Source organism: Hoplias malabaricus, chromosome 9 (assembly GCF_029633855.1).
Source record: "Hoplias malabaricus isolate fHopMal1 chromosome 9, fHopMal1.hap1, whole genome shotgun sequence".
Classification (NCBI taxonomy): Eukaryota; Metazoa; Chordata; class Actinopteri; order Characiformes; family Erythrinidae; genus Hoplias; species Hoplias malabaricus.
This window is the reverse complement of record NC_089808.1, coordinates 10,169,236-10,302,481: the sequence shown is the minus strand read 5'-3', so window position 1 is coordinate 10,302,481 and position 133,246 is coordinate 10,169,236. Positions and strand designations below refer to the sequence as shown.

The 133,246-nt window shown below is 37.0% G+C and overlaps 5 protein-coding genes across 6 annotated transcripts; all 5 read right to left on the bottom strand.

Moving 5' to 3' along the window:
- Nucleotides 1–3,329: 3,329 nt before the first annotated feature.
- LOC136707460 (SUN domain-containing ossification factor-like) lies at nucleotides 3,330–24,847 on the bottom strand. 2 transcript variants are annotated; one of them, XM_066681552.1, is made up of 24 exons: nucleotides 24,580–24,847; nucleotides 19,631–19,754; nucleotides 19,159–19,254; nucleotides 17,351–17,574; nucleotides 16,812–16,898; nucleotides 16,466–16,580; nucleotides 16,014–16,125; nucleotides 15,719–15,840; nucleotides 15,059–15,126; nucleotides 14,754–14,861; nucleotides 13,923–14,028; nucleotides 13,670–13,690; nucleotides 11,986–12,041; nucleotides 10,879–10,961; nucleotides 10,535–10,594; nucleotides 10,289–10,363; nucleotides 9,912–9,993; nucleotides 8,142–9,464; nucleotides 7,366–7,453; nucleotides 7,133–7,237; nucleotides 5,583–5,740; nucleotides 4,902–4,984; nucleotides 4,704–4,759; nucleotides 3,330–4,294 (listed from the first exon to the last, which is right to left on the bottom strand). In XM_066681552.1, the coding sequence occupies exons 1-24, from the start codon at nucleotides 24,633–24,635 to the stop codon at nucleotides 3,830–3,832; spliced, it is 3,873 nt and encodes a 1,290-aa protein (XP_066537649.1). In that variant the 5' UTR covers nucleotides 24,636–24,847; the 3' UTR covers nucleotides 3,330–3,829. The 2 variants fall into 2 exon arrangements, with proteins under 2 accessions (XP_066537649.1, XP_066537650.1); XM_066681553.1 differs by lacking the exon at nucleotides 13,670–13,690.
- A 2,307-nt stretch (nucleotides 24,848–27,154) lies between these two features.
- dnm3b (dynamin 3b) lies at nucleotides 27,155–65,116 on the bottom strand. Its single transcript, XM_066680616.1, has 21 exons — nucleotides 64,881–65,116; nucleotides 62,693–62,963; nucleotides 60,517–60,590; nucleotides 59,458–59,607; nucleotides 56,736–56,939; nucleotides 56,145–56,243; nucleotides 55,115–55,275; nucleotides 54,723–54,865; nucleotides 54,374–54,509; nucleotides 52,919–52,986; nucleotides 51,839–51,977; nucleotides 49,523–49,609; nucleotides 49,218–49,288; nucleotides 48,021–48,072; nucleotides 45,403–45,516; nucleotides 36,095–36,204; nucleotides 34,948–35,059; nucleotides 34,166–34,330; nucleotides 33,379–33,617; nucleotides 32,427–32,600; nucleotides 27,155–29,662 (listed from the first exon to the last, which is right to left on the bottom strand). Exons 2-21 carry the CDS (start codon nucleotides 62,851–62,853, stop codon nucleotides 29,620–29,622), a joined length of 2,502 nt encoding a protein of 833 aa, XP_066536713.1. The 5' UTR covers nucleotides 62,854–62,963; nucleotides 64,881–65,116; the 3' UTR covers nucleotides 27,155–29,619.
- A 1,656-nt stretch (nucleotides 65,117–66,772) lies between these two features.
- LOC136707702 (P-selectin-like) lies at nucleotides 66,773–71,869 on the bottom strand. Its single transcript, XM_066681930.1, has 5 exons — nucleotides 71,809–71,869; nucleotides 69,780–69,818; nucleotides 69,477–69,694; nucleotides 68,670–68,839; nucleotides 66,773–67,412 (listed from the first exon to the last, which is right to left on the bottom strand). Exons 2-5 carry the CDS (start codon nucleotides 69,814–69,816, stop codon nucleotides 67,391–67,393), a joined length of 447 nt encoding a protein of 148 aa, XP_066538027.1. The 5' UTR covers nucleotides 69,817–69,818; nucleotides 71,809–71,869; the 3' UTR covers nucleotides 66,773–67,390.
- A 1,277-nt stretch (nucleotides 71,870–73,146) lies between these two features.
- LOC136707703 (E-selectin-like) lies at nucleotides 73,147–77,335 on the bottom strand. The gene is made up of 4 exons (XM_066681931.1): nucleotides 77,275–77,335; nucleotides 75,250–75,288; nucleotides 74,947–75,164; nucleotides 73,147–74,309 (listed from the first exon to the last, which is right to left on the bottom strand). Exons 2-4 carry the CDS (start codon nucleotides 75,284–75,286, stop codon nucleotides 74,148–74,150), a joined length of 417 nt encoding a protein of 138 aa, XP_066538028.1. The 5' UTR covers nucleotides 75,287–75,288; nucleotides 77,275–77,335; the 3' UTR covers nucleotides 73,147–74,147.
- Nucleotides 77,336–80,201: 2,866 nt separating this feature from the next.
- LOC136707783 (macrophage mannose receptor 1-like) lies at nucleotides 80,202–86,122 on the bottom strand. Its single transcript, XM_066682035.1, has 5 exons — nucleotides 86,054–86,122; nucleotides 84,018–84,056; nucleotides 83,709–83,932; nucleotides 82,787–82,970; nucleotides 80,202–80,956 (listed from the first exon to the last, which is right to left on the bottom strand). The coding sequence occupies exons 2-5, from the start codon at nucleotides 84,052–84,054 to the stop codon at nucleotides 80,598–80,600; spliced, it is 804 nt and encodes a 267-aa protein (XP_066538132.1). The 5' UTR covers nucleotides 84,055–84,056; nucleotides 86,054–86,122; the 3' UTR covers nucleotides 80,202–80,597.
- Between the last annotated feature and the right edge of the window lie 47,124 nt (nucleotides 86,123–133,246).

Here is a 133,246-nt window from a genome sequence, read left to right as displayed (position 1 = left end):
AAAATCTGACATATAATCTGTTTTCACAAAGTTGTTACAAGGTTTACATACAACACATAGGGAAGCTGATGTTCAATCAGCTTTCAAAAGTGTGTTACAGGGTTTACATATTTAAATGGCTCATATCCAAGACTTTTATTTTGAAAATAAGTTGCGTCGCTAAAGCGCTTCTCCGCCAGAAAGAACTCATCTGTAAATCACATAATGATATTTTCACATCTTACAGCAGTAAAAACATTGAACGCCAGTGTGTGTGAATAAGTTCACAATATGTAGTAATTGCACTGAAATAGTCATTTGGTGTGTACTTTTTGTTTTTTTTAATAACCAGGACATTCGTGGGTGAATGTCTGGCGAATATCGAACGCTGAGCCAACTTTACCGCGGTAGGTAACCGCTGATCACTGCAACCACGGTAAAGTTAGTTTTCTTTTCGATATTCGGTTTTCCGGCGTCAATAACTTTTCAAAATAAGGTTATATCTGACACAGGGTTACATATTCTGAATGGTACGGACACGGAGAACAATGCACACTGTGTTTATGGACGCTCCGGTGCATTTGATATATGCTCCTTTTCCTTTCAATAGCTGAAAAAACAGACCGTTTTTGACATCGCAACAAAGTGCATTCGTTTCTAGACTCTGTCTACAGCAATGCACACCATCGTCTTTCAGCCTAATTTGCTTAAATACGATTAAATACGTACTTTCCTGTCGCCGCTAACAACAGGTGACAATCTTCAATAGCTTCGTTTTCACTGTGTTTATAAACATCAGATTGGCCGTGTTGGATACTTGGAGTGATGGGGAAGAATGCACACCAAATGTGTTTTCATACTGACCTCTCATTAACAGTTAAATTCAGAATTTAGGTCTCTCTCTCTCTGTCTCTCACTCTCACACACACACACTCTCTCACTCACTCAGTCTGTCTCTCACTCTGTTTGTCTGTCTGATCTGATTCACCCAGGAGGGGTCAGGTAGTGAGGACTGTGGACACTGAAGAATACCAGAGACTGTGAGAAGTAGTGAAGCAGAAAGCTTTATTTAAAGAGAATGTTAAAGTTCTAACTGTGTAATTCTGTTTTTGGAATCTGTTCTTTTAAATGTTAAGCCTTTATTTTTTTAATATAAAGTGTACATTGTGTTTGATATCATGCACATGATTTATTTTATCATAAAAAAAGATTGATGGATGGAAAAATCTTTTTTTTAATGAATTTTTAAATTTATTTTTCAATACCTTTTCAACAAAGTTACATAAGACTTTAAATACAGCTGTGCATTGTAGACATTAATCCCACTAACCATGCACACCCTTTGTTTTTTCTGTAAAATTAAATTCTTGGTTTTTATTGAATTTTTTAAAATTGAATTTTCAATAACTTTTCAACCAAGTTACATACAAGTTTAAAATCAACTGTGCATTGTAGACATTAATCACACTAACCATGCACACCCTTTGGTTTGTCTATAAAATTAAATTCTTGATTTTTATTGAATTTTTTTCAATTGAATTTTCAATACCTTTTCAACAAAGTTATATAAGACTTTAAATTTAACTGTGCATTGTAGATATGAATCACACCAACCATGCACACCCTTTGTTTTTTCTGTAAAATTAAATTCTTGGTTTTTATTGAATTTTTTAAAATTGAATTTTCAATAACTTTTCAACCAAGTTACATACAAGTTTAAAATCAACTGTGCATTGTAGACATTAATCACACTAACCATGTACATTCTTTGGTTTGTCTGTAAAATTAAATTCTTATTTTTTATTTAATTTTTTAAAATTGAATTTTCAATAACTTTTTAACCAAGTTACATACAAGTTTAAAATCAACTGTGCATTGTAGACATTAATTACACTAACCATGCACACCCTTTGTTTTTTCTGTAAAATTAAATTCAGGGTTCTTTCTTTGTTCTCATCTTGACCCAGAGAACATTGAAAATATTTCTATATAAAAAGGCAGTAGATTGGTAGATGTTACTCCACACCCAAAAGGGCAAGGAGTTGAATGAGTAGTTATTCTGAAAGTAGTCGACTATCTATAGTTACAGCAAAAAGTAACTAGGGAGCTTGCCATTTTAAGTTTTTTTTTTATTATTATTATGTGCATTTAAATGCTGATTGAAAACAGCAAAGAATGACACAATTTCAAATAGCAGCCGAACAGGCTCTAAATTAAACCTCCAGCTTTAGTACTACACCTTTAAATAAATAAAATGTGCAAAATAATACATCTCTGCGTCGCAGAAGTATTTTATATTTGTATTTAAGTGTACTGTTATGCTTTGTGCTGTTGACTGTAAAATTAAATGAATCTCTTCTGAAATATTTCAGATTACCATTGTTTTGTGGAAGAGCTGCTCTTTGCCTCCTGCCTGTATCTTTGCTATTTTTTTTCCTCCTGCCGACTAAACAGTGGATGTCCTTGAAAACTAGTCAATGCAACTCCTACTACAGGTAATGTAACATGGAATTTCATGTTGTATTCAGGTAGCACAAACATTAAGTCAGGGCCAGTTTTGCTTTTTTGTTATGGTTAATATATGGTGCCAAGAGTTTGGTGTGTTCTTCCTGTGGGTTTCCTCCGGTTTTCTCCCACGGTCCAAAACATACACTGGTAGGCGGATTGGTGACTCAAAAGTGTCCATAGGTGGGCGTGAGTGAGTGTCACCCTGTGAGGACTGGCACCCACTCCAGGGTGTGATTCCGGGTAGTCTCCGGACTAACCGTGACCCTGAACTGGATTAGCGGTTACTGACAATGAATGAATGAATATATGGTACCATTTTACCAAGCCAAGCAGTGGTTATTACCCAAGTTCTTTCTGTATTGGCAACATAATGCGACACTAGGTAATTAATGGACCTTTTTTTTCCCAAGTTTCAAAGTTTTAAAATCATTGCGATGCTTCACTGACCTGTCATAGGGGAAAAAAAAGATCTTCTGTCGTTGCATCTCTGAGCTCAGGATTGCAGAAACTGCACTATGTAACTTTGAGGACAGTAGGAAACCACATCCTCTTTTCATGAGCGCTTTACACTTAGAATTACTATTTGAAACTATAGAGGGAGCCCAGGAGCAGAAATACCAATTCTTACCTAGTGTTCCTTTAAAACACACACACACACACACACACAGAGACAGAGATTTTCTGAGGGTAGCCTTTAAAATCTTTGCTTTCATGGTGAATGGTAATTGGTCTTAAATGTTTTGAGAACTAGAGAAAGTGAAAGCAGAGGTTTCTTGTGAAGTTGCAGGCAAAAATAGACCAGTCTAACAACATAAAGAAATCCATGAGACAGTTTTCAGTATGGAAGAGGGTTTGCCATTCTTTTTATCAAAAAATAATTTGCAACTCATTAAAAACACTTTTTTCCCAGCAATCACACTTTTTTTCTGACTGCTTCAAAAGGGCATTAATTGAAATTTAAAGTCTAAAAAAAAACTCACTGAGTAAAGCCTAAGTGTTTCTCTGGACTTTACCAGATTAAAAAATGTGCAAATCTTGTTGTCGTCTCAAAGCAGCAGTGCAAGGGCAGCACGTTTTATTGTGTTTGAGTCATGCTTTCAGCTCTGACCGATCCCCCTGTGCTTGGCACAAAGTGCGGACGATTGTCTCAATAAGTTCACGACCCTGTTCAGGGTTCCCACAATCGCAGGCAGTTTTTATACATCCACAGGATTCATATGATATTACAATGGGGTTTAAAAAGCGCAGGTTTGTTAGCACTGCTAAAAAAGACAGATCTAGTAGCCACCATCAGCAGTACCTAAAGATATCAGCAGCATTAGCGTTTCTCAAAACTGTTCTTTCAAGTAAGCCCAGAGATGGTGGTGACTTCTACTCTGCTCGTAGCACTGAGTTCTTTAGTGGTCTTGATTAAATTTTGCATGGTGGGACCAGGGCTACTAGTTTGCGGCTGAAGGAGCTGCTTAACCACGGCAGTACAGGAGGGTTTGGAACGTCGCCGCTTGAAGGCTCTCTTCTCTGACTGACATTTGGGGGGAGGAAGATTGTCACAGAGGCGGCTGCAGGTGGAAATGCCGCAGAACGAGGGCTCGTCAGACTGAGAAGAGGCCTCAGAGCTGCCTTCAGATGGAGGGTCCCTAAAAGTGAAAGGTGAAAGAGAGGTACCCAAGGATGGGGGTTTTATGTGACAATCTTGAGGAGGGGGCTTGTTATATTGTGGATTCCCATTAGGAACTGATGTGACGGAGAGCACAGTTGGAGTAATCGTCTCTGGTTTTGCAGTAGCTTTCATTTTGCAATGCTTTTTCTGTGAATAGAGAGAGGAGAAAGAGAAAGAGGAGGTTCATTTTGCAATTATTCAGCAATTTTATATTCATTAGGTTTTCCTACTTGGGGCTTAGTAGAAGCTGCTGAACAGGGCATAGATGCAATTATAATATTTAGGAAATTATATATAAACATAGCACAAAAAGTAAGGAACTTTGTGTTTGGTAGATTATTTCTTTGTTGTAACTGTGCTACTTGGCAATAAATCTTATGCCGTTGGAAATTTTAATTTCTCTTTTAAATGGTGCCACATTTGTAAAGAACATGCATTTGTGGGAGGAGCAGTAGAGCCGAGTATGTGGGTTGTGCCCATGAAAAATTTGCCAAATCCTCTCTCTTTTTATATCATGCTTTAGTAGCAATGTAGGGGAAGAAAGAAATCACCATACCTTTTTATTCCCAGTTGTATTCCTTTGAGTTTCTACATTGTATGCTTCATTTGGACCTATCAAAATAGTACCCAAAATGCTGACACACAATAGTGAAGCATAAAAAAATAAAAAATAATGGGTATCACCATGTCCAAATTGCAGTTATATCATATTTATCTCAAACAAACCAACTAATAAAAACACTGGATTTTATACCTTCGGCCACTGGAATTTGAAGCGATGACTGTGAGAAGGGATATGATGCTCTCCGTTTTAGGCTCAGATCTTCATATGAATCCCTGAAATAAACAGATTGTCTGCCATTAGGCTGAAACATTCCAAATTAAATACAATGATAGATGAATAGACAAATACATAGAGTCCTGAGAACAAATTCAAAGAACCCTTTCATTTATATAATTTCCAGTGAAAATGGTCATGAACAAGGAACTTTTAGTGTCAAGAAAAATATAGAGTGGATATATATATAAAAACTATGAAGCTTTGTTATGATTTGCGTTTTGTCAATTTAGACATTTGCAAGGCAAATAATGAGTGTTTGGGTTGTTGATTGTGTGAATGGTTGGTTGTGTTAATGTCTGTAACAAATTTGGTCAGGAGGACAAATGTGATACAGTTTGTACACAAAAAGTGGGAACCATTTAATATATTTTAAATGTTTAGCAACAAAGAAATTCACATTCAGCGCATTGAGCTATGAAGTTCACTATAAATTACAAGTACACTGCGGGAGATTAGAGTGCCCTCGAAATCACACTCAAATTCAACTAGGATTTAGACACTCAATAATTCCCTAAAACGTAAATAGGGAGCAATATCTGACAAAGCCTGTTTTTTTTTTGTGTGTGTGTGTGTGTGTGTGTGTGTTAGACACACCTTTCAGAGCTGCAGTAGCTGTAGGTGTTGGGTATAGACATGTCAGGCTCTGATGAGGGGGTCTCAGGTGACATGCGACAGAAGTTAATGCACACAACCAGCCCGAGAAAAAAGCAGAGGACCAGAGACAACAGCAGGTAGCTGTGCCTGTCAGAGACCTAAAGAACACAACACTGTTCAGAAACCATTCACAAAATCACATTAGTCATCATTTACTCTTCTGGAGCATTTGGATCCAAATCTCCTAATATTCAATGGAATATTTTATTACAAATCTTTTTATATATTTTGCAGAATTGTAGCCCTGTATTTGGAAAGTTCAAGAAAATATATAAATATATATTAACAATTTATAAAAACCTTTCTGGACATGGGGTTGGTATATGTATAAATATATATGAAATACAGAAAGATGTAACTTTGTCTTTATTTCAAAAACAGTTCAGGGGAGCTAACAATTTTGCCCATATATTTGTATAGAACAAGAATGATACTATTCCCAGAGATTTGGAACAGACCTTTTTTTGGAACAATTTGTACTCTCAAAATGTCATAAATGTAAACGTACAAGGCCCACTACTAATGAGTTAAAATCCATTAAAGACATTAAAAGAATAAATTCAGCAATTATCTGGAATTCTCTAAAAATACAACTCTACAAATTCCTCATGAACTCTTCCTACAGGAGATTTTCAAGCAATAGATAACCAGCAAAAGAGAAACTGGTAACATTCAGTTTAACAAACCAACAAAAAATTCATTGGACCCATAACCCTCAGTGTTCCTGAGATGCACAGACTGTACATTTGGTATTGCTACATGTACATATTAAGATGCCCACCTTTTTTCTGCCTTTTGTTCATCCACCCAGCTCTGGAGCATAAGTGGTGTATAGTATATCATGGCATTTACAATATGACTCTTCACATTCAACTCCATTCTTTCCTCACAGCTATTTAGACTTAAATGCATTTGCAGGCAAAAGTAGAACTCCCTTAAGGAAAGTACAGAAGTGTGTGAATATATTTTCATAACTGTGTATTTCCAAGGTGGCGATGGATGATAACTTTGCTTGTGTATTACCTGTTGAGAGGTGCACCTCTACACCATCTATTACTTAGACAACGGGCATATATTTGGTACTCACTTATGACCTCACAAATAAAACAGTGGATATTATTGTATATAAACCTCTGGAAAGACCCCAAACTAAGATCCCTCACATCATCTGGCTCTAGTCTCCTAATAATTACACAAACAAAAACATCTGGTGATGCTGCTTTAAGGTATTATGCTCCAAGAGAGTGCATTGGAAAGGAAGTGAAATATTGTCTGGCTAATATGTCGTGTTTTAATATATTATTGTCCTAATATTTCCCGTTTTTTTTCCCCCCATTATCGTTTTTCATCGTTTACTGTAAAATTGTGATTTCTCTGTATTTGATCAGATTTTAAAATATATATTTTATAGTATTTTATGGAATTTTATTACATTTTTTCTCTAATATTATAATAAAATGTATAATATAATATAAATTGAAGAATACTACCTCTCTCTGTAGCTGGCTCACTTGGAGAGACAGGTTAAGAACAAGCTGTGTCATGTTCTCCAGCTGCCCCTGAAGTACCTGAATAGACTCAGTCTGCTTTTGATCCTACAGGGAACAGCAAAAAAAAGTGCTTTCAAGGTCAAATGTACAAATATGCAGCTGTAAACCTACAGTAAACAGTACAGAGAATAGTACAAAAAAAAAAAATTCTGTTAATCTGTGATTTGTCTGACCTGTTCTTCAGCAATCCGAGAAGTGTTCTGGAGTTTGATAATGGTTTTATTGAAAGCCTTCTGCATCTCCTCCATTTGTTTTCGATACCTATGAAACAAGAAGAAACATTTTAAAATCTAACCCAATTTTTAAAAGGCCTAATGCATATATTAGACCAAATGTTTGATGTGCTTTCTCTATTTCTCTCATTGCTTTCTCGCAATGAAGTATGGAGAACATACAAACTGATAACTGATATAAAAGTGTGAATGGTTTATATTCCCACAGTCCCAAATGGGGAAGAGTTGTTCATATGGAAGCCTACTAAATCCTGCATTATTGTGTGAATTCAGTGACATGAAGTAAGCTATCCCTCATAAATGGGTTCCATACTTGACCCAAAGGTGGTCTAAACCTGAAAGTTTTATGTGATGAGGAACCTTGACATTGTAGCAAGGAGATCAAATTGGTTGGCTTTATTCTCAGAGAAGCACGGTGACAAAGATTCATACATTAACTGAAATAATTTTCATTAGAAGTAAAAACAAGACCACCTTAACTGATAGAGAATGTGATGCTCAGTGTGATGCCTGCTCCAACCTTTAAGAATTCTCTTTGTGATAAGATGATTTGGGGAAATCCATCCCAGGTTGGTGTTAGTAAGTTATTGAAAACCAACCACAGAAATCATGCTCACGTATGAAATGTATTCTGAAACCCTAGATCTAGAGAAGCTCCAAATAACGGTTGAGAGGTGTTCATCAATATATTCTAATTTATAAAATGTAGTAGTTACCTCTGGCTGAGCTGCTCCAGGTAGCGCCCGCTGAGTGACATATTCACCTCCAGGGCTTTGATCCGGTTGTTGAGTCTCATGAAGACCGATTCCTTCTGGTTAGAGCCATGGAGCGGTACCTCTGTAGAACTAGGCATTTCAGCATAGAAGTCTGAGGAGGACGGCTGCCCTGATTGTCCATTTCCACCAGGGCCTCCAAAAGTAGCTTCCTCAAGAAGCTCCTCAGTTTTGGGTTCTGCAGTAATTGATATGCCATCTAAGGATTCTGTTAAGGGGGCAGCTGTCAATGTGCTAGCCGGGACTGCGGTTTTGGTCTTTGCTGGGTGAAGAACAGACTGATCTGTGAATATGGATGGAGGAGCAAGGGGTGCCTGATCCATAGTGTTAGACATTTCACTAGGAGTCAGATTATCTTGTGTGGTGGATTTCTCTAATACAGGTGGGGTCATGTGGTCACGTTCTACATCAACAATTTTGGTGTCCACAACTTGGGACGATGCTGTTTCAGAGTGAGAGGAAAGGAGAGGAATCTTTCTCACATCTGCTGATTTCTCTCGGAAAATCTCCTGCTGAGGAAGCATTATCTCAGTCTCCTTTATGACTGAAGAGTCCAGAAAGTCAACAGCCTGTGTGGCTTTAGAAGCAAGAGCATCTGTTAAAGTAGGTTTTGGAAGTGCAGAGGTCAAACTTGGCTCAAGCTCAAGAAATCCAGTTTGAAGTTCCTTTTTGATCTCAAAGAACTGAGATTTTAATACATCAGTGGTGGGATCATCTGGAAAGGAGGTTGTCTCCATCGTCCTAGCGTGCAGCGTCTGCGTCAATGATGACGTTATCACTACTGGAGATGAAGCAAGAAGGGTTTCCTGTGAAAAAGAGCTGAGCTGGGATTGTGAATCATTTGACTTCGTATCTGTTGTCTTCTTTTTCTTATTCTGGCGTGTTGGCAGTGGCAGGCAGTTCTTCAGGAGATACTCTTCAAGAGAAACAATGCAAGAGCAGTAATCAGAACCTCGCTCACAGCAGTTCTTCTTGTCCTGCAATCTTGAGTACTGCTCATCCTGTTCTGTCCTCGCCATTGGCTGCTCTACTTGGAGTATAGAGTCAGAGGACTGTTCTGATTGGTCCAGCACATCAGAGTCCTCTTCCTTAGGCAAAAGAGTGACAATCTGTTCTTCATCAGGGGGAGTTGGGGCGAGGGAATCTGGCATGGGCATCGTTGTTGTGGGTGTCTCTGAGAGTAATGCTGTGGGTGCAGGTACTGACTGGTCTGCGTCTTGTGTCACTGAAGTTGTCATTGTGATGTCCTGCTTCAAAGTCTCCAACCTGAATAATAAGAGAAAAATGTAATTGGCAGAAAAGTCCACAAAAAGGTTCAGGCTTAACCAGTGAATATAACCTGGTGGAAACCCATTAGCATGCAATATGTTAACTTGTTCCTTTTAGGTATATCCAGGTTTCCAAAAAGCTGTGGAATTCAATTTAAGCTACAAAATATATGTGTTACCAAATAATCAATAAAATTACACATACCTACATTACTAACTTTTATATAATATTTAGTGATTTTATTTCAATTACCTTTTTATTCAAAACATTAACACACCAAATATAAATTGTTTAATATTACCAATTATTTAATTATCTGTGGATGGGACATTACCATAATTTTTAGGTGATGCGTCCACTAGTTATATCCTTGATTAACAGGAGAATAAACAAAGTGCTGCCCATTAAATGAATGAATACCACTCATATAACTCAATTACTCACATGATAAAGGAGGCACTTGGGGGAACTGTTTGAGGAGTTCCTGATGGATCCGTCAAATTTAAATTTATGGCGGAATAATTGCCTGTCATTCAAAAAAAAGATAAGATAAATCAACAAACCAATGTCTCAAATATTTAGCCATTGATTTATGGACAGTATGTACTACTATGGGCCAGGCATTTAATGCTGTCTGCATTCAATAAAATACTGTATCTACATTAAAAATATAAGCTGATATTTTGTACACAATTAATAAATGAACACACCAACAGAAAAAGTCCAAAACATCTTTTCATTCTTTTTAAAAAATAACTTTTGTAAATGAAACATTTGTTGTTCCAAAAGTGATAAAGTGCTGTGTGTGTACACTCATGTACCTCCACTCCTAGCTGCATCTTCTGGATTTCCACCCAACACATTGGCAGCAATGTTTACCATATTGAAAATAACATCTGTAAAAATAGGAGGGAGGGGTGGTTACTGTCTACTTTACTTTTGCATATAAGCAAAGCACTGTCTTCACCATAGCACCTGCCCAATTATAAATATGGCTCATTAGTTGCAATACATGGAATTTTTAAATGAACAAGGACTGTAAATCCACAATATTCAATTAATCTTACCCTTGGCAGACCCAATAATATCCTTTGGCATTTTGTCATCTTGTTGCAGATAGGCAGAATCTAAAGGTTGAGAGAAACATAAAAGTTACATAAGAGTTTCATATATAATTAGGTGTACCAATAAATTGTAAAGCTTTCTTTTGTGTAATATATAATTATAAATGTGTAATTCAAAATTCATTTTCCTGCTCCTTTATCATTTTATGGAAACTTGACCTAACAATTGCCATTTTATTTAACAAAAAAAAAAAAACCTAAATTATTATTAATTAGAAAATGGCAGTTTGGCAGTGAATTACTGATGACCACTGCTCAACTACAGATATTTAACAGCCAGGTCTCACCACTGTCATCATCTTCAGAGTTGGGTCTTTCAGAGGGCTCTGAATTTAGTTCATACTCCTCCATCATACTTGTTCCAAAAACCCTTAAAACACAAGTGAAAGAGGTAGATCATGACCTTGGATTAAAATGTATAATTACTACTAATTAAATTATTGGAATTTTTATTTAATAGTAGGCAATTGAATTGATTTAGACAAAATGTACAATAAGTAAATTTTTGAACATAAGTAGAGTTTAAACAGCATAGTGAAGTAACATAGTGGACGTAAGAAAGCAAATCTCTAGAGATAAAAACCTACCTAGTGTGTTTTCAGAGCTGAAGATTAATGAATTATCCAAAGAAAAAAATGTAAGAAGAAAACACGTTTTGTGTGTTTAGGCTTATTTTCCTGTAAAGTAGCGAAATTGCCACGCCTCTTTCACACACTGATAACTATAAGCAGTGGACCATTTGAGAGCTGTGAGCTCCAGCCCCATGCGCCAGGTTGGTTTCACCAAAGTACTGCCTTGGCGCTCAAGAGAGCTCAGAATCTTTACAGCAGAAAGCTCATTTAGGCTCTTCTTGCACAAAGCAAAGGAGTTTGACTTTAATCATGAGCTCATCTGGCGTTCAGCAGCCAATTTACAGAATCATCATTGACAATCGAAGAGGCAGCATTTTCTTATTATGCCTGCAATTCTGGAATAAACTTCCAGAATATCTAGAGCACTAAATGATTTAGGCTTTTTAAAATTAGACAAAACTCTTCTCTTTAGCTTTAGTGGTGAAACCAACCCGGCACATAAAGCTGGTGCTTAGTTATTAGTGTATGGAAAAGAGGCGCGGCGATTAGGTCACTTTACAGGAAAATAAGCCCAAACACATAAAACATTACATGGACAACAGATTATCACTGGTCACTGTGGCGTGACCCAATGAAACCACGGCTCAGTGGCTCTTGTGACAGAACAGTGTTGGTATTACCGACAGAATGGAGACAGACATATCTCAAAAAAACTAGATAATATCTCATAATAACGACATACTGAGGATTGTTTGTGTGTGTGGCAGCAATACGCTTCCATAAGATTTATTAATACAAAATTATGAAAATGTGGATGTTTACCTGATTAGGCTGAGGGGACAGAAATGCTCAGACCCAAAATGGGACAACAGCTCCACCTAGAGTTAAAAGCAGTAATGGCAAACAAAGGAATTATTATTATTATTATTATTATATAAAGAGACGCAGCTAACATTCAGATACGATGTATGGAAGACTAATTTAATAAATGTTTCAGAGTCAAGTCAGATGATCAGAAATGATGATGTGAATTCAGGTTTGAGTCACTGTACTGAAAGACCGTTACAGAGTAAGGCCTGAATGTATTTTAATCCCAGTGGAGCCTTTAATACTCACTAATAGTTACCTTTCTAATAAACTTGAAACTCAAATATTTACGTGGCATGTGACATAATTTACGTGACAAACCGTTAACTTTACAAATTTAGGTCTATCCCTTAAGTAGTTAACTAAAGATAAATGCCACAGGCTCTTGATAAACGTGCATGAGTGTAGAAATAAAAAACACTCATCTTCAGGCTTAAATACAAATTATTAAGTCTCTTTTGCGTTTGATCTTTTGAAAAGAATTCATGTCAAATGGTGAATTAAATACACCCTTCACCTGGTGGAGGAATACATGAAAAAGACATTCACCTCACACACACAGTCCAGCACGACAGAATGTTAGTGGGTGAAACAGATAAAGCAAAAGCCTGTAATTAGTGGATTCTGAGACACAACCAAAGCCATTAGTAATCTTGAGTGATTACACACATGATTTCATCTGCACCACATATCAGAAAGTCACAAATACAAATGGGTTCTTAAAACAAGGCGGAAGGTGATAATAGTGAGCAAGTAACTCAGTGCTGATGTGCTTTCAGGAAAACATCTGGAACACAACAGACCTCTGAAGTGGTGTATCATTCTGTAGCTGGCATCAAGCCTATATTTGGAATTGTGTGTCTTAGCTGGTTTGCTGTTTTTGGCAAGTGCTTAACAGATGTTTTTTTTTCTGTACAGATATCTGAATTCATTCAGGAATAAAAAACTGACACTGGCATTAGAACACATTCAACCAGCAAACTGCGGCAGTTGTTTTAATGGTAGTAGCTTACAGTTTGAGTTCCTGCTAATGGTACGGACATGTTGCCAGTGAATAATAATTTTTATTTTATTTTGGCAGATTCATAGGGGTAATGCACATTAATAACCAATTCTGTCAATTCTGTTTCTGAGATGTAATTTCAGTTAAGCCAATTTGGCCAATTTTCCAATTACTTTTTGGCAATGTCCCTTCAGTGCACAGAAGTATTAGCTTGTGTGTAGAAAATATATAACATTATTTGTTTTTTTCAATGCCAACGAAACTTGTATTTAAGTACATTCAGGAGAGAAAAATATATCAAATATTTTGGGGTTTTTTTAAAGCAAAAATAAACAATGTCTAATTTCTTACTAGGCAAGGAACCAACTACAGAATGATGCATGACTGACCAGTCTACGAATTCAAATCTTGACCAATAAATTGAGTACTTGTACATTTTGTGTGTGTTGCCAGTTTGTTGGTAAAGACTGTCCTACACCACATTTAACAGACTTACTCAGATGGACAACAACTTTCATATTTACACTGGCATTCAAAGTCACAGATACAGTAATATATTGAGCTTAAATTTCATGTCTGCGCAGACCTCTGCCTTCACCCACTCATCCAAACACACCTAAAAGAATGGGGGCTAACCTTTATGTACTTGGTGAACATCTAAAGCAGAGGAGAAAGAGAAGGAAAACAACAGTTGAGAACAGTGAAGAAGTAAACAGTAGATAGACCATAGAACACTGAGGGCTTGTTATTCAGTTTATCTCAACTAGACTGCAAACTGCAAAAGAATGATTTGAGAAATGGACTAGAAAATACAGTCCATATGTCAATTTTAAAAAATTCAAATTGAAGATGAAACAAATGGTTTTTCATATAATAGGTCTTCACATACCTTGACATATTTAGCATATAAATGCTCATCCAGTGGGAAACTCTGAACTGTTCGTTCATCACGAGCGTGAAAAGTCCCCAGTTTGGTCCATTTGCTGGTTGGATATCTGTGGACAACCAATCAAATTCAATCCAAGCCTTTGCTCAAGACATTGGGGAGCAGGTCACAAAATTTTTTAGTTATATATTCAAGACAAAAATGTTTATTTAAAACATTATCACTGACTACATTTGTAGGCAAAAAGATTGGATATTACTCAAATGACATGTTTTGAGGAAAATAACTCTCATCTGAAGAATAATTTCATATACAACGGTACAATATGAATTAGGCAAGAAATAGCTTCTCTATTTAATAATTTCTTGCCGGAAATTTAATTAAAAATGACAAAAAGAGAAACCACATTAATAATAACTAATATTCTGCCTTCATCTGTTTAGCACAGATGCTTGCTAAACAGACATAGTTAGACCGCTAGCGTTGTGCTGCACGGTGGAGAAAATGTATGGCCAATGTACCCACCCAGAGAAAGAGATGCCAATTAATCCCTCTTGAATGCCCAGCTACAGTTGCCAAAGGGAAAGTTGACTTTTAAATATGTCATTGTTAAAAACACTGCTCTGTTGCAATGCCAACATTTCCTATGATAATTTTTCAACCTGATATTACTTTGCAAGTTGGCCAAAAGTGTTCAGAAGAAAAACACAGAAGTGTTTTTAATTGTCATTTCAACTATATACCCAAGTACACAGTAAAATGAAAGAACATCCCCACTGCGGTTATACAAGTCAAACAGTGATGTTTCTTTAGTGAGAAACCATATATACTGACCTGTCACTGATGGAGACCAAGAAGTCTTTGGGGGTCGAGGAAAAGAGTTCAAAATTGGCAATGTCCAGCTGCTTAACCTGAATGGGCTGACACAACTCAATAACAAACCTGGAGGTGAACAGAGAGGAAGAGAATGGTTGAACTTGACGAAAGTGTAGATGTTATGGTTGTAAGAAGAATAGAAGTACTGGAAAGATGAAGGAAAAAGAAAAAGAGGAACAAAGATCAGAGTGACTAGAAAAGTGAAAAATGACAAGTAGAATTAGACACAAAGATAAGACACAAGTACCGTCTATTCGGCTTACCATATTTTGTTGCTACAGGGATTCAGCATATAAACATCCATATTTTCCATTAGGATGGCTGAAGTACTCTAAATGTAGAAAATGTATAAGTCAATGAAAAAATCTTAAAAAAAGAAAACTGTAAGTTAACCCTTTAAAATGTCTAATTTAAAAGCATAGGCTTGTCACAACAGCCATTTTTGTGGTCAATATATTGTTCCAGAAATAATTTTGATACACAATATTATTGTCATTTTAAGACCATTTTATACCACTGATATATTAATAATAAAATAGCATAATAATGCACTTACACTCAATTAAAAGAGCAATGAACTTTAAGTGCAAATATATTAACTATATTCAGACTTTGGAATTGGTGACATTCATGCTTACGTAAAGAAAGAAGGTGAGGGAAAACACGCAAAAAAAAAAAAAAAAAAAAAAAAAAAAAAAAAAAAGTATTCCGTTTTGTCCTATTTATATTTCCTGCCTGAAACACTGTCTGTGAAGTTTTGCTATGACTGTAGCCCTCAGAATATCTAACAAGTTAAAAATATTCTGGGTTCAGGTTTTCCAAAAATCCTTTATTTATAATACATGAAGCAGTCATTGTCAACCTTCCAGCAATTCTATTTGAAGTGCCAAATACAACTTCACGTTATGCAATACCGTGCGTACCTTTGCCTCAGGATTAGAAGAAAGAATCTTAGCCCCACATTCCACAGAGGCGTAATTTGTTGTTTTCTGCACCTTCTTAACAGTGCTAGAACCGCCATTACAGGACGTGTGTGTAGTTTGACCTGATGGAATAGACACAAATAGTGTGTTTTGAATAACACGCCCTTGGGCTGACATGTCATGCACAAAGTGAGTTTTAGGAAATTATGACTGGAGATCACAATGATTAGTAATGATCTTCAAGTTTAAATAACAACACTGCTGTCAACGTTCACTTCTGAACAAGCCGACTTACTTTTTTCATTCTCCACCTCCATCATTATCTTTTTCCATTCATCAAAAGTTGGAATGTCTTCTGGGTCTTTGCTGAGAACAGATGGATCCATTTCTGGGGTGACATGAACCCTCTGTTGAATGGTAAAATTGAGAGTTTCAGGATACATATCTCAAAACTAGGCAAATGGGAATGATTTTTTGCTTGGGTAAAACTGCTCTAAACTTTTCCAGTGGGCGGAACCCTATTCTGATCTCATATGGCAAAGATGCTGTAAAACATCTGAAATGTGTAAGAGTAGTTTGCCCTAAAATTTCAGATGGGCAAAATAAATACAAGTTAAACAGAGGCATAAATAAATCTAGCATTAATATGCAAGAAAATAACAGAAATATGTTCATTTCTATTTCTAAACATATTAGCATAAAACAAGTGTTATTTTGCTTAATATTTCCTTCAGACTGGAACCTCACCTGCTCATTCAGCATGTTGGAAACATTAGTTCCTTTATTCGCTCTCTCTAAACTAGTCTTGGTACCCTTTCCTGTTCCAGAGGTGCTGGTATTCTCCAAGACCATGGGAAGACTACTGTAATATATGAACGCAACAGGAGATAAAAATAAGAACTAAACAATTTAAATACATTTCCACCTCAATATACCTGTGGAAGTTATAAGTAAATAAATATGTCAAGCAGAGTCTCACGCAGTAGATTCAGACAGTCATTTTCATGTCTGTTGCATGATAGCTTTTCAGCTTACGAAGAACTTCATAACTTGGTGATGAGCAGAATATGAAATCTCATACTACTTTTCATACCTTGTAAGGTCCACATCATATGGAGGGCTGCCTTCTACCTCGCAAGCAACTGGTGTAGAGGCAGAAGTGCAGGTATCATCGCCAGCACTGAAGAGAAAGAAATCATAACCGACTTACATCTCTCGTAACTGATGTTCAAGTTAATGAAGGTACAATAAATAAATTAATGAATAAAGTTCATGGGATCTATTTTTAAACCTCTTTGGTACTTACATATAAAATGAAATCCTTGCAATATCTATTAACTATGCCATGAATTTCAGATTGTTGTCAGTATATATGAGGACAATTTTAAGCAATCCCTTGAATATTTAAATAATTATAAAAATGACTTTTAATAAAGTTAATATTTAATAGAACACACATCACTGAGAATGCCGGAGATCACATAATATACACAACTACGAAAGACAATGTTGAAAAACACAACATAGCACTATAGTAAAATAAAAACAGTATAATTGGGGAGGTGAAAAATGCATGTAGAAAATGAAATAAAAGAGAAAACCCCAAATATGTAGCCTCTGAATATATCACACCTGCACAGAGTGGATCCAGGTAACACAGTGGTGCTTGAGGAGACATCCTCAGAGATGGTTGTAGGCTCAGTAGCAGTTACAGACCCAGAAGGGATGTGGGAGAGGTCAGTAGTCTGGTGTTGTGGAATGGAAGATTCTGGTGCACTGTGATCAGAATCATCTTCACGTATTGAATTCTCTGAAGCAAACACCAACTCTGCTGTGGTCCCATCCATTTCCAAAGCCTAAAACATAAGATTTATGAATGTTACACAGCAACAACAGCTTCTGGTGGCTGGTAAGTATGTAACAGTTTTTTCTAATGATAATATGTTAATACATGTTGTCACTGTCCAAAGAAGAAAACACGCATCTCCAAAATAGTACAAGAGAAGGAAAAAATCTTTTTAACTTTCAGATGAAGGACTTTCAACATTGATTTTGGGCGATTAATCAAGAAATTTTCACACAATGTGAAGGAGAGCTGCTGTTGTCAAATCATGCAGTAAACAATATATCAACAAAAATGGAGATATGTGTTCATCTTTGGAGAGTGATGATATATTAATAATAGGATCTATATTTGGTCCTGCTTTGTACCCTCTATCAAAATATTCTGATTCTGAGGTGTTATATCCTTCAGGAAAAAGCCCAGTGATTTGTGCACGAAAAGGTGCACAAAATAAGCCCCACACATTCTCTGCTCTCTTTATTCTGACAGAGTACACAACAATGGCAAATTATTATCACTGACAATTGCTTTGAAAGATTAAACTGAAAATTGTAGGGATTATCAGTAAGCTTAATTTATGAAAAGTCTGTGTTTGCCACTTGTACCAGGCCATGCAGTACTGTCATAAAGTCATTATCATGCACTTTGTTGCCATTTCCACTGCCAAGTGAACTATGCCATAGGTGACTACTCATGCTAAAATTGGGTTCCGTTCCTGTCATAGTTGCACATGTGTCCTGAACTCCAACATATGGGTAGAAGCTTGAAATGGTGGTAACTACAAACTGGCCAATTGCAATAATCATGTAATCATCAAGCAATGTCACTACCAGTCCAATGTCCAATGAGTGCCATTTAAAAAAACAAAAACACCACACTATTAATGATTGATACTTAAAACCAAACAGGGTAAAAAAAAAAAAAAAAAAAAAAAAAAAAAAAAAAAAAGTCATAGAAACTAGAAACTCTTTTCTCGATACAGATTGTGCATGTTTTGACAACACAAGCTAAAGAAAATTCTCCCTACTCCTATGGTTCTCGTGTTCTAGGAAATGGTTACAGGTACTTGAACAATATAATACATACATAATGTCTGTGGTTGTGCTATACTTCCCAGTAGGAAAAATTACAACCACTTTCTTTCTACACTCACTGTTCCCCTGACAATACAGGAGCACGTTGTAGTTTTAAAAGTATAGACTGCAGTCCAGTGTTGCTCTGCATACATTTTTGTCCCCTTTCACCCTCTTTTGCAATGGTCAGGACCCCCACAGAGAAGGTATGATTTGGTTGGTAGATCATTCTTATCACTGCAGTAACACTGATGTGGTGGTGGTGGCTCAGACACAGAAATGCAAACAAATTATGCAGAGCAACAGGTGGGACTTCAGTCGGTAATTGTAGAACTACAAAGTGCTCCTGTCTGGTCAGTGGAGTGAAAGAATGAACAGTGAGTGTAGAAACAAGTACATGATCATAATTTTCTGAGATGTCTGTGTAAAACCTATATTGAAAACAAAGTTTGGACATTTTTAGAGATGGAAAAAGTAAAATCACAAAAATATAATATTGTCAGTAGAAACCAATATGGCAGTACCTTTCCATTGTTCTCATGTAATCGGGTTTCCTGTGTCTGTAAAACATCTATTGGACCTGTTTCGGTCTGTGTGCTGTGTTCCATTGTCTGAAGTTCCTGTGGATCAAAGAAATCCTTTATAACATGGGAAAATAAAAACCTTAACAAGAAGAAAGATTTTGCACCTTGTACTTGCAACGATTAAGGTAAAAACATTTTAACAATGTTTTTAATAAAATGCACAGCATACTGCCTCAAACCTAACATTCTGTTATTCCATGCTGATATTCATAGTGCACAGGGAACCTAATAATAGTATGGCAGTGGCTGTTTGGAAACTCCCTTGCTGGTTTTTCAGACATGACAAATGTTGGTCGCACTGGGCACTAAGCTAAATTTGTGTATGGGGGAGAGTATATTAATAGCAGTGGTAAAATGAAGAAAAAGTTAGAAAAAAAAACAAAAAACAAACAAACCAAAGAGGCTTGTGTACCTTGTTAGTTCTCCTTTTCTCTCCGGACTCGTGCTGCTCTTCTGTGATGTCCTGTGTGGGCTGGGGCTGATTTTGTGTGTCAGGTTTATTCTGCTCTGAGCAATGGCCATGTTGAACAGGGTGCCTGTAAAGAGCCCAGGATATACTTACAGTTATTTATTTCAACGTTTATGTGTAAGTTCTTAAACTTCAAGCACATCATCAAATCCAAGCACATGCAAATATACAAATTGAATATAATAACAGGGTTTACAGCATTTCATTATTCATTTTTCATTAAAGAATGAGACACATTATGTATATTATTTGGGAGAGAGAGAGAGAATAAATAAATAAATCCTTGATTTGTCTTGCATAGTACACTCACATGACCTACAAAACTAGTAATGTTAATTAGTGTACATTGAAAATTGTCTATCTTAAAGTGTGAGTTTTACCCACCATTGATAATTGGTTAAAACTAGTGGCCACTCTATCTCTGACCAGAAAATCAAGCATAAACTAACATGAAGGAAATACAGCACAACCTAGTGCTAGGGTTCACATGCACCGGAACAGAAAATGAACCATTATCACTCTGCATTGTTGCTCACAGGTCTTGTCGAATAAAGCTTTAAAGCCAAACCATTTAAGATGTGACTGACCATAGCAAGTATGCATCTAAACCTAAAATGGTTACATTGCTTGTTGTCCTGTATTTGTTTAGATTTTAAATAGCCAATTACATTTTCGTGTGGGCTTCAGAACAGTTTGTGGTGGGATAAGTGGGCCGCTACTTGTAAAACTAAATCATTACAAAGCAAAGAATTGTTGTGTTATGACAGGGTATACAAAAACCCAATGACCTAGGAGGGATAAAGTAAAGCAGGATTTCAGAGTTAGCCAAATCATTTTAACTCAAATTTTATGATTGTCTATTAAAAATATCCCTCAGATCTATTTATATTGGATAAGCTTGACATTCAAATTAAGATATCTAGGTAACTAAGAATCCAGATGTGTGTAATGTTCTAAATAAAAATGTGAGCTTATCACATGGTTTAAAAGGAGCTCTTCAAACTGCAGATGAAGAAAAACATTCAGATTGTAGTGTCCTTGGGTGTCTACAAAGGTGCTATAAGAATATTTATAAATAAAATGAATAAAGATAGCACAGAAAATGAATGATAAGAAGCATGGTATACCATAAATGGCAACTTCACATAAGGTAGATACTGCTAGGATTCATTCTTACACTAGAAGCCCTCCCCACCCCCACCCCCACCCCACACATAAACACAGTTGCTTTGCTTTCAAAGATTAAATCTGTGACGCAAGCTCGGATGAAGTCCATTTTCTGACCAGACTGCAACACAAATGTGGCGTCACCCAAACACGTGTAAGATATTTAGTTAACCTTTGTCATGTCACACCACAACCTGAGACACAGTACCAAGACAAAATTGAACCTTGGTTTAAGGGAACAAGATATAGACACGAATGATACAGACAGTAGGTCCAAAGGTATGCAGAGACTCCTTCAATCTGGTGAATAAATTTAAAAGAATAAGTACACCCCAAGAGCAGAATTGCATTTCTTTGGAGTAATTAAATATACCAGCTTTGGTTACATCTTGAACAAGCAATAAGAATATTTTATTATGATCAGTTCCACCTCTGGAGCACCCCTCAGTATTAATACTGCTATATGTGCCGTCATAAGCATGGAACAATAGCCATTTCTGTGGTCGATATATTGTGAAAAACGATATTGTCATTTTAAGACAATTTAATTCCATTGATATAATGATAATCTAATTATATAATAATGCAACTACACCCCTTTTAAAAGCAAAAATATTGTTTTAAGAATATTCAGAAATTGTAATTGGAATGTAAAAATATTCTAAATAAATAAAACCACTGTTTTAAAACTAATTGGCATAGCAGCCCCAGAACAGTACAGAGCGACTGACTAAAATATTTAATGTTCATTCTTACGCAGACAAACATGAGAGTAAACAAAATGAACGATATTGAAGTCAGTAAAGGTGATTGAGGAAATGTCCATATATTATACATATAGTCAATAATGTAATTAATGTTTCAGGTCTAGGTCCAGATGGTCTCTGTACCCTAGTAGGAAACGCCTGATGGGGTTCTACTCGAGACGTGTGTGTACTGAATAACTTCATCTACTAGCATATTTTTCCTCACATTCCGCTGCACCACATTGGTCTTCCTGCTGCATAGGCATTTCTCTGTTAGATTCAAATGAAACAAACAATTCTGCAGAGCCTCTCTACCCAACAGCCTTCTTCCACTTCAGTGCATTCTTCAATGTTCAACCAGAGGCAGAATTAGCTGAAGCTTGGGGGTGTAGTTATACTTTAAAATCTACCACTTACTGACACTGGTTTAATTGCAGCTTGTATACACAGCTTACAAAAGCACCACAGATAGAACGGAAAACACTGGAGCAGCTACACAAGCCTTAAATCAACATGTCTATTGCAAAGCATCCAGCCGTCCAGTTCTGGGCTATGGAGCCATGGAAATGTGTTATATGAAGTGATGGAGCTCTATCCAGTACTGTTAAATGAGTTGGAATGGCATTTGTGATGAAGATTTAATCATCCTACATCAGTACTTGACCTCGCTAATGTTTGTGTGAAACGATGTACGATCAAATCCTCACAGAATTGTTCAAATCCCTAGGCCTTGCCATATCAGAGGCAACTGTGTCAGCAAAGGAGAGACACACCCCTATTAACACCCTTCATATAAGACTTAAGAAGAAATGTTACACAAGCAGGTGTCCATAAACTTTTAGACCATCAGAGTAATTCCTTTGGTCTTAAAAGTGATGTTCAAGATTTTAATCTAATAGACTTTATTTTTCTTTTTTTTATAAAGTTGTTCCCTAACCATTAACTAGCACTCCGGTCCTTTTGCACACTGGAAAAAAAACATCTGTTGTTTATACGCAGCCCTGGCTCAGTAAATGCAAGCAAACAGAAAAACAAACTTAGAGTCTTAAGTTGAACAGGCTCAGGTTTCCCTTTGTCAGCCATTGCTGAGAAACAGCATCTAGAGAGTGGAGAGACCTCCAAATGCTAAAAAACATGAAAGATGGCGGTTAACACTAACATATTTGTGCTGTTAATGTTACATTACATAATTCATTTATTTTGGATGATATGTTTCTTTAAGCTGCAGTTATTGTATACTACAGTCTATTAATGTAGAATTTTACTACCAGCAATATTACAAGCCAGTTTTCTCGTAAACTAACTTACTATGCCCAATCTCCGTAACGGACAAAGAAATTCCCTTTCTGGCCAACTTATCAAAGTAAATCTGATACTCTGCCCGCTCCATGTAGGATGCTGTTAAATTTAGTCATACAGAATGAGAGGGGGGGCATGGGAAACGGCTCTATAATGGGTGAGAGAAATGTGCTATGGGTTGGCAGTCATGGCATTTTGACCAGCAGTACATGAGTAAGCATAGATTAGATATGGTTGTGCCTCTGCTGCCCTGTGTGGGTGGGATTTAACACCCCATGGTTTACAGCTCGAAAGCTCATTCTGACAGCTTTGTTTACAAAAAAATAATTTACTAAGAACAAGTAATCAATTTTTCAGTGTCACGAAAAAAAAAAGCAGAAGCGCCAACAACTAAATATAACCCAGAGCAGCCACAACTTTGTGACCACCTCCTTATTTTTACACTCATTGTCCATTTTCTCAGCTCCACTTTGCAGATCTACAATTACAGACTACAGTCCATTTGTTGCTCTACACTCTTTTTGCACCCTTTTCTTCAAATAGTCAGGACCTCCACAGAGTAGGTATGATTTGGGAAATTGATTACTGTCATCTGCATACTGCACTGACACTGATGTCAGTGGTGTGAGTGGATCAGACACAGCAGGGCTCCTGGAGTTTTTAAACGCTGTGTTAATATACTGTCCACTCTGTAAGACACACCTACATCGTGGGTCCACCTTGTAGATGTAAAGTCAGAGACAGAAGCGAGTCGGTAGCTACACAGTTTGTGTGGTCATCCTCTAATCCTTCATCAGTGGACAAAGGATGCTGTTGGCTGAATGTTTTTGGTTGGTGGACTATTCTCAGCCCTGAGGGGTTTAAGGTCTACAGAAGCACAGCTGTGCCTCATGCAATTGTACCAGCACACTGCACAACACACACTAACACACCACCGCCTCCGGAGTGTCAAATAACACACACACACACACACACAAATATATAAAACCAAACTCGGGGCATATATTATTTGCTCATTAATGGTACTGACCATTGAAAAACAGGGTGACAGTAGACTAATAATATAGGTAGACCAACAGATGGAGTATCGTCTTTTACTGTAGAACCAAGCAAAGCTGATAAAATGGATAAAGACTGTGTAAACAAGTGCATTTTCATATTTTGCTGACTGTTTAAATTAAAATATTATCTAGCATATTTTCTTAAAGTCAGACTAGCTAGCTAGTTAACCTAGCAAAATATACTGTATTACAGAACGGTAGTATAAATGAGTATACATGTAAATTTGTTTATGAATATCAGGGTAAGTTTAAAAAAAGGGTATCTGAGATTGTAAGCTTGGCCAACATGAACTGAAGAATTTGGCAACAGCAGCAGTTGTCAGTTAGCATAGCTTAGCGTGCTAGCTAACTTGAAAATAGAGGTAGGAAAGCTAATATAACTGTAAATACATCTTTAAGAAGGTTATAAATGTGTGAACTGTGTACTTCCACTTTAGATAAAGACTGTACTTCAGCAAATCCCCGAAAGAGGCTTTAGTTAAACCCGTCATCAGCTGGAGCTGGTGTCATCAGTTGTCGAACCCCAGCTGTTTGTGCCTGTTCATTATTCAGCTGAAGTTACAGTATAATTATACCTCGGTATTTAAACTACGGAATAATGACGTAAAATTACATTTACCAGTAACACAGGAAAACGACGCTGATGCAAAACAGTGCGAACTCGTGCCTCTTCATTATCGACCAAAAGCGGGAAGCAACATTGTGGCCGTCGTCGTCTCCTTTACTCCGAGTTTATAAACTCTGAGAGGTTCGGCTTGGCTTGAAAACCCAGTTTTCTGACGGTTTAAAATGTTAAATAAAGTCCAACGGCGATATTCGGTCTACTTTCCCTCTCTCTCTCTTTCTGTTTCTCCCTGAGCTAAAGTCAGTTCAGTTTCTCTGAGGACTGAGACTCAGTTGATTACGTGGACGGGTCAAAGCGCCGCACACTTCAAGCGGAGTCCCTCAGCCAATCAGATCACAGCTCAGCAGTGACGTGGCCAGAAGGCTCTCGCACCTGCTACTGATCCAAGTATAAACTTCGTGTCCAAATGTTTCTAGACAACAACGGCAAAACGTTTTAACATTAATGTTCGTATCTAGACTTGCATTACAGATGATATTTCACCTAGTCAGAATATAGTAATTGTTATTACACGCAGGACACAACATATCCTGTGCCAGTCCATATCTCAATTTAGTTTTTATTATAATCATACACAAGATAATATGTAAAATATCCTATGCCAATTCATAAGAGCTTCACATAGGGCCCACCCCAATCTCTTCCTACCCGCAGTCACATAATTCCTATTGTTCCAATCCTACAGTTCCACCCTAAGGTTGCTGTGGCCGTTTATGATCCAATCAGCAACCATCTACCCTTAACATCTACAGTTACTCATTAAACCCATCACATGTGTACCCAAACCACCCACTGTACCACTAGCTCTTCACAGGGGTCATCAGGTAGGCCCCTCCCCTCGTCAGGGTTTCTCTAAATTAAGCCCACAACACCTGCAGAAGGCTTAATAGTGACCAGACACACCCCCTCCAAGCCAGCTATACAGTCCTACTTACCCTTAAGTGTATCAACAACCGTAAATCTATACTAGCCTCACTGGTGACTAAAGCTGTACCTAGTCCCACTGGCCCCATTAATGCATGCTCAGTGGCAACAGTTTCATGTGATCTTTACATGCTAAATCACCAACCACCACAACAGCATTTCCCCAACTAGTCTCTGGTCTCCTTATCTACAACCACTGGCTAGACCTTTCAGCTGTTTCTGATAACTCCTTCACAGCTGTCCTTAGTTTCCAGCCCCTGATGCTGAACTGCACAAGCAGACTTGGCTACAAATCCCCTAACACCTATCTCCACTGGGCTAACGTGCCTGCCACCCACATTGCTTTACCTCAGCTGCCAAGTTCATGTACTTCAGCTTCTTCCTTTCGAATGCTTTGTCTACTGCATCCTCAAATGGTTAACTGTATGAAATAAACTATCCATTTACTTTCTGAGTACAGCACCATATCTGGCCTCAGTGTAGTTAATGCAATGCATACTGTGACCTGCTGTTTTTTTCCTACGTCTACCAGCAATTTCCAATCTCCAATCTCCAATCCAATGCTTCGCCCCATCTACCAATATTTATAGCCTGTGCACACTCTCGAATACATTTACCCTCACACACAAACCTAATCACTTTATTCCTACAACCACCCGTTAATGTGTTTACCTCTAAGCGTTTGTTGTCCAACAAACATCCTAAAACCCTTAGCAGCAGATTATGTCTTCATGTATACCTCCCCTGTGACAAACTAACCTTACAAGCTGATAGAATATGCTTCAGCATGCCTACCCCTTTACATAATGTACAATTAGGGTCTTCACCTACCCTACCCACTGTCCAAGGTTTTGTGGAGTTGGAAGGATGTCATAAGTTACTCCAAGCAAAATCATAATACGACTTGCCTCCATTGCCCACAATTCTTGCCAAGTGATTTTTCGCTTCTCTAGATTCACTCAGTGAAGCCACTGGCCTTGTTTTGCCTGTGATGCTGCTGTTGTGCACTGTGCCTCCTCTTCCTGATTGCGAATAAATCTAGTCATCATTTACCTTTACTCTGGTAATGTGGCCTTACTAAGTACTTTCAACAAATCACCTGACCCAAGGCTCGCTCTTCCGCATTGCACTTGGCCAATCGCATCCCTTAGCTCTAATTATCTCCTGGCTACCTGCACTGCCACTCATGGGTTCCACTTCCTTCCTGATTTTGTGACTGGCGCTGCTGCTTTAACCACTGCATCTTTTGATCCTGACAGAATCATCTTGTGACTCACCATTGAATTTAAATTCCTCAACTAAACTTGGGTGTAGTAGCTCCAGTACCCCTCTCCGAAATGTTCTTTAACACGTGTAACAGGAGTTCAGTTTTGAATGCAAAATTAGCTTAAATTTCAATGTTAATTTGGTTACAGCACACATTTAGCCAAAGCTCATATGGCTGTGTTTACGAGGATCCATATGTAGTCTTGAAAGTCATGTATATTCCACAGTGGTTTCCAACCTTGCCTTACACAGACAGAAATTTCTCATGGTAAATTCTGATGCGTAAAATTACCTTACCACCCCCCCCCCCCCTGAAAAATAAATAAATAAATAAATAAAAATCCACAAAGAAAGAATACACACTATTAACGATCGTCAGCACAGTTTTATTGAATTACATAAAGAATATATTCACTAATACAGCTCCCTCCAAAGAAACACATTTACAAAAGGGAGGTAAATGTCTTGATTTCCTCCAGTGAACAATATTCCTTTATATATTTATATATATATATATATATATATACCTATTTGTTTGTATGTACGTATGTACGTATGTATGCATGTATGTACCTGTATGTAACACTGTTACGTTCTGTTGCATATATATATATATATATTATTTCTATTACTAGCTTTGGCAATACAGACTTATTCATGCCATTATAATTTGTATGAATGAGAATTCTGAGACACAGTAAGGGACAATAAGAAAAAAAAAATAAAGACAAGATTTTCAAGTACCATCATGTACAAACAAACAAACAAAAAACAAACAAACAAAAAAATATCAACTGCTGGTCTTTAGCAGCGCACTAGTATGGACGGAGACCCACATATACAACACATCCACTGCCCACTTTGACTTGTACAAATCTAGATTTACTTCTATTACACAAGTTATTGAAACTTTTGTATTCTTGGTGGGATACATCTTACATCATATTGTGAAGGGAGAAGCTGATTTCAGACAGACGGAGTGGTGAGGAATGGGAAGAACGTCAAAAATTCCATTGATGACACTCAAAGAGTTCAGTTAAAGGATGTGAAAACTTAAATGACATTCATTCGCTTCCTGTGAATCCATCTGCAGGAGTTCAATCTCAACAAAGAAACTAACGGAAGTGATGAAGTTTCTTCATCATTAAATACATATATATGGCTCACACATGCCACAGCTGCACAGTTACTGTAGAGCACAGAAGATGCTGGAGACCTTTAAGCTGTTGTTCATGTCAAGTGTTTTCTGGAACTATACAGTTTGTGTGTGTATATGCGTGTGTGTGTGTGTGTTTGTGTGTGTGTGTGTGTTGGGCGTTACAACACTCATGTTCAGTGTCATGGGGTCTATGTCTATTTCAATGTCCTGAAATATTCTCCGCTACAAAAACATCAACGACACACACACACACACACACACACACACATGCACACGCACATGCACACGCACACACACTCATAAACATACACACCCATAAATGCACATGTATGCATAGAATCACAACAGCTATATGTGATGGCTATGGTTTACTAGCATCAGGAGAAAAAAAACACCAGCATAAATAAACATGCGAGCAACAAAGAGAATAAACAGGATACACACACTGTTACTCAATAACCATGTGTTTGAAGTGGACAACATTGAAAACACACACTCTCACCCACACCCAATCACACAAACACACAATATTTATCAACACACACACACTTGCAAAATTAATTACTGTACAAGGAGCTTCTAATACAAACATTCTCAAAGATGCACAGACACACACACACACACACACACACACACGTTTTTACTTAATCTAACATTCACTAGAAAAGCTTTAGTGTGCATAAAACTAGTTTAAAGTTTCCCAACCACCATCAAAAACCCAATAATAAAATTAGATTAAGATCAAGAAAAAAAAATCACGTATTTGATAATACGCTACATTAAATCCTAACCTATAATGTGTGATGGGCAGAGAGAAGAGAGCGAATGAGGATATGAAGCTGTCCAGTTACTTCACTGTTTGGATATAAAGCATTACTCTACAACAGCACAACACAGTGTAATCATGTGCAAAACTCCACTGCTGCTCTGTCTGAGCCACTGCAGCTTGAGGCTTGGTCCACTTCACTAAAATGTTGGGAACGCTGACAAGGAGCTACTCCTACAGACACAATCTGTTCCTCAATAACCTTTTATCTGCCACACACTCAGTCATTCACTCACTCGTTGACTCACTCACTCACTCAAAAAGATACACAATCACAGACACACACACACACACAAACAACTTGCACAAAAATTCACTTAAAGACATCCATGCACATACACGCTCATTGAAGTGAGTTTTACACACACGCACACACACACACACACACACACACACACACACACACTCATAGTCATGCACACACACACACACACACACGCACAAACTTAACATGCAGTATACATAGCGGAGGGTCAGCGCTTCTGCTCAGTTCAGCAGCTGCGGTGTTCTTACTGCAGGATTTTTCACATTCACAGGAAAAGTGGGAGGAGCCTGTCTAGAGAGGGTGGGGTCTGTGCATAGGGGGAGGAGTCTGTGTGGTGGGACAGCTCGACCTGAATGTTGCAGGAGGCACAAAGACACAAATATACACACACACACACACACACGGCACCACAACAAGCACGACTAACAGCTAACACAGATCATAGCACTAGCAGAAAGGGGACAATAGCAGCAGGGGGTGATAAGGACTTTTAGGAATGATTCAGGAGCCGAGGGGCTAAAACTGGTGCATGCAGGAGCTGCTAGGAGACACTGAAATAGTTAAGGTCCAGAGGAGAGAGGAGGGGTGTCCTGCTTAAGGGGGGACCTGCCTAGTAGGGGAAGGAGGGGGTCGGCGACTGAGACATACACGCACACATGAAGGAAGGCGTTGCGATGGGGTAAGGGGTGGTGGGAAGAATGAGAGAGAAAGAAAGAAAGAAAGAATTAGTAAGTGTGAGCTGGAAAGCTGTTAGTTGAAGAAGAACACATTTGTGAGGTTGATTATTTTCAAAGTTAATGCATAACATTGACATTGTCATAACATTAGTGAAGCTCTGTACCAAGCCCTTGGTAAAATTATGAAAATCAAAATTTTCTCAAGCAGTGCAACTCAGGGCTGAACCTTCCATAGTGATTGTGCTGCTAACATTATCACAATATTACAAACACCAGAGGTGGGAATCACTAGAGGCCACCTCATTCAACATTTTCACATTCAGATCTACTGGGAGTAATACATTTTGATGGCAAATTACCCCTTCCAAGATGTGAAGCTACATAAAATTTGTATTTTGTTGGCAGAGGCATCGGCAAGGATAATAGGCCTAATAAAAATACTGACAATATATAGAAAATACCTATACCTGGGCTTTTTGTGTACCAATTGTACTTGTTTCACCAAAACAAAAAAAAATGTATTGTTTTCATTTATTTATTTATTTATATATTTATTTATTTAGTCCTACCCCAATTGTATTACACATGTTTTAAATGATTTTAAGGTTTGGAAAATTCACCCCTGGCACTGGCAGTTGGAAAATTATGCAAAACATCGGCCATCAAAAGACATCATTAAAACTAAAGTGCTGGAGTTAAATATAGCACAATAATACAGGAAAGGAGAATATGATCTTCCAGAACTTAATCCAGTTCAGGTTATCTAACTACACCTGTTTACACTTGTTGTAACGAATGTCTGTAGTCACCCCTATTCCAATTCTGCAACAGCTCTCCTCCAAAGATAATGAACAGTAATGTCTCTGAAGATTAAATGATTACATTATACTGCTCATAAATGTTTATATGCAACATAAGCAGTTAAAAGTCATTTTGTCCTTAACTCACTGTGGCTTTGGAAGATTTGGAAGACTGAAGATATTTTTTCCCTTGCATGTGAGCTCATTCAGAACCAAACTGAGTATTTCCTTAGTTAAATTAGAATAACAATAAGTGGCTGATCACTGTATTATTATTATTAATTTCTCATCATATATTTTTTTAAAATGTCATTTGTGAACCATATCAAATTCTTTTCGCTAAAGCCTCAGCGGGTTACGTATTATCTATATATTGTTATTCAGCCTTCACCATTAAAATCTGAATTGGGATAATCCGATAAGACTGCCATATCTTAAGGACCATCCAATGCTTCAGATGAACTGTTTTCTATGGAAGGGGATGGGCTGAACTCTGTCAGTGTGAGTTGCTCAGTTACACAATGTGGCCACTTGTTTGTCACATTGTTTCACCCCTGCCATATTTCTGCATTTTCTTCAATACTTACATCATCTCAGCTCATCTCTTAGTGCTGAAGGAGCTACTTTCTGAAAAATCAGTCACAATAATTCTGTTGCACTAGGAGGTGTTGGCCAAAACATGGTTATTGTAGCTAACAGACATGCTAATAAATGTTCTGATTAGTCTGTTTTGTTTTTATTCATTGTTAGCCATGTTAGTGCTGTTTAGTCCAACTATCCATTTAAATGTTACAATCAGTTAATGCTCCTTCATCTATGTCTTACTGATGTTACACTGCACTGCTGTACTGCTTGTGAGTTGTAGGCAAAAGTTAGGTTGATGTAGTACACACTTCATCACATTTTACTCCCCTGAGGTCGAAAGGCATTTTCTTGATTTTTGCATATATTCTTAAATGTCCTCTTTTATTGCATTTGATACACAATTTCGATGCCAACATTTTCAGAACAATCTCTACTCTTCCTGTAGTGAGGCCCCATTTGACCTTGAACAATGTGGAAATAGATATGTTGGCCTTAATGCTAAAAAGCTAAAGTCAAAGTTTCAAAAACTCTACCTAATTCTGTAGACAGAGACACAAATTCAGCAATTACACATAGGTGGATGACACATATGTTATATATCTCAAACCCTATTAATAATAACCTCAGAATAAATATGTTTAATATTGGGTCTGTCCCAAAACCTAGTGAGCTCACTACATAGAGAGCATTCATGTCATAGTGTACATGCTCCTGACATATAGGCTGTCCCAATTCTTATATACCTTAAATATACTACTAAGATACATTAATCTGAATTTTAAGGCAGCATCTAACCGTTCCTCAACTGCTAAGGCAATCCCATGATGCAACACAAGCACAATTCCTGTCTATATCACTCTGTTACCAGAGCAAAATAATGAAAAACATGTCAAAAATAGGAGGAGCAGAATCTATCACACTGACATGCTGAGACGATGTGAGCTGCTGGGGTAAATAAACACCGGTCACGTGCAACAGGCGGGAACAAGCCGTGAAAAAATTGCTCGTCTCAATAATCTGCCACATGAGTACAGACATATTTTAGTATGCTGCCTATGTAGTCAGTGCCCAACTTAAGCAGCTCAATGTGTTTTGGGACAGACCAATTATATCACTATCAAATGGAACCAAAAGAGCTGACTCAGGAAATGTCTGAACCTTATAGTAATAAAAACATCAATAAATGTTGAAACGAGCACATGGGTTGTTTGAAGAACCCAGAGGGTTAATGCTCAATTTTTGTTTAAATAGAAGCTGTGTGTTACAAACAAAGTAAATAATTTGACTTGCAGTGTCTCAAACTTTTGCACACCTCTGTACCTGAGAAGTAGAAACTCACCTGGGAATGCTGGGTGGAGCCCGGTTGGGGCGGTTGGGCACCTGGGGGCTGTCTCCACTGTTGTTGAAGGGTCCCAGAGGTCCTGGGCGGGACGGAGGAGGAGGAGCACCTCGGCCTGCGGGCCTCTGACCAGCGGACATCCTGCGAGGTGCAGTGGGGCTAGGTGGAGGAGACCTGCAGAGTAAGACAGATAATCTTTAATGCACACAATGTAGATGATACCAGCCCTGTTTGATGTATAAAAGCTCTGTTTACTTAGTGATCTTGTAATGCAATCAAATATATCTTGGCCAATTGACTATAATAGGGATAAGGGGACCACTGGGATTTTATGCTTGCTCTGTGATTTAAAACTAAAACATATTGCAGGGTGGCACGGTAGTGTCACAACCACATAGCTCCAGGGTCCTGGGGTCATGGGTTCAAACACTGCACTGTCTCTGAGGAGTTCAGTGTGTTCTCCTTTTGTCTGTGTGGGTTTCCTCCAGGTGATCCAGTCTTCTCCCATAGTCCAAAAACACATGTTTATAGTTTGATTGGCTGTTTCAAACTGCTCACAAGTGTAAGTGTGGGCGTAACTGAGTGAATATGTGATGCCCTGTGTCTGACTGGCACTCAGGAAATAATTAGAAGATTACATCAATATCAATATCAGTATTACATCAATAAAAATGAACCAAATGTAATTTGAGAGTGGGTCCGGAGCCTACCCAGGATCACAGGGTGCAAGGAAGGAACACACCCTGGAGAGGCCACCATGTGGACATGGGAAGAACACACCCAACACCAAATTCTGAATGAAAACGTGTATCTAATAAAGCTGTATTTAAAACCAAACATTTGCTTAGTATTGTTTACATTTAAACCAAGGGCTAAACTTTATGACCCGCCAAAAGAAAAACCCTCAGGTGATACTTATATGTGTAAGCGAATGTAAGCTCAGTGTGGTCACCTGCGTCCTCCCCCAGGACCGGCCTGTAACCAGGAACTGTCCACAGGTGGAGGCAGAGGCGTGGACACAGTGGTAGTGGAGATGTCCCCGATGATACTTAGCGCCTCTTTCAGGGAGTGGTATGTACGCAGCACCTCTTCCCTGCGCTGCACCTGCTCCTGAGACTCATCCATAAGAACGTTCTGATCCCCAGCTGAATACAGCTGAGCCAGCAGCTCTGCATTAATAAAATCTTTAACCTAAGGAAGAGGCAGAATAGTCTCTATAGTATTCACTTTGCAACAGGCTCTCACTGACATTATTATAAATAATTCGTATTCAACAAAAATGCTTTTCTTATTATTTTTCATTGGGTTTAATATATGTCTATCACATCAGTGGCAATTACTATAAATAATTGATACAAACAGTATCAGTTGTAGCAATAATAAGAGTATTAGGAGTTGTAATAACAATAGTAAACCTAACAGTAAAAAGTAGTAAAAGTAAATGTATTTTTAGGAATAATAAAAAAATATATAATACATAAAGAATACGTGTAGAAGGAGGATTCACATCGGACCAATACCAGAGCCAGTGCAAAGCGATACACAAGTGCACATACTGTAGATTTACATGATTTACAGATAGCCAATCAGAATTCAACTGGCAGAATCCCAACAACAGGCCAATGATGCGCTGACGGTACTATAGTAATGATAGTCATTAAACAGTATTAAGTGTAGGAGAACTATAAGTAGTAGTAGTAATAGTCTCCTGCTTCCCAAACTGAAGAGACGGCTCTTACATTATTGATCATAAGGTGCATAATGGTCTTGGGCATGAGGTCCCTGATGCACTTGTTGACTATGGCCATGTAGGAGTCCACCAGGTTGCGAATAGTCTCCACCTTCCTTTCCAGCTGAGGATCCATAGAGAAGTTCTCTGCAGTTCCTGAGCTTTCACTCTCCACCTGGAACACACAGAAAAACAGATTCAGATTCAAAGAGCAAATTTAAGATGAATGAGGTACCATTATATTAAATATATAAATGTTATTCACTGGTAGATTAATAGTATCATTGCCACTGTATTTGCATCTATGATTTCAGACATTCATAACAGTAGAGTTGTATGCAGTAGTTTTATATTCTCAGCTCAAATGGGGACGCTATGCTGCACCAATAAGAGACCCTGGACAAGACTCCTGGATTAGTGTGTGTCAAAATGTGTAAACGTAAACAAAGTAGGCATAATAATCGCATATGCTACATTTAAATTTTTTTGTTTCATTTATTCCAAATGCAGCCAATAAAAACAAACTGTGCATTTAAATGATTTCTATGTAGAGAAATGAAACAAAACACCATTAAACCAAAGATTGAACAAACGGTTGCATATGAGTGTATTTTATTGATGAAATCTCCTGACAAAGCCTATACAGTTCAGGCAGAATTTGGAGGGTTTTTTTTAGTGCACATTCACTTGTGCATTTATAATGTTCCTCGGCTATACTGAAGACAGGAGACTTGCTCGTCCAGTATGAGAACAGATTAGCCATTTTTCTTTGCACTTCTGCTAATTACTGACCGAAGATTTCTCAGGGTACACGCCAGCACGCAGGAGGGATGCTCTCCAGCTGTCCACCTCTTCCTGCGTGTTACATGCCAGCTCCAGGAAACGATTGTCCTTGAAGACATTCCTAAAAACAGACCAAATGAGTCAACAAAAATAGTTAGCCATAATTAACTTACAGGAAGGCAACTAGCATAAATTATTCACTAAGGAAGGTTTTACTTATTTATTAGTAGATAAATTGCACTTTTGTACTTGCTAAATTCTGACCCTAAAAAAAAGATTTTATCGTAAAAACAAGGGCTTTTTTTTTTCTTTGCAACTATAGGTTCAGAAAATAAAACTAAATCTCAGTGGCTGCTATGGTGTTGCTAAGGTGTTTCTTAGTTGTTGCCCCAGCAGAAAAATAATAATATTAACAATAATAGTATATAAATCAGATTACGATATCGATTTACATTGATTTGCAATGTGCAACCATAATTAGAAGTCCATTCCACTGTTATGGAAGGAAAGATAACTCAAAGGGTCACTAGTAAAATATGTCAATAATTGTTTCAAATTTGTGGTAAACTCTTTGGGGTGGTTGACCAAAGGGATTGCCTTTTGAGTTTCCATTGAAAGGAGGATATAATCCAGGACTAAGCTTAATCCCTGTCTGGATGAACAGCCCTTAATCTTGTTAATACACTAATAATGTGTTAACTCTTATTCATTCATTAATTTTCTGTTACCAATTTATCATGTTCAGAGTCGCAGTGTGTCCAGAATCTACCTGGGATCATTGGGTGCAAAGAAGGAACACACCTGGACAGGACAATTTTACATAGTCAATCCACCTACCAACATGGAAACCCACACAGACACAGGAAGAACACTCCAAACTCCTCACAAATAATAGTGACCCTAGCTAGGGATGGAAGCCACAACCCCAGGACCCTGGGGCTATGTAACAGTGACACTCCATGTTGCGCTAATTAAAAACAGTTCATTTCTGATGCCCCTGAGATCCTTCAATTAAAAAAAAACACCATGCTTTCTTGGTGAGAATGATCAACTGGAATGTAACAAACCAAGTTCTAACCAATCACAGAATTGTAACAATCAACAGCATTACTGCCAATGCATTACTAATCATTTCACTTATTACTAGTTGTCTTACCGCTGCTCCGTATTGAAGATGGCAAACATGTGTTTGCTCGACATGAAGCTTTTCTCCACATCCCTGACCTTCAGGTTGTCAAGGGGCAACATGTATTTCTTCTCTTTCTCCTGTGGATTAGAAACAAGGTTCCTCAGTATTAACAGTAATAAAGGACTTTACAAACATGTAGCCAACCATGACCAGTACAGCTGAACCTTCAATAAAGGCCATCCATCAAAAATACAAACATTATAGCAATTCTATAAGATCCTTGTATTAGCGCTAAGAAAGTGAGATTCCCTCAAATGTTTTTGGTCCTTTTAGATTAAACTTTTAGGTCATTAAGCTTAAAAAAGGCAATGTTTTATTTGTAGCATTTAACAAATATATAGTGATATTTACACTTAGCTTTTTTGTCATTTTAAAGAGGCTCCTTCTGTAAAGAGCCCTGTCTATGTAGCCCATAGACTACTGCCCATATTCAGTAAGGAACCTACTCTGATGTGATTTTATTTTCTGTCAAGATTTGATTGCATTCAGCCAGGAGAACATTAGTGAGCCACTCCAACTTACCCAAAGATACTCTCACTCCAGACAACACAGTTCCAGTACTCCACAGCCCAATGCTAGTGTGTTGTTTGCCTATTTACTGTTTTGAGCAAGGTGACTTTAAGCTCATCTTCAGCTGCTCCAGAGTGTGCCTATTTCTTTTCATGCTTTTCTTTGGACAATATTCAAGCTAAGTGTAAACAACTCAATGCACAAAGGGTGCACCTTAAATTAGCTGAAGACATTCAAGTGTTGTCTTCTATTTCTATGCATTTACAGCATTTTTAGCACCAAAGTAAAACTAAGGACTCACCCTGTTTAAAACTACAAGCACAGCAGAAGAATATACAAGTACATAGTCTTAAAGTGAGAAGCAAAGATTGATGTAGGTATGCAAACAGAGGGAGGGAGGGAGAGAGAAAGAGAATGGAATAACACATATGGAAAGCATTAGAATATGCTGTGGTTGAGGAACACCATTGTTTCCCCTCCCTGGATTTGGAGCGGCTCTGTATGCTCAGGACAAACGTGTGAGAGAACAGGACACCAGAGAAAAGAGGATAGCGCCTTGCGCTGAGTAACAAAAAAAAAAAACTTATTCTCAAAATGTAAAGAAGGTCCTGGAGAAAGTTAGAATGGTCAGTCAGCACACATTAAGCTTCAGATCCAATTCAGAGAAGAAATTTAACCCACACATTCTCCTCCTCCTCCCTCTTTATTTATTTCTTAAATATTTTTCCCCCATTCCAGAGGGCCCCACTTCCTGCCTCCAGTTTTTCTTTGGAGCGAGAGAGAGAAGGTAGGAGAAAGTGAGAAAGAGAAGGAGAGAAATACTCAAAGAAAGTAAAAAAGAGAGAGATAGGGAGTGCAAAATAAGTGACTAATTGAGAGAGAAAAAAAGAGAAAAGGAGAGAAAAGGGCAAGAAAGGAAAAACTGAGAGAAGGGAAGAAAGTGAGAAAATGGAGACAGAAAGAGAGAGAGAGAGAGAGAGAGAGAGAGAGAGAGAGAGAGAGAGAGAGAGAGAGAAAAAGAGATTAAATGACAGCCTGGTATTAACTCTAAACATCTGGTAGTAGTTAACAGCAGTAGGACAGAGAAAGAGGAGGAGTAGGAGTGAGCTGAAGCTGGAGAGCAAAACAAGAGCAGTTCCACTAAAGTGGACTAAAGTGAGCAGCAAGAGAACTGAAGTGTCCAGAAAGCGGTCAAGAGGCCACAGCGACAGTGCTTTGTCCCCTCTGAAGGTCAGGGAAGATGCATTTTTATTGCTGAAATCAAGCAACTCTGCAAAAATCCTTTGCTGCACTAGTGGAGGGACCCCCGAATGTCCTTGTCCCATATAAGGAGGTGAGGGTCCCTCCCTCTCTGACTTTCTCTCTTCCCTCTTTTTTTTTCGTAATATCTCTTCCATGAAAGCACGCCCCAAATTCCCCGCGGTTGCCTGAAACGAATGTGCCACGTCAAGGCTGGACAGCGCTTGCAGGACGCCGACGGACGAAAAACAGCTCTGGGGGTGCAAAAAGAAAAAAAAAAAAAACAACAACAAACGAACAAACAAACAAATGAGCGATCTAACTAACAAACTGTACTGGAGACCAGAAAAGGCAAAACGGGATGGTTCCCCTTTCTGTATGTCTGAAAAGAATGGACTACTTGCTTCTTCAGAAAGAAGGAGGAGGAGATGGAGGGAGGACGAAGAAGAAGTGTCCTTCCCAACAACGTTCCGCCGCTCTCCTGCTCCGTCTGCCCAGTGTTCAGACTACCTGTTCATGGGTATGCTAGTGTACAGTAGTCTGCACATTGGTTAGATTGGGCAAGGACATACAACAATAACTAATATACGCCAAATCCAGTAAACTAGAGGGACGTGTCTGGGTCCATTCAGGCTCTTCAGTGTGTCAAAAACTGTACGTCAATTCTTTCGCAGTTCTTTTTTACTACTGCAAAACTCAACGGCATTTTATTTAGGACTTGCTGGGTCATTTGCAAACATAAATAAGCACCATTTAGTAACAAAGTAAACAACATTACTAGTATATTACTGTTAATTTTCTTAACATACATTATAAATTAAAAATGTGATGCAGAGATGTGTAGTTGGGAAGGTTATGCAGTTGAACAGATCTTGATATTTGGAGAAAGGTCGAGAAATACATACAACACACAAACACAGACAAACAAAAAGGAAAAAAAAAAGAAAGAAAAAAAAATACCCACTGGTTTGCATAGCGCCAATCAACTGTTCAAAAAAGCTCTGGAATGTTGCGGTTTCTGAAATGTCGGAGCGCTTGGCCAATTTTACGGCCAACTCAAACACACTGCAATTTGACTGTGATCAAAGAACAATCAATTTGGTCTGAAGAATGGCTTGTTTTAAATATACAGACAACATAAAAACAACATTCGGTGTTTGGCTAAAGTAGAAGTTATACTAATCTAAAGTAAATTAAATGTAACATTTTTTCATAATTAAATGTTATAGACGTACAAATATCATTCAGAGAAATATGAATGATAGAATGATAGAAATATGAAGTCAGAATGGTTCACAGTGGTGGGTATAGGATCAAGACATTTAGCCTAGATGCTATTACATGAATTGTCTAAGAATGTTCTACCTGATGTCAGAGACATTGTTTTATAATAGTTTTGAAGTATAGATTTGGCTGTACTTTGGTGGCGAAGTATGTAAGTCCAAAATAAATTCCTCCCAAACAAAGAGTTCCCATTTACAGACCTTACTATTATAAATACTACGCAAAAGTACATGCATTTTCACTTGTGTTTTGAATGTTGTGCAAAATACCTATATTGGCATTGTATTCATTATGACCCCTGGTTCCTATCACAACCACTTAAAAAAAAAAATCAGTTAGTTTGAGTCAGTATGTTTGTTTACTATGGGGCATTTCATACTAAACACTAGTCACCCAAATGGCTTTGTTAGCACCTAAATAAAATTTGAATTATGCAGAATATTTATTTGAGACAATTTAAGAATCAATACTTAAACAACTACAACAATCCATAAACACACACAGGGCTCTGCAAAACCTTGCACCAAAATTAGGAGGCGAGCAATGAGGCTTCATCATTAAATCTCTTCATAATTCTCTTGAAGTGTCTCCTTAGAATCTGAGGAATGTGCAGAAAGCTTAACAAACAGCCATTTCTAGACCAATAACTCTGCCGCCAAAGATTTCCTGTCTGAGTTACAATCTTTAATTCCAGCTTGAACTCAAGCTTTTTGCAGACACTCAACCCACGCTGCTTTTCTCAGCTAGTGTCTGCCTTTTGACGTGAACTTGCTTTGTTTTATTATAAACCAACACTCAGTGAAATATACAGTCGGTACCATATGTATGTATGAGTCAGGATTTCTTTCTAATGGAGTAGTTGTGAAATGACACTGTGAGGTCAGCTGAGAGCTTTTTTTTTTGCTCTTATAATGTGGCTCAGGTTGTATTCTGTGGTCTGTGGCCTATCCAAGAGGCCACACTTGATTTTAAATGAAGATTTCACTTAAAAATTATAAATTATAGTGTTATGAATGATGAATAAAACTAAGGAAGATCATGCTAACTGCTTTCCAACACCCCCCAGCCCCCTTGGTCTTTTTGGCTGAAGTAATCCTTTGCTATAATGACTGTGGCAGCTGCTCGTTTCGAATGCTTGTTTAAAGTTTTGCAGGTTTCTAAGTTAGGTCTTGTCTACTGAAATGAAGCTCATTTGAAGATCTCTAAAATTCAAATTAAAAGAAAAATACAGAAACAATGAACCTTCTATTGTTTTTCCATTGTTACATTCATCTGCAATTTATATGCAATATAATATGTTGTTAACAATTAATCATTAAAAAATAAAAAAATAAAAACATTATAAATAGACATATAAAAGATTTCTGCCCTAATTTAATTTTATTAGGCTTGATATCTATGGTGCCATAATCTACTCCTTATACTCCTTAGCACAAAAGTTCTGTATGCCAGCTTGTGTAAACTGATTTTCAAGACATGGGGACTGAGAGTAGGGAGAGGATGCTGGATTAAAGTTTGTCACACGGGGGCAGACGTGGAAACTGAAGGGTTGTGTAGGATTTGCTCAGAATGTGCTGATTGGCTACTAGTGTTTTGATTAAAAAAAAATGGCCTCGAATTTCCAGCCAAGAATGCGTAAGTGCAAAGAAACTGCCAGCTATCACAGAGAGGAGGAGTGTTATTGTGCTTGTCGTTGAGGCAGGGTGTGTTTCTGTGCAAAAACTAAACCATTTCTGAGGTGGGTGTTTATATGATGTCATTTGAATGTGACATCACAATATGAACGGGAAACAATATGATGTCACTGAAACTCAGCACTGTTCATTTGTCTTGTGTGATGTGAGCGTGTTAGAATCCAATTAAATATTTTCACTTTGTTTTTGCAGTAATGTCAAGTAAAAGTTGCTAGTACTACTCAAACTATTTAACAATTCACTGGATTATCTGATCTTAGCCTACAAACATAATACTACCTGTTTATATGTAATTTTATTAGGAGTAGATTTTGTGTCTGAATAGGAACAAATCCTGGTAATCTAATGACTGAGGTAGTGTGTAACTGGCTTTAATCAAGAATTTTAAAATCTGGGAATCCTGGACAATTCTTGGAATTATGTACGAATACAAAAGTGTGGATATCCCTGGAATTGAGGTAATTTTCTAGATACAAATGGTTTAACTACAATAAAAATTTGAATTACATTTTTATTTAAATTTCCAACATACTGGAAAAAATAACATAAAAATTAAAATGTGCATAATATTTATATTGTTCAGCCATCGATTGTTCATCTGTGCACACATTTGGGCCCCTTTTACCCTCCTCTTCAATAGTCGAGACCACCACAGAGCAGTGTCTGATCCACCAGCACAACACACACTAACACACTGCCACCACATCAGTGTCACTGCAGCACTGACAATGATCCACCACCCAAATTATACCTGCTCTGTGGTGGTCCTGTGGGCTAATACATCATTTGACCAGGAGCACCCAAATTTTGCACTATTTGTGGCTGTTTCTTTTGATTGTAGGGCATTGTTTTCCTACATAGGCAGAGTAGAAGATGGACATTAATATGGCTGAAACTAACTTGCATTGATGTACTTCAGAAATGCTTGGTAACTGGATTTACATTAGATACTTGATTTGTGTCCGTTGTGGAAACTGGAGTCTAAGTGTGTGTGTGTGTGTGTGTGTGTGTGTGTACCAGCTTGTGAGTGCTGGTTTGACTTGTGTCAGCTCCAGCTGTGTCAAAGACCCCAAGCAAATGCCTCAACTCCCAGAAGAGATTACAAGGAAAGGGAGTGGGGAGGGAGGGAGGGAGGGAGAGAGAGAGAGAGAGAGAGAGAGAGAGAGAGAGAAATTCAAAAAATAAAGTATTCTTGAGAAAGTACTACTCTATGCAAAATTAGATACGGTGTACTATTATTAATGGGTATTTGTATTGATGCTATTTGGGATATCAAAGAGAAAAATGAATAAAGCTTAATATGTAACAAATCTGTAACAAGTCCTGAAACAGCACTCACTTGCACCCTGTGATTTAATGTTTTGTACTTTGTATTTCAGCCTGTGGGGTATTACACTGCTTGAGGTCCTTGAGCGTAAATGTGTTGAGAATTACAGCTTCAGAATCATTGTGATTTTCCTCTGACCTGAAATAGGGAGAACAGAGCCTCTGTCATTGCTACTTTGGGCTCAGTACTGCAGAAACTGCACTATGTAACTTTCTGAGGAGGGTATGAAACCTATCCCCTTTCCCCATATGATTTCACTGTTGTGCTATAAAACTAAAATACACTAAGGTGAGCTCCAGGAGCAAAAACAAAAAATCGTACCTAGTGTTCTTTTAAATGAAGGTCACAAGATAAATTACCTGCTAAATTGACACTTATCGGTCTGGATGTGTCAGAGAATTTGGCAGTTTTCTAATATGCATTATGTGTTCTTATCTGACATCATTTCTACTGCCCAAATTACATTCCATTATTCAGAACACACAAATCAAGAACGGTAGAAATACCGTTTTGTTCTGATCAATCCCAAATAACCAGGTTGTTAAATATAATTTGCAATAAATTGGTGATAGTAAGTAGTGAAAATGTAAAAATGTATAACACTTTTTCTCTTCTAAAATGATCAACTTCTTAAAAGCTTTAAAGGAATAGTATATAAAATCCCTCTCATGGAACCCTGTCTAGCGTGTGTATGAAATTGAACAGATGGTGTGACTCTGGGCGCAGCTAGACGATGCTGAGCTGAAGCTGATGCCAGTGTTGGTGAGATGGAGCTCCAGGCAGAAGTTGTGGTGTGTCTGCCTGTCTACACTTGCTGTGCAGAACATCAGGGAGCCTGTACAGCAGGCACAGACAGGCAGACAGACAGCAACCCGCCAGAAAGGACACACAGACATCTTCATGCCCTTCTTTAAAAAATCTGGGTACTTAAAAACATAGAAAGAGCTATGGGTCAAAGAGTAATATACTGATATATATCCAAATTCTGATGTATGAACTTATTTTACTATCAATTTAATTCAATAATGTGTAGTTTGGAATATATATAAATAAATAAAATATATGTAGAACCATTTTTTGACTGAGTGTTTGATGTGGAACTACAGACAATATGGGCCCTCGTTTATTCAGAATTACTAAAGAATTACATTAGATATTATCATTTGGGTCAACTGTATGTTAAAATCCCACAAGCCACACCCAAACTGTAAAAATTTTACAAATGCCAATTGATAATCAATAAATAAAGTTGTCTTAATGTGCACTCACTGTGTGCATAAAACATGTATCATCTCCTTAGAAAGGTATAAACATGCTAAAACAGCTGCAAATCTGCTTAAAGTCAATCTGCTCAATGCCAAGTGTGGCATTCCTGCTGTGATGGTGCTGAACTCACTAAAGTTTTTGGGAATTGAAAGCCATCAAATCTGCAGACGTGGAAGGACTACTAAAATTATCTGTTTAAAAATGTACTCAAGTAAAAGTAAAAGTAGAGAGCTAGAAATTTACTCAGAGTAAGAGTTACTTAGTAACGTTTTGAAGTGTTAGACCGCATGCAGCTTTCTTCCAGTTCAGTCTTCTTCCAGTCTGCTCTTGTGAACTGGCAGACTGCTGAGTGCTGTCTACTACAGCTAAGTACAGTGAAGTACGTCAATACACTAATAGAATACAAATGTATGGGATATAAATAAAATAAATTAGTGCAGATCAAGTTGTAACCCAAAGGCCAACAGACTTAACAGCTCAATAATACCAACCAACACAATGATGTATTTTTTACTAATTTGAGCCTTGCATTTTTACTGAAATAGGAAAACTTATTTTTAACTATGCCCCCTCCAGGGTGTATTCCTGCCTTGCATCCTATGATTCCAGGTAGGCTCCAGACCCACCGCAACCCTGAATTGGATAAGTGGTTTCAGACAATGAATGAATGAATGAACAAACAAATAAATGAATGAATTTTTAACTACCAGTGCAACGGAACAACTGTAGTTTAAGACACCTGCACATGCTCTACATGCACAAGTTTAATGTTGGGTATTTATAAGCCTCTCTTGGAAAACACAGCTTACACTGCATTATAAAGAAGTCACCTTTCTTGCGTTTGGCCAGGGATTCATTTCTTTCCAGAGCAACTCCGAATATGATGGGGTTTCGCACTCAGCTGGGTCTGCACTGGTAACGGATTTGTCTGTCTCCATATTTCTTGTGATTTTAGCAGTAGATTTCACTATCCATCATTCACTATCCAGTGCGCTTCGCATTTTTATTAACATTTTTACTCATTAAGGGATGTGATTTAAAATGTAATGAAGTACAATGCTTCAAACATACTGTACTCAAACAAAATGTATTTAAAAAGAAATTTACAGATTTTAAAACCTACTTACAAAAGTACAAAATAAACTACTCAATTACAGTAACGTGAGTAAATTCATTCATTCATTATCTGTAACCGGGAGAACACATCAACTCCTCACAGACAGTCACCCGGAGTGGGAATTGAACCCACAACCTTCAGGCCCCTGGAGCTGTGTGACTGCAACACTACCTGCTGCGCCACCGTGCCGCCGAAGTGAGTAAATGTAATTCATTACTTTCCACTTCTGCAAATCTGAACAGCAATGTCCCAATATGCAGTGTAAACACTTGAAAGAATAGTAGAAGTTATTACAGCAGCAAAAGGGGACAAACTGTTTATTAATGCACTTTAAAAAAAGCATTAGCAGGTGTTAAATTATATGTTGTATGTATGTACGGTGTGTACGGCCCCCTACCTACAGAACTTTGCAATGACTAAAAAAGGTTATGGGCTCAAGCTAGCAATCTCTGTGAGTGGCTTTCACCATTGTGCTCTTAATCATATGTTGCTCCAGGATGACTATTTGTTCATGCAGCAGGTTCATGTGCACAGCTTCAGGTAAAAGCACAGTGGAATAATAAATGTGCCCCAGTTTTGCTTCTGTAACAGAAGTTTGAGCAAATATTTTCCTGACAGACCCTGGCTATTTACACGTGTTTTTGTTTATACAAAATTCTGATGCAAACCAGAAAATCCATTCTCCTAAAACACAGTAGTAATCAATACAACTGTATATTGACGTCTATTTTATAAGAAAGTTGTTCTCGTTATGTGTGTCACTTGTGTTTTTCACATTAATAAAAGTTCAAGAGCAACAATTCCAACTTGAATTACTAAAACCAAAGCTTGGACTCACCTCATCATCCTTGAACCAGGACAAGCTTTCAGCTGTCAGCACAAACCAGTACTCCTTGGCTCCACCCTTCATGATGCTGATGTTGTTGATAGTCAGCCAGCCTTTGCGAATGACCTGAGAAACGGAAAGGTCAAAGTCAGATAAGACAGTGGCTAACTTAAAGACACAAGTCTGGCTATGTGCCCTTCATGTCAATTATATGTAACAACCCTCTCCAAATGATTCATCTATGTGAATATAGTGTGTTGTGCTAGTTGTGGTTAAGATCTTATAAGAACATTGTAAGAAATCAAGGCTGCAGGGAGAATTCATTAATCCGGGTGGTTGTTATATGTGGTCACTCCATAATGATCATTCACATGATGCATTCTCATCAACATAACCGCCCCCCCACCCCACCCTTGCATTGCAGTGATTTGTGCTTTAAGAACATAGTTCACAATCAGAATGTCCTGGACCCAGATTTAGCCTAATTTAGTTGCAAATACATGAAAGTGATTATCATTTTTTTTTCTACTAAAAATAGCTCACATGAAAAAAAGAATAAAACTGCCTTGTAAATCCTAAAGGTTTATGCTCCACACAGAGGGTGCCGCCCACTATGGTGTGTAGCCATGTTTAAATGCATTTCAATGACACATTAGGCCACCAGGTGTCAGTGTAATGTCTTTTTAATAATGTGGGGAAAAATCATTGGTAAAAAAACTGACTTTTTGCTTTTTTAAAAGGCATTACATTCTAGTCCTAGCCTAGACTGAATTTGGGTCCAGGAAATTGCCCCTTAAACAGTTAATTAGTGTGTCAGTTTGTGTTTGTGTTTGCAAAACATCCACAGTAATCCAGGATGCATGCATATCAAAATACAAGCCAAATGAAATGCTGAAAGTAATGGGTATTCATTCCTATCGGTGCTTATTGGTGAGATTCCACATACATTTCTAGACTGAATTTCTTACAATGATGCCAGAGGCAGGTGGAGATGTGGCCTGAAATGGTAGAATGTGAAAGAGACAAGAAGATGACACATGTAGGTCAATACTAAGGGTGTAAATTGGCCATACAATGATTGTAATGCAGGTAGTTATGAAATGAATCAATACAAATGCAAATTCATTTCTGATTTAATTTCATTAGGCAAAATGTTTTTGTCTAAACCATTTGTACACAGTATACACACAATATACATCCAAAGGTTTGTAGTCACCCCTCAAAACTAGTGAATTCTGATATTTTAAGATGGGCCCACTGTGGATAAAGAGTGTATAGAAAACCATGAAATAAAATGGGACACTCCAAAGTAGCTGCACATGAGCTAGAAGTGAACATGCCCAGTGTTAAGTGTGGGCTAGAAGATTTGTACTAATAGGGAGTGAAACCATGTACTCTTAACTGATGGCATGCCATCTAGTACATGGGATAAGGGGTAAAAATCGGTACCTGACTTCTCCAGCGTTTTAAGTAAAATGTATATAAATATTTGCTATAACTGAACATATATATGTATATAGTGCATGTCTATAGAGTGGTATATAGTGGTGAATAGCACTGAATAGAAATATGTTGTGTTGCTTTGGTGCAACACTGAACACCTCTGTCCACAATGGGTGAACCTTAAATTATTTATTGAATTAATCTCCTGAGCCTGGCTCATTCTGATCAGGGTCACGGTAGACCCAGAGCCTCCCCAGATGATTGGGTGCAATGCAAGACAGCAACTTGCCAGTTTCACATAGCCAATCCACTTACCAACATGTAGTTTTGAATTGTGAGAGTAAACTGGAGAATCCAGAGGAAACCCACATAGAAACAAGGAGAACAAGCCAAATTCCTCAAACCCAAGGACCCTAGGGATCCCTAGAGCTGTCTGGCAGCAAATGTAACAGTAGCCCTTACTACACATCTTAAATTATTTGAATTCAGTAATTAGAACAGCTGTCTACAATCATTGGAACATATGGTGTACACTGACTCTGGGAGCTAGAAAAAGTGCACATGCTTCTCAAAAACATGATAGACTTAAATTTGACGCTTTTATTATTGGATCACAATCTGAGTTGCCCAACATACATGAAATAAAGTAACAACAGACTCAATGATGTGACGTGAGTGATGATTTTCCTTTGAGGAAGACCTTTTTATTCTAGGCTGAGAAAACTGAACTGAAGAGACGGTGCCCTTTCTTACCTGGATGTCCTGTCAGAGCAGGAAAGCGGTTCTCCTTAAACAGGGGCATGCATGGGGACAGCTCGCTCACAGAAAGGGGGGATGGAAAAGAAGATGCTAGCCATGATAACATAAAGAAATCTCATGACAACATAACTGAAAACAAACACAACTGCATTGGAACCAGAAGCAGAGCTACAGGGATAACAAAAATAAAACAGTTAAATATCAAAAAACAATATAAATGTGCAGATACTGAAGCAACTGTGAAGACTAAGGAGTGAAAAAAAACTAAATGAGCTAAAAATCAAGTCACAGTGAAAGAAACATAAAAACTTAAAACTTTTCTCTTGCTTTTCTCAAAGGTTAATCTTTCGTATGTTCATAGAAAGCAAGGAAAAGGACAGCTCTTAGAATATGTGGACTACACATACAGACAAACACACTACACTAACCTGGTTTCCTGCAGAACTTGTCTTGTTAGTCTGGCTGCTCCTCTGCTGCGCACTTTAATCATCAGGAATGAAAGACGAATAAAGGCACATTAATATAGATTAGCAGTACTCAGAAGGCAGTCCAGTCCAGGTCTTGAGATAAATGTTAATGACCAACTTCATAAAATCTGTCTAAATCCTTTCATTTACTGTTGTCTGGTCCAGTCACACAGCTTGCAAAATTATTTCCATGACAACAGTGACATCATTCAGCAGCAGTTAATTTGTTACATCCAAAAACTAAAATAATAATAATAATAATAATAATAATAATAATTGCTCTGTATCAAAAAAGAAAAAAAAAACCCAGCTTATTTAAAGATGAATGGGTTGAAAATATGCATTCATTGGACCTTTTTCTGACCTTTCTGAAGTTCCCTGGTATAGATGGTTGATAAATGGGTAAACTATGGGTAAATAATCTGGCTGAAGAGCATAGGTAGGTTTTACACAAATCACATTTGGCAAGCACTTTTATCCATATGGAGTTAAACTGGTGTCACTAGAACCTGAGCATGAAATCATGATGGCTTAATAAGATTTTATGTGAAATTTGATGCAACCAGAATTTCAGGTAGAATTATTAACACACACACCTGGCCAGTCACAAAATATCTCCTGAGGTCATCGGGAAGATGCAGGAGCATGACAGAGGACCACAGCTGAGGACCTTTTCCAGTTGTAAGTAGCTTTATATTCTTTATATAAGCTTGATTACACCTACACTTGTTTGCTCATCCTAGGTACCGCAGATATTTCCCTGAATTTCCAGACCAGAATTTGTTTTATTTCAAATTCTTTTACCCAAAATCCTTTTAACAAAAGAAATTTAATACAAACTTAAATTACATAGAATTTCACACACATTTTCTTTAAGGCATCATTATTTCAGGTTCAGGTTCTAGTGACACTGATTTAACTCTATATTTCCAGAGTGATTTATGCTTTAAATCTTGTTACAGTTGTAGGCTAATTCAGTGTATGGAGACTTTACCAAGGAGACTTAGTAGATGAAGGTGTTCCCGCTCAAACTGGGAAATGTAACCCCACTCCGCCATGTGGATAGCAGCATTGTTACCCACTATATTACACCAATCACTAGACAAGACCAGTGGCATAATGCCATCCTGTACCAGGACTTCAAATAGGAACACCTACTTGGCAAAGCCAATGAAATCCTCATGGTTGGTGTTGATGTACGCAAGCTGGACATCAATCAGCAACAGAATCTGTTGAGAAATTCAAAAAAGCTGTTTGAATTTGTTTGTCACACATCATCCAGAACTTCTCATTATGCTGCTGTGCATTTCTGTATCTACCTGTGACTGCAAGCACTGAATGAGTACACGAGTATATGTGTATGCATGTACATGGTGAACCGGTTATCATATAAATGTTACTGTGCATCAAATATAATGTAAATTGGGTTTCATTTGTTGAGACAAATACAGCATGCATATTACCTGTTCTTTGGCACGGCTCTCACGCTCCCGAATATGAGCGGTGACGATTCGCTCAGTCTCCTCCCTCAACATGGGGAATGTTGCCAGCTGTGGAGATCGAGTACAAATAAATGCAAAGTATCACAATACCAATTTGGCATGGCATTACCAGATTTCAATAAATGCTAGGTATTAGATCAACCGTGTCTGTGTGGATTTCCTATGGATGCTCTGGTTACCTTCCAAAATAAAAAAAAAACAAAAATAAATGTTGGTAGGTCAACTGGCTATTCAAATGCATCCGTATGTTTGATTGTGTGAGTGTCTGTGTGAGTGTGTGATGCCCTTAATTGGACTGGGCCCCAACCAGGGTGTGTTCCTACTCTGTGCCCAGTGATTCTGCATAGCAGTTAAAGAAAATGAACAGTTATGAAAACCACTAAATCTAATTTGTATCACACTGACCTCAAACATAGATATCGCCTCTACATACACTACGGGTGAATCCCATTTCACATCTTAATCCCACAACTTAGAATTTAGGTCCAAGGGGTAGGGGTATTTACTTTTTAAATTTTTTGGGGGGAAAAAACAAATGGTTATGAATGCCTTGTAAATCATTGGCAAGAAGCCTGCGCAAATGACAAATTAAAGTCATAAATTTCAGTGTTTTCTTTGTCATTTTAATATGGTTTCAATGTATTATGTCCTTTAACTTCATAACAAGCATAAAGCACTACTGGTATACCTATGTCTCAGAGGTTAGCTAGTAAATAGCTAGTTCCACCTTAAAAAATGAACCTATAGTCGTTTCTCAATACATGTTCTTGTCTGTACTTTTTGTGTTTTCATGTTCTTGGGAAACGTCATCTGTCTCAGCACAAGTATTGTTCCATTTAAAAGTCCACATCTAGCCAAGTACAATTTAAATACCCGGATGTGTTCTTGCTCCGCCCATAATATCGAGGATGGACTGGGATGTGACATCAGTGGACTTGCAAGAGTCACATATCCCAGAATGTATTTCATACCAACTTCAGCACTATTAATTTTTTTGCGCCAAGGAGATGGTGACTCGTCAAGTACACCGGCGTTCCAATTACATAATGACCACAGCGTCATCGGGAGTTTGTACTACCGTTTGTACTACGGCAGTTCGTACTTTGTATCGTATTACATTCTTGCACCTGTGGCTACCAAAACATTTAAGGTGGAATTGGACGTTTTGAACAGAAAGTCACTGAATAAGGAGCTGAATTCAGCTTCATATCCCAGAGAGTTAGGAGTGGGTGATAATACAGAACTGTTGAACGTATTTGAATGCATACGACGACCCTAAATTTAATTATGTTAAAGTCCAGAAGCACTCCTCTGATATAACTGAAGACTGGCAGCAGAGCCCCAGAGTTCTGATGATGTATCAGGTTATTTTAGGGTTGTCCACTCATAGCGGAAGATCTTAAACACAGTCTTGTAACTTATAACTTCCTAGGGGCAAGATGACCCTCAAAAACAAAGGGGTAGGAGGAAAATTAAGAAATGGGATTCACCGTAAGGTACAATTAGTATCTAATCAGGTATCATTAGGAATAATAATTACATCTATAATATAATTATATTAGAGAACCACCATTCACTTGTCCAGTCATTACGTCACTGGAGATGACACAGCGATGTATCATCAGCTGTTATTCAATCAGTAGTGAGCTGCTGCACATTAGTGCTTCACTAATAACTCAGAATGTAATTACGGGTAACAGTCGCTGAAAGGCCCTACTATTCATTGCTATTTTTAACGTGGACTGTTAACGTCATCAAAAATAAATGAAAAGTGACAGATTGAACTGTCGGCAAATTGTTGGGAATTATTTGGAGTGCTAAACTAAAACCTGCCTCAGGGACTGCATTTATATAAGCTCTTTAGGTCTTCTCAGTTCATTCAGCATTGTTAAGGTGGTTCAAGTTTTAAAGGAACGCTAGGTAAGCTTTGAGTTTAGTGTACATAATTTTTACAGCACCATACTTAAATCAGCGAGGAGGGGGAGGGAGGGGTGTAGTTTCCTACCCTCTTCCAAAAGTTAGATAGCACAGTTTCTGTACTGTTGAGTCCAGAGAAGGAAGAGGCAGAGACAGAGACAGAGGCTCTATTCTCCATACCACAGGTGAGTGTTATTAAATGTACATATATTATAAATATACAAATATACACATATTTCCATTTTTTCAGCTGAATTATATAAGAGCTCATCAGCAGTTAAAATAAATAGAAACACAACTACATACATTAAAGCAGTAATCACAGACTGAAGTGGGACAGACGGCGTTTAAGGCACTGACCTTATTAGCACACTGACGGACTGTGTTAATGAGCTCCTGAATGACCAGGTCAATGCATTTAATGCATGGCTCCTTCAGCTTCACTACCTGTTTCTTTACTATGGCTTCAAAGGCCATGTCCGGAGTGAACAAGCCGGTCCTGGAAACATGATCAAATACACACAAAATAATAAAAGAAGTCATGATACGTATGATATAAATAAATATACACCCATCAACCACCTTCTTGTTCCTACAAGAACTGTCCACACTCTGAGCTCCACTGACCATACAGAACTTTGTGGCTTGACGATTACATTAGTCTGTCTGCTGTGCTACACTTTATTTAGCTCCTTTCACCCTTTTCTTCAATGGCCAGGACCGCCACAGAGCAGGTATAATTTTGATGGTGGATCATTCTCAGCCATGGCTGTGTTTTCTTACTGTGTGTTATGTCGGTATGAGTGGATCAAACACAGCAGTGCTGCTGGAGTTTTTGAACAATGTCCACTCACTGTCCACTCTAATAGACACAGAAAAAGACAGTAGCTTATCTTTTGCTGAACAAATTGTTGTCATCCACCAATCCTTCATCATGTATATATGTGTATCACAAGTCTGTGTGTGCATGTGTGTGTGTGTGTGCTAAATTCACACATTGCTGATTGTGTATGTCATTCTTTATATCTTGGAAACAAAGTATTTGACATAAAGCCTAGTTTTGATCTTTGAGTTTTATTTAGATTATAGGGTATATTTTAGTGAGAGAAAATTAAGACATTTTCTTTGGAGAAGCCTAAAAATGCCATAAATCTGCAGCTGCATGCCAATTCATGGAGAATTAGTGAGGATTTGTCACTCTGTTACGCATAAGTTGGTGTTGCACTTTCAATAGACATCCTCCCTCTCTCCCACCTCTTTGTTTGTCACGGACAATGCACCACCCCCATAACTACCCACTGCCTACTGTGCAACGGAGAAAGGTTTGTACTCTTCAGGCATAAGCCACAAAATGACTTATAAAATAATAAAAGACCAATATTCAGTGTGGTGTGTCCAAATTTATTTCTGCTGCTGTGACGAGTATCAAGAAGCAGTCACCTGATGCCATGGATGTTTTTGATGGCATAGCTGATCTCCCGACGCATCTCCTTGTCATCACACTCCATCTAATAAAATCGACAAGTCATCAGACTGAAAATTATGTAATAAGAATGGCTTTTGACACTTGCTTTTAAATTTAAACATAAAAGCACATAAAGAAGCTGGGAAGCTTTTAGCCATTTAAATTATACCTTCCGTTATAGTACTTACTCAGTCTTTTGTTCTCATTCTGCAAGAAAGCACTTGCCTTGTGTTAGACATTTCAACACCACCAGAGGAATATTCAAAGGCAGATAATGAGCTCATCAGCCAGATATTTTCACAAGCATTTGCACCTTTTTAATTCAAAGCAAATATATTTATACAGTGCTGGAACATTTGCGAGCCATTTATCTTTATACAGTTTACTTTTCAAAACTGGCAGACCTTAAGTCAATGTAACTCTTAAATCCTTAAGTCCAAAAGATATTTTTACCTGATTTTTCCCTGCAATTAATTCCAATTCCCCCTGTTAACTCCCTATTTCACAAAACATCCAACTCCTTTGACGGGAGGGTGAAATCTAGCATGAGATTTCTCCAAGAATTAACCCTCTGGGGTCGAAGAATGCACTGGCATGTCAAATACGACCATTCGCAATGTTTCTATTAATATCTTAGAGATAACACAGCGCAGAAATACAGTTCAAACACTCTGTGAATGTGCAGAAACTGCTCTTTCGATTGCATGTTATCACGAGACTGTACGTGATACTGTACATCCCAAGTTATGAGCCTATGTATAAGCTTGAGACACTCCTCCTCTGCTTCTCACAGTGTCTAACTTGTGAATTTGCTTGTTTTTAGGACTCTGATAAAACTTTTTCAATCACCAAAACAATTCATCCACACGAGTAAAGGGATGTTTTCACAAGAAATATAAATATTTTTTTAAAATCAGATTTAAGTTGTTCAGTGTTAGAGACAGATTATCTCTTCATAAGATGCTCTAGGTCACATGGGCCTCTCAATGAGAGAGCTGAGATTATTCTGAACATTTTGTCATAAAACATGTGGGCAATATATTATAATACAAGTACTTTAAAGGCGAATTTCAGAAAATTGATTTAATGTCCGTAGACCCCAAAGGATTCATTTATCACCATACATTTTTGAATTGTTGCTCTTATAACCAGACAGAAGTAAAATCTAATTGTTATTTCAGCTAACAAACACCCACACTGGCTAGGATCACTAGAGTGTCTGGGAGGAAGGAGAATCATTTTACATATCCAAACAGAGTGAGAACAATTACACTCTACTGAACTACCAGCTATGAATGGCTATGGCAATGCATTTGCAAAGTCTTGACCTCCCCACAATAGGAAAACGTGATTATATGGTTGAACTGATTGTGGGCTACAGAGGAGACACAACTATCTGAAAATAGAAGGGTTCCTTAACACACACTTGCCTTGACCAGCTCAAAAGGGAACCGTTCATGGAAGATGCGGTTGATCTTTGCTCCTCCTGAGAGCTCAACGGTGTCCACCTGATCACCGGATCCTTCAATCCGCTTTTCAAAGTCTACCGAGAACTGTTGCACCATCCTGTAAACACACACAGACAAACATAAAACCACAAACTCTCAGTATATTCTTTTAAAACAATGTTATTTGAATATATTTCAACATAATTTTCAAATGTATTTGTGCTTTGGTAACGTTAATGTTGTCATAAAAGCAATGCTAAATCTACAATGTTACATCTCTGCTGTATCTTGTCAGATGATTTTCGTATTTGTTATTTTCTGTGACACTGACTGCAGCAGGGCCTTAGTCTTGCGGGATGGGTCATCAGGACGGAAGTGGCGGTACTCCTCAGCTTCCTTTTCCAAGGAGAGAAGCTGAGACTGCAGCTTACTGCGGAACGCAGGCAGCGTGTCCCGGATGTGGTTAGTCAGTTGCTGTGGAGACATAATAGTTAAAATAATAGTTAGTACTGGAATAAAAAGCTCAGAGTTTCTAAACAGTAAGACTGATCTAGGCTTACATTCCTTACTATTTACAGTGAAAGTGAGCTTTAAAACAGATGGTTCTATAACTCCTGGTTCTGAAACTGTGAAATGCACTTTTCTATGCATTTTGAGCTTTTTGAGTGAAAGCTACTGTAAACAGCCTACATACACACTAAAACACTGAAGTCCATCCTTTACCTGGTTGAGGGATTTCTGCAGGTAAGGGGTGCCCATGCAGTCGGCTAGATGCCTGTAGGATGGATGAGACAAGAAAAACTTCCTTTCTGCCGCCAGAGCAGCTTTAATGTCCTTTTTACCTTCAATATCCTTCTGACTGCGGTTCACCACTCCAATATAACCTGAATTAGAGTGAGTTAGAGAGAGAAAGAGAATATATATACACACACACACACACACACACACACAACACATATGTATATATAAAGCAGAGGCGATTGTTCTAAGACTGCAAGGGAAACGAGGCGAGTCATTGGATAAATGCTGGGCTTTGTCCCGCCCATCGGACGCTCAGCGTCTCTAGGGGTCTATGGGGCAGTGGGCTGGCCTCGGCTGGCCCGGACACTCAGCTTCTGCATGATGATTGGATGATCTGTCTGAGGCTGAATCTCTTTTTGATTGACAGCGAAATGAGCGAATCAGCGATTCTTTGGTGTAAAGATCCGTGGGAGCATTAAATTTTCATTCTTTTCTGAGTTGAACCAGAGACTTTCTTAATCCTCTTAGCGGCATTTTCTTTGTTAAAAATGACTAGCGACAAATTGAGCTTCTATTTCTGGTGGTTTTTTGTAGCTGCTTGAGTTTGGAGAATGACTTCTATCACTCTTTCTGACTTCTATCGCAGTTTCTGTCCAACAGGTGCTGCTGAGCCCCTCCACCATCACAAAGCACTCACAGGCGGACACACTTCACATGGGCCAAGGCCGTTTAAGCAGCCTAGCTCTGCTGGCCATTGAGAGGACACTAGTCAAGTCCCTGGAAAAGACGCCTTGTTGGTACGACAGGGTCACAGATCATTTTCTTGAAAAGGAACGGAGGGATAAATAAACCAACACATTTTATGATGTAGGTCGAAATTGAGCTTCCCTTCCTTGAAAGACCAGTATCTGCCACTGATATAAAGTATACAATATACAGAAAGTTTCACAAGATGAAGAGGTAAATATGAAAAAATGTTGTCAAAGTAAATAATGAGAGGCAGTTGTCTCACCTCTCCTCAGTGGAAGCAGCTTGTTCTCCAGAACATCTCTGGCATCAGTGCCTTCATCCATCAGGTCCAGTTTAGTGATCACACCAATTGTCCTTGTACCTGCAGCAAAAATGGTCAAAGTTGTAGTTCTTAAAGGTGTAGTAAATAACAATACTGCCCTGTGATAATATCCCATATATTAGGGATATAGCTGGTTAAGTTACTTGCATCAATACTTGAAAAGGAAATCATCTTTACTGTCACCATGACTACTGTGACAATACCTCGAAGTCAAAATGTTAATTTTTGAATATACCAAACAGCTACTACACCAATCTGATATTAGGATAAGTTCCAGAATAATTATGTATTGGTTGTTACTCAAAGTGTCAATATCAGTATTGGTATTAGAAAGGGGAAGTTGGTATTGTGAAGTGATATTGTATTTAAAAATCTGAAATTGTAAATAGCACAGATTGTATTTCATAAAATTCCTAAATTATAGAATGTAACATGCAGAGTTAAAAATGAATGTAAACTTAAAAGAGTTTTACTTTCCAATGACCAATGTCAAGCCCATATAAAGCACTTCTACAACCCTTGCTCTCTCACCCTGAGGGTCCACGTCTTTGGCCAGTTTGAGGGCATCAGAGTTGGCCAGGTCAGTGTTGGCCGGTGTCACAGCCAGGATGAGACAGCTCTCTCTACAGATAAACTGCATGATCATGTCCCGAATCTGCTGCTCAATATCCGCAGGCTGGTCCCCCACCGGCACTTTGGTGATGCCCGGCAGGTCAATGAGAGTCAGGTTCAACACTGCACACAGGAAAGGTAATTTCAATGATTCAACTCATAGAGAATAATTTCCCAGCCTTGAGTAAACTCTTGAAAAAAAATTACATAAACAAGATTAAAAGAGACAGATATCACTGTAGGTTAGAGCACTTTTATCAATCAAAGCACTCAAGGAAGTAAATTTTTCCAAGTCAAATACATAAATGGGGTACATTCGATAAGAATTTATTTATGATTCAAATTATTGTGCAAAATGTTAATGCCATGCCTCCAAGTCAAACATCCAAGAAAAGAAAAGAAGAGAGAAGATCTGTCAAAAAGTTTCTACCAGGGGGACATAGTGTATTTAGGATTATATCAGACAGGAAAAAAGGTTTTTTTTTTTTTTTTTTTTGCATTTTTGTTAGAATAATTATACCCACAAAAAAAAATATATATATATATATATAATATATATATAACCAAAAGAAAAACTAAAAACACAGCAGTGGCGCCAGCTGTTGTGCCACAAGGCCATTTGCCTGTATTTACTTCTAATGTTCTTTTTCATTTGAATTTAATTTTCTTTTTTATTTATTTTATTTTTTATTTCATATAGGGCACACTGAACTGCCTTTGTCTATGAAAAGTGCTATGTGCTAAATCAACATGTCTTGTCTATGGAGTCAATACTGCTTTGTTAATGTCAAGCAATGATGCTCCTTAACCAAAGGTTTTGAAGATGTACCCTTGAGCAAACCACCCCAGTGACAGTTTAGCACCTTTATTCATGTGAATGCATACTGGCCCATATTTAAAAAGAAAATAAACTCCAAATATTTATCATTGCTCAACATGTCATATTTTTTAAAAGGGCTAAAAAAAACATTTAAATCTATACATTTGGATGTGATAACTCAAGGATTGCAGTTTAAATGGATGCTTTTTTAAATATTGTACACTGCCAGAAAAAAAGGAACTGTATGGGTACATTATTGGTCACTAAAGGTACACATTGACGAAATGTACCTTTAAAAGGTACAAAAGTGGTTTTAAACTCTAGTTTTGTTCCCTAAAGGTACATTACATTCTCTTCTACAAAAGAAGTGCAGAGTATTTGTAAGCGTTCATTCGAGAACTGTGCAAAATAAAGCAACAAAATATAAATTCTGGAGATGAAATGGGTTTAAAAATCTACAATAAATATAGAATAAGTTACAATTATTTTGCCTAAAAACTAGGCAACTAAAACACTGAGTATGCATCTTTGAGGGTACCACTACAGTGATTATGTGTGATTTTATGTCACAGTTATTCAAAATTACACTGCAGGCATGTTTTCAAGGCCAGCTTGCAGCCCTCCTACATCCAGGAGCAACTTAAGAGTCAAAAAGCACAGCAAGCTGAGCAGCCCATGACACAAATAATGACTGTCTGACAGCATTCATTCTCAAATATAGGTCAGGAGCTTTAAAGTGAAAATAACGTAGAGGACAGATACCAAAAAGAACTCAACCAAAAAGCATAAGAGTAATACCATGATTATTAGCTTCATACAGAATTTACGTCTTATGACCACAGCAACCATTCCAACCTGACTTCTCTTTCTTAAGATCAGGTGAACATCTAGTAGAACTGAGCTACATTTCTTACATAAGTATTTGAATCTCTTTTTTAAATATATATTTATCAGATTTTGTTTATATTTGAATTATTTTTATCTGCCATTTTAAAAACTTGAAATATGTAATGAATAATTCATGAATTTGTGTTGCTGTCACACAGCTGCCTGGATTGTGGTTAAGGCCCTGCATCAGGTCCATGTCTGTGAGATATGTTCTTCTTGTGTCTGTGTGGGTTTCCTCTGGGTACTCTGCTTTCCTCCCATAGTCCAAAAAAGACACGCTGGTAGGTGGATAAGGCACAGAATAATGGTTGTTAACGGCAACCCAGTGTAATACATAATATTTTGATTCCTTGGAAATCTTCAGGCTTTGATGCCCAGATCTCCATCTTGGATGTAAAACTATTTCCTTAGTCTGGGATACAGATATCCATTTGGAGTACCAATCATTACCTGCTATAAATCAACAGTAGTAAGATAAGATCAGGCCAATTATTTCTTCTAGTTTTAAATCATTGTTAGCCATGCTAAAATTATTATTAGATGTAGTCATAGGGAAAGAGCAGCATTTAAAAAACATCCATTTAATTTCTGTTTAACTCAAGAAAAAGAAAAGACTGTGATGCTCCCATCACTGCATTTACTTTACTGTCAATTCCCTGGGCCAAGCGCCAGGAGCACACTGGCACACAACTCTGTGAATATTCAGCCCTGAGAACAGTTTGTTATGAAATCAAACGAGGATAAGGCCTGTCTATATTCAATTTCTTCTACATTAGCAAACACTCATCTTTAAACAACTAGATCATTTTATAATGTAGTAAACAAAATAATTTTTTAAAACATTTATTAACTAATGTATTTACCATGTAGTAAGTGTTACAAAATAAGAGGCCTGGAAAATAAAAGCTTTCATTTGAGATAATGGGCTGGTACCATGTGGGGAATACACCCTCAGGTTGATGGGAACGGGGGAGATGCCCTTGTTGGCCCCGGTGACACGGTCAGTCTCTGCTTCAATCTCTTGACGCACCTCGTCAAAATCAGTGAATTTCTTCCCTTTGCAATGAAGAAACTCTGCCCACTCTGAATTGGCATAAGAGACACATTAGAAACACATTAGCTGTTTGAGTGTGCAATACCATTTATAATAGTAATACTGCCTACATAATTGAAGAATTCCCTCCATATTTTTATAATCTGTAAATAAAAAAGCTAAGCATTTCAGTGCATTTCAGCTTGATAGCTTCACTGGTCGTTTTAAACAGTAAATAAAATTATATTTAATACTTTGAAGATATTTTGAGTCTGTAAGGTTCCCTATATGAAGCATTCTAAATCAAACCTCTCTGAATGGCTTTTCGTCAAGAAAAAATATTACACTGGAAAACTCAAGAGTCATTTTATGACTCTTAATGATAACATTATGCTACTTAATGATAACAATGTCACATTATTGTATCTTACAGCTTAGCAGATGCATGTGTAAATGGTTAATAGAAAGTTATGTTGAACCAAATCAGACACTAACAAATGCTCGGCACATATTCAGTCAACTACAGTTGCAAATCTAGCACCCATGTTATAAATAAAAAATAAATAAAACATTCTCAAAATCTCTCGAAACCTGCCAGTAAATACATGAATACAATTAAACCAATGGAACTATACTGTAGGGCAAGAAAAACAATGAGGGAAGTGGCATTTTAGATCCAGAATTAGGCTCTGAATTTGATCACCCAAATTTAGTAGCTGACCTTGCCCATTGTTATCGAGTAGAAAACATATTCCCACAAAAATATTCCAAAAAACTATTATAATACCTTCTTAGAAAGGTATAGGCTGTTGCTGCAGCCAAACCTGTCCTATCAATACTCTTCATTCCATGTGTCTTCAATTCTGAGACACATTGTTACCCCATATTCACACACTGCAATGTGCTTTTACATTACTTCAACTCATTTATTTGCAGCGTGAATATGAGGGAGTGCTCACCTGTGTTAGCATTGATAAGCTGAAGAACCAGAGGCCTGCGGGTGACAATGCCAGATCCTCGAGGCAGAAAATCCCTAAAAACAAACAGTGCCCAAGAACAATGAGAGCATTTAAAGAAAGAAAGAAGAAAGAAAGAGCTTAAGTGGTGTAAGTGGTGATCAACTGGTTGGAGTTTATTTTGCAGTATCTTTATTCTGACCCAGGTTATCGATCCACTATGAGGCAATTAACCCAGATGAAAAAGGACCTACGAGCAATTTCGTGGCATGTTGGGGAGAGCTGAAAGCAAGCCCTATTGCTCTAATAAGGAGTTGCCTACAGTAAAATCAATTGTAGGAGCTCTTTCGGTCAAGGGACATAAACAGGGCCCACCTTCTCCCTGAGTGTACACATTAATTATTGTCAAATTACCCTGTCTTACCGGATACAAAAAGCACACGTAGTTTACTCTATCTAATTTGAGTGGACTTTTATAAGCATGAGGTGAATGTGTTCAGTGTGAAGGTCTGTAAATTGTTAAGTGATGTGATGTATTGAGTAAGACGTCACTTCTGTGCTAGCCTCTTCCACAGCAGTGAAATAAGAACTGAAGTTTTTATACCAATAGGAGCTGCCCAGCGCTGACAGAAATGCAATCATAAAGAGAAGGTAACCCAAATACTTCCTCCCATGGTAACCGTTTAGAACTGGCCTAAAAATAACTGATTTAATGGCTATGAGGGGAAGCAGTGAGAGGCATAACTCCACACGGCAGAGAAAAGCATACACAGTGGGGTGCTATGACCTTCACATCATGTGAAGTAAAGCTGTGGAGTGAAAATGCCCCCAAAGGCAAGATGACCCCCTGCCTCTTAATTTTTCTTATGACCAAATGAGGGGGCTAAATTGGATCTGTTTGATTTTGAAATTTGGCAAACTCTCTAGGTGTATTCATATATAAATGTGTTTCTTTCTACAGTAGAATAACTTGTTCTTAGAGAAGGTGTCGTTCCCCTTCCACACAATATATTCTAGCTGCATTCTGCCCTGTGCCCATGCACCCTTGATTTAATGCCCTCATTAATGTAATATCATTAACTCATTTAAAGCAAAACTAAACCTGGACTCCCCCCTACGTTGCAGAGTGTAATTTGTTTTTACAGAAATGTCCTGCAATCAAGGGGATGGGGTGTTCCTACCCTCCTCTAAAAGTTACATAGGGCAGTTTCTGCAGTGTGGAGCCCAGAGTAGCAACAACAGAGGATCTATTCTCTCCATTACAGGTCTATGAAGTAACACAATGATTTTGAAGTTGTAATTTAAGGTAAAATTTTTTTTTATTTTTTTACCCTGGTTTAACATTTTATGATAATTCTCTTAAACTCTTTTACAGTGTACAGTGATTACACTACTTTGTGTAATGTTTAAATATTTGAATATCTCTGAGTTTTTGCAAAAAGTGGTTTGATATAAAATGCTCCATCCTAGAGAAATGTATTAAATCAGAATTTATCGGTGCTGGCGACAGGTACTGGACACTATGAGACTTTAATGCCTCTAAAAGTTCCCTCACAGAAAATGAATACATGAAATGCAGCCAGACACCTGACACATTGCTTAATTATAGTTTTGGAAACTTATTTTTGGAATCCATTTGCTGTTATGAGTTACATTCATACTTCTATAAGGAATAACCCAAATGCTTCACTGTTTGGATCGGGATACTACTATTTTATTATTGTCAGCATTACATTTATAATCTTAGAAGAAACATGGAGGTTCACTGGTGATTTTTGTAATTGACACTGACCAATTAAAACATAGATCTCCATTTTTGTGGATTTTTAGTTTACTGCATCATTTGAACACAGCAGCTAACCTCCACTCTGTGAAATTTCTTGATGAATGGACTCATAGAAATGCTCCAAATTGCTTGGAATAAACTTTTTTATGTTGACTTCCACTGAGGGTTAAGTAGAATATTTTCTTTCTCCTGTAAAGTTACTATTTTGGGAAATACATGTTTTTAATTGGACAGCCGCAATTATTATTTTTGTTTTACACCCAAATAAAATAATTGCATTTTTTTTCTAAAGCACATAGTTTCACATCAAACCTTTGAATAGCCTAGTTTAAATTTTATTAACTTCCAGAAGATGTTGGAATGTTTCATTAACCACAATGAATGTTTACTTACTTCCCCACAAAGTTCTCAAGCACGGAGCTCTTGCCGGCGCTCTGGCCACCCACCACTGCGATTTGTGGCAAGTCAAGGTTGCAACTTTGGCCAATGGCACTGAAAGCGTCCTGCAGCTGGTTGACCAGCGGGATCAGGTCCTCCATGCCCTGGTTCCCCATGATGTCGGGTGCCCAAGAGGCAAGGGTGCTTCTTCTTCAGGACTTAGAAACTCAGAGAGGATGAGGATGGAGGCACATAAGGACGAGCCGAGGCCCCTGGAGGCCCGATGCTACAAAGAAAAGAGAGGGTGAGTTCCTGCACTACTGTGAAATATTCAGCACAGTAAAATAACTTTTCACTCAAACAATAAACCCCTCCGAATCTGAAAATTTGTTAATGGGGTGGGCAATATTTAGCTGATGTTTTTGTTAAAAAATATTTTGTTAAAAATATTTTTTGAGCATAACATTGATGTTTTCAATATAAAAACACTGAATTTTTTAAGAGTGAAATTAGCTCTTTTTTTAGAGTGAAAATGTTTTATTTGTTAAATATAGAGCAGAAGGAAATAATTGTAGTTTTAATAATAATTTATGCAATTTGGCAAAACTTGCCCTTGATCCAATATGGTGGCTGTTCTGGATATAGCCTAAAAGATAGGCCCCTCACCCATTATTTGCTGGGGTATTCAGATAAAAGGGTGTCCTGTGACTTCTCACTCACACTCTACACAGCAAATTTACCAGTGTTAAATCACCATTAGTGTAAAAATGTAAACTTGTCAACACTCTCAGTGTTAATTTAACACTAATAGTGTTGATTTAACACTAGTGAATTTGCTGTGTATAATGTGCACCTCTAGCTTCTCTTGCTAAAAAATATATAACACCTGCCACTGGATGAGGACCCACAGGTAACAGCCTCCACAGCCCAGTCTCACTGACCCTTCATCAAACCCCTCACTGTGTTAATGAATTAAAATACAGTACTGGGCAAAGATGATGGGCACCTGATAAAATCTCATTTAAAACTAAGCAGTACACTCTAAATTGATTTGAAAAACACACTAACATTGGAACAAATGGAAATCACTGTAACACAATAAGCAGAGATTATTACATTATTATTATTATTATTATGTTTACATATGGTCACTGATAGAACAAAACTCCCATTACCTCAGAAAAAAGGTAACTTTACTTGAGAAAGTAATAACCTTCTTAAATTTCAATGAAAGTTCCAGTAAACATTTAACTCCAACCATTTCTGATGATCCCCAACTGTGAATGATTTGTCTTTATTTAAAAGTATATGTATTTTACTAAAAAACATATATTTCAATTTTACTCTTATTGAATTTCGTTCTATTATACTCATCTCTACTGTCAGTAACGTTATAATATTAAACAGACCCACAGAATACGCTCAGCTTTAAAACTTTATATGATTTGGCAACACTGTACTTGAGAGAGTCACACCAAATTACCACTCTGAATTTGACTGAGAGAGAGAAAGAGAGAGAGAGAGAGAGAGAGAGAGAGAGAGAGAGAGAGAGAGAGAGAGAGAGATGCAAGGAGATGGTGGAGAAACAATCAAATGAAAGAAAGAAGAGAGAGAACGGAAGAGACAACAGAAATGGTGGAGAGAGTGAGATGAGAGCGATGACAGAAAGAGAAAAACATGAGAGAGAAAGAACTAGAGACATAGAGGAGAGAGAGAGAGAGAGAGAGATGAAGGGAGGGAGATACGGAGAGAGAGATTATGATGATGAATATTGGAGAGATGAAGGAAAGAATGAGTGATGGAGAAGAGAGAGACAGAGAGAGGTAGGAGAGAGACAGAGAGTGCGCTGCGCAGTCGCCGTTATTTTCAAGGGCATTAGGGGAACACTAGAGGCCTCTGTGGGCCATTGCGGGACTAATTCTCCTGCACGATAGATGTGATGATGATTTATTTACAGTGTTTAACATTACGCGCCCTGCCTTGTCTCTGAGGATGTTTAACAAAAGCAGGATTTCTAGGTAAAGCCAGATAATGTGAGATTACACCTGTTATTCCCTACTTATTACCAGTCTTTCTGTAAGACAAGACTCGAGCATGATTTTAGGGTGTCTGGCTTTTATTAATCCTGTTATATTTAATGCACCTCTCTCCTCTAGCTCTTTCATAAAGAATGCATGGACGGGTAAAAAGATAGAATCCTTACCGTTATCCGTTGTCCTCCTTTCTTTCCCAAAGCAGGTCTGCGTCTTCGCAAAAACAACACCAAGCGTTTATTCCCGTGTGCGGCTTTAGAGGTTAGATACCCCTGGTTGGGTTAAGAAAGAATAAGGAAACAGATGCAGTATTTCCGCACAACCGCGGTGAGAACGTGTGTTTGTTCGGGTTTGTTTTGTTTTCTAAATGGCTTCGAAATGCACCGTTTCGTGCTAAATAGTGTCTGGGAGTCGACCCTAAAATGAATCGATTCTTCGACTCTAGGGGTTTGGAAATCACGAGTCGATACAAAAGCTTTGGATTCGATTCAACACCATGAGGTTCGTGTTCGGGAGTGAGATTTCTTGCTGTCAGAGATTATTTCGAAGTTTTCAGTATTGCAAACTAATCTTTAGATAAAGCAAAGGACATTGCAATGTTTGTAACAAAAATTAATTAAAGATTATCAACAAGAACAGCAATTGTCAAAACATCACACATCAGACATGGACTCACCTGTAGTCAAAGTATAGAACTGTCCTGTCGCCCCCACCCCAATACAGTGGCCCTCATAATAATACCGATATTTTGGTATTTTTAAAGCATACTTCCAACAGCGTACACCATGCAAATATCTCAGTGAACATTGCACGCTAAGGAATAGATATTTGTGTTGAATCGACTCTACTATATGACTGACTTGATTCACAACATGGAGAATCAGAATTAAAGTCGACTCCACAATTTCTTGAATCGAACAGCCCTGCTGATAAAGCTCCATTCCGCCGCACTAATTTACCCGAAATTGATTGACGCGGTAGTGGACCAACTACGGCGCGGTCCTTTGCCCTCGACGCGATTCTATTTGGTGGGAGACATGGGCACAACCATTAGGCCACGCCTCTCCCATCCTCCCGTTCCCTTTAAGAATTACGTCGTGCCGTCGTGAGTCACGGAATCCCAGAGCCGGAGGAAAACCTCCACGAAATACAATGTCACAGAAAGACAGCGAAACGAATGATAGTGGCCAAAAGATATATGGTTTAAATAAAAAATGAATATTTCCCATTTTTAGACTAATGAAATCAGTGCTTATTGTGCTTTGTGCACGAATGTCTGTTACGACAGCATTAGTCAGCAAAACGACCTGAATGCGACTGTCATGATCTCTCTGGTTAGCTGAGCGTGAATAAACTGGTTGAATATCAGTAGCAGTAATTCGTAAAAAGTAAAGCGATTAAAAATATTTTAATAATCTTGTGGTTCATCTCCTGTGGTACGGTTGGTTAAGATGCGCTGTAACGGTTACTCTAATGTTTTTTTTATTGTAGCCAGTATCATTTTGGTATCACTCCGCCGACCCTCTTGTACGTTGCTAGGTAACAGTGGCCTCACTAGCCCGAGGAAGGCTTAAACTGCCAACTAACGTTAGCGTTAAAATACCATATAAATAAAAGATTATTTTCACTATTCTACAGAGCCACTAAGGATTTTAATACTGCATGGCTCCAAATGTCTATGTTTTAGACATAAGATTATACGGAGGCCACAAAACAATATATTGAATATTGAGCAGGGACCACTCTTAATAAAGAATTGTAGCTGCTAGAGTTTACAGTAAGTGTGCAGTGGTCTGTTACGCCATAATTTCAGTGTTAATAATTGTGTTAACAAAGAATTGTCTGAAGTAGGTGAAGTGCAAACAGTACTAGCAGCTACTACCTTACAATTATAGCTTCAAAATTAATGTGATAACTCACAGACCAGTAATAGCGAGAAAGACTGTTGGGACAGTAACATGTTAAATATCATTTCATGGTTTTATTCATGGTTTATTTTTGCACTGTTTTTGTTTAGAAATGATCAAAATGGATATTATATATTTTTGTTGTTTTATTTCCATTTCACATAATGTGCACAAATAAAATATTTAGACAATTTTTTTTCTGGCATTATATCATGTCTAAAAAAGATGTCTGAATTAATAAATGTTAAGGTACAAACTTAAGGCTTCCTCCTGAAAGCTTTATATTATGTGGAGGTACTTTAAACAAATTGAAATTATTAACAGTTGCACATTTTAAAAAGTATCCATGGTTCCTCTGGAACCATGAATGATGTTAAATTACATAGCAGAAAGGACAAATCTTTGGGACCTTTATGTTTAGAACAGGAGATTACACTCAGATGGTGCAGATGAAGTTGAGTTTCTGATTCTGTAACAGACTGATCCACTCTTTACTTCCAGACTGTATGGCTCCTGATCTTTCTCCTCCCGTGCAGTCTTCCAGCCCTGTCCCATTCCCTGGAGCCCAGTTCTGGTAGCAGACAGTGAACCCACTCACCCAGAACCAGAAATTCTGAGCACAAGTGTGACGCAGACCAATCCACACATTAGCAGTAGAGGCATAATTTAATGCTATATTCACCCAGCCCTGGATTGTCTCATTGTGAACAGACACCAGGTCCACATGATTCTCTCTGCAGTATGTGAAAGCGTCCCACCATGTCTTGGTCTGATTAATCAGGATGAGAGGTATATCTTGAAAAACAAAAAAATGACAAGATTTTACACATGATTTTACACATCAGACATGATTCTGTTCACATTTTTCATGGTGGATTCAGTATAGCTGTGTTCTCACCACTTTTTGCATTGTTTGATCCAATACATTTTCCAGTGTTGCCTATATACATCATTCAGTTTTTTCTACAAGGGTTTTTTTTTTTCCCAAATACTAACAGCCAACATTTTGGAACAAATTCATTTTTTTTCAATTAATAACATAAAACTCTTTATTTATAAAATTCTGCTGTTGACAGTTAAAGCTCTAAATAACCTTGCCTCGTCCCTCAGTATTTGAGTGAAGGTATTTCACATTATGAATCATCACACTTATTTAGATCACAAGTTGCTGGCTGATTGTTTATGCCTAGAATTATGATGTCTACTTCAGGGGAAGAGCCCCTATGAAATGAATTTCCAATCCATGTTCAGGACTGAGGCGCTGTCTCAGTCTAGGTTATAAATCTATTTATGTAGTCAAGCATTTGGTAATTTGATTCCAGTTAATTAAAAGTGCAGATCTAGGGGTTCATGGACATATGGTGTTTTTTCAACCACATGGAACCTACTCGACTCGGCTCAGACCTTTGGCTTTTCCACTGGCCAAATCTGGTCCCTCGAACCAGGTGCTTTTTTAGTTCCTGCTCATGCCTGGTACAAACTGAGCCAAGAATGTTCCAAATGTGATGTGTAAACTTTGCAGAGCACTGATTAGTTAGAGAAACCTGTCAATCACCCCTCCAGCACAAACAACCCGTTTGAAAAATCTCTCAAGTTACAGCAGCGATCACATTTATTTTCATCCGACCCACAACTGCACCTCATAACATTACTCTGAGGTGTTTTGAAAAGGTTTAAATGCTCCTTGGGTCGGTGGCTGGTGGAAATCTGTGCCACCTGTAGGTAAAGTTGCAGGCATCCAATTTGAATATTCATATATTTACAAAAAATAAAAAAATCAAATGTAATATATTTGTGGGTATGTGTGTGTAATTGAAATGAGACTTGATTCACACACATTCCCACACACATCCCCATCTTGTTTTGAAATCATTCATTAAAAATCACTGTTCAGATTTATTTGTATTAAAAAACATAATAAATCAATCTGCCCTAAACACAAAGTGTGAGTGAATTTATCCTCCAACACATGTACTTCATTTCATACTCTCATATTATTCACTGTTATAACATACAAATGGTCCGGTAACCCATGTATTACATATCATTTACCTTAAATTACTCACTTTTGTAGCAGACAAATGGATTTGTGTTACTGCAGTGAACATCATTCCACTGGTTGTTATTCCATAATTGCACACAGTCTTCACCCGGACCGTTGCTTGGCTCTCCCGGATACCAGTCCCTGTACGATGATTACTCGCATCTGACCACACCCAGGTCTAGAAACAATGGTTTAATGGTTTAAAAAAGCATGTTTATTACATGATTATTAATTAGGTCGTAAAAACTTTAAATGTCATTAATAATAATTTGTACCAGAGTGAAAGGGCGACAGTGATCTGTTTTTTGTTTAATACTGAAAATGTCAGAGAATGTCAAGGTAAAGAATAAGCTCAGACTTTAGAATGTGAGGTAAACATTTTATGTGCTAAGGCTAAGGCTTTATGAGGTAGACAAAATAAGGTCAGAATTCGGTAAGATCTGAGGTTTAAAAGTGTAGATGGATGTGGGTCGACTATTTGTGAAACAGCAGGTCACTGCTGCCCTTTCTATCTCTGTGTTTTTACAACTGATTATTAATGACTATTAATATATTAACAACATAATTAATAACCATTAAAACTGATTTTAAACAATGTATAAACCTTTATTGATGTAAAAGCACATGTCACAAGTGTCTGTGCAAAATTAAAATGGACAATTACCCATAAACATTTGTTAATTCTGTTTTTTCATTTATCATTTACACCTTACTAATCAAAATCATGAATTGTTTCAAGAGAGTTTTTAAAATTTGCATCCCGGTTATTTAGTGTCCTATGAATATGCTCTTCTTAAATGTATAGAATTTCTTACTTTGGTGTTGCCCGGTGGAACTGTCTGCCTCAGTCCTATCTGGTAACGACTTGATGTCTGATTGATCAGAGCTATTAAAACATTCATCTCCTTTTGGTTCTCAATGGTGGCCAGGTCAGTGTAGTTCTGTCTGCAGTATTTCTGAGCTTCAGTCCAGTTCTTATTTACATTCACCAGATACAACTGACGTGTCACACACAGAGAAAGAGTCCACAGACCTGCAGAGATTAAAACCTCTCGTCAGCACGGCAGTACAGTTCTGAAACAGCAGAGTTTAACAGATCATTATGAACTAACACTGACCTGAGAACAGCAGGAGGAAACACAGATAGGAACCCATGACTGTGGAGAAGAAGAAAGAGAGAGAACACAGGCATTAAACATCACATCAGTATTTACAATCAATTTATTTATACATATTTTTCAACACATTAAAACTGATCTTCTATTAAGTCAAACTTGAATATGTAATATTTATATATGCAAATAATCAAATATATTTCATGTTTTATAGGAACACTACAGTGTTTGATATTTGTGTAGTTTATGTAACCTTGTTTATGTAGATACCATCTCATCAAACCCACACACACATAGACGCACACACACACACACACACACACACACACACACACACACACAATTCAAACCCAACTATTTTCATTTATTCCAAGTATTTAGAAAGTAATAATCATTTAAGTTTGTCCATGTAATTTCATATGGAAATTCTGAAAAATAGCTTAATTGTTCAGTTGTTAATCTGTCAGTTGTTTTTATCTTTATATACACAGTACTGTGCACAAGGTTGAGACACCAGAGATTGAGATTTAAAAAGCTATTTATCTGAGCACTAAATGTTTATTTGCTAAAAACAAACAAACAAAGAACAAATAACGCCCAACATCAGAATAAAACCAAATGACATTATTCCAGTAAGTGTGATATACTGTGTGTGAATGTGTTGGTTTAATATTCCAAGTGGCAGTGCAAATTTACCGGTGAATAAATAATGATTTTAAATAATGTGTGCTGTTGATTTAACAAATTCATGCGATCAAGGAGAATCTGAACAAAACATTGTTCTTCAAACTCACTCTCACCTACTACTTCTAGTAAAGTCTTATATTTCTTATTTGTTTTATATTATTATTCTTTAGTATTTGCTGTAATTATATACAACTGTAATAAAACATAAAAGAAAACATAAATGGACATATTTACAAACATGCAGCCCACTTTTCTGGAAGCAGCTTATTCAGTCCTGCACTGACTCATCATCATCACACATAGTTTTTTCAGCCCAGAGAAAATAAATATTTTGTAAGATGTCCACTGTCATGTTCTTGTCTCATTTCTCCTCTGTGTCTGTCCTTGTCTTGTTCTTTTTCTGAAATCCAGTGTCAACCAAATAAATAACATTTATAAAAAGACGTAGGAAATTTTGGACCGCGTGGTTGTGGTGATAGGATTCAGCTAGTCTTGTGTGTTTTCTGTTTTAATTTGTATACATCATATTCTCCTTTCACTCAGTCGACTTGTATGTCATTAGATATGTCATTTTATGCAAATAATGTACATAACAGATTTGGTGTTTCTTGTATTTCAGGTGAGGCATCAAATGTCAAATTGGCGAAATCATGCAACATCAGCTGAAACATCAATAACTGCCGCACCACTGGACATTTTGCTCGTCTTCTTTTAATGGGGATTTAGAAGAAAGAATTCAGAGATCTGTGATCCTTCAAAAGGATTTGTTTCTGAGAAAATTTTAATCACTTTAAAGAGTTGAGATTCTCCACTGAATGGAATAAGCCAGGGCTAAGATTAAACCCTGTCCTGAAAAACACTAACAAACAAAGAAAATCGAAACAGGTTTTAAGGTATGACTGAAAGCACTGCTTTATATTCACGATCTACACAGAGATTCTTCTTCAGATGAAACATAAAACCAAGGACAAAAATCACTGGACATTTCCTCTAAAAACACTTGGGTGTTACGTTAATGTTCAGTTAACTCTAACACTGTGACCACTTCTGGCCTCCATCACCATTCTAAAATAAATTCACAGAAAAAGATTTTTGTTCCAGTCCTGCACAGTTTCAACTATCTAAGGTCCAGCAGAGAGATAATCTGATTACTTTTGGAAATACCAGGTTCAAAAAGGTTGTGCTTCTTTTAACATAAATATATAAAAATGTGGAAAATCTAAAAATAAATGTAAAAATAAAGCTTTATAAACTGAAAATGAAGAATAAATGGTTTGTGTTTAATGACAGGTTCAGTAACAATAATTCACTGACCTTGTTTTGAGATCTTAAAAGTAATGCTTACCTATTACTGCTGGTAAAGATGCTGTATTAGTTTCTGTGATGTGTCTCTCGCAGTGTGTGGTGTTTGTAACTAAACGGAAACTAAGGCAGTACAGGATTTACTTTGTTTTAAGCTTCTGCAAATATTTTGATGATTTACATAATATCTCAAATGCAAATTAATGTACACATGGAGCAAATTCAAACATTAAACATCACTGTCTTATAAATATAAGAGTAAAATTTACATTGCACTTTTGATATTATTTGATATATAGCACTTTTCATATATTAAATTATTTATTATTTGATATGTCATTATTATTTTACATATTTGACTCACAGCAGTCAAAAGAGTGGCTCTAGTCTACGTTTGGCCTCACTGTCTCCTTCTTTGAAAAATAAAACAAAAAACTATTTATTTGTGAGAAAAAGTTTGTATGTAAAGTATGTGTGTGTAAGTTATTTCATGAATTTTCAAATTTCACACACTGATTTTCAAATGTGCAAAACTTGTCCATTGCTTCATACTTTGGATACTAGTGTTTGAATATGTTTTAGCCTAATTAATTATTTACATTTTAGGTAAATTGAAGGAGATTAAAGAGATTAAAAGAAATACCACAAAAATAAAATGGTCAGAATTAAGAATTATTGGATGATTAGTGGTTACAAATTTCCATTGGAAGAAAGAATCAACATTACTGTTTAACTGGGTTAAATCATTTGCTTACATTTGGCTAATACAACTTAAAAGTGGTTTGCATTGAGCAATGGGCAATTGATGTAGGTTACTATTGAAATACTTCACACATCAGCGCATTTTATTAGTATGAGTTTTTTAAACCTCCTAGACCAATAATATTTTATGTTAGTAGCTTTTAAAACTGGTAATACAGTATTTGCAAAATACATGGACAGATTCTGCTTTGCTGACTTTCCTTTGTATTTTCCATGGGTGTGTTTTAACCAGTTGAACCACAGTTAACTACTTTTGAAGACACTATTAAGAAGAGTGCCAGGAAAATAATAGACAACCTCTGATGGCGATTGGCCTAAAATTTGATTATGATTAAAATGATTCCTTATCTCTAATTCAGAATGTTGGCAATCTTACTTGCAATAAAGGTTTTGTGAAAGTGTAACTGAAAGGGAAAATTCAACAGGTTTGCAACTACTAAAGTGATTTTCTCTGTGGCTTCAAATCTGTTGACACTATGGCAACAAATGTTATATTAATATTAATTATATTCTTATTTAGCATATATTTAATTTCTTATTTAATTTATTATATATAACATTACATGTTCGTACAAATCCAACAGTTTTAAAAATTTCGAAAGAACAATAAATAAATATGTGAGCATTAAACAACCGTAACTTACTAAGCTTCTGACATTGTCAAAAATATATACAGACTATTGATATTTTATTTTCAAATCACCTCCACACAACTTAAGTCACTCTTCTTCAGGAGCAAATTTTTTTCCACCTTACCCGTCACTGTGCCTAAATGACTTAAGTAATGAATGTATACTGTATTACATGTTACTACATGAATGCATTATCACAATATCAATTTTTTTACCGTTTGAAAAAAATATTTGCGATATTATTGCGCACTATACAATACGGCACAGCCCTAGTTGATACATGTGTTTGTTTTCTACAACTACAAATGTCATTGTCACAGGTGCACAAGTGTTTTACTCTAAAAATACCTCCATGATTATCCTTCCTCCAACAAACTTTAGTTGCTCCCACGGATCTCTACACCAAAGGATCACTGATTCGCTCATTTCGCTGTCAATCAAAAAGGGATTCAGCCTCAGACAGATCATCCCATCATCATGCAGAAGCTGATCCAATGACTCGTCTCGTTTCGCTGCACTTCGCTGCTTCGCTATTGAACTCTGTGGACGCTCAGCGTCCACACTGTTTAAAGCACTGTGAAGCTGCGGGAATGATTGGGAGGAAAGCTGCATCTTTACAAGTGATAAGAAGCTGATTCTGAACAAAAGTTGAGCGCGCTGTAATGCATATGTATTCAATGACACGTACACACAACAGTATATATTTGATTACTTATGTTTTGACATTTATGGGGAAACTGAGCTTCTCTTGCAGTCTTAGAGCAATCGCCTCTGGTGCAAGATAATCGCAATAGAAGGAGGTAGGATACTGGATGTACAGGGCAGAGTAAACAGTAGTGCAAAATAATCGTAATAGGAGGAGGTAGGATACTGGATGTATAATCGTATAGCAACTAAATAAAGTGAACCTTAAAAAAAAAGTGAACCCATTAACATAATAGATGGTTACAGAAATCTAACACAAGAGGAAGGTTAAATATTCATTCATTCATGATTTTGTAGCAGACAAATGGATTTGTGTTACTGCAGTGAACATCATTCCACTGGTTGTTATTCCATAATTGCACACAGTCTTCACCCGGACCGTTGCTTGGCTCTCCCGGATACCAGTCCCTGTACGATGATTACTCGCATCTGACCACACCCAGGTCTAGAAACAATGGTTTAATGGTTTAAAAAAGCATGTTTATTACATGATTATTAATTAGGTCGTAAAAACTTTAAATGTCATTAATAATAATTTGTACCAGAGTGAAAGGGCGACAGTGATCTGTTTTTTGTTTAATACTGAAAATGTCAGAGAATGTCAAGGTAAAGAATAAGCTCAGACTTTAGAATGTGAGGTAAACATTTTATGTGCTAAGGCTAAGGCTTTATGAGGTAGACAAAATAAGGTCAGAATTCGGTAAGATCTGAGGTTTAAAAGTGTAGATGGATGTGGGTCGACTATTTGTGAAACAGCAGGTCACTGCTGCCCTTTCTATCTCTGTGTTTTTACAACTGATTATTAATGACTATTAATATATTAACAACATAATTAATAACCATTAAAACTGATTTTAAACAATGTATAAACCTTTATTGATGTAAAAGCACATGTCACAAGTGTCTGTGCAAAATTAAAATGGACAATTACCCATAAACATTTGTTAATTCTGTTTTTTCATTTATCATTTACACCTTACTAATCAAAATCATGAATTGTTTCAAGAGAGTTTTTAAAATTTGCATCCCGGTTATTTAGTGTCCTATGAATATGCTCTTCTTAAATGTATAGAATTTCTTACTTTGGTGTTGCCCGGTGGAACTGTCTGCCTCAGTCCTATCTGGTAACGACTTGATGTCTGATTGATCAGAGCTATTAAAACATTCATCTCCTTTTGGTTCTCAATGGTGGCCAGGTCAGTGTAGTTCTGTCTGCAGTATTTCTGAGCTTCAGTCCAGTTCTTATTTACATTCACCAGATACAACTGACGTGTCACACACAGAGAAAGAGTCCACAGACCTGCAGAGATTAAAACCTCTCGTCAGCACGGCAGTACAGTTCTGAAACAGCAGAGTTTAACAGATCATTATGAACTAACACTGACCTGAGAACAGCAGGAGGAAACACAGATAGGAACCCATGACTGTGGAGAAGAAGAAAGAGAGAGAACACAGGCATTAAACATCACATCAGTATTTACAATCAATTTATTTATACATATTTTTCAACACATTAAAACTGATCTTCTATTAAGTCAAACTTGAATATGTAATATTTATATATGCAAATAATCAAATATATTTCATGTTTTATAGGAACACTACAGTGTTTGATATTTGTGTAGTTTATGTAACCTTGTTTATGTAGATACCATCTCATCAAACCCACACACACATAGACGCACACACACACACACACACACACACACACACACACACAATTCAAACCCAACTATTTTCATTTATTCCAAGTATTTAGAAAGTAATAATCATTTAAGTTTGTCCATGTAATTTCATATGGAAATTCTGAAAAATAGCTTAATTGTTCAGTTGTTAATCTGTCAGTTGTTTTTATCTTTATATACACAGTACTGTGCACAAGGTTGAGACACCAGAGATTGAGATTTAAAAAGCTATTTATCTGAGCACTAAATGTTTATTTGCTAAAAACAAACAAACAAAGAACAAATAACGCCCAACATCAGAATAAAACCAAATGACATTATTCCAGTAAGTGTGATATACTGTGTGTGAATGTGTTGGTTTAATATTCCAAGTGGCAGTGCAAATTTACCGGTGAATAAATAATGATTTTAAATAATGTGTGCTGTTGATTTAACAAATTCATGCGATCAAGGAGAATCTGAACAAAACATTGTTCTTCAAACTCACTCTCACCTACTACTTCTAGTAAAGTCTTATATTTCTTATTTGTTTTATATTATTATTCTTTAGTATTTGCTGTAATTATATACAACTGTAATAAAACATAAAAGAAAACATAAATGGACATATTTACAAACATGCAGCCCACTTTTCTGGAAGCAGCTTATTCAGTCCTGCACTGACTCATCATCATCACACATAGTTTTTTCAGCCCAGAGAAAATAAATATTTTGTAAGATGTCCACTGTCATGTTCTTGTCTCATTTCTCCTCTGTGTCTGTCCTTGTCTTGTTCTTTTTCTGAAATCCAGTGTCAACCAAATAAATAACATTTATAAAAAGACGTAGGAAATTTTGGACCGCGTGGTTGTGGTGATAGGATTCAGCTAGTCTTGTGTGTTTTCTGTTTTAATTTGTATACATCATATTCTCCTTTCACTCAGTCGACTTGTATGTCATTAGATATGTCATTTTATGCAAATAATGTACATAACAGATTTGGTGTTTCTTGTATTTCAGGTGAGGCATCAAATGTCAAATTGGCGAAATCATGCAACATCAGCTGAAACATCAATAACTGCCGCACCACTGGACATTTTGCTCGTCTTCTTTTAATGGGGATTTAGAAGAAAGAATTCAGAGATCTGTGATCCTTCAAAAGGATTTGTTTCTGAGAAAATTTTAATCACTTTAAAGAGTTGAGATTCTCCACTGAATGGAATAAGCCAGGGCTAAGATTAAACCCTGTCCTGAAAAACACTAACAAACAAAGAAAATCGAAACAGGTTTTAAGGTATGACTGAAAGCACTGCTTTATATTCACGATCTACACAGAGATTCTTCTTCAGATGAAACATAAAACCAAGGACAAAAATCACTGGACATTTCCTCTAAAAACACTTGGGTGTTACGTTAATGTTCAGTTAACTCTAACACTGTGACCACTTCTGGCCTCCATCACCATTCTAAAATAAATTCACAGAAAAAGATTTTTGTTCCAGTCCTGCACAGTTTCAACTATCTAAGGTCCAGCAGAGAGATAATCTGATTACTTTTGGAAATACCAGGTTCAAAAAGGTTGTGCTTCTTTTAACATAAATATATAAAAATGTGGAAAATCTAAAAATAAATGTAAAAATAAAGCTTTATAAACTGAAAATGAAGAATAAATGGTTTGTGTTTAATGACAGGTTCAGTAACAATAATTCACTGACCTTGTTTTGAGACCTTAAAAGTAATGCTTACCTATTACTGCTGGTAAAGATGCTGTATTAGTTTCTGTGATGTGTCTCTCGCAGTGTGTGGTGTTTGTAACTAAACGGAAACTAAGGCAGTACAGGATTTACTTTGTTTTAAGCTTCTGCAAATATTTTGATGATTTACATAATATCTCAAATGCAAATTAATGTACACATGGAGCAAATTCAAACATTAAACATCACTGTCTTATAAATATAAGAGTAAAATTTACATTGCACTTTTGATATTATTTGATATATAGCACTTTTCATATATTAAATTATTTATTATTTGATATGTCATTATTATTTTACATATTTGACTCACAGCAGTCAAAAGAGTGGCTCTAGTCTACGTTTGGCCTCACTGTCTCCTTCTTTGAAAAATAAAACAAAAAACTATTTATTTGTGAGAAAAAGTTTGTATGTAAAGTATGTGTGTGTAAGTTATTTCATGAATTTTCAAATTTCACACACTGATTTTCAAATGTGCAAAACTTGTCCATTGCTTCATACTTTGGATACTAGTGTTTGAATATGTTTTAGCCTAATTAATTATTTACATTTTAGGTAAATTGAAGGAGATTAAAGAGATTAAAAGAAATACCACAAAAATAAAATGGTCAGAATTAAGAATTATTGGATGATTAGTGGTTACAAATTTCCATTGGAAGAAAGAATCAACATTACTGTTTAACTGGGTTAAATCATTTGCTTACATTTGGCTAATACAACTTAAAAGTGGTTTGCATTGAGCAATGGGCAATTGATGTAGGTTACTATTGAAATACTTCACACATCAGCGCATTTTATTAGTATGAGTTTTTTAAACCTCCTAGACCAATAATATTTTATGTTAGTAGCTTTTAAAACTGGTAATACAGTATTTGCAAAATACATGGACAGATTCTGCTTTGCTGACTTTCCTTTGTATTTTCCATGGGTGTGTTTTAACCAGTTGAACCACAGTTAACTACTTTTGAAGACACTATTAAGAAGAGTGCCAGGAAAATAATAGACAACCTCTGATGGCGATTGGCCTAAAATTTGATTATGATTAAAATGATTCCTTATCTCTAATTCAGAATGTTGGCAATCTTACTTGCAATAAAGGTTTTGTGAAAGTGTAACTGAAAGGGAAAATTCAACAGGTTTGCAACTACTAAAGTGATTTTCTCTGTGGCTTCAAATCTGTTGACACTATGGCAACAAATGTTATATTAATATTAATTATATTCTTATTTAGCATATATTTAATTTCTTATTTAATTTATTATATATAACATTACATGTTCGTACAAATCCAACAGTTTTAAAAATTTCGAAAGAACAATAAATAAATATGTGAGCATTAAACAACCGTAACTTACTAAGCTTCTGACATTGTCAAAAATATATACAGACTATTGATATTTTATTTTCAAATCACCTCCACACAACTTAAGTCACTCTTCTTCAGGAGCAAATTTTTTTCCACCTTACCCGTCACTGTGCCTAAATGACTTAAGTAATGAATGTATACTGTATTACATGTTACTACATGAATGCATTATCACAATATCAATTTTTTTACCGTTTGAAAAAAATATTTGCGATATTATTGCGCACTATACAATACGGCACAGCCCTAGTTGATACATGTGTTTGTTTTCTACAACTACAAATGTCATTGTCACAGGTGCACAAGTGTTTTACTCTAAAAATACCTCCATGATTATCCTTCCTCCAACAAACTTTAGTTGCTCCCACGGATCTCTACACCAAAGGATCACTGATTCGCTCATTTCGCTGTCAATCAAAAAGGGATTCAGCCTCAGACAGATCATCCCATCATCATGCAGAAGCTGATCCAATGACTCGTCTCGTTTCGCTGCACTTCGCTGCTTCGCTATTGAACTCTGTGGACGCTCAGCGTCCACACTGTTTAAAGCACTGTGAAGCTGCGGGAATGATTGGGAGGAAAGCTGCATCTTTACAAGTGATAAGAAGCTGATTCTGAACAAAAGTTGAGCGCGCTGTAATGCATATGTATTCAATGACACGTACACACAACAGTATATATTTGATTACTTATGTTTTGACATTTATGGGGAAACTGAGCTTCTCTTGCAGTCTTAGAGCAATCGCCTCTGGTGCAAGATAATCGCAATAGAAGGAGGTAGGATACTGGATGTACAGGGCAGAGTAAACAGTAGTGCAAAATAATCGTAATAGGAGGAGGTAGGATACTGGATGTATAATCGTATAGCAACTAAATAAAGTGAACCTTAAAAAAAAAGTGAACCCATTAACATAATAGATGGTTACAGAAATCTAACACAAGAGGAAGGTTAAATATTCATTCATTCATTCATTATCTGTAACCCTTATCCAGTTCAGGGGCGCGGTGGGTCCGGAGCCTACCTGGAATCATTGGGCACAAGGCAGGAATACACCCTGGAGGGGGCGCCAGTCCTTCACAGGGTGCCACACACATACAGTCAAATTCACTCACACCTACGGACACTTTTGTGTCGCCAATCCACCTACTAACGTGTGTTTTTGGACCATGGGAGGAAACTGGAGCACCCGGAGGAAACCCACACAGACACAGGGAGAACCCAAGATTAAAAATATTTCATTATTTCTTTCTTCCAAATTCAAAAAGTTGTGACAGGAACATATTTTTTCATTGCTCCTTTTATGTATCTCCAAATGGATTCATACAATTTATATGTGCTGTGCACAATTAAAATATTTACTGTATTTAATTCAGCTGCCATTTTCTAACTCAGTCCTATTTCAAAAATATTTTTGACATGCATGTGAATATGAAATGGGTGGGTGCGGAAAATTCCTTTCTGATATCTATTATATTAAGAAAACAAACAATTATGTTAAAATAAAATCAACATTTAATTAATGAGAATATCACAGAACACAAAAAATCACAATCAGGAGAAAAGTATCATTAGTGTGCATGAAAATGCATATCCCTCTTAAAGAATGTTGATCAGTTTCATTAGTCACTGACTGAATTTTTTTCTAGTACTCTGAACAGAAACAAAATGAGATTGTCATTTTATATCAGAATGTGCGTAATTCTGCAGTTTGAACATACAGAAACCTGGCCATTTTAAATCTCAAAAAATACTTTCTGTTCCCTGAAGAATCATGTCTAAAACCCATGTGTGAATGAGTAAATGTAAAAGCAGATACCTAAGACTTCCTCCTGAAGACTTTATAGTATGTGGAGGGTCTTTAAACTTCTTAAAATTATTTACAGTTGCATTTTTCTTAATTGTCCACGATTCCTCAGGACGAATTAATGTTTAGAACAGGGGATTACACTTAGATGGTGCAGATGAAGTTGAGTTTCTGATTCTGTGACAGACTGATCCACTGTTTACTTCCAGACTGTATGGCTCCTGATCTTTCTCCTCCTGTGCAGTCTTCCAGCCCTGTCCCGTTTCCTGGAGCCCAGTTCTGGTAGCAGACAGTGAACCCACTCACCCAGAACCAGAAATTCTGAGCACAAGTGTGACGCAGACCAATCCACACATTAGCAGTAGAGGCATAATTTAACACTATATTGACCCAGCCCTGGATTGTCTCATTGTGAACAGACACCAGGTCCACATGATTCTCTCTGCAGTATGTCAAAGCGTCCCACCATGTCTTGATCTGATTAATCAGGATGAGAGGAATATCTTCAAAAACAAAAAATAGGACAAGATTTTGCACATGATTTTACACATCAGACATGATTCTGTTCACATTTTACATAGTGGATTCACTATAGCTGTGTTCTCACCTCAAGTCCCAGTCTATTTATTTTGAATTATGGCTCAAAAATTTTTTTGCATTGTTTGATCCAATTAATTTTCCAGTGTTGCCTATATACACCATTTATTTTTCTACACAGTTTTTTTTCCAATTACTAATACTTACAACAGCTGACATTTTGGAACAAATTCATTTTTGTTCAGTTAATAACAGAAAACTCTTTATTTTCATAAGAGTAATTCTATGTTTCATCCCAAAAAACAATAAGCTTCTTGGTGTCATGCAGAAAGCAGTATTTATTAATACCCAGAATTCCAGTCACTGCAGTGAAACACAAATAAAAGCCTAACAAATCAAACAAGTTCAGTTCTCACATACTTCAAAGCCCACAAATGCAGAATTAGCAACAAATAGAAAAGCAATCACTACGGAGAAAAACTGAAATACAATGAACACAATGTTTTGCTTTTTCATAGTAACATGCAGAATACCTGTCAAAATGAAAAAGAAAATCACTGTTTCATTTTTGTCACAGGATCTCTCTTTTTGTTACCACTAGGAAATGTTATTAACTTCATCTAACTTGACATTAAATTTAAATAATTTTCCTTAGACACGTGTGAAAAACCTTGATGTTACATTTGACTCTGATCTTTAGTTTGATGAAAAAATAAAAAAAATTACTAAAAAAAAAAATCTAAATCCCTATATTGGCTGCCAATCACATCTAAAATAGACTACAAAATTCTGCTGGTGACAGTTAAAGCTCTAAATAACCTTGCCTCGTCCCTCAGTATTCGAGTGAAGGTATTTCACATTATGAAGCATCACGCTTATTTAGATCACTAGTTGCTGGCTGCTTGTTTGTGCCTAGAATTATTATGTCTACTTCAGGGGAAGAGCCCCTATGAAATGAATTTCCAATCCATGTTCAGGACTGAGGCGTTGTCTCAGTCTAGGTTATAAACCTATTTATGTAGTCAAGCATTTGGTAATTTGATTCCAGTTAAATAAAATGTGCAAATCTAGGGGTTCATGGACATATGGTGCTTTTTCCACCACATGGAACCTACTCGACTCGGCTCAGACCTTTTGCTTTTCCACTGGACAAATCTGGTACCTGGTCCATGGAACCATGTGCTTTTTAGTCCCTGCTCACCCCTGGTACAAATTGAGCCAAGAATGTTCCAAATGTGATGTGTAAACTTTGCAGAGTGCTGATTGGCCAGAGAAACCTGTCAATCACCCCTCCAACACGAACATCCCGCTTGAGAAATCTGTCAAGTTACAGAAGTGATCTCATTTGTTTTCATCCGACCCACAACTGCACCTCATAACATTACTCTGAGTTGTTTTGAAAAGGTTTAAATGCTCCTTGGGTCAGTGGCTGGCGGAAATCTGTGCCACCTGTAGGTAAAGTTGCAGGCATCCAATTTGAATATTCATATATTTACAAAAATAAAACGTAATAAAAATATATCAAATGTAATATATTTGTGGGTATGTGTGTGTGTAATTGAAATGACTCTTGTTTTTAGTAGCATTTCACACATATCCCCATCTTGTTTTGAAATCATTCATTAAAAATCACTGTTCAGATTTATTTGTATTAAAAACATAATCAAGCAATCTGCCCTAAACACAAAGTGTGAGTGAATTTATCCTCTAACACATGTACTTCATTTCATAATCTCATATTATGCACTGTTATAACATGCATATGGTCCTGTAACCCATGTATTATATATCTTTACCATTTTGTAGCTTTGTAGCATTGTCACTTTTGTAGCAGACAAATGGTTTTGGGTAACTGCAGCTAACATCATTCCACTGGTTTTTAGCATATAATTGCACACAGTCTTCAACCAAACCGCCGTTTGGCTCTCCTGGCATCCAGTCCCTGTATGAGGAGATACTCCCATCTGACCACACCCAGGTCTAGAAACAATGGTTTAATGGTTTAAAAAAGCATGTTTATTACATGATTATTAATGAGGTCATAAAAACATTAAATGTTATTAATAATAATTTGTTCCAGATAGAAAGGGCGACAGTGACCTCTGTTTTGTCTAATACTGAAAGTGTCAGAGAACTTAGTAAAAATGTCAAGGTAAAGAATAAGCTCAGACTTTAGAATGTGAGGTAAATCACATTTTATGTGCTAAGGCTAACAAGCTTCATGAAGTAGACAAAATAAGGTCAGAATTCTGCAAGATGTGTGGTGCAGAATGTAGATGTAGATGGATGTGGGTCGACTGTTTGTGAAACAGCACCTTTATTAACGTAGTCTTATGCAAAAGTGGTACCTCAGTTTCCTGGACAGGGATTAAGCCTAGTCCTACACTACACAGAAATCTGAAATGATTTTCCACAATGAAATTCTAATGCAATTCTGAAATGACATTAAGAATTGTTACGCTTGGCAAACGTCATTCAAGAAATTTTTCATAAAATTGTGAAAATATTACAATATCAGGCAAAAGGGTATAGGTCACAAGTGTCTGAAAAATTTAAATTGTCAGTGACCCATAAACATTTGTTAATTCTGTTTTTCATTTATCATTTACACCTTACTAGTCAAAATCATGAATTATTTGAAGAGAGTTTTTAAAATTTGCATCCCGCTTATTTAGTTTCCTTTAAATCTGCTCTTCTTAAAATTATAGAATTTCTTACAATGGTGTTGCCCGGGGGAACTTTCTGCCTCAGTCCTATCCATGGATAAAGTGATGATGATGTCTGACTGATCAGAGCTATTAAAACATCCATCTCCTCTTGGCTCTCAATGGTGGCCAGGTCAGTGTAGTTCTGTCTGCAGTATTTCTGAGCTTCAGTCCAGTTCTTATTTACATTCACCAGATAAAACTGACGAGTCACACACATAGAAAGGGTCCAGAGACCTGCAGAGATTAAAACCCCTCTTTAGCATGACAGTACAGTTCTGAAACAGCAGAGTTTAACAGATCATTATGAACTAACACTGACCTGAGAACAGCAGGAGGAAACACAGAGAGGAACCCATGACTGTGGAGAAGAAGAAAGAGAGAGAACACAGGCATTAAACATCACATCAGTATTTACAATCAGTTTATTTATACTTCTATTTCAGCACAATAAAACTGATCTTCTGTTAAGTCAAACTGTAATGTTTATATGTCCAAATAATCAAATATATTTCATGTTTTATAGGAACACTGTAGTGTTTGATTTGTGTAGTTTATGTAACCTTGTTTATGTAGATACCTTCTCATCAAACACACACACACACAATTCATAAAACAAACATTATTTTTTTTACCAGAAAGCAAAAAAATGGCAAATTTGGCATGTAGGAGTTAGTTGGAAGCATACATTAACTTTCTTAGGGTCAAAAATCACTTTTCAACTTTAAAGTGTTCTTTTACACAGAAACCCAAATATTTCCATTTATTCCAAGTATTGAGAAAGTAATAATCATTCAAGTTTGTCCATGTAATTTCAGATGGAGATTCTGAAAAATAGCTTAATTGTTCACTTAATCTGTCAGTTGTTTTGATCTTTATATACACAGTACTGTGCACAAGGTTTAGGCACCAGAGACTGAGATTTAAAAAGCTATTTATCTGAGCAGTAAGTGTTTATTTGCTAAAAACAAACAAACAAACAACAAATATTAAAACAAGTATTGGTTTAATATGCCAAATCTCACCAAGTGGCAGTGAATATTTACCAGTGAATAAATAATGATTTTAAATAATGTGTGCTGTTGATTTAACAAATTCATGCGATCAAGCAGAATCTGAACAAAACATTGTTCTTCAAACTCACTCTCACCTACTACTTCTAGTAAAAAAAGATCTTATATTTCTAATTTGTTTTATATTATTGTTCTTGAGTATTTACTGTAATTATATACAACTGTAATAAAACATAAAAAAACATAAATGGACATCTTTACAAACATGCAGCCCACTTTTCTGGAAGCAGCTTATTCAGTCCTGCACTTACTCATCATCATCACACACAGTTTTTTCAGCCCAGAGAAAATAAATATTTTGTAAGATGTCCACTGTCATGTTCTTGTCTCATTTCTCCTCTGTGTCTGTCCCCGTCTTGTTCTATTTCTGAAATCCAGTGTCAATCAAATAAACAACATTTATAAAAAGATGTATGAAATTTTGGACTGCGTGGTTGTGATGATAGAATTCAGCTTGTCTTGTGTGTTTTCTGTTTTAAATTGTATATATCATATTCTCCTTTCACTCTCATTTCACTATGCAAAATATGTACATAACATATTTGGTGATTCTTGTATTTCAGGTGAGGCATCAAATGTCAAATTGGCGAAATCATGCAACATCAGCTGAAACGTCAATAACTGCCAGACCGCTGGAAATTTCGCTCGTCTTCTTTTAATGGAGATTTAAAAGAAGGAATTCAGAGATCTGTGATCCTTCAAAAGGATTTGTTTTTGAGAAAAAGTTAATCACTTTAAAGAGTTGAGATTCTCCACTGAATGGAATAAGCCAGGGCTAAGATTAAACCCTGTCCTGAAAAACACTAACAAACAAAAAAAAAATCGAAAAAGGTTTTAAGCTATGACTGAAGGCACTGCTTTAAAATCACAATCTACACAGAGATTCTTATTCAGATAAAACATAAAACCAAGGACAAAAATCACTGGTCATTTCCTCTAAAAACACTTGGGTGTTACGTTAATGTTCAGTTAACACTGTGACCACTTCTGGCCTCCATCACCATTATAAAATAAATTCACAGAAAAAGATTTTTGTTCCAGTCCTGCACAGTTTCAACTATCTAAGGTCCAGCAGAGAGATAATCTGATTACTTTTGGAAATACCAGGTTCAAAAAGGTTGTGCTTCTTTTAACATAAATATATAAAAATGTGGAAAATCTAAAAATAAATGTAAAAATAAAGCTTCATAAACTGAAAATGAAGAATAAATTGTTTAAGTTTAATGGCAGGTTCAGTAACAATAATTCACTGGCATTGTTTTGAGATCTTAAAAGTGATCCTTACCTCTTACTACTGGTAAAGATGCTGTATTAGTTTCTGTGATGTGTCTCTCGCAGTGTGTGGTGATTGTAACTAAACGGAAACTAAGGCAGTACAGCATTTTCTTTGTTTCATGCTTCTGCAACTATTTTGATGATTTACATAGTATCTCCAATGCAAATTAATGCACACATGGAGCAAATTCAAACATTAAACATCACTGTCTTATAAAAATAAGAGTAGAATTTACATAGCACTTTTCATAGATTCAATATATATTTGATATGTCATTATTATTTTACATATTTAAGTTTGTTCCAGGTACATGAAGTGGTTTCACTCTAAATTAAGTTCAGTTACAGAATATCAGTTATAGAATATTTCTAGAAAAACAAAAATTAGACCAGAAAAAGCTAAAATAATCACATAATCAATTTTCATTCTATTATCATCAAAACGTTATGCTATTTCTGGATAGTGGAAGTACCATAATCCTGGCAAAGTCATTATGTGCTGCTGACTTTGTAGGTTAAATCCTTAAAAGTCTGACTCATGAGACAACATGACGAGGTTGCTACATTGATCATCTGATGAAAGGTACCAGAGCCTTGAGTTTTTTTTTATACTTTTTATATTTTTTCTGAAACAAAAATAATAAGTATGGCATACACTTATCTGACAGCAGCACAGAGGAACAACAGTAGGTTTCTGAGGGTTTTTTTGCTTTCAATTTTATAGTCTGTGTGGGTTTCCCTGGGAGCGCCAGTCAAAATACACATTTTGCTAGGTCTGTGGTTGAAATTGCCCACTGAGATGTGTCTGTGATGCCCAGTGATGTATTCCCTTGCTCCTATTGATTCTGGGTGGTCCCTATGGAGATATTTTTGGAGCTAAACACCTGAGCATCCGTGACAGTGAAATTTGTAACTGTAGAAAACAGTCACACATTTGTATCAGTACATTTGAAATCACAGAGACAATTATGTGGTTATTAATGCACAGTTTTATTGGCCAATTCCGATATCCAATTTTTAAAGAATATGTCGGACCAATTCCAATTATGTTCAACATTTCTGTTAATGGTTACTTCCTACATCAAATTATGCAATAGTTTACAGGACAAACCTTGTTTTTTAAAATTTATTTAATCTTTAAAAGAGAAAAAAAAAAAAACTAGTGCAGCAGGTATTTCATATAGACGTCATACACTCAGCAAACACACAAAATTGCCTTACAAATTTTTTTCAGGCAGAAATGGCTTGTGTTGGAAAAATATGTCTTTGGTTGCTTTTACATTCTGTATTTAGTTTATAAGTGCTTCTACTGTTAGATAAGTTTCATTTCAATAGAAGTGATAAAGGTTAGCAAGACATTTGCTTTGTGTCTGTGTAATTTCTGTACTCCATTATGTGACGATGTGATTCATACACTCATATATTAAATTCACTCATCCCTCTGGATAGAAGCATTTTATCACTGAAGAGATGTATGAAATAGATGTTCCCACAGTACACTACATGTACATGTACATTCCTCCACAGCTTACTCTGCAAGTATTCATCATGACCCCTTTCAAGAGTTTGTTTCTACCACACTTGTGTAAGAATTTCCAGTAACTCAGTAAGGTACAGACGCATATGTGTGGATTAAAGGTGTAAATCTGAGTTTTGTGTGTTTTAAGTTAAAATTTAAAAATAACAGCAATATTAAAGTAGTATTTTTCATGGTTTTTGTGTTTTAAAAAATTATGAAGGAGCCCTAATTTTCAAAAGCTAACTTCAGCCTTTTTAAAGGAACATCAGGTAAGATTTTTATTTTTTGCACCTAGGGCTCCCCCTAGCGTAGTCCACTGTACTGAAATCAATGAAGAGTGGGTAGCAGTTTTCAACCATCCTCCTAAAGGTACATAGTGCCATGTCTGTGGTGCTGAGCCGAGAATAGGAATGATAGAGGCTCTATTCTCCCTATTACAGGTCAGAGAATTATCACAATGATTTTTGAAGCTGTAATTTTAAATTCAACAAAATTACATGTTGTTCCTTTAAGGTGGAACAGAATTTCAAATGTGAAGTGAGTAATGACAACAACGGTCTTTGTCTTTGATGTGTGATTCTCGCACATGATGTCACCAAAGTTAGCAGAGATGGCGCTAAAACTGGAGAAGTAAAGTAACAGGACTCCACACAGAGACAAACTCAGCAAGGATACCAGAGACTGTCACTTGGATGCATTTACAACTTTATTTAAATTCCAATATTGCTCTGTATGACCAGACCATAAAGTTGGAGTGCTGAACTTGTGTTGCTGCCTCCAACCTTGTACTTGGATGTTACCAACCATTTTGTTTGATACAAGTGTGTTTCCCTGCGAAAAGTCCCCAAACTATAAATCCCCTGAATGCCATGTCTGGGCGCAGTATTTATTTACATTTCACCCGAAGGTGAAATGAACTTCTTGTCTGTGATACGTCATCTGTCAATAATTAATTGGCCTTGTAAACTGACTATTGATGGTGGAAATATATGCTTAAATAGGTAAACTGGGAATGAGAAGCAAATTGCTAAAATTAAATTTAAAGTGGAAGGAGAAAAATCAATAACAATGAGCCTCGACTATTGGTATATTTCATCCTAGAAGCGCTAAGAGCCGGGTGTTTATTTCAGTGCTGTGACTACCATTGTGGTTCCAAATCATTCTGGAAACCAGAGGAAAGGGAATCAGGGTGAGGATGTACGTTTGTGGTTTTGGAAATCAGCGCAGTGCTCAGACTCACAGCGATCAAAAGAGTGGCTCTAGTCTACGTTTGGCATCACCGTCTCCTTCTTTGTTTCTCTCAATCCGAAGTAGAGCAAGTTACTTCCTCCAACCACATTACAGCAGTGCTCTGTGGCTGTAGCTGTTTGTGTTGCTATCCCTTATAAAGATTTGTTTCCTGTTTTCCCTTTTCCTCGCTTCAAAACTGCAGGGACTATTGATCCTCCTGTTTGTTTTCTGGAGAAGGCTTTTTGTAAGTGGTACTTGGTCACAGAATCAGGACACGTCAGCCAATAGCATACGACATGTGCCCAGTGAGCTCTTCTGATTTCTTGTCAGAAGTGTTCTTTGATCTCTGAATATTGCTTGCCTCTGGCCCTACAGAGGTACGAATCTATTCTTCCCCACATAGTGACAGATATTTGTTATGTGTGAGTGAAAAAAAGCTGCATTTGAGACACACAACTGCAGATTTGAGCAGATGTAGTTATGGACTTTTGATTGTGCAGAACAAATATCCAAGAAAAATAGAACAAATACTATTTATTTGTGAGAAAAAGTTTTATATGTGTGTAAATCATTCACAATGAATTCACATACAGATTTTGCAAAACTTGCAAATGGCAAAACTTGTCCATGACTTCATACTTTGGATACGAGTGTTTGAATATGTATTAGCACTAATTAATGATTTACATTTTATGTAAATTAAGGAGATTAAAGCGATTATAAGAAATACAACAAAAATTAAATGGTCAGAATAAAGAATAATTGGATGATCAAGTGGTTACACATTTCCATTGGAAGAAAGAATCAACATTAATATTTAACTGGGTTAAATGATTTACTTACATTTGGCTAATACAACCTGAAAATGGTTTGCATCGGGCAATGGGCAATTGATGTAGGTTACTATTGAAATACTTCACACATCAGTATCGTAGTAGTTTTTAAAGCTTGTAATACAGTATTTGCATAATACATGGACAGATTCATTTTCAGACCTTTTTGTTTCTTTGTATTTTCCATGAGTGTGTTTTAATCAGTTGAACCGTAGTTAACTACTTTTGAAGACACTATTAAGAAGAGTGCCAGTTAAATAATAGACAGCCCTTGATGGCGATTGGCCTAAAATTTGATTATGATTAAAATGATTCCTTATCTCTAATTCAGAATGTTGGCAAGCCTAGTTGCAATAAAGGTTTTGTGAAAGTGTAACTGAGAGAAAAGAATTCAACAGGTTTGCAACTACTAAAGAGATTTTCTCTGTGACTTCAAATCTGTTGATACTAGGGGTGGGAGATATGACCCTAAGATAATATCACCATATTTCAGGGTATTTTGGTGATGAAAAAAACACTAAAATATACTTTTATTAATTTCCAGAACACAGCATGGCAACAAATGTTATATGAATATTAATTATATTCAATTAATTATATATTTAATTTCTTATTTAAATTATTATATATTACATTAAATTACATGTTCGTACAAATCCAAAAATTTTTTACATTTTGAAAGAACAACAAATAAATATGTGAGCATTAAACAACCGTAACTTACTAAGGTTCTGACATTATCAAAAATATATACAGACTATTGATATTTTATTTCCAAACCACCTCCACACGACTTAAGTCACTCTTCTTTTGGAGCAAATTCTTTTCCACCTTACCCGTCACTGTGCCTAAATGACTCAAGTAATGAATGTATACCTTTTTTACATGTAATTGCATGACTTTATTACATAAATAAGTCAGAATATCACGATTATCACAATATAATTATTTTTTTTACCATTTGAAAAAATATTAGTGATATTATTGCGCACTATACGATATGGCACAGCCCTAGCTGATACACGTGTTTGTTTTCTACAACTACAAATGTCACTGTCACAGGTGCTCAAGTGTTTTACTCTAAAAATACCTCCATGATTATCCCTCCTCCAACAAACTTTAGTGTTGGCACTATGCATTATAAAGATTGTAAGACCCATGTTCTTCATTGTATACTCCTATTTTTGACAGAATTTACAAGACACATGGATAGGCAAAACAGATTTATTGATATGTGCATGATAGGCAGAGACAAAGCTCAAAAACAAAAAATAAGATTTTTAAAAATGTACATATTAATGCATAAAAGAGGTGGGAAAGTACATGAAAACAGTAATTGATAAATTCAACTTAATTACAACAGTACATTTTATGTTTAACCTTCCATTTGTGTTTGGGTCTTGACCGACCAGTTTTTAGGTTTTAAAAACATTAAATGCACTCCATAAATTTGTTTATTGCATCAAGACATTTTGATTTTGTCAGAAACTTCTATTTAAACAAAATAAAATATATATTTTTTACTAAATTATAAAATGCTCTTATTAAAATCATGGCTTTTCTTTTGTTAGGGTCAACTTAAACCCAGGTATAATTTAAAATCAGAAAACAAAACAAGTGCCAAATCTAAAAATCATAAACACAACAACAGCCTACATCTAGCTCATCCTATAACCACTTGAGCTTCAGTTAGGGACTTTTATCTGTGCCTACTTCCTAAAAAAATGAAAGACAGACATGTCCAGACATGTTAGGCCAGGTCAGTTTAGAGTTTGTGTTTTGTAGAGTATACATCTCCAGTTTACAGTATCCAACAATGAAAAATTAAAATCAATCCTTTCATGGAGAAAGAAGGTAAACTAACAAGGAAAACAAGAGGTAAGAAACAAATTGGTTGATAATTAATTGTTTTTAGGGTATCTTAGGGCTGATTTAAGACACGAGTCAAAACCGACCCATTAACATAATAGACGGTAACAGAAATCTAACATTCATTCATTCATTCATTCATTCATTATCTGTAACCCTTATCCAGTTCAGGGTAATGGTGGGTCCAGAGCCTACCTGGAATTATTGGGCGCAAGGCAGGAAAACACCCTGGAGGGGGCGCCACTCCTTCACAGGGCAACACACACATTCACTCACATCTACAGACACTTTTGAGTCGCCAATCCACCTACAAACGTGGGCTTTTGGACCGTGGGAGGACACCCAGAGAAAACCCACGCAGACACAGGGAGAACCCAAGGTTAAATATATTTCATTTTAATTATTTCTTTCTTCCAAAATCAAAAAGTTGACAGGAACATATTTTTTCATTGCTCCTTATTTGTATCTCAACACAGATTAATACAATTTATATTTTTAATTAGCATTTTACATGCTGTGCACAATTAAAATATTTACATTATTTAATTCAACTGTCATTTTCTAACTCAGTCCTATTTCAAAAATATTTTTGACATGTATGTGAATTTGAAATGGGTGGGTGGGGAAAATTCCTTGCTGATACCTATTATATTAAGAAAACAAACAATTATGTTGAAGTAAAATCAACATATAATTAATGAGAATATCACAGAACACAAAAAAATCAGGAGAAAAGTATCATTAGTGTGCATGAAAATGCATATTCCTCTTAAAGAATGTCGATCAGTTTCATTAGTTGCTGACTGAATGTGCGTAATTCTGCAGTTTGAACATACAGAAACTTGGCCATTTTTAATCTCAAAATACTTTCTGTTCCCTGAAGAATCACGTCTAAAACCCATGTCTGAATGAGTAAATGTAAAAGCAGAAACCTAAGACTTCCTCCTGAAGCCTTTAAATAATGTGGAGGGTCTTTAAACTTCTTAAAATTAATGTTTAGAAAAGGAGATTACACTCAGATGGTGCAGATGAAGTTGAGTTTCTAATTCTGTGACAGACTGATCCACTGTTTACTTCCAGACTGTGTGGCTCCTGATCTTTCTCCTCCTGTGCAGTCTTCCAGCCCTGTCCCATTCCCTGGAGCCCAGTTCTGGTAGCAGACAGTGAACCCACTCACCCAAAACCAGAAATTCTGAGCACAAGTGTGACGCAGACCAATCCACACATTAGCAGTAGAGGCATAATTTAACACTATATTGACCCAGCCCTGGATTGTCTCATTGTGAACAGACACCAGGTCCACATGATTCTCTCTGCAGTATGTCAAAGCGTCCCACCATGTCTTGGTCTGATTAATCAGGATGAGAGGAATATCTTGAAAAACAAAAAAGATGACAAGATTTTACACATGATTTTACACATCAGACATGATTCTGTTCACATTTTTCATGGTGGATTCACTATAGCTGTGTTCTCACCACAAGTCCCAGTCTATTTATTTTGAATTATGGCTCAAAGAACTTTTTGCATTGTTTGATCCAATTAATTTTCCAGTGTTGCCTATATACACAATTTATTTTTTCTACAGTTTTTTTTTTTCCAATTACTAATACTAACAACAGCTAACATTCTGGAACAATTTCATTTTTTCAATTAATAACAGAAAACTCTTCATTTTCATAAGAGTAATTCTATGTTTCATCCCAAAATACAATAAGCTTCTTGGTGTCATGCAGAAAGCAGTATTTTTTAATACATAGAATTCCAGTTACTGCAGTGAAACACAAATAAAAGCGTAACAACTCAAACAAGTTCAGTTCTCACATACTTCAAAGCCCACAAATGCAGAATTAGCAACAAATAGAAAAGCAATCACTACGGAGAAAAACTGAAATACAATGAACACAATGTTTTGCTTTTTCATACTAACACGCAGAATACCTGTCAAAATGAAAAGGAAAATCACTGTTTCATTTTTGTCACAGGATTTCTTTATGTTACCACTAGGAAATGTTATTAACTTCATCTAACTTGACATTAAATTTAAATAATATAATTTTCCTTAGACACGTGTGAAAAACCTTGATGTTACAATAGACTCTGATCTTTAGTTTGATGAAAAAATAAAAAAAAATACTAAAAAAAAAAATCAAAATTATGTTAAACCTCTTACATAAACTAGGAAATTTCACCATTTTAGATAATAGTGTCAGCCCTATATTGGCTGCCAATCACATCTAAAATAGACTACAAAATTCTGCTGCTGACAGTTAAAGCTCTAAATAACCTTGCCTCGTCCCTCAGTATTCGAGTGAAGGTATTTCACATTATGAAGCATCACGCTTATTTTGATAACAAGTTGCTGGCTGCTTGTTTGTGCCTAGAATTATTATGTCTACTTCAGGAGAAGAGCCCCTATGAAATGAATTTCCAATCCATGTTCAGGACTGAGGCGCTGTCTCAGTCTAGGTTATAAACCTATTTATGTAGTCAAGCATTTGGTAATTTGATTCCAGTTAAATAAAATGTGCAAATCTAGGGGTTCGTGGACATATGGTGCTTTTTCCACCACATGGAACCTACTCGACTCGGCTCAGACATTTTGCTTTTCCACTGGCCAAATCTGGTACCTGGTCCCTGGAACCAGGTGCTTTTTAGTCCCTGCTCACCCCTGGTACAAATTGAGCCAAGAATGTTCCAAATGTGATGTGTAAACTTTGCAAAGTGCTGATTGGCCAGAGAAACCTGTCAATCATCCCTCAAACCCAAACAACCCGCTTGAGAAATCTGTCAAGTTACAGAAGTGATCACATTTTTTTTCAAAAGACCCACACCTGCACCTCATAACATTACTCTGAGGTGTTTTGAAAAGGTTTAAATGATCCTTGGGTCGGTGGCTGGCGGAAATCTGTGCCACCTGTGGGTAAAGTTGCAGGCATCCAATTTGAATATTCATATATTCACAAAAATAAAACATAATAAAAATATATCAAATGTAATATATTTGTGGGTATATGTGTGTAATTGAAATGACTCTTGTTTTCAGTAGCATTTCACACACATCCCCATCTTATTTTGAAATCATTCATTAAAAATCATTGTTCAGATTTATTTGTATTAAAAACATAATCAAGCAATGTGCCCTAAACACAAAGTGTGAGTGAATTTATCCTCTAACACATGTACTTCATTTCATAATCGCATATTATTCACTGTTATAACATGGTCCTGTAACCCATGTATTATATATCTTTACCATTTTGTAGCTTTGTAGCATTGTCACTTTTGTAGCAGTCAAATGGATTTGGGTAACTGCAGCTAACATCATTCCACTGGTTTTTAGCATATAATTGCACACAGTCTTCAACCAAACCGCCGTTTGGCTCTCCTGGCATCCAGTCCCTGTATGAGGAGATACTCCCATCTGACCACACCCAGGTCTGGTTTAAAAAAGCATTTTATTACATGATTATTAATGAGGTCATAAAAACATTAAATGTCATTAAAAATAATTTGTACCAGATAGAAAGGGCGACAGTGACCTCTTTTTTGTCTAATACTGAAAGTGTCAGAGAACTTAGTAAAAATGTCAAGGTAAAGAATAAGCTCAGACTTTAGAATGTGAGGTAAATCACATTTTATGTGCTAAGGCTAACAAGCTTCATGAAGTAGACAAAATAAAGGCAGAATTCTGCAAGATGTGTGGTGCAGAATGTAGATGTAGATGTATGTGGGTCGACTATTTGTGAAACAGCACCTTTATTGACGTAGTCTTATTCTAAAGTGGTACCTCAGTTTCCTGGACAGGGATTAAGCCTAGTCCTACACTACACAGAAATCTGAATTGATTTTCCACAATGAAATTATAATGCAATCCTGAACTGACATTAAGAATTTTTACTCTTGGCAAAAGTCATTCAAGACATTTTTTATAAAATTGTAAAAATATTACAATATCAGGCAAAAGGGTATAGGTCACAAGTGTCTGAAAAATTTAAATTGTCAGTGACCCATAAACATTTGTTAATTCTGTTTTTCATTTATCATTTACACCTTACTAGTCAAAATTATGAATTATTTGAAGAGAGTTTCTAAAATTTGCATCCCGCTTATTTAGTTTCCTTTAAATCTGCTCTTCTTAAAAGTATAGAATTTCTTACAATGGTGTTGCCCGGTGGAACTTTCTGCCTCAGTCCTATCCAGTAATTGCTTGATGCCTGATTGACCAGAGCTATTAAAACATTCATCTCCTCTTGGCTCTCAATGGTGGCCAGGTCAGTGTAGTACTCTCTGCAGTTTAATGGCAGGTTCAGTAACAATAATTCACTGACATTGTTTTGAGATCTTAAAAGTGACCCTTACCTCTTACTACTGGTAAAGATGCTGTATTAGTTTCTGTGATGTGTGTCTCTCGCAGTGTGTGGTGTTTGTTACCAAACGGAAACTAAGGCAGTACAGCATTTTCTTTGTTTCATGCTTCTGCAACTATTTTGATGATTTACATAGTATCTCCAATGCAAATTAATGCACACATGGAGCAAATTCAAACATTAAACATCACTGTCTTACAAAAATAAGAGTAGAATTTACATAGCACTTTTGATTTTATTTGATATATAGCAATTTTCATAGATCAAATATATATTTGATATGTCATTATTATTTTACATATTGTGATAAAGCTCACCCCTTCACCATCGCAAAGTGAAATGATGGGAGGTGTTCTCTATGGGTAGAGTCGGGCGAGAGACCTGAGATGATATAAGGTCGACTCGAAATAACACCGAGAAGTTCTATTTTTGGTTCCCTTCCACCTTTATTTACACACTAGACTTTATATTACTATTTACAATATATACTCGCGCGCTCCTTGAGAATAAAAAAAATTAACAAAACAAAATTCTCTATTAGCAGAGACAAAAAAGGATAATGACAACCAAATCAATTGAGTCTTATTATACACGTAGATTATGCTTCTCTCGCCACGGTCTAGCAGAGTCTCCCTCTTTTACCCTTGTGTGGTATATATATAGGTAGCCCCGCCCCCTAGAATATACCATTCCCTTAGGAGGTAAAATTTATTGTATCTTGGATACACAAGTTTCATAAACAATAAAAATAACAATGAACTAACAACTGTACCAAGATTCAATTTCGGCCATGGCATGTTTAACATTCATTCATAATATCAATATTTATTAGTTAATATATTTTCCCTCTTCTAGATGCTAGTTCTCCTTTCCCTCTGTGGAGAATGGATTCAACCAGGTAATCAGCATCAAGAGATAGTACTCTTTTCCCTCTCACATGACCCGTATGCAGGTGAGTAAGTACAGGTAAATATACATATAATGGTTTCTCTTGGTGATGTGTCACAGGTACTGTACATCATCACACATATTTAAGTTTGTTCCAGGTACATGAAGTGTTTTCACTCTAAATTAAGTTCAGTTACAGAATATCAGTTATAGAATATTTCTAGAAAAACAAAAATTAGACCAGAAAAATTATTAAAATTAGACCAGAAAAAGCTAAAATAATCACATAATCAATTTTCATTCTATTATCATCAAAACATTGTGCTATTTCTGGATAGTGGAAATACCATAATCCTGGCAAAGTCATTATGTGCTGCTGACTTTGTAGGTTAAATCCTTAAAAGTCTGACTCATGAGACAACATGACGAGGTTGCTACATTGATCATCTGATGAAAGGTACCAGAACCTTGAGGTTTTTTTTATACTTTTTATATTTTTTCTGAAACAAAAATAATAAGTATGGCATACACTTATCTGACAGCAACACAGAGGAACAACAGTAGGTTTCTGAGGGTTTTTTTGCTTTCAATTTTATAATCTGTGTGGGTTTCCCTGGGAGCGCCAGTCAAAATACACATTTTGCTAGGTCTGTGGTTGAAATTGCCCACTGAGATGTGTCTGTGATGCCCAGTGATGTATTCCCTTGCTCCTATTGATTCTGGGTGGTCCCTATGGAGATATTTTTGGAGCTAAACACCTGAGCATCTGTGACAGTGAAATTTGTAACTGTAGAAAACAGTCACACATTTGTATCAGTACATTTGAAATCACAGAGAAAATTATGTGGTTATTAATGCACAGTTTTATTGGCCAATTCCGATATCCAATTTTTAAAGAATATGTCGGACCAATTCCAATTATGTTCAACATTTCTGTTAATTTTCCAACACAAGCCATTTCTGCCTGAAAAAATTTTGTAAGGCAATTTTGTGTGTTTGCTGAGTGTATGACATTTATATGAAATACCTGCTGCACTAGTTTTTTTTTTCTTTTAAAGATTAAATGAATTAAAAAAAACAAGGTTTGTCCTGCAAACCATTGCATAATTTGATGTAGGAAGTAACCATTAAGTCTTTGGTTGCTTTTACATTCTGTATTTAGTTTATAAGTGCTTCTACTGTTAGATAAGTTTCATTTCAAAAGAAGTGATAATGGTTAGCAAGACATTTGCTTTGTGTCTGTGTAATTTCTGTACTCCATTATGTGACGATGTGATTCATACACTCATATATTAAATTCACTCATCCCTCTGGATAGGTGCATTTTATCACTGAAGAGATGTATGAAATAGATGTTCTCACAGTACACTACATGTACATGTACGTTCCTCCACAGCTTACTCTGCAAGTATTCATCATAACCCCTTTCAAGAGTTTGTTTCTACCACACTTGTGTAAGAATTTCCAGTAACTCGGTAAGTTACAGACGCATATGTGTGGATTAAAGGTGTAAATCTGAGTTTTGTGTGTTTTAAGTTAAAATTTAAAAATAACAGCAATATTAAAGGAGTATTTTTCATGGTTTTTGTGTTTTAAAAAATGATGAAGGAGACCTAATTTTCAAAAGCTAACTTCAGCCTTTTTAAAGGAACATCAGGTAAGATTTTTATTTTTTGCACCTAGGGCTCCCCCTAGCATAGTCCACTGTACTGAAATCAATGAAGAGTGGGTAGCAGTTTTCAACCCTCCTCCAAAAGGTACATAGTGCCGTGTCTGTGGTGCTGAGCCAAGAATAGCAATGATAGAAGCTCTATTCTCCCTATTACAGGTCAGAGAATCATCACAATGATTTTTGAAGCTGTAATTTTAAATTCAACAAAATTACATGTTGTTCCTTTAAGGTGGAACAGAATTTCAAATGTGAAGTGAGTAATGACAACAACGGTCTTTGTCTTTGATGTGTGATTCTCGCACATGACGTCACCAAAGTTAGCAGAGATGGCGCTAAAACTGGAGAAGTAAAGTAACAGGACTCCACACAGAGACAAACTCAGCAAGGATACCATGGACTGTCACTTGGATGCATTTACAACTTTATTTAAATTCCAATATTGCTCTGTATGACCAGACCATAAAGCTGGAGTGCTGAACTTGTGTTGCTGCCTCCAACCTTGTACTTGGATGTTACCAACCATTTTGTTTAAGATACAAGTGTGTTTCCCTGCGAAAAGTCCCCAAACTATAAATCCCCTGAATGCCATGTCTGGGCGCAGTATTTATTTATATTTCACCCGAAGGACTGTGTCAACGAACTTCTTGTCTGTGATACGTCATCTGTCAATGATTGATTGGCCTTGTAAACTGACCATTGATGGTGGAAATATATGCTTAAAAAGGTAAACTGGGAATGAGAAGCAAATTGCTAAAATGAAATTTAAAGTGGAAGGAGAAAATCAATAACAATGAGCCTCGACTGTTGGTATATTTCACCCTAGAAGCGCTAAGAGCCGGGTGTTTATTTCAGTGCTGTGACTAATTCCATCTACCATTGTGGTTCCAAATCATTCTGGAAACCAGGGGAAAGGGAATCAGGGTAGGGATGTACGTTTGTGGTTTTGGAAATCAGCGCTGTGCTCAAACTCACAGCAGTCAAAAGGGTGGCTCTAGTCTACGTTTGGCCTCACCGTCTCCTTCTTTGTTTCTCTCAATCCGAAGTAGAGCAAGTTACTTCCTCCAACCACATTACAGCAGTGCTCTGTGGCTGTAGCTGTGTTTGTGTCGCTATCCCTTATAAAGATTTGTTTCCTGTTTTCCCTTTTCTTCGCTTCAAAACTGCAGGGACTACCTCCTGTTTGTTTTCTGGAGAAGGCTTTTTGTAAGTGGTACTTGGTCACAGAATCACGACACGTCAGCCAATAGCATTCTTGGCGGTATGAAAAAAACACTAAAATATACTTTTATTAACTTTCAGAACACAGCATGGCAACAAATGTTATATAAATATTAATTATATTCAATTAATTATATATTTAATTTCTTATTTATATTATTATATATAACATTACATGTTCGTACAAATCCAACAATTTTTTTAATTTTGAAAGAACAACAAATAAATATGTGAGCATTAAACAACCGTGACTTACTAAGGTTCTGACATTATCAAAAATATATACAGACTATTGATATTTTATTTCCAAACCACCTCCACACGACTTAAGTCACTCTTCTTTTGGAGCAAATTCTTTTCCATCTTACCCGTCACTGTGCCTAAATGACTCAAGTAATGAATGTATACTTTTTTACATGTAATTGCATGACTTTATTACGTAAATAATTCAGATTATCACGATTATCACAATATAAATTTTTTTTACCATTTGAAAAACTATTTGTGATGTTATTGCGCACTATACGATATGGCACAGCCCTAGCTGATACACGTGTTTGTTTTCTACAACTACAAATGTCACTGTCACAGGTGCTCAAGTGTTTTGCTCTAAAAATACCTCCATGATTATCCCTCCTCCAACAAACTTTAGTGTTGGCACTATGCATTATAAAGATTGTAAGACCCATGTTCTTCATTGTATACTCCTATTTTTGACAGAATTTACAAGACACATGGACAGGCACAACAGGTTTATTGATATGTGCATGATAGGCAGACACAAAGCTCAAAAACAAACAATAAGATTTTTAAAAATGTACATATTAATGCATAAAAGAGGTGGGAATGTACATGAACAGTAATTGATAAATTCCACTTAATTACAACAGTACATTTTATGTTTAACCTTCCTTTGGTGTTTGGGTCTTGACTGACCCGTTTTTAGGTTTTAAAAGCATTAAATGCAGTCCATAAATTTGTTTATTGCATCAAGACATTTTGATTATGTCAGAAACTTCTATTTAAACAAAATAAAATACATATTTTTTACTAAATTATAAAATGCTCTTATTAAAATGATGGCTTTTCTTTTGTTAGGGTCAACTTAAACCCAGGTATAATTTAAATTCAGAAAACAAAACAAGTGCCAAATCTAAAAATCATAAACTCAACAACAGCCTACATCTAGCTTATCCTACATCCACTTGAGCTTCAGTTAGGGACTTTTATCTGTGCCTACGTCATAAAAAATGAAAGACAGACATGTCCAGACATGTTAGGCCAGGTCAGTTTAGAGTTTGTGTTTTGTAGAGTATACATCTCCAGTTTACAGTATCCAACAATGAAAAATTAAAATCAATCCTTTCATGGAGAAAGAAGGTAAACTAACAAGAGGTAAGAAACAAATTGGTTGATAATTAATTGTTTTTAGGGGATCTTAGGGCTGATTTAAGACACAAGTCAAAACCGACCCATTAACATAATAGATGGTGTGGTGGAAAAATCACGACAGAAAATAAGACACTCTTTGAGTCTCTGAGTCGGCATCAAGTGAGACAGCATTTATTAATTAACGTGAGAGAGGGACGTGCGCGCAACGCTGTTTTTCACCACTCTGCTGATCATTTTTGATCAGCGTCTTTTTATACATGGAAAACCCTTTGAAGTACACCATCTGTTCGCTCTTTTACATTTCAGTCATCTTTTACTGTATCCTGTTCACAAAACTCAAGAGTTTTTCCCACCATTTGTATCCCCCTATCTCCTGTATTTCTAACACCTTTCCAGACATGGCCTGTGCCTCCCCCTCTATCCCCTTGGTCTGGAGACAAAGGGAGGTGTCGATATGTTATTTGAAACACACACACACACACAAGTCTGCGGTCTCACACAGAGAATTAGGAATAAAACAATTTCAGTTTACACAAACATGCGTGGCCATTGCTGATTAAATATCTCTATTGATTATGAATCATTTATATAAACAAATTTCCATCACAATTCCCTCCTTTGATTCTTAATCAATCATTTTTACAGATTATTTTCATCAAACAAATGTTCCAGCCCCAGGTCTTTATCTACTTCATCAGGTTTAGAGTCCTTTGTGATCTGTAGGATCTGGTATCTCGCTTGAACACGATGAGACAAAGTTTCGTTCACGTTCTCGTCCTTTTAGGGTACTCTTAAGGTTGTTGTTTCTTCAGGTGAGGTTAGAGCGTTCTTGCAGTGAGTATGATGCACCCGCGTCCCTCGTCCTGCCACTTTCACGGCCGTGTGAGTCACTAGGAGCACTTGGTGTGGTCCAGTCCACTTGGGTTGGTTCCACCTTCGTCTGCGGAAGTCTCGTATCAACACCCAGTCACCTGGCTTGTGGTCGTGGAAGGGCTGGTCGGCTGGTTGCGGCAGCACTGCTTTCACCTGCTTAGATATGAACAGAATCGTCTCGAGACGCAATATGTTGTGAGAGAGTGGGTCAAGCAACTGATTATCAAGTGGAGGTGGACCTAACCCCGTGTTGGGAGGCCTGCCAAACACTCAAAGGCACTAAGACCAGTTCTTTTCTGTGGTCTGGTTCTGCTTTGCCAGAGGACCAGAGGGATGCACTTAACCCAATTAAGGCCTGTTTGTGTCATTTTGCAAGACCATTTTTAATGGTTCTATTAACCCTTTCTACTGTCCCAGCATTGGCGGGGTGGTGGCATGTCTATTTCTAGGTACTTAGTTAGACTAATTAGGCCTGTATGTACAAATGGAGTGCCATTATCACTCGAGACGCGTTGTGGCAGGTCCCATCTGGGGATTATTTCTCTGAGGAATGTTTTGGCTACTGCCTCGCCATCCTGGGTACCTGTGGGAAAAGCTTCAACCCATTTACTGAACATGCATACACAGACCAAGACAAACCGCTTCCCTTCTGCTGGTGTTAGTTCCACAAAATCAATCTGCCAATGGAATGGCTCTGTTGCTGGGGGGTGACTTACAGGTTGTTGTGACAGGGGTTGTTTGTGCCTATGTGTGTTTTGTGCACACGTGAGGCATGCTGAACAAAACTTTTGGGTGAGTGTAGAGAGTCCGGGTGCATACCAATGCCTGGGTATCATATATTATCATTCCCTCCTTTTGCTCATGTGATAACTCCCATGAGCAATAGCAATTAACCCTTTTATGTATGTTTCTGGGAGACATGGTTTGTTCGTTGTAGTGTGTACCCATACTTAATGCACCCTGATTTGGACCACTGAGCTCTCTCTGCTCCAGTGGCAGTGGATTGAATAGCCTGCAGAGTGGGTTTCTCTTGATCTGTTACAGGAAGTTGTGTGGCGGCGACCGGAGCTGTGAAAGCTGTGTATGAGTTTATAATTATCCCATGCCATGTCAGGTTTCATGGGGTTTCACATGCATGCATATCTAATTAATGAGATATGAATTTATTAATCAAAATGTGATATATTGATTTTCTCAGTTATCACATGTTCTAAAACATGTTAAATCAGATCTTATATTAAGCCAATTGGTTGGCTCGAATCAATAATGACTCAATTCATATCAATAACTGATAGCCATTAATCAAACTGGGGATAAAATTAATCTCATTGTTAATAATAATTTTAAATTTCAAATATTTGGAATAAAAGTCAATCAAACCATCACCAATCTCAACAAATTCGATGATAATTAATGAATCAATTTCAACAAGTTGAAATTTGAAACAAAGTATCATAAAATGAAACAAATGTAAGGTTCAAGTGAATCAAATTGTCACCTCAATGAATCAACTCAGTGATTCAATCTGAATCAAACCAATGACTCAACCGAATCACCTTATCAAATGAATCCCGCTTTTTTTGTCGCGCAGTGGCCTCTACGCGGCAAAATAGGGGATTTTTTAATTTTTTTTATTTTGTATTATTATTTTTATTTATATAGACATGTTTGCATACAGTCTATATAAATAAATCTATACGTCATGCTAAATGCATATATATATATATATACCAGAGCTCTGGGGGATTCCATTCAGTCTTAGGTAATCCCTTGAAATCACATATTTCAGATCAGCACATAGATCTACACATAGAATAGAAGCATTTTTATATATTTTTCTAATAAATACTTCGCATGGTCTATCAATAAAATCCCCTTTATTTATTTATTTTTTTATCATTAGTTTCTATAACGTTATCTGATCTGCAGATTTATAGTAGTTATCTAGTCAGGCAGTTAACTTAAGTTTTGACAGGAAAAGAGTACTTCCCTTTTCGTTGTGTCAGTGGGTCCCATCTCAGCGTGTCCTGCCTCTCCACCGCCCATCACTTCTCGCAGTGTGCTGTTTCTGGCTTTTCTTCCTCCTGAGCATATTGCTCCGGGCAGTCTCTGACAAAATGTCCCTGTTTGCCACAATTGTTGCACCGATTCACCCATGTATCTCTCTGAGATATGTTTGGCTGGAAAGCTGGCCCATTGCCTGCAAATCCTCTTCCGCTGCTTTGCCCTCGACCCCTCCATTGTCCTCTTCCTCTGTCTCCTTCACATGAAACGTTATTGCTGTTTTCCGTCGTCAACTTGCTTTTACCATCAGCAACTTGCTTGAACCAAGGTGTCTGCCCGCTTTCTTTCTTTTTTGCCTCATCTCGTTCTCAGTCGGGCGACATGACTTGCAAAAATCCTCAAAAAATTCTTCTCTGAACTTCAGTCCTCCTACTTGTAGGGGGTCAGACAGATCGGAGGTAACTCTATCATGTCCTTTTCAGTCCAGTATCCGATTCCCTCCTGCTCTCTGTCCAACACTTCGATTTCCCGCTGCAGATTGACATAGCGACCGGGTGCTGGATGCAGGTCCACTGAGGCCTGGTGTTCCGGTGGGTGGAGGTGGCTGCATTGCCACTTGCTCAGGTGCTGCTGCAGCTTGGTTGTTCTCTGGTACGGTTCTTTTCGGCGGGGCGGCATAGAGGTCAGGATCGGCTGGAAAAAGGAACACTGAAACACTGGTTTAGTTTTGCCCCTTTCCCTTTTTTTTTTCTTCTTCAAATATTTAATCACCGCTTGTGGGCACCCCACAGGTTCTTTTTTATTTTCTTTTGCACAGTGTTTAATCACCACTCGTGGGCACCTCACGGGTGGTTGTTTCACCCTGTCCTTGATCTTATTTAATATTTCACACTGAGGTTCCCAGTAGTCGGGAATCCGAAATATCTTATCCGCAATGGGACATATGTTACACTATCTGTGCCACAATCCTGGCTCATCTGACTAAAAGAGCCGCAGTGTGAATCTTATAGTTATAATATTATATATATATATATATATATATATATATATATATATATATATAGTATAATTAAAAAAAATGTTAACTGGGATCCCATCTTGCTCTCTTACTTGATTTAGTGACTCAGATAAGTTTAGCCCCAACAACAACTTCTCACCTCCCTTTATCTATTTATTCACTTAGGTAACCTGTACCTAACACTAGCACTCCTTCCCACGGTCCGGACCTGTTACTCTAAAAGTACGTCTAACAATTAGAGGCCTCGCTATGACCAGGCTAGTCTTTTACTCCAGTGATAATAATTTTTATCACTAGAGGCCTCGCTATGAGCAGGCTAGTCTTTTACGCCGGTGATATATTTTACCACCAGAGGCCTCGCTATGAGGCTAGTCATCACACGTTACACCGTCATGTAACTACACTTATTTCAGGACGGAGTGCTTAAAGGGAGGTGGAGGGGAATAGTTTAAACTATAATTCATCTCAAATAATTAGACTGTCACTCACCACCAATGTCTGTAGATGAGGCTTGGATTGTTAGCGGAGGGATGAACAGTTACACGCACCCCCGCGGTACTATTTTTTTTCTTGTTCCCTGCTTTTGGGTCCAGTCTCTACCGGAGAGCGTCCTCGGTCCGTGTTCACTGCTCCTCTCTCCGCCACAATCCGTTGCTCATCCTGCCGACTACGCCAAATTGTGGTGGAAAAATCACGACAGAAAATAAGACACTCTTTGAGTCTCTGAATTTCCATCACAATGGTAACAGAAATCTAACACAGGAGGAAGGTTAAATATTCATTCATTCATTCATTCATCTGTAACCCTTATCCAGTTCAGGGTCACGGTGGGTCCAGAGCCTACCTGGAACCATTGGGTGCAAGGCAGGAAAACACCCTGAAGAGGGCGCCAGTCCTTCACAGGGCAACACACACAATCACTCACATCTACAGACACTTTTGAGTCGCCAATCCACCTACCAACGTGTGCTTTTGGACCGTGGGAGGACACCCAGAGAAAACCCATGCAGACACAGGGAGAACCCAAGGTTAAATATATTTCATTTTAATTATTTCTTTCTTCCAAATTCAAAAAAGTTGTGACAGGAACAAGTTTTTTCATTGCTCCTTTTTTTGTATCTCCAAATGGATTTATACAATTTATATATTTAAATAGCATTTTACATGCTGTGCACAATTAAAATATTTACACTATTTAATTCAACTGTCATTTTCAGAAATATTTTTGACATGCATGTGAATTTGAAATGGGTGGGTGGGAAAAATTCCTTTCTGATATCTATTATATTAAGAAAACAAACAATTATGTTGAAGTAAAATCAACATATAATTAACCAGAATATCACAGAACACAAAAAAATCAAAAGAAAAGTATCATTAGTGTGCATGAAAATTGTAGTGTAGTAAGGTACACCACAAATACATATACATATAATTTTTATAATTGTTTTATAGCCTTGACCTTATTCAAACTCCTCCAACCTCTGATATTTGACTTAGTGAAATTAATTAAGATTTATAATTGGCTTAAGCAATTAAAACATTAATAATTAGTTTGAGAATGAATAATAATCATGCTAAATGAGTCCGTCAGGATTTTCAGGAAAATAACGAACAAATTGCAAACACTGTTATTTCAAATAATGAGAGTTTTATTAATAAAGAGAAGTATTTAATTAACATAGCACAACTTTATAATCTCACGGTATCACAGCAGGGAAAACCGATTTTGACCTTAAGGTGGGCTAGGCACTACTGTCTTGTGATTAAATTGTTGCTAACTAAGGTTAATAAATGGTAAATTGTAAAGAGGGTTTATTTAGACATCAGCTCCTGGAAAAGGTGTTAAATACGCTAGCTTACTCGTCAGCCGTTTCACCGAGCCGTCGCGTCCTGCTGTTTAATCTCCGTGTCCCGGGGTGCTCTCGTCGTTCCCACGTGGTGAGAAGCAGGCCCGCTTATGGAGGATCTCTTTCCAGTCGAGTTGAAGACTTTCGATTCCGAGCTGAGCTGCGTCGATCGAGATTTCCCTCCTTTGGACTTTCACAGGCGTGGCTGGTTTTCCACCGTAGTGGAGCGGCTTTTTCAGAGTATTAGCTAGTCTCGTTGTTCAGTTTTCCAGGAGTACTGTCTTCAGGAATCAGTTATAACGTTAATATATCTGTTATCGATTACTCAAACGGTTGATACCTTACTTTGGCCACAAATAAGTTTCACCTGCTTTGATCACTCGTGAGATCACACTTCGATAGGTAATAAACATAAACAAGATTAAAAGAAAAGAAAGATATTCAAATTACTCGACGTATTAGTAAAACTTCATACTCTTAGCTAATTTCGAGACGTCTCTCGTAAGCTTTTTCTGAAGTCTGAGATTTTCTCGGATCTCCTCGTTGTTGTTGTCGTCGGCGTCCTCTCTTTTCCGCTTTCTTTCGTGGTCCGTTACTTCTATAGAGCCCTCGTAACTCTTCAGAACTTCGAACTGAACTGCGTTGGGCTGCTCTGTGTTTTCAAGGCTGGCGCGGTCACGCCTTAACGGGAGGAGTCCTCTTTCTGATTGGACACAAATTCAGTCTCACGTGACTCTCGCTAGGGGGAGAGAGTCGAAGGGGGTTTGAATCATTGATTCACACATAAAGAATATGAATTTCTCGTATCAAAATTCTTATACCCGCTATCAACATATAACAATGAGTACATTGGACTATTAACATCAGACAGTTACATAAGGTTTCATCTTTACGTCCCATTTATGATGCTATGCTGGGAAAGAATATTAATTCGTTTAGTCCTATTCAAAGACAGAACTGATTTTCGTGATAGAAACAATCGGCAATATACATCATTTCATTAGAAGGTAGGCATTCATCTGAGGGTACATAAAGTGACATTAATTATTTAATTATTTAAATATTAATTATTTATACACAAATAATCAGGGTTTGATTATTTTCCGCTATTGTCTTGGTGACTCCGAGCGAGGTGTAGTTTCGCCAGTGTCCATTTGGGGTCGCTGTTGATCCATGTGTAGGTGGGTGATTCACGGGGGTTCACTCGAGGTCACTTTTGGTTAAAACATTTGTTGGCCCTGTTTAGTGGGCTCGAGATAAGGAGCCGTCATTTAGGTGCCATTGTCATTGACGGCCGTAAAAGCTCTCTTCTTTGTTTGAGGTTCCTGTCTCTTAAGAGCATTATAAAATAGGTTATCTCCTGAAGAGAGGAGGTCGTTGGGGCCATGTGTTAAAAGTGTCCTTCTCAAGTCCTTTGATGTTTTAGCTTATGTGTGTGTGCGCGTGGTTGTGGGGCTTTGCACCCCCGCGGGCACAAACAGTCCTGTGGAAGGTTGGATTTTGTCACAGACGAAAGGTCTCATTCAGACTGGAAAAGTTTAATTCAAAACTTTTCATTTCTTCATTTAGATCTGGTTATCTGGTCTATATTTGGTCCATGCTCCACTACAAAATGTATATCCCTCATAAAGATTGTTGATCAGTTTCATTAGTCACTGACTGAATTTTTTTCTAGTACTCTGAACAGAAACAAAACAAGACTGACATTTTATATCAGAATGTGCGTAATTCTGCAGTTTGAACATACAGAAACCTGGCCATTTTTAATAAAAAAAAATTCTTCATGTTCCCTGAAGAATCACGTCTAAAACCCATGTGTGAATAAGTAAATGTAAAAGCAAAAACCTAAGATTTCCTCCTGAAGACTTTATAGTATGTGGAGGGTCTTTAAACTTCTTAAAATTATCAACAGTTGCATTTTTCTTAATTGTCCACGATTCCTCAGGACGAATTAATGTTTAGAACAGGAGATTACACTCAGATGGTGCAGATGAAGTTGAGTTTCTGATTCTGTGACAGACTGATCCACTGTTTACTTCCAGACTGTATGGCTCCTGATCTTTCTCCTCCTGTGCAGTCTTCCAGCCCTGTCCTGTTCCCTGGAGCCCAGTTCTGGTAGCAGACAGTGAACCCACTCACCCAGAACCAAAAAATCTGAGCACAAGTGTGACGCAGACCAATCCACACATTAGCAGTAGAGGCATAATTTAACACTATATTCACCCAGCCCTGGATTGTCTCATTATGAACAGACACCAGGTCCACATGATTCTCTCTGCAGTATGTCAAAGCGTCCCACCATGTCTTGGTCTGATTAATCAGGATGAGAGGAATATCTTGAAAAACAAAAAAATAGGACAAGATTTTACACATGATTTTACACATCAGACATGATTCTGTTCACATTTTTCATGGTGGATTCACTATAGCTGTGTTCTCACCTCAAGTCCCAGTCTATTCATTTTGAATTATGGCTCAAATAAGTTTTTGCACTGTTTGATCTAATACATTTTCCAGTGTTGCCTATATACCCCATTTATTTTTTCTGCAAAAGTTTTTTTCCAATTACCAATACTAAGAACAGCTGACATTTTGGAACAGATTCATTTTTTTCAATTAATAACAGAAAATTCTTCATTTTCATAAGAGTAATTCTATGTTTCATCCCAAAATACAATAAGCTTCTTGGTGTCATGCAGAAAGCAGTGTTTATTAATACCCAGAAATCCAGTCACTGCAGTGAAACACAAATAAAAGCGTAACAACTCAAACAAGTTCAGTTCTCACATACTTGAAAGCTCACAAATGTAGAATTAGCACCAAATAGAAAAGCAATCACTACGGAGAAAAACTGTGAAATACAATGAACACAATGTTTCGCTTTTTCATAGTAACACACAGAATACCTGTCAAAACGAAAAGGATGAAAATGTCACAGGATGTCTTTGTTACCACTAGGAAATGTTATTAATTGTCACGCCCTCGTCTCGTTTAGTCTGTTTTCCTTTCTCAGCACATGGCTTTGTTTTGTTTATGTTCATGCCCCACCTTTGTTCCGCCTCCTTGTCTTTTCCCTTGTGATCCGTTTCAGGTGTTTCTCGTTTGTTATCGTATTTAAGTCCCCTTCCCTCACTTCCTGGTGTCGTTCACTGTTCCTAGGTTCTTGTACCTTGTTCTTTCGAGTTGTTCCTTGTTCCTTAAAGCCGTGTTCTTCGTAGTGTTCTTTGTAGTCGCCTTCGTCTCTCTTGTTCGTTTCTTTTGCTCGTTTCACGCTCGTTTCATGCCCCAGTCCTGTTGTGTTTGTTTCATTGAGTTTTGTTAAATAAAGTCTGTGTTCTTAGCGTTTGCGTCCGCCCTCCGTCAGTCCGCACCCCGCGCCCCTAACATTAATTAATCTAACTTCACATAAAATTTGAATAATTTCTCAGTTTCCTTAGACACATGTGTAAAATACCTTGGTGTTACAACTGACTCTGATCTTTCCTTTGATGAATATATAAAAAAAATACAAAAAAAAAAAAAATCTAAATTATGCTAAACCTCTCACATAAACTAGGAAATTTCACCATGTTAGATGATAATGTCAGCCCTAAATTGGCTGCCAATCACATCTAAAATAGACTACAAAATTCTGCTGCTGACAGTTAAAGCTCTAAAGCCTCGTCCCTCAATATTCGAGTGAAGGTATTTCACATTATGAATCATCACGCTTATTTAGATCACAAGTTGCTGGCTGATTGTTTATGCCTAGAATTATGATGTCTACCTCAGGGGAAGAGCCCCTATGAAATAAATTTCCAATCCATGTTCAGGACTGAGGCGCTGTCTCAGTCTAGGTTATAAATCTATTTATGTAGTCAAGCATTTGGTAATTTGATTCCAGTTAAATAAAAGGTGCAGATCTAGGGGTTCATGGACATATGGTGCTTTTCCACCACATGGAAACTACTCGACTCAGCTCAGACCTTTTGCTTTTCTACTGGCCAGGGTTAGGGTTAGGGTTAGGGTTTGGTCCCTCTAACCAGGGCTTTTTTAGTTCCTGCTCATGCCTGGTACAAATTGAGCCAAGAATGTTCCAAATGTGATGTGTAAACTTTGCAGAGCACTCATTGGCCAGAGAAACATGTCAATCACACCTTCAGCACAAATAACCCGGTTGAAAAATCTCTCAAGTTACAGCAGCGATTACATTTGTTTTCATTCGACCCACAACTGCAACTCATAACATTACTCTGAGGTGTTTTGAAAAGGTTTAAATGCTCCTTGGGTCGGTGGCTGGTGGAAATCTGTGCCACCTGTGGGTAAAGTTGCAGGCATCCAATTTGAATATTCATATATTTACAAAAATAAAACATAATAAAAATTTATCAAATGTAATATATTTGTGGGTATGTGTGTGTGTAATTGAAATGACTCTTGTTTTTAGTAGCATTTCACACACATCCCCATCTTATTTTGAAATCATTCATTAAAAATCATTGTTCAGATTTATTTGTATTAAAAAACATAATAAATCAATCTGCCCTAAACACAAAGTGTGAGTGAATTTATCCTCTAACACATGTACTTCATTTCATAATCGCATATTATTCACTGTTATAACATACAAATGGTCCTGTAACCCATTACATATCATTCCTTTAAAATACTCACTTTTGTAGCAGACAAATGGTTTTATGTTACTGCAGCTAGCATCATTCCACTGGTTGTTCTTCCATAATTCAACACAGTCTTCATTTAGACCGTTGCTTGGCTCTCCCGGATACCAGGTCCTGTACGAGGAGTTACTCCCATCTGACCACACCCAGGTCTAGAAACAATGGTTTAATGGTTTAAAAAAGCAGGTTTATTACATGATTATTAATTAGGTCATAAAAACCTTAAATGTCCTTAATAATAATTTGTACCAGAGAGAGAGGGTGACAGTGACCTCTTTTTTGTCTAATACTGAAAGTGTCAGAGAACATAATAAAAATGTCAAGTTAAAGAATAAGCTCAGACTTCAGAATGTGAGGTAAATCACATTTTATGTGCTAAGGCTAACAAGCTTTATGAAGTAGACAAAATAAGGTCAGAATTCTGTAAGATCTGAGGTTTAACAGTGTAGATGGATGTGGGTCGACTATTTGTGAAACAGCAGGTCACTGCTGCCCTTTCTATCTCTGTGTTATTACAACTGATTAGTAATGACTATTATAGTATTAACAACACAATTAATAATCATTAAAACAAATTTAAAAAAATGTATAAACCTTTATTGACGTAGTCTTATTCTAAAGTGTTACCTCAGTTTCCTGGACAGTGATTAAGCCTAGTCCTACACTACACAGAAATCTGAACTGAGTTTCCCCACTGAAATTATAATGTAATTCTGAACTGACATTAAGAATTTTTACTCTTGGCAAAAGACATTCAAGGAATGTTTTATAAAATTGTAAAAATATTTCAATATCAGGCAAAAGGGTCTGGTCACAAGTGTCTGAAAAATTTAAATTGTCAGTGACCCATAAACATTTGTTAATTCTGTTTTTTCATTTATCATTTACACCTTACTAGTCAAAATCATGTATTGTTTGAAGAGAGTTTTTAAAATTATCATCCACACTTATTTAGTGTCCTTTAAATCTGTTCTTCTTAAATGTGTAGAATTTCTTACAATGGTTTTGCCCGGTGGAACTGTCTGCTTGTATAATCCTATCCAGTGATGACTTGATGTCTGATTGACCAGAGCTATTAAAACATTCATCTCCTTTTGGTTCTCAATGGTGGCCAGGTCAGTGTAGTTCTGTCTGCAGTATTTCTGAGCTTCAGTCCAGTTCTTATTTACATTCACCAGATAAAACTGACGAGTCACACACAGAGAAAGAGTCCACAGACCTGCAGAGATTAAAACCTCTCGTCAGCACGGCAGTACAGTTCTGAAACAGCAGAGTTTAACAGATCATTATGAACTAACACTGACCTGAGAAAAACAAGAGGAAACACAGAGAGGAACCCATGACTGTGGAGAAGAAGAAAGAGAGAGAACACAGGTATTAAACATACAATCAGTTCATTTATACTTCTCTTTCAGTACTATAAAACTGAATTTCTGTTAAACTAGAATATGTAATATTTATATATCCAAATAATCAAATATATTTCATGTTTTATAGGAGAACTGCAGTGTTTGATTTGTGTAGGTTATGTAACCTTGTTTATGTAGATACCATCTCATCAAACACACACACTTCTAAAAACTAAATTTTTTTTTTACCAAAACGCAAATTTTGATGCCACCCCCCAAAAAAACAACAACAACAAAAAAAAACTTTGAGTGCCTACATTTTTGGCATGTTGGAGTTAATTGGAAGCATACATTAACTTTCTTAGGGTCAAAAATCACTTTTCAACTTTAAAGTGTTCTTTTACACAGAAACCCAACTATTATCATTTATTCCAAGTATTTAGAAAGTGATAATCATTCAAGTTTGTCCATGTAATTTCAGATGGAAATTCTGAAAAATAGCTTAATTGTTCACTTAATCTGTCAGTTGTTTTAATCTTTATATACACAGTACTGTGCACAAGGTTTAGGCACCAGAGATTTAAAAAGTTATTTATCTGAGCAGTAAGTGTATATTTGCTAAAAACAAACAAACAAACAAACACACAAACAAACAAACAACACATAACTCCCAACGTTAGTATAAAACCAAATAACATTATTCCAGTGAGTGTTATATTCATTGTGTGAATGTGTTGGTTTAATATTCCAAATCTCTCCACGTGGCAGTGCATAATTATGGGTGAATAAATAATGATTTTAAATAATGTGCTGTTGATTTAACAAATTCATGCAATCAAGGAGAATCTGAACAAAACATTGTCTGTCAGGTTCACGGAGGCGGACGCACACGCTAAAACACAGCGACTTTATTTACATCCAAAATATAACAAAACAAAGACAGACAGACTTGGGCAAAAACAAAACGAGGAACAGACGAGACTAATAGACTTGGGAGCAAATGACACAAGGAACAGCAGAGACAGACGGCTATGGAGGAAAACAGCATGACAGTGGAAATGACGACGGTGAAGTGCAACAGAAACAGACAGACTTGGTAGGAATGCAAAGGTGAAATGTCCGACAAGAGGAAGTGAGACAAGGGGACTTAAATACACACAAGGACACATGAGACTAATAATGAAGGGGCAATATTACAAACAATACTGACGAGGACACTGACAAGGAGGAGGAACAAAGGCAGGAGATAGGTGGAGATATGGACAATAACAAACAGAGCCATGTGCTTAGTGAGCACATGGCGGGGAAAACAGATGAGAGGACAAGCGTGTGACAGATGCTCCCTCCTAAACGCGCAACTACCGGGGCGCGTACACCTAGACCCCCCAGGAGCTGGCGCAGGAGAGAGCACAATACAGGACAAGACAATGAACCTACAGGAGACAAGACTCAGAACAAGACAGGAGCTTGGGACACGACAGGACCGGATACAGGAGACTGACAAAGGGAAGCGACAGGAGACCAGACGGGACTGAATAAGAGACTGGAAGGGAGATTGAACAGTGGACAGGAGACTAGACTGAAATGGACACTGAACAGGACTAGAAACAGGAGACGGGACGAGACAGAGGACAGAACCGGAGACTGAACTTGGGACAAGACATGAGCAGGTACACGTGACAGGACGAGACAGAGAACAGAACCGAAGACTGAACTCGGGACACGACAGGAGCAGGTACACGTGACAGAACGGAGGACAAGATAGGGTGCTGGGCATTAGACTGAACACTGGACGGGGACTGAGACTGGTCAGGTGTAGACAATGGTGACAAGACTGGTGACAAAACAGGATTAGAGACAGCAGACTGGACAGGAGCAGGTGACAGGACAGGGTGCTGGACATTAGACTGGACACTGGATGGGTACAGGGACTGGACATGATTATAGACTGGGGACTGGAATGGAGACAAGACAGGTGACGGGACTGAGTAAGGGGTATGGACAGGGGACTGGACAGGGAACTGGACGGGAGAAGAGGCTGGAGACAAGACACTGCACAGAAGCGGGTACTGGGCTGGACTTGGAATGGGAACAGGGACCAAGACGTTTACGGGGACTGACACAAACACAATGACCGGGACAGGGACAGAGACAAAGGCAGACACAGGTACAGGGACTAGGACAGAGACAGGAACCAGAACAGGAATGGACAGAGGAATCAACACAACTGGGGGATGCCCAGGACTGGCAAAAGTCTGCGGTCTGGGAAGCCAGCCTGGGCACAGTTTTAGGGATCGGCCCCGAAGTCCTAAGGGACGACCTACGGACACAAACTGAAGCGGCCGGGGCCACAGTCACGGGTGCAGCAGCGGCCATGGAAGCTGCCTTTGCAGGGACAGAAGCGGCCGAGGAAGCCGCCTTCTCTGCGACAGAAGCGGCCGAGGAAGCCGCCTTTTCAGCGACAGAAGCAGCCGAGGAAGCCACCTTCTCGGCGACAGAAGCGGCCAAGGAAGCAGCCTTCTCAGGGACAGAAGCAGCCAAGGAAGCCGCCATCTCAGGAACAGGAATGGCTTGGTTGGCCACCTTCACAGGGACAGGAGCGGCAGGTGCCGCCTTCACAGGGAGAGGAGTGGCCAGTGCCGCCTTCACAGGAGCAGGAGAAACTGCGGAGATATCCTCTGAAGCAGGGACCCTTGTAGCGACGTCCACGGTGGCAGGGGGCCCTGCAACAACATCCACGGAGGCACGTGCTGGAGCTGTTGAGGGTTTAGGGGTCTGATGGGCGCACTCTTGAGGGTTTTCTTCAACCATGGATCCCCAGAGGTGTGCCCCTGTTAGCCTCACCTCCCTAGTCCTGAGGTTGGAGGCTAACAGCACCTACCCTTAACCCCCCCCAAAAAAATTTCCCTGGACCTGAGGGGGTAATCCTCCAGCGAGGGGGAGACTCTAGCACGCTTCTTTCGATTCCTTCGATTCCTGCTGGAGCAGTCACTCTGTCCATAATTCGGCTCCTCTGAAGTCATAGATGCGAATATAGCCTGAATTATGGACGCTTGGATTTCTCCTAGCCTCCGAAAATAACTGTCTGAGGACGCACACGCTAAAACACAGCAACTTTATTTACAACCAAAATATAACAAAACAAAGATAGACAGAAAACAGGTGAGAGGACAAGGGCATGACATTGTTCTTCAAACTCACTCTCACCTACTACTTCTAGTAAAAAAAATCTTATATTTCTTATTTGTTTTATATTATTGTTCTTTAGTATTTACTGTAATTATATACAACTGTAATAAAACATAAAAAAAACATAAATGGACATCTTTACAAACATGCAGCCCACTTTTCTGGAAGCAGCTTATTCAGTCCTGCACTGACTCATCATCATCACACATAGTTTTTTCAGCCCAGAGAAAATAAATATTTTGTAAGATGTCCACTGTCTTATTCTTGTCTCATTTCTCCTCTGTGTCTTTCCCCGTCTTGTTCTATTTCTGAAATCCAGTGTCAACCAAATAAATAACATTTATAAAAATACGTATGAAATTTTGGACTGCGTGTTTGTGATGATAGGATTGAGCTAGTCTTGTGTGTTTTCTGTTTTAATTTGTATACATCATATTCTCCTTTCACTCAGCCGACTTGTATGTCATTAGATATGTCATTTTATGCAAATAATGTACATAACAGATTTGGTGTTTCTTGTGTTTCAGGTGAGGCATCAAATGTCAAATTGGTGAAATAATGCAACATCAGCTGAAACGTTAATAACTGCCACACCACTGGAAATCTCCGCTTCAGTCCCTCGTCTTCTTTTAATGGGGATTTAGAAGAAAGAATTCAGAGATCTGTGATCCTTCAAAAGGATTTGTTTCTGAGAAAATGTTAATCACTTTAAAGAGTTGAGATTCTCCACTGAATGGAATAAGCCAGGGCTAAGATTAAACCCTGTCCTGAAAAACACTAACAAACCAAAAAAAATCGAAATCGATCGTTTTAAGCTATGAGTGAAAGCACTGCTTTAAAAGCACGATCTACACAGAGAGTCTTCTTCAGATGAAACATAAAACCAAGGACAAATATCACTGGACATTTCCTCTAAAAACGCCTGGGTGTTATGTTAATGTTCAGTTAACTCTAACACTGTGACCACTTGTGGCCTCCATCACCATTCTAAAATAAATTCACAGAAAAAGATTTTTATTCCAGTCCTGCACAGTTTCAACTATCTAATGTCCAGCAGAGAGATAATCTGATTACTTTTGGAAATACCAGGTTCAAAAAGGTTGTGCTTCTTTTAATATAAATATATAAAAATGTGGAAAATCTAAAAATAAATGTAAAAATAAAGTGTTATAAATTGAAAATGAAGAATAAATGGTTTGAGTTTAATGGCAGGTTTAGTAACAATAAATCACTGACCTTGTTTTGAGATCTTAAAAGTGATGCTTACCTGTTACTGCTGGTAAAGATGCTGTATTAGTTTCTGTGATGTGTGTCTTTCGCAGTGTGGTGTTTGTAACTAAACAGAAACTAAGGCAGTACAGCATTTTCTTTGTTTCATGCTTCTGCAAATATTTTAATGATTTACATAGTATCTCCAATGCAAATAAATGCACACATGCAGCAAATTCAAACATTAAACATCACTGTCTTATAAAAATAAGAGTAAAATTTACATAGCACTTTTGATATTATTTGATATATAGCACTTTTCATATACTAAATTATTTATTATTTGATATGTCATTATTATTTTACATATTTAAGTTTGTTCCAGGTACATGAAGTGGTTTCACTCTAAATTAAGTTCAGTTACAGAATATCAATTATAGAATATTTCTAGAAAAACAAAAATTAGACCAGAAAAAGCTAAAATAATCACATAATTATTTTTCATTCTATTATCATCAAAACATTGTGCTATTTCTGGACAGTGGAAGTACCATAATCCTGGCAAAGTCATTATGTGCTGCTGACTTTGTAGGTTAAATCCTTAAAAGTCTGATTCACGAGACGAGGTTGCTACATTGATCATCTGATGAAAGGTACCAGAGCCTTGTGGTTTTTTATACTTTTTATATTTTTTCTGAAACAAAGATATTAAGTATGGCATACGTTTATCTGAGAGCAGCACAGAGGAACAACAGTAGGTTTCTGAGGGTTTTTTTGCTTTCAATTTTATGGTCTGTGTGAGTTTCCTCTGGGAGCTCCAGTCAAAAAACACATGTTGGTAGGTCTGTGGTTGAAATTGCCACTGGGATGTGTCTGTGATGTCCAGTGATGTATTCCCTTGCTCCTATTGATTCTGGGTGGTCCCTATGGAGATATTTTTGGAGCTAAACACCTGAGCATCCGTGACAGTGAAATTTGCAACTGTAGAAAACAGTCACACATTTGTATCAGTACATTTGAAATCACAGAGAAAATGATGTGGTTATTAATGCACAGTTTTATTGGCCAATTCCAATATCTGATTTTTAAAGAACACGTCGAACCAATTGGAATTATGTTCAACATTTCTGTTAATGTACTTCCTACATAAAATTGTGCAATATTTTATAGGACAAACCTTGTTTTTTTTTTTAATTTAATTAATCTTTAAAATATAAACTAGTGCAGCAGGTATTTCATATGGATGTCATAAGCCGAGCAAACACACAAAATTGCCTTACATAATGATCTTTTCAGGCAGAAATGGCTTGTGTTGGAAAAATATGTCTTTGGTTGCTTTTACATTCCGTATTTAGTTTATAAGTGCTTCTACTGTTAGATAAGTTTCATTTCAATAGAAGTGATACTGGTTAGCAAGACATTGGCTTTGTGTCTGTGTAATTTCTGTACTCCATTATGTGACCATGTAATTCATACACTCAAGTACTAAAATCACTCATCCCTCTGGATAGGAGCGTTTTGTCACTGGAGAGATGTATACAACAGACATTCCCCCAGTACACTACATGTACATGTACATTACTCCACAGCTTACACTGCAAGTATTCATCTTGACCCCTTTTAAATTGTTTGTTTCTACCACACTTGTGTTAGAATTACCAGTAACTCGGTAAGGTACGGACGCATATGTGTGGATTAAAGGTGTAAATCTGAGTTTTGTGTGTTTTAAATGAAAGAAAATCTAAAAATTACAGCAATATTAAAAGAGTATATTTCATGGTCTTTGTGTTTTAAAAAATGAGGAAGGAGACCTAATTTTCAAAAGCTAACTTCAGCCTTTTTAAAGGAACATCGGGTAAGATTTTTTTTTGCACCTAGGGCTCTCCCTAGCAAAGTCCACTGTACTGAAATCAATGAAGATGGGGTGACAGTTTTCAATCCTCCTCTAAAAGGTACATAGTGCCGGTACATAGAGGCTCTATTCTCCCTATTACACGTCAGTGAATCATCACAATGATTGTTGAAGCTGTAATTTTAAAGTCAATATAATTACATGTTGTTCCTTTAAGATGGAACAGAATTTCAAATGTGAAGTGAGTAAAGCCAATAATGGTCTTTGTCAGTGACATGTGATTTTCGCACATGACTTCACCAGCACTCCATTATGGCAGTAAAGTCACAATGAAAGCAGTGAAGAACTTTGTTTCTCTCAATCCGAAGTAAAGCAAGTTACATCCTCCAACCACATTACAGCAGTGCTCTGTGGCTGTAGCTGTGTTTGTGTCGCTATCCATTATAAAGAGTTGTTTCCTGTTTTCCATTTTCCTCGCTTCAAAACTGCAGGGACCATTGATCCTCCTGTTTGTTTTCTGGAGAAGGCTTTTTGTAAGTGGTACTTGGTCACAGAATCAGGACACGTCAGCCAATAGTATACGACATGTGCCCAACGAGCTCCTCTGATTTGTCAGAAGTGTTCTCTGATCTCTGAAAATAGCCTGCCTCTGGCCCTACAGATACACAAATCTATTCTTCCCCACATAGTGACAGATATTTGTCATGTGTGAGTGAAAAAAAGCTGCATTTGAGACACACAACTGCAGATTTGAGCAGATGTAGTTTTTAACTTTTGATTGTGCTGGACAAATATCCAAGAGAAATAAAACAAATAACTATTTATTTGTGAGAAAAAGTTTTATATGTGTGTAACTCATTTCATGAATTCACACACTGATTTGCAAATGTGCAAAACTTGTCCATGGCTTCATACTTTGGATACTGGTGTTTGAATATGTATTAGCCTAATTAATTATTTACATTTTATGTAAATTGAAGGAGATTAAAGAGATTATAAGAAATACGACAAAAATAAAATGGTCAGAATAAAGAATAATTGGATGATCAAGTGGTTACAAATTTCCATTGGAAGAAAGAATCAACATTAATGTTTAACTGGGTTAAATCATTTGCTTACATTTGGCTAATACAACCTGAAAATGGTTTGCATCGGGCAATGGTCAATTGATGTAGGTTACTATTGAAATACTTCACACATCAGTGCATTTTATTAGCATTAGACTGTCTTTTAAACCTCCTAGACCAATAAAATCTTATTGTAGTAGTAAGCTGGTAATACAGAATTTGCAAAATACATGGACAGATTCTGCTTTGCTTACTTTTTCATTTTTTTGTACTTTCCATCAGTGTGTTTTAACAAGTTGAACCGCAGTTTCAGTGAACCGCTTTTGAAGACACTATTAAGAAGAGTGCCAGTAAAATAATAGACAGGCCCTGATGGCGATTGGCCTAAAATTTGATTATGATTAAAATGATTCCTTATCTCTAATTCAGAATGTTGGCAACTCTACTTGCAATAAAGGTTTTGTGAAAGTGTAACTGAGAGAAAAGAATTGAACAGGTTTGCCCCTACTAAAGAGATTTTCTCTGTGACTTCAAATCTGTTGATACTAGGGGTGGGAAATATGACCCTAAAATAATATCACCATATTTCAGGGTATTTTGGTGATAACGATATTCTTGGCGGTATGAAAAAAAACACTAAAATATACTTTTATTTATTTGCAGAACACAGCATGGAAACAAGCCAGGGCGGCACGGTGGCACAGCAGGTAGTGTCGCAGTCACACAGCTCCAGGGGCCTGGAGGTTGTGGGTTGGATTCCCGCTCCGGATGATTGTCTGTGAGGGGTTAGTGTGTTCTCCCCGTGTCCGCATGGGTTTCCTCCAGGTGCTCCGGTTTCCTCCCACAGTCCAAAAACACACGTTGTTAGGTGAATTGGTGACTCAAAAGTGTCCATAGGTGTGAGTGAATGTGTGTGTGTGTGTGTGTGTGTGTGTTGCCCTCTGAAGGACTGGCGCCCCCTTCAGGTTGTATTCCTGCCTTGTGCCCAATGATTCCAGGTAGGCTCAGGTCCCACCACGACCCTGAACTGGATAAGGGTTACAGATAATGAATGAATGAATGAATGATAATTATATATTTAATTTCTTATTTAGCATATATTTAATTTCTTGTTTCAATTATTAGATATAACATTACATGTTCGTACAAATCCAACAATTTAAAAAATTTAGAAAGAACAACAAATAAATGTGAGCATTAAACAACCGTAACTTACTAAGGTTCTGAAATTATAATGTATTACATGTAACTGCATGACTTTATTATGTAAATAAGTCAGAATATCACGATTATCACGAAAAATTGTTTGCAATATTATTGTGCACTATACGTTATGGCACAGCCCTAGCTGATAAAGGTGTTTGTTTTCTACAGCTACAAATGTCACTGTCACAGGTGCTCAAGTGTTTTGCTCTAAAAATACCTCCATGATTATCCCTCCTCCAACAAACTTTAGTGTTGGCACTATGCATTATAAAGATTGTAAGACCATGTTCTTCATTGTATACTCCTGTTTTTGACAGAATTTACAAGACACATGGTCAGGCACAACAGTTTTATTTTTATGTGCATGATAGGCAGAGACAAAGCTCAAAAGCAAACAATAAGATTTTTAAAAATGTACATATTAATGCATAAAAGAGGTGGGCAAGTACATGAAAACAGTAATTGATAAATTCCACTTAATTACAACAGTACATTTTATGTTTAATCTTCCTTTTGTGTTAGGGTCTTGACTGACCCATTTTTATGTTTTAAAAGCATTAAATGCACTCCATAAATTTTGTCAGAAAGTTATATTTAAACAAAATAATATATATTTTTTTAATAAATTATAAAATATTCTTATTAAAATGATGGCTTTTCTGTTGTTAGTGTCAACTTAAGCCCAGGTATAGTTTAAAATCAGAAAACAAAAACAAGTGCCAAATCTAAAAATCATAAACACAAAAACAGCCTACATCTAGCTCATCCTACAACCACTTGAGCTTCAGTTAGGGGCTTTTATCTTCGCCTACTTTATAAAAAATGAAAGACAGACATGTCCAGACATGTTAGGCCAGGTCAGTTTAGAGTTTGTGTTTTGTAGAGTATACATCTCCAGTTTACAGTATCCAACAATGAAAAATTAAAATCAATCCTTTCATGGAGAAATAAGGTAAACTAACAAGGTAAACAAGAGGTAAGAAACAAATTGGTTGATAATTAATTGTTTTTAGGGGATCTTAGGGCTGATTTAAGAGGTAGTGTCGCAGTCACACAACTCCAGGGGCCTGGAGGTTGTGGGTTGGATTCCCGCTCCGGGTGACTGTCTGTTGTTGTGTCTGTTGGAAGTTGGTGTGTTCTCCCCGTGTCCGCGTGGGTTTCCTCCGGGTGCTCCGGTTTCCTCCCACAGTCCAAAAACACACGTTGCAGGTGGATTGGCGACTCAAAAAGTGTCCATAGGTGTGAGTGTGTGAGTGAATGTGCGTGTCTGTGTTGCCCTGTGAAGGACTGGCGCCCCCTCCAGGGTGTATTCCCGCCTTGCGCCCAGTGATTCCAGGTAGGCTCTGGACCCACTGCGACCCTAAATTGGATAAGCGGTTACAGATAGTGATTGAGCATTTTACATGCTGTGCACAATTAAAATATTTACATTATTTAATTCAACTGTCATTTTCTAACTCTAACTATTTAGAAAAAAAACAATTATGTTGAAGTAAAATCAACATATAATTAATCAGAATATCACAGAACACAAAAAAGTCAGGAGAAAAGTATCATTAGTGTGCATGAAAATGCATATCCCTCTTAAAGAATGTTGATCAGTTTCATTAGTCACTGACTGAATTCTCTTCTAGTACTCTGAACAGAAACAAAACAAGATGGACATTTTATATCAGAATGTACGTAATTCTGCAGTTTGAACATACAGAAACCTGGTCATTTTTAATCTACAAAAATTCTTCATGTTCCCCGAAGAATCACGTCTAAAACCCATGTCTGAATGAGTAAATGTAAAAGCAGAGACCTAAGACTTCCTCCTGAAGCCTTTAAATTATGTTGAGGGTCTTTAAACTTTCTAAAATTATTAAGAGCTGTTTCGTAATTGTCCACAATTCCTCAGGACGAATAAATGTTTAGAACAAAATATTACACTCAGATGGTGCAGATGAAGTTGAGTTTCTGATTCTGTGACAGACTGATCCACTGTTTACTTCCAGACTGTATGGCTCCTGATCTTTCTCCTCCTGTGCAGTCTTCCAGCCCTGTCCCGTTCCCTGGAGCCCAGTTCTGGTAGCAGACAGTGAACCCACTCACCCAGAACCAAAAATTCTGAGCACAAGTGTGACGCAGACCAATCCACACATTAGCAGTAGAGGCATAATTTAACACTATATTCACCCAGCGCTGGATTGTCTCATTGTGAACAGACGCCAGGTCCACATGATTCTCTCTGCAGTATGTCAAAGCGTCCCACCATGTCTTGGTCTGATTAATCAGGATAAGAGGAATTTCTTGAAAAAAAAAGATGACAAGATTTTACACATGATTTTACACATCAGACATGATTCTGTTCACATTTTTCATACTGGATTCACTATAGCTGTGTTCTCACCATAAGTCCCAGTCTATTAATTTTGAATTATGGCTCAAAGAAGTTTTTGCGTTGTTTGATCCAATTAATTTTCCAGTGTTGCCTATATACACCATTCATTTTTTCTACACAGGTTTTTTTTCCAATTACTAATACTAACAACAGCTGACATTCTGGAACAAATTCATCTTTTACAATTAATAACAGAAAACTTTTCATTTTCATAAGAGTAATTCTATGTTTCATCCCAAAATACAATAAGCTTCTTGGTGTCATGCAGAAAGCATTATTTATTAATATCCAGAATATATCCATATATATATATATATATATATATATATATATCTCCATAATATCCAATTACTGCAGTGAATTCATGATTCTCTCTGCAGTATGTCAAAGCGTCCCACCATGTCTTGGTCTGATTAATCAGGATGAGAGGAATTTCTTGAAAAGCCAAAAAAGATGACAAGATTTTACACATGATTTTACACATCAGACATGATTCTGTTCACATTTTTCATGGTGGATTCACTATAGCTGTGTTCTCACCGCAAGTCCCAGTCTATTTATTTTGAATTATGGCTCAAAGAACTGTTTGCATTGGTTGATCCAATTAATTTTCCAGTGTTGCCTTTATACACCATTCATTTTTTCTACACAGGTTTTTTTTTCCAATTACCAATACTTACAACACCTGACATTCCGGAACAAATTTTTTTTTTTCAATTAATAACAGAAAACTCTTAATTGTCATAAGAGTAATTCTATTCTTCAACCCAAAAAACAATAAACTTATTGGAGTCATGCAGAAAGCATTATTTATTAATACCCAGAATTCCAGTTACTGCAGTGACACACAAATAAAAGCGTAACAACACAAACAAGTTCAGTTCTTGCATACTTCAAAGCCCACAAAGGCAGAATTAGTACCAATTTGAAAAGCAATCACTACAGAGAAAAACTACAATGAACACAATGTTTTGCTTTTTCATAGTAACACGCAGAATACCTGTCAAAATAAAAAGGAAAGTCACTGTTTCATTTTTGTCACAAGATCTCTTTATGTTACCACTAGGAAATGTTATTAACTTTCATCTAACATGACCTTTAATTTGAATAATTTCTCAGTTTCCTTAGACACGTGTGAGAAACCTTGGTGTTTCAATTGACTCTGATCCTTTTATGACCAAATAAAACAATTATATATGTATCATAATGTGAAGGTATTTCACATTATGAATCATCACGCTTATTTAGATCACAAGTTGCTGGCTGCTTGTTTGTGCCTAGAATTATGATGTCTACTTCAGGGGAAGAGCCCCTATGAAATGAACTTCCAGTCCATGTTCAGGACTCAGGCACTGTCTCAGTCCAGTTTATAAACCTATTTATGTAGTTAAGCGTTTGGTAATTTGATTCCAGTTAAATAAAAGGTGCAGATCTAGGGGTTCATGGACATATGGTGCTTTTCCACCACATTGAACCTACTCAACTCAACTCAGCTCAGACCTTTTGCTTTTCCACTGGCAAAATCTGGTACCTGGTCCCTGCAACCAGGTGCTTTTTAGTCCCTGCTCACCACTGGTACAAATTCAGCCAAGAATGTTCCAAATGTGATGTGTAAATTTTGCAGAGCGCTGATTGGTCAGAGAAACATGTCAATCACCTCTCCAACACAAACATCCCACTTGAGAAATCTGTCAAGTTACAGAAGTGATCTCATTTGTTTTCATCCGACCCACAACTGTACCTCATAACATTACTCTGAGGTGATTTGAAAAGGTTCAAATGCTCCTTGGGTCGGTGGCTGGCGGAAATTTTTGCCACATGTAGGTAAACACATGTACTTCATTTCATTATCTCATATTATTCACTGTTATAACATACAAATGGTCCTGTAACACATATATTACATATCATTACCTTAAATTACTCACTTTTGTAGCAGACAAATGGATTTGTCTTACTGCAGTTGGCATCATTCCAATGGTTATTATTCCATATTTCCACACAGACATCACCCAAATCATTGTTTGGCTCTCCCGGATTCCAGTCCCTGTACGAGGACTTACTCCCATCTGACCACTCCCAGGTCTAGAAACAATAGTTTAATGGTTTAAAAAAGCAGGTTTATTACATGATTATTAATTAGGTCATAAAAACCTTAAATGTCCTTAAAAATAGTTTGATTTGTCCCAGAGAGAGAGGGTGACAGTGACCTCTTTTTTGTCTAATACTGAAAGTGTCAGAGAACATAATAAAAAGCCTTATTCTAAAGTGGTACCTCAGTTTCCTGGACAGGGATTAAGCCTAGTCCTACACTACACAGAAATCTGAACTGAGTTTCTCCAATGAAAATATAATGCAATCCTGAACTGACATTAATCAAAAGTGCATATGTCGCAAGTGTCTGTGCAAAATTTAAACTGGCAGTGACCCATAAACATCTGTTAATTCTGGTTTTTCATTTATCATTTACACCTTACTAGTCAAAATCATAAATCGTTTGAAGAAAAGTAAGAAAGTATAGAATTTCTTACAATGGTGTTGCCCGGTGGAACTGTTTGCCTCAGTCCTATCCATGGATAAAGTGATGATGATGTCTGATTGATCAGAGCTATTAAAACATTCATCTCCTCTTGGCTCTCAATGGTGGCCAGGTCAGTGTAGTTCTGTCTGCAATATTTCTGAGCTTCAGTCCAGGTCTTTTCTTCATTCACCAGATAAAACTGACGAGTCCCACACAGAGAAAGAGTCCACAGACCTGCAGAGACTGAAACCTCTCGTCAGCACGACAGTACAGTTCTGAAACAGCAGCAGAGTTTAACAGATTTTTATGAACTAACACTGACCTGAGAACAGCAGGAGGAAACACAGAGAGGAACCCATGACTGTGGAGAAGAAGAAAGAGAGAGAAAACAGGCATTAAACATCACATAAGTATTTACAATCTGTTCATTTATACACATCTTTAAGCACAATAAAACTGATCTTCTATTAAGTCAAACTAGAATATGTAATATTTATATATCCAAAAAATCAAATATATTTCATGTTTTATAGGAACACTGCATTGTTTGATATTTATGTAGTTTATGTAACCTTGTTTATGTAGAAACCATCTCATCAAACACACACACACACACAAACACACACACACACACACACAATTTATAAAACAAAATTTTATTTTATTTTTTTACCAAAAGCTGTGAGTGTCTACATTTTTTGGCATGTAGGATTTAATTAGAAGCATACGTTAACTTTCTTAGGGTCAAAAATCACATATTTTTCTACTTTAAAGTGTTCTTTTACACAAAAACCCAATTATTTTCACTTATTCTAAGTATTTGGAAAGTATCTTTAAGACCCTCCACATATCTTTCTATCTATAGAAAGATATAGAAATCATTCAAGTTTGTCGATGTAATTTCAGACGGAAATTCTGAAAAATAGCTTAATTGTTCACTTAATCTGTCAGTTGTTTTGATTTTTATATACACAGTACTGTGCACAAGGTTTAGGCACCAGAGATTTAAAAAGCTATTTATCTGAGCTGTAAGTGTTTATTTGCTAAAAGCAAACAAACAAACAACAAATAACGCCCAACATTAGAATAAAACCACTTCTAGTAAAAAAAAATCTTATATTTCTTATTTGTTTTATATGATTATTCTTTAGTATTTACTGTAATTATATATAACTGTAATAAAACATAAATTAACATCTTTACAAAAATGCAGCCCAGTTTTCTGGAAGCAGCTTATTCAGTCCTGCACTGACTCATCATCATCACACATAGTTTTTTCAGCCCAGAGAAAAGAAATATTTGGTAATTTTATCCACTGTCATGTTCTTGTCTCATTTCTCCTCTGTGTCTGTCCCCGTCTTGTTCTTTTTCTGAAATCCAGTGTCAACCAAATAAATAACATTTATAAAAAGACGTAGGAAATTTTGGACAGTGTGGTTGTGATGATAGGATTGAGCTAGTCTTGTGTGTTTTCTGTTTTAATTTGTATACATCATATTCTCCTTTCACTCAGCCGACTTGTATGTCATTAGATATGTCATTTTATGCAAAATATGTACATAACAAATTTGGTGATTCTTGTACTTCAGATGACATCAAATGTCAAATTGGTGAAATCATGCAACATCAGCTGAAACGTTAATAACTGCCACACCACTGGAAATCTCCGCTTCAGTCCCTCGTCTTCTTTTAATGGGGATTTAGAAGAAAGAATTCAGAGATCTGTGATGCTTCAAAAGGATTTGCTTTTGAGAAAAAGTTAATCACTTTAAAGAGTTGAGATTCTCCACTGAATGGAATAAGCCAGGGCTAAGATTAAACCCTGTCCTGAAAAAAAATAACAAACAAAAATCGAAACAGGTTTTAAGCTATGACTGAAAGCACTGCTTTAAAATCACGATCTACACAGAGATTCTCCTTCAGATGAAACATAAACCAAGGACAAAAATCACTGGACATTTCCTCTAAAAACATCTGTTTGTTCATCTGGCCTCCATCACCATTCTAAAATAAATTCACAGAAAAAGATTTTTGTTCCAGTCCTGCACAGTTTCAACTATATAAGGTCTAGCAGAAAGATAATCTGATTACATTTGGAAAGACCAGGTTCAAAAAGGTTGTGCTTCTTTTAATATAAATATATAAAAATGTAAAAAATCTAAAAATAAATGTAAAAATAAAGCTTTATAAACTGAAAATGAAGAATACATTGTTTGAGTTTAATGGCAGGTTTAGTAACAATAATTCACTGACCTTGTTTTGAGACCTTAAAAGTGTTTCTTACCTGTTACTGTTGGTAAAGATGCTGTATTAGTTTCTGTGATGTGTGTACAGCATTTTCTTTGTTTTATACTTCTCCAATGCAAATGAATGCATTCATGGAGCTAATTCAAATGTTAAACAAATATCACTGTCTTATAATAATAAAAGTAAAATTTACATAGCACTGTTAATTTTAGCTACAGAATCCCACAGAATTACAATTCCACTGAATTCACAGATGTATATGTATTAAAATATAGAAAGACATAAAGCACAGTGGAAAGATATGCAGGAATGTGTGTGTGTATAAACCAAAGCACAAAAAGTAAGGAAATTTGTGTTTGGTAGATTATTTCTTTGTTGTAACAATGCTTCTTCCAATGTACATAGTGCAGTTTCTGTGGTGCTGAGCCCAGAGTAGCAATGACAGAGGCTCTATTCTCCCTATTACAGGTCAGTGAATCATCACAATGATTTCTGAAGCTGTAATTTTAAAGTAAAAATGATTGTTCCTTTAACGTGACCATAAAGGTCTTTCTCAATGACGCATGATTTTCGCACATGACGTCACCAGCACTTCATTATGGCAGTATAGTCACAATGAAGGCAGTGAAGAACTTACATTATTTTTACACTGAGGTAGCAGTGACGGCGCTAAAACTGGAGAAGTAAAGTAACAGGACTCCACACAGAGACAAACTCAGCAAGGATACCATGGACTGTCACTTGGATACATTTCCAACTATATTTAAATTCCAATATTGCTCGGTATGACCAGACCATAAAGTTGGAGTGCTGAACTTGTGTTGCTGCCTCCAACCTTGTACTTGGATGTTACCAACCATTTTGTTTAAGATACAAATGTGTTTCTTTGCGAAAAGTCCCCAAACTATAAATCCCCTGAATGCCATGTCTGCACGCAGGATTTATTTACATTTCACCCAAAGGACTGTGACAACAAATTTCTTGTCTGTGATACGTCATCTGTCAATGATTGATTGGCCTTGTAAACTGACCATTGATGGTGGAAATATATGCTTAAATAGGTAAACTGAGAATGAGAAGCAAATTGCTAAAATGAAATTTAAAGTGGAAGGAGAAAATCAATAACAATGAGCTTCGACTATTGGTATATTTCATCCTAGAAGCGCTAAGAGCCAGGTGTTTATTTCAGTGCTGTGACTAATTCCATCTACGATTGTGGTTCCAAATCATTCTGGAAACCAGGAAAAAAGGAATCAGGGTGGGGATGTATATTTGTGGTTTTGGAAATCAGACTCACAGTGGTCAAAAGAGTGGTTCTAGTCTATGTTTGGCCTCACCGTCTCCTTCTTTGTTTCTCTCAATCCGAAGTAGAGCAAATTACCTCCTCCAACCACATTACTTCAGTGCTCTGTGGCTGTAGCTGTGTTTGAGTCGCTATCTCTTATAAAGAGTTGTTTCCTGTTTTCCCTTTTCCTCGCTTCAAAAACTGCAGCCATTTATCCTCCATATTTGTTTTCTGGAGAAGGTTTTTTGTAGGTGGTACTTGGTCACAGAACCAGGACACATCAGCCAATAGCATACGACATGTGCCCAATGAGCTCCTCTGATTTGTCAGAAGTGTTCTCTGATCTCTGAACATTGCCTGCCTCTGGCCCTACAGATGCACAAATCTATTCTTCCCCACATAGTGACTGATATTTGTTGCCAAAATTAGAGCACACAGAATCTGTCATGTGTGAGTGAAAAAAAGCTGCATTTGAGACACACAACCGCAGATTTGAGCAGATGTAGTTTTTAAGTTTTGATTGCGCAGATCAAATATCCAAGAAAAATAGAACAAAAAACTATTTATTTGTGAGGAAAAGTTTTATGTGAGTAACTAATTTCATGAATTCAAACACTGATTTTGCAAAACTTGCAAATGTGCAAAACTTGTCCATGGTGTCACGCCCTCGTCTCGTCGTGTCTGTTTTCCCCAGTCATGTGCTCTTTCTAGCACATGGCTATGTTTAGTTTATGTTCTTGTCTCCGCCCTTGTCCTGCCTTTGTTCCGCCTCCTCATCTGTGTCATCTGTTAACCCGTCCTCCTCGTTATCTGTCCAGATGTGTCTCATTTATGTCTTGTATTTAAGCCCTCTTGTCTCACGTCCTGTTTGTCGTTCATTTCACTTCGTATTGTACTGTTGGTTCCCTAGTCATGTCGTGTCTTTTGCTATGTACCGAGTCTTGTTGTTTTCCTCTGTCCAAGTTAAAGTCTAGTTGAGTCATGTCGTTTTGTTTAATTTCCCAGTCGTATTGTTTCACCTTTGTTTGTTCCTGTTCATGTCCTGTTGTTTCTCTCCAGTCCAAGTCCTGTCGTTTAGTTTAAATTTCCAGTATTGTTGTTTCCTCTGTTGTCTGTCTTGGTTTTGGTATATCGTTTGTTAAATTAAATCTCACCGTGTTTTAGCAAATGCGTCCGCCTCTGTCAGTCCGTCCCGTGATCCGTGACACATGGCTTCATACTTTGGATACTAATGTTTGAACATTTCAACAGGTTTGCAACTACTAAAGTGATTTTCTCTGTGACTTCAAATCTGTTGATACTAGGGGTGGGCGATATGACCCTAAAATAATATCACAATATTTCAGGGTATTTTGGTGATAACGATATTCTTGACGGTATGAAAAAAAACACTAAAATATACTTTTATTAATTTCCAGAACACAGCATGGCAACAAATGTTATATGAATATTAATTATATTCAATTCATTATATATTTAATTTCTTACTTAGCATATATTTAATTTCTTATTTAAATTATTATATAAAACATTACATGTTCATACAAATCCAACATTTTTTTTTTATTTTGAAAGAACAACACATAAATATATGAGCATTAAACAACCGTGACTTACTAAGGTTCTGACATTATCAAAAATATATACAGACTATTGATATTTTATTTTCAAACCACCTCCACACGACTTAAGTCACTCTTCTTTAGGAGCAAATTCTTTTCCACCTTACCCGTTGTAGTGGAGTATGGATCCAGAACAAGAAATGAAAAGTTAAGACTCTGACTCTCCACTCTGGTGATAAAAAGAAGTGGACAGGACCTGCATTCCACAGTGTGTGTGTGTGCTGAAAGACTATGCAGCCCCCCCCCCCCCACACACACACACACAAACTCACGCACACACCTATATTTGATAGCAAAGGCTGAGCAGAACCCTTTTCAGTGACCCCCAGTATGACAGTGAGGGGTCATCTTCAAACTTTATGACACCAGATGACTACTCCCCCTTCTTCTTCTGGACATTAAAGTGGTATCCCCAATTTTATGACCCCATTAAGCCTAAAAGATCAAGCAGAGCCTTGGAGACCAGGATTAAAGAACCCCAGTTTTTTTATTGTCAGCGTTGGACTGGCACCCTTATCTTATCCAAAATCAACAGATGGCCCAGGACTGCCTAATGGTGACCTCCAACGCGAGTTCAAACCAGACAAACAGCATGGACCAACAGTGCCCCCAAGTGGACATTTGCGAATTCATTTTTCGCCCTCTCTCCTCCTAACAAATCATCTCGAACGGCTATATTTCTTTGTTACTAAAACATGCATTATGCAATGTGTTATTAATGTTATCCTCTGTTATTGTCAGGTGACTGTCTACTAACTAACCGAGTGATGTGAATTACTGTTTTAATCACGAGGAAAAATTCCTGTCTCAATTTAGAAAAATTAATTAATCTCCAACATCTAGAATAGTTGATAATATACTCTCTCTCTGTCTCTCTCTCTCTCTCTCTCTCTCTCTCTCTCTCTCTTATATATATATATATATATATATATATATATATATATATATATATATATATATATATTTAATTTCTTATTTAAATTATTATATAAAACATTACATGCTCATACAAATCCAACATTTTTTTAATTTTGAAAGAACAACACATAAATATGTGAGCATTAAACAGCCGTGACTTACTAAGGTTCTGACATTATCAAAAATATATACAGACTATTGATATTTTATTTTCAAACCACCTCCACACGACTTAAGTCACTCTTCTTTTGGAGCAAATTAAGTTGTAGTGGAGTATGGATCCAGATCAAGAAATGAAAAGTTAAGACTCTCCACTCTGGTGATAAAAGGAAGTGGACAGGACCTGCATTCCACACAAACTCACGCACACCCCTATATCTGATAGCAAAGGCTGAGCAGAACACTTTTAGAATTGTTGATAATATACTCTCTCTCTCTCTCTCTCTCTCTCTATATATATATATATATATATATATATATATATATAGTAACATGTAGTGTTTTCGTGCAGTGTGCCATAATCTGACTAAACACTAAGTTAAACCAGAGTCAATGAAGACTGAGCCATAGTAAGATTGACTATTTACTGTCACTCTTCCTCATTAACATTCAGGTGAAAACTGTAAAATATAAACAATACAAAATATTGAACGTCTGCTCTCTTAATTATACACCACACTATACATAGTTGTAAACATAAATGCATATATTATTTTCCTGCACCAACAATAGCTGCCAATAGGGCTGTTAGCCTATACACATGCAAATATACTGCTTTTATCCATTTGTTTTAACTTACGGTTCTTAACACATTTTAACATAGGGTTTTTAACATATGAACATATTTATTACTAGCTGAACTTAAAGCATTTCCTCTATGATGTTTCATTTCAAGTGGAACACATCCAGAGCATGAGGTGCACGTCTGACACGTTTTATTTTCCGGGCTAATCCCCCGCAG

Coding starts and splice junctions, on each gene's coding strand:
- LOC136707460 (XM_066681552.1), bottom strand. CDS start 24,635: ATGAAGAGGCACGAGTTCGCACTGTTTTGCATCAGCGTCGTTTTCCTG. Junction 16,899..17,350: donor CCTGGATCCACTCTGTGCAG/GTGTGATATATT, acceptor CTTTCTCTTCAG/TGCTGGCGATGATACCTGCA. Junction 4,295..4,703: donor ATACAACTGGGAATAAAAAG/GTATGGTGATTT, acceptor CTCTATTCACAG/AAAAAGCATTGCAAAATGAA.
- dnm3b (XM_066680616.1), bottom strand. CDS start 62,853: ATGGGGAACCAGGGCATGGAGGACCTGATCCCGCTGGTCAACCAGCTG. Junction 34,331..34,947: donor TGTACCCTGAGAAATCTTCG/GTCAGTAATTAG, acceptor TGTGTGTTCCAG/GTGGAGAGTGAAAGCTCAGG. Junction 33,618..34,165: donor TGCACCTTATGATCAATAAT/GTAAGAGCCGTC, acceptor CCTCTTCCTTAG/GTTAAAGATTTTATTAATGC.
- LOC136707702 (XM_066681930.1), bottom strand. CDS start 69,816: ATGGGTTCCTATCTGTGTTTCCTCCTGCTGTTCTCAG. Junction 68,840..69,476: donor TTCCACCGGGCAACACCAAA/GTAAGAAATTCT, acceptor CATTGTTTCTAG/ACCTGGGTGTGGTCAGATGC. Junction 67,413..68,669: donor ACAAAAGTGAGTAATTTAAG/GTAAATGATATG, acceptor TTGTTTTTCAAG/ATATACCTCTCATCCTGATT.
- LOC136707703 (XM_066681931.1), bottom strand. CDS start 75,286: ATGGGTTCCTATCTGTGTTTCCTCCTGCTGTTCTCAG. Junction 75,165..75,249: donor TTTCCTCCTGCTGTTCTCAG/GTCAGTGTTAGT, acceptor TAATCTCTGCAG/GTCTGTGGACTCTTTCTCTG. Junction 74,310..74,946: donor TTCCACCGGGCAACACCAAA/GTAAGAAATTCT, acceptor CATTGTTTCTAG/ACCTGGGTGTGGTCAGATGC.
- LOC136707783 (XM_066682035.1), bottom strand. CDS start 84,054: ATGGGTTCCTCTCTGTGTTTCCTCCTGCTGTTCTCAG. Junction 82,971..83,708: donor TTCCCCCGGGCAACACCATT/GTAAGAAATTCT, acceptor CATTGTTTCTAG/ACCTGGGTGTGGTCAGATGG. Junction 80,957..82,786: donor TGCTACAAAGCTACAAAATG/GTAAAGATATAT, acceptor TTGTTTTTGAAG/ATATTCCTCTCATCCTGATT.